The sequence below is a fragment of the Mirounga angustirostris genome, unplaced genomic scaffold (genome assembly GCF_029215605.1).
Source record: "Mirounga angustirostris isolate CCGP_5_RB_7025 unplaced genomic scaffold, mMirAng1.0.hap1 SCAF_6, whole genome shotgun sequence".
Classification (NCBI taxonomy): domain Eukaryota; kingdom Metazoa; phylum Chordata; class Mammalia; order Carnivora; family Phocidae; genus Mirounga; species Mirounga angustirostris.
The window spans coordinates 51449880-51594058 of NW_026991714.1; the positions used below are offsets into that span (position 1 = coordinate 51449880).

The 144179-nt window shown below is 43.7% G+C and overlaps 1 protein-coding gene and 1 long non-coding RNA gene across 2 annotated transcripts; one reads left to right on the forward strand and one right to left on the reverse strand.

The window, feature by feature from the left end:
- The first annotated feature begins 8793 nt into the window (after window positions 1–8793).
- TNR (tenascin R) lies at window positions 8794–90081 on the forward strand. The gene is made up of 21 exons (XM_045877403.2): window positions 8794–9292; window positions 11869–12345; window positions 18391–18654; window positions 21920–22035; window positions 24299–24449; window positions 29781–30050; window positions 36808–36993; window positions 49516–49605; window positions 50688–50951; window positions 51553–51822; window positions 52925–53044; window positions 53960–54106; window positions 56866–56985; window positions 59885–60028; window positions 60739–60869; window positions 61788–61920; window positions 78011–78162; window positions 79598–79694; window positions 83788–83949; window positions 88290–88453; window positions 89373–90081. The coding sequence occupies exons 1-21, from the start codon at window positions 8794–8796 to the stop codon at window positions 89490–89492; spliced, it is 4077 nt and encodes a 1358-aa protein (XP_045733359.2). The 3' UTR covers window positions 89493–90081.
- LOC135364733 (uncharacterized) lies at window positions 54799–98916 on the reverse strand. Its single transcript, XR_010412331.1, has 3 exons — window positions 97959–98916; window positions 86179–86244; window positions 54799–54952 (listed from the first exon to the last, which is right to left on the reverse strand). It is a non-coding gene; the product is annotated as an uncharacterized LOC135364733 (long non-coding RNA).
- Between the last annotated feature and the right edge of the window lie 45263 nt (window positions 98917–144179).

Consider the following 144179-nt stretch of genomic DNA (forward strand, 5'->3'; position numbering starts at 1 on the left):
CAAACAGAGCTCTGGCCACCCACCCCTGGAGATCACCTCTGTTCACCAGCCCAACAACCCACACACTCATTTTTTCTCTCCTGGCGTTTTTTCCTGAGGTATTTCCGCCCATCTTCATCTCTCGAATCTCCTCCCTGAGTCTCGGGGTTGGGGGGAGGGGAAGAAAAGGAAAAAGAAAAACCCCAAAAGCATAGCTTCAGTGTGAGTGACTAGTGGCTTTTCCTCTTGGTCTCCTCCCCGTCCTTTCCTGCCCCACACCCCACCTTCTGGAGACCAGCTCTCCTCTCCCTTCTCTGTGCATGTTTTTCCATAACCACCATAAAGCATCTCAAGGTGAAGAAAGAATCCAGGGGAGGGCCTGCGGAGGAGGCCAAGGGAAGGAAGAGCCCCTGAAGACCAGCTTCAGCTGGGGCAGGCGCTCCAGGCGAGCTGGGTGAGCCAGGCTCTGCCCGCAGGTCTCGGGAGAGGAGCGAGCACTTCAGCCACAGGGCACCAGCTCGCCTGGAGGACCGGCCTGCTCTTTTTACCCGGAGACACCTCTGGTGCCGGCCCCGATAATTGCACTGATAAGGAAGCGGGGTGGAGGAAATGAATCAATGGCCCTGCACGGATTTCCTGAGTATCAATCTATCGAATTACTGCAACTCTATTGCACTCTCCTTTGGAGGGTCATTAGCTATCTGTCTTGCTCACAAATGCTAGTGTATCACTGAGGCCCGGGTGTATTATCTGTCCCTCAGGTCTACATTTGCTCTCTCTGCCTCTAGAAGTCTTGTCTGAGCCTCTTGCCAGCTTGGCGCCCTTCCCGTGTTTCCTCCTCCACGTCCCCTGCTTTCCCCTCCTGTCCCCCCTGACACACGCATCACCGCTCTGACCGGCCCATTGTGGCCCTAGTGTTGGAGTCTTATTAGTTGTAGTTGGATGAGCCACCTGAGAGGTAGGGAGACCTCTCAGGGTCTGAGAGGTGATGAGGAGGGGATGACGAGATGAGGAGGCTCTGCTGGTCCCCTCGAGCCTAGGTCACCTCTGATAACAGATTTTGCATCTAGCTTACAGATGATGTCACCACCTCGCACCAAAGCCAGGTCATGGGTCTGAGAGCAGGTGGGACCCCTCTACAGGAGACAAGCTTATTGAATGCAGCCCTCATGGATATGCCACGGGATGAGGCCAGGCCTTCCTCAGAGGAAGCTGTAAAGTCCTGTCCGCCAGTTCCCTGAAAAGCACCACAGAGAGAGACCACGTGCAGAACGGTCAACATTATTTGTTGGAATAGGAGGTGGAAGTAGAGAATGAAGGTTTCAGGGATGCGAGAAAGAAAAAGCCACTTGGAAATAATGAAGTGACATGAGCTTAGCACAACTAAGGGCATATTTAGTCAGTCAGCGTTAAATAAACGTCCGTTTCATTCTGCTTCCCCTTTAGCAACATCAGATGAAGTGAGAAAAATGGAGCCCTGCATGCCACTCATTCCACCCTCTGTCTCTGCCTGCCCCCAGAGCAGGCACCTAAGCCACATGGAAGTGTAGGCACAAGAGAGAAACGAAGGGCCTGCAGGATGTTCTGGGGTGTGCTTGTGGCTGAGCCGGGTGGGTCCTGGTCTCCATAACTCCTTGGAAAGGACAAGTTTTTAAGGTGTCCCCCAACTCCTCTAAGATCAAGGTTTACTGGTTTAGAATTGTTCTTGACTCTTTGGGACATGGTGGAGGCTGGGCACTTTTAAATAAAGAGCCCATCAGACAAGCCTTCCTTCCAGCTGGAGAGACTAACGCGGTTTCTAGGGTAGCTGCCTGCATTGGTGGGGAAAACATTAAGCTAAAAGTCATCGCTGTCAAGATGTCCTAAATCTGATCCCGGGAGAGGAGAGTGTTGATTTTTAAGAGCTCTGAGTCTTTTCATGAAAATGGTGTGTGGCCACTAATTAAAACTGGCTGAAAACAGTAGTTAGGAATACAGACTATGGTCAGCAAGATCTGGGTTCAGTCTTGGCTCCTCTGTTCATTAGCTATGCAATCTTGGTCAAATTCCTTAGCCTTTCCTAAAGCTCATTTTCCTCCTCTCTAATAATGGAAAAAAGAGGACCTAGCATGTTAGCAAAATCACCGCAGAGCCCTCCCTTCTGGTTGTTTACAGAGGGTCTGACTGATTGATGCTTTCTTCTGATTGGCTGTGGCCCGAGCCAAGCCAGTTGCTAAATATCTTGACTCCTAAATATCACTCCTCCCTAGTTTATAGGATTATTGTCAGGAATGAATACAATAATATACAAAAAATGCTTAGCTTGGTGCCTGGTAAATGCCCAATTCACTGTTGGTTTTGTTACGGGTTGAATCATGTCCTACAAAGAATATATGGTGAAGTTCTCACCCCCAGTACCTCAAAATGTGACATTATTTGGAAAGAGGGTCATTGCAGACGTAGTTAAGATGAGGTCATACTGAAGTGATGGGCCCCCAATCCAATGTGACTGATGATGACCATGTGAAGACACAGAGACACAGAGAAGACAATATGACAATGGAGGCGGGGATTGGAGTGGCCCATCTATAAGCCAGGAACTGCCAGCTAGGAGAGGAGTATAGATTTTCCCTCAGAGCACTCAGAAGACACCAGCCATGATGACACCTTGATTTTGGACTTCTGGTCTCCAGAACTGTGAGACAATAAAGTTCTATAGTTTTAAGTTACTCACTTGTGGTGATTTGTGACAGCAGGCCTAGGACACTAATACAGTTTTATAATGAGTAGACTTCTCAAAGCCACATGAGACCATGAATTCATAAAGTGTGAGGAAAAAGGAGATTGTAATGTCCATTCTAGTTCATCCTCTCACGTAATGCTTGAAAGCCCACCTTCAGCATTCTCGTTAAGTATTCTTTCCACTTGTGCCTAAATACCTCCGGTGACAGGGAACTCACTACCCACCACGACAACACAGTAGTTCTGACTGTTAGAAAAGCTATTCTTTGGGGGCGCCTGGGTGGCTCAGTTGGTTAAGCGACTGCCTTCGGCTCAGGTCATGATCCTGGAGTCCCTGGATCGAGTCCCGCATCGGGCTCCCTGCTCGGTGAGGAGCCTGCTTCTCCCTCTAACCCTCCCCCCTCTCATGTACTCTCTCTCTCTCATTCTTGCTCTCTCAAATAAATAAATAAATCTTTAAAAAAAAAAGAAAAGCGGGCGCCTGGGTGGCTCAGATGGTTAAGCGTCTGCCTTCGGCTCAGGTCATGATCCCAGGGTCCTGGGATCGAGTCCCGCATCGCGCTCTCTGCTCCTTGGGAGCCTGCTTCTCCCTCTGCCTCTGCCTCTCTCTCTGACTCTCATGAATAAATAAATAAAACATTAAAAAAAAAAAAAAAGAAAAGAAAAGCTATTCTTTATATGGAGCCAAAATCGGTTTCCTTGTAGATTACCCCACTTGGGGGAAACTACTTCCCTTGGACCTTTTGCCAAATAAAAGTCCAATCCTTCAGCCTTCCACAGTCTTTCAAATGCTTACTACATTGATTGAGCAAGTGCTTGCACGATGTTTGTTTGCTAAATGTTTGTTTCCTAAAACACACACGTTGGAGTTTTAGCAAATGTGATGTCTTTAGTGTATGACGCACTTCTGCTTTCTCTCCCTAAAGAGTAATCCAGTTTAGTACCATCTCCTGATGGGCTAGGTTATGCTGTGAGAAAAAGCAATGCCAGAATCTGTGCTTCAAAAACCAAAAGATTTTTTCCCCCACACATCCTGCCCATTCGTTGTGGGTCAGCCCGGGCCCTGTGTGTTGTCGTCACTCGGGGACCCAGACCGAGAAAGTAGCCACCGTCTTGAACCCTGCTAGCCGCTACAGGAGGGAGAGAGCTCTGGAGTTTTTCTCATCAGCACTGAAGGCACCAACCCGGAAGTGACGCACATCACTTCTTCAGAACTGACTGGCCAGTCCTAGTGGCATGGCCGCACTGAACCAAAAGGAGGCCAGAAAATGTAGTCCCACCATGTGTCTGGAAAGCCAGGCCAGAAGTACTTGGCAAAGGGCACTGCCAGTTATGCTACCGTCTGCGTAGCTGTCCCTGCTACCCCTGACTGAGTCATACCACCTGCAGCCCTCTCTGGGCATTCTGTGTATGTGCTGGTCATCATAATTATCACATCGCACTGTTATTCTATTTATTGTGTTTTCATCTTCTCCACAAAACCGAGAGTTTCTCAAGAATACGGACTAGGGGGATGCCTGGGTGGCTCAGTCGGTTAAGCGTCAGCGTTGGGCTCAGGTCATGATCCCAGAGTCCTGGGATCCAGCTCCGCGTCAGGCTCCCTGCTCAGTGGAGAGCTGCTTCTCCCTCTCTGCCCCTCCCCCTGCTCATGCTCTATCTTTCTCAAATAAATAAATAAAATCTTAAAAAAAAAAAAAAGAATAGGGACTGGGTCGTAAGAAGTATTTGGTTGGGGATGCATTTAGAAGAGTGACCATATAACTACAATAAAAGACAGTCCTTATAGTGGTTTACAAGACCATATCTGACCTGGCCCCACTATCTCTCTGACATCTCCCCACATCTGCTCCTTCATTTGCTTGGCCATAGTCTCACTGTTCCTCAAACTGTTCCTCGAAGTCCTGCTGCTGCCTCAGAGCCCTCACACTTGCTGTTCCCTATCTCTGAAATGCTGTTCCTCCGCCATCTGCTTGGCTCACCACTCCACTTCTTTTTTTTTTTTTTTAAGATTTTATTTATTTATTTGAGACAGAAAGAATGAGAGAGAGAGAGCACATGAGAGGGGGGAGGGTCAGAGGGAAAAGCAGGCTCCCTGCCAAGCAGGGAGCCCAATGCGGGACTCAATCCAGGGACTCCAGGATCATGACCTGAGCCAAAGGCAGTCGCTTAACCAACTGAGCCACCCAGGCGCCCTCACCACTCCACCTCTTTGAGGTCTCTGCTCAGCTGTCACTTTCTCAAAGAATCCTACCCTGACCATGCCCTACTCCTCCTGCCCTGTTAGCGCCCTGGCCCCTCATCTTTTATTCTCCTCCATTTGCCACTTGCTGATACAAACACACACAAATGAATGTTACATCATCATACATTAAATACCATATACTATGCCTTATATGATACATTATATATGATATACAGGTTTCCCTGCTATCTGGAAGTAAAGTGTCCCTATGAAAGCTTTCATAAGTTGAAATGGCATAAAGAGAAGAAGCACGTACTATTAATTTATGTGGAAAAGTTTTTGAGCCTTCTAAGACCCCAAAAAAAACCTCTGTTGGGCTTTTCTAATACCTTAGGACACATTTTGCTAATGGATGCCCAAAATAAAATGAGATAAAGCACAGATGCTCACAGACACAGTTCAAACCTCTCACGACTCGATGATGAGATGCTGAGTGTTGTCCCCAGGAAGGAGCAGGGCAGCACCCCTCTCGCTGCTTGGGGTATGCACCACCTCTATCATGGTGCACTGCAGAATCAATGCTGAACACTATTTTTGCTTTTTGCCCAATTTCCTAAATGCGAAAACCCTTTGCAGAACTAATATAGGTCTCTCCTAAGTGCAAGGTGGCATAATGCAAACTCTCAAAAAGCAAGAGATACCTGCACACGATTATTTTTACAACTTATTGTTTGTCCTCCCCCTGACACACACATACACGCACACGTGCAAACACACTTGAATGCAACTTCTGTGAATGAAGGAACCAGCATATGGTAGGTACTCAATAAATATCTGTCAAATGAATGAAAAAGGAACCAGTGTACCTCCTGAGTCTTTGCTTCTCTGGGTTCAATGCCAAATTCCTCCCTCTCGTATGACAAGACTGAGTCCCTTCAACATCCTGGCCACCCTGAAGTGATCAATGATCAGTGCAGTACAGAGTGAAACAGCCCCTTGCTTCTCCTTTATTCTGTATTTTAATTCATAAAACCTAAATTTAAATAAGATTTTGGAGGTTACAAATATCATGCTGTCAACTGACTCATAGTAAGTTTGGTTATTGACTAGGATCTTAAGTGTTGTTCAGAGAAAGCTAAACCTTTCTCTCCATAGATACTTTTGTAGTTGTTGCTTTGGATCTAAGTGTAGGACCTGACATTTTTCCTTCTTAATTTTCCTATCACTTGTCTTCCTTTCCAGTTTTAACATAATTTATTCTTTCACTTATTTATTGAGTGTCAACTATGTGCAAAAAAAACTACATTACATGCTATGGGTTTTGCATGATAATTTTACAGTTCCTGGGTTTAAAAATAAAAAAAGCTATTCGACAATAGCAACATGCATCAGACAAACCAACGTTAGTTGAGTAAAAGAGATAGCTAAGTCTCCTCAGCCTTCAGTGTGAGAATAAGTGTCAGTGACTGATAGCAGAGCCGTTCCTGGGGAGCTTTCAGTGATAGAAGGGGCAGAAGTGACCCTCCAAGAAGGCAATGGTTAGGTACCTGGAAATGGAGAATCAGTAGCACCTTAGATTGAGGGCCTTGGGAAGAGTTGACAGCCATGAAGTCAATTTGGTTCAGGCACGTCACTCCATCTATCCCTGAGGTTGATTTACCTCATCTGGATGTGGTCAGTGGATCGCCACCTCCCACGTTACTCTAAGAACCTACCCTTGTTCGAACAAAGGTATGCTAAGTTTGGGCTTTCCCGCTGCCCACTAATGGATGAGACTTCTCGCATGCTTCAGTGATTTCAGGGCAGTCCTTGGGTAGGGGAAGAATCAGAACAATTATTCTACTTGTCTGCAAACCACATGTATTTATTTTAGTTAATGCCAGGTACTAGGTAGGTATTAATAACTCAATCATCAGTATAATTCACTACATCAAAAATCACTACTACAGGCACATACTGTTATAATCCCCATTGTGTAGATAGAGAAATGGGTTAAATGATCTACCTACAGCTAGAAAGTGAAGGAGCTGGGTCTGAACCCAGACAGTCTGGCTCCAGTGCCATGATCTTAACAGCTCCGCTGTTTCCTCTTCATATTGGAAACAGGGACCATATCCAGTTATGGTCCAATATATAACATAAAGGCTGAGTAATGAGACATGGATTTTATACTAGTAATACAGATTACTCCTACCAAAATCGACCCTCAGACATTGTCCAGTTGAACTGAAAGGGACAAGAATAGTGAATAACCTGAGGATAATGGAAAGAGATCAAATAAGTTTGAGAATGATTCAGTCCTTTGCTCACTGGGCATTTACTCATTAATTCATCTGTTTATTCATCCTTCCAAGCATCCACTCATTCATCCAACAGCCACGTACTGAGCACTTCTGCTGCCCTAGGCACATGTCAAATGCTGCAGATAAGACGTGGTCTGACCAGAATCGATTTAGCAGTCCAGGTGGGGAGAACCAGGCAAAGGAGACACAGGTCTAGCATGACAAATGCTGTCAGAGGGGCTTAACTTCGCCTCACTGGGGAGAGCAGATGAAGGGACAGGAAGGAAAAGGTGAGAGGAGAAGGCTTCATGGAGGAAAGAACATTGGATCTGACCCTAGCAAAACTTTCTAATCTCAATATTCCCAGGTAGATCCTAGAATTAACACAACTGCCATCAGAGACAACAGAAAATTGAACATGCTTGTCAAGAAAAGGACTACAGCACAGCAGTTAGGAACACAGGATTTCAGGCTGTGAAAGTCTGTCAAGCCTGCATTCAAATCTTAACCTCTCCAGGAAGAATTGCCTCCATCATGAGATGGGGATAATCACCAGGCCCCCTCCTAGGGCTGTCCCAAGGGCCAGGAATATCATGTGCAAGGTACACAATGCTGTCTGGACACCGAGCACCGTCAGTAGGCATTAGCCATCATTCATGTCTTCTCTGAGTCAGAACTAGCCTTACTCCATCCCTCCATCCTTAATCTTCTTAGAAGCTCTAACACTACCCTTAAAACCAAAGTTTGTAAGTCTCTCTCCTCTTTTACACAGGGAATAAAAAAGAAATATAATTTCTGTAAAACTGATTTGCATTACAGTACATTTATCATCCTCGGTGGGTTTTGGTGACTAGGTAATCAGCAGAGGAGCTAATTCATTATTTTAGCAATTTAAACAGGACCTCAGAAGAAAGGCACCCTGTGGTCACAAAGCACCGGGACTAAACTAATGAGAAGATTAAAAGAAAGCTCGACTCACACAGTGCCCGATAATCACAAATGTACCCAAGGATTATTAACAACCACAATTACCTGGAACTATATTATCTTCCTGGTTGGTTATTCTAAAGTCAACTCGTATTGAATACATGAGCTTAGAGGAGTTAATAAGTTATTTTGAAGTGGCTGGTAGGGCCCCTTGCTAATAAATATGTGGAAAAATATGAGGGTAAGCCTGAGGCTCTGTCGTACCCTTCTCACCCAGACGTGAAAGGAAGCTCTGAGCTCTCCTTGGAGGAATAGCCTATCCACCAAGCCCCAGTCGTCAGTCCTCACAGGTCCTCTGTGTTGGGGCTAATTGCCCACCATGGGGCTTGGAAACGTGCATTCTAGGTAAGCCTTTTGGGAAATCAAAATGTCCTTCTGCAGAAGTGGTGTCCATTTTCAGGAATCCATCCCTCTTGGGGGCAAAGCTCTGGGCTTCTGTGACCCTGGTAGCTACTGTCCCTTCCCAGCCTCCCTGTGGAAAATCTTAACTGCCTATCCTTTAGCTTTGTAGGATTATGCCCAGCCATGGTGCTCCGCACAGCTCTCAGGGGTCATCTGGTTCCTCGGTTTCTCTTGCAGATTCCCACAACTCTACGCTGTGCGCTGCAGGCTGGTCTTGACCCCAGAGCTCTGGCTGAGAGGATGGGGGTGGACGGGGAAACGGTGGTCCTGAAGAACATGCTCATTGGTGTCAACCTGATCCTTCTGGGCTCCCTGCTCAAGCCCTCCGAGTGTCAGCTGGAGGTCACCACAGAAAGAGTCCAGAGACAGGTGGTGGAGGAGCAAGGAAGGGTGGCCAAATACAACGCATCGGGCAAAGAGCAGCCGATGGTCTTCAACCACGTGTACAACATTAACGTGCCCCTGGATAGCCTCTGCTCCTCCGGGCTGGAGGCTTCTGCCGAGCAGGAGGTGAGTGCCGAAGACGAGGCGTTGGCAGAGTACACGGGCCAGACCGCAGACCACGAGAGCCAGGTCACCTTCACGCACAGGATCAACCTCCCCAAAAAGGCCTGCCCGTGTGCCGGCTCGGCCCGGGTGCTGCAGGAGCTGCTGAGCCGGATCGAGATGCTGGAGAGGGAGGTGTCGCTGCTCCGGGACCAGTGCACCAGCAACTGCTGCCCAGAAAGTGCAGCCACAGGTAGGGGCTGGGAGCTCTCGGTCCCGCAGGGGCGGCCGAGACGCGGGGGGAAGGCGGGGGGGACAGTGCGCTGGGGGGCAGCCCCTCCCGCGAAATCCTGCACCTCCTCCTCGCATGGAAGGAAAAGTGCGCTCCTCTGAGCGCTCGTCGCTCGTCTGCTCGTCTGCAGGTCTCCGCTACTACATCTCAGATCTAAACGCGGTCCTTCCCGGGGGAATAGGGGCAGGGATTCTCTACACTGCTCAGCCAGTTTGAAATACATTAACCTGATTTGGGGGGCATCAGTCAGGTAATGGTACATCGGTTCAGCGCAGCAACTTCTATGGCGAGCAGGGAATTTGGTGTCTGTCTTCATTCATCTTTAGTTTTCACAGGCTGTTGAATTGATACCTCTCCATGTTAACCTCAGGGACTAGAGAACGCAGGCGCTCTGTTCGCTCAGCCACAGCCTCTCTCCCAACTGAGTAAATGATAGTCATTAAGGTCTCAGAGGACCTGTCCCCATCTTCTCCCGCAAGATGGAGGTTTCAGCTCCATCCACAGACACACGCGTGGGTGCGCATGCACACACAAGCACCTGCTCACATGCACGCTCGCCTGGACTCACACACACTTGCAGAACTGATTCCATGCCCCCAAAGGCTGAGGGTCCAGGAGATTTACCTCTCGCCTCTCCCACCCCCTGACTAGAAACACTTAGCGATTACTATTTTGACCTCTCTGGGAGAAGTCATTACATCTTCAGAGCCAGACTCCCTGAGTTCAAATCCTGGCTCTGCTACTTACTAGCTGGTACTTAAGCAAGCTACATAACCCATGCCTTCCTTCCCTCCTAAAGATGCTGATAGACTACAATGATAGGGATTATTACATATAAAATTTGGGCTATTCAGATGAAAGGTTGACTTCTGGTAAGCACCATGTATTCAACAGCTATCAGCTGACCCTTAATAAATAGAAATTGTGTGAGTCCCCTTTTGTGCTCAGTCCTCTCACCCAGAAGATACCTTAGACCCATGCCATTCATTCTTTAATGAGAAAAGGGATTCGTCTTACTACCTTGGGTTCCAGTTTTCACCTCTGTAGGGTCTGGTGTCTCAAGGCTTTCACGGGGCAGAGGCGGGAGGTGGCAGGGATGACATGTAACAGGGCATGGATGACCTGCATGTCCAGAGGGGTATCAGACATGTTCATCCTGAGACACACCAAAATTAGGGGCAGTTTCTGCATGGTGAAATGTTTCACAAGTTTTCTCACCTCTTTCTCATCCTCATAACCAAAACTATAAATAAACAATGTGAAGAAGAGAAAGCCCAGTCGTTCCGTCTCCCATTCTTCTAGTTCTTCCCATTCTTCAGTGAGAACTTTCAGGCCAGTTTGCCTTTTCAGCAGAGCGGAGGAATACAGGGATGTTATTGGTGTCCGTGCACATGAACTCTTCGCTGCCCAGGAAGCCAGTAGCTTCTGAGTGGGCTTTCTTCCAGCCTCCCATCAGGCTCCCTGGCAGATATGGAAACATCCACGAGCAAGAACTATGTTAAAGCAATGTCAGCCTGGTGTCCTTTCAGACCACGGGGCCAGGTAAAGTGGCAGAATTAAAAAAGGATATAACTTGCTTGACTTCATCTCCTCAGAGCCAAGTGCAGAGAAGGATGCCAAGCAGGTACTGGGCTCATGTTTGCTTTATTAGTGTATTTGACTCATGCTAGACAGATAAATTAACCCCTGTAGTTAAGGTGTGGTAAGGGCTAGGACAGAGATATGCCTAGAATCCAAAAACATTATAGCAAAGAGTAACTAAATGAGGCTGAAGTTCTGGGAAGCCTTAGAAGTGACCCTGGTGCTGAGTTATGATAAATGAGCCAAGTTAGCTAGATGGCAGGAAGGAGAGGAAGCAAGATGGGTCTGTAGCACATATGATCTTGCCCTGCATAGCAGACTCAGCACTCAGTCTACATCCCCTTGGGTCTCCATCAGTCCCCACAGCCAGCTCCTGGGCATCTTTGTCAGGGACCATCCTTGAGCTGAGGGAACCTCCTTGGCCTGCCCGAGGAGACAAGGGCAGAGCTGGAACATTTATACCACCCCAGGACTGCCCTTAAGCCATGGGTAGGTGTGACCTGCACTGTGGCCAGAGCATCCTGCAGGATTAAACCTGGTTTATCCTCCCTGGGACCTCACCTGTTAACGCACCCTGGCTTGGGCTCCTCCCTCCCCAATCTCCCCCTCTCCCTGACCAGTTTCTCCTGGGAGCACTTTCTAGTAAGTCCCCTTGACCTGAGTTCTCATCCAAGGTCTACTTCTAGGGAACCCAAGCTAAGACACACTGAAGGTGAGCTCCTGGAGGACAAGGGGCCAGATCTCATTCATCCTTGCCCTCAGCACTATGCTAGACACAGGCAACCCAGATTAGGTGAAAATAGTTACAAAATTGGATATGTACCAAACTAGGTTGAGCTTGACTGTCAGCCACACAAATCTGACCAGAGAGCGAGAAGTCTCTGTGCACCCCTCCCCGTGTGCCACTTACAGGAGGTGCCACTGCTGCCCTTTGACCTCCTCCTTGACCATTCCAGGACAACTGGACTACATCCCTCACTGCAGCGGCCACGGCAACTTCAGCCTCCAGTCCTGCGGCTGCATCTGCAATGAAGGCTGGTTCGGCCAGAACTGCTCGGAGCCCTACTGTCCGCTGGGCTGCTCCAGCCGGGGCGTGTGTGTGGATGGCCAGTGCGTCTGTGACAGCGAGTACAGCGGGGGTGACTGCTCCGAGCTGCGGTGCCCGACAGACTGCAGCTCCCGGGGGCTCTGCGTGGATGGAGAGTGTGTCTGTGAAGAGCCCTACACAGGCGAGGACTGCAGCGAGCTGAGGTGCCCCGGGGACTGTTCGGGGAAGGGGCGATGTGCCAATGGTACCTGCTTCTGCCAGGAGGGCTACGTGGGGGACGACTGCAGTCAGCGGCGGTGTCTGAACGCCTGCAGCGGGCGAGGACACTGCCAGGAGGGGCTCTGCTTCTGTGAAGACGGCTACCAGGGCCCTGACTGCTCGGCAGGTAGGAAAGGGGGGCTGCGTAAGGTGTTTGGCAAACTAATCAGAGGTGGAAAGAGAGATGGGAGGGAAGGTGTACTTCGTGGAAACGAATTCCCAAATGGGTTGTGCTCATTTGCTTTCCAAGAGAGCCGATTTCTTGAGTCGGTCCCAATTGATGAGGTGGACTTAAGGAGGAAAGGACAGACACCATAAAAGGTCAAATTTAGGCTGAAAGCTGAGACTGAGCAGGGCCAGTGCTAGTAACAGTGACAGCACTCCACTGTCCTTGCGGTGGAGGAAAGCAGAGAGTCACGCCATGGTACTACCTTAGGCAAGGCCACTCTCTAGCTCAGGGGGCTTTTGAGAGCTCCACCTGCCCCCAGGTATCCCCCTTGCCTGTTGCCGTACTCCAGGGACATGACCTTTTCCAATGCTACTGCACAAGAGGTGCTTGGTCTGTGATAAACAGACTAGCTAGGCGCTCTGGTTATTTCATAACTTACATATTGCATGGGCTTACTGATTGATGAAACGATCTAGTGTCCACACGGAAAAGAAAAAGCATTTATAGGCAAGGAATTAAATGCAAACAGTAATAAAGTCCTAAAGTCATCAAGCAGCAACTCACATTCTAACAATTAGTACGGAATATTAAAAGGCTGTGACTCATTTTGCTCCGGATGACATTGAGCAAATTGGAACCCACCCCATACGTAGTCTAACGCTGTGGAAATGGATACAAAGGTGATATACTGAAATGAAGATTTAAATCCAGCAGAGTGGAAAATATTAATATCTCACTGGAGTTGGGTTTTTTTTTACCTAAAATTAGATGATTTTCATCATTTCACTGTTATTGTTCATCTTTTTCTGACTGAAGCAGTGACTCTTGCTGATAAGTTTTGTTTGTGTATCAGGTTATGTGATTGATCTTGATCCTTTCCGTTTATGATTGAGTCTGTAACAGTGGGTTCAGAGTGCCCACTGGGAGGATTTAAAATAAAAAACTACAACAATCAAATATCTTTAGACCTTCTGATGGGTTGTCTCCTGGGAAGTCAGCTTCATTAGCTTTCTGTTCTTTAGCATCGCCAGTGATCCCCCCCTAGATAAGCAGACCAATCCGACAAGGTCCCTGCACCCATGACTTCAACTTAAATTCTTTTAAAAGATCAATGGCAATAATGAAAAAAAAAAAAAAAAAAAAAAACAGTAACGCACTGCTTAGGAAAAAAAATCTTTTCACGTTCCTTCATTTTTTTCCATATTGTTATTTCATTTAGCATCCCAATTTTGTTTACTGAACTGAAATGTCTTTCTAAAAACACATATAGTTGTTATACCAATTGTTCCAAAGGAAAATTCAAGCAGAAGTTAAGCCTCGTCACTACATGAAGACTTGTTTGAATCCAAAGTCACAAGGGAGTTGCTGGCAAGGGGAGGTTGAGGCATGGCCCTGGGTTCCAGGCACAGGACGAGGCTTCATGAGGGGCAGAGGATGCTAAGGGTCAGCTTGAGCCATTGTTCTGGATGGCTATTCTGTAGTCTACCTGCTTCTTAATAGAATAGAGACCTTTGTTTGTATATATAAACCTGCCATATTCCTGACCCTGCTTTTCTACAAGAATGGGTCCATTTGCAAGCAAAATCTTAATCTGATTCTGGATCCAGACTGAACTGGAGATAAACCCACCTGGTCACTCAGGGAAGACTCAGCCGCTGCTGGCATAACCACAACTGGGTGGAGTCCAAACTGTGAACCCATGTTACCTCCAACACATTACCTCTGTGCTGTTTGAAGAAGATTTCGGGAGGCCCAGATGAATTACTCTACAGGTTCCAGAAGCATGTGAGGAAGGACAGTTGCATAACCTCCACCTGTTTCTATAGCAACCCCAGAGCCACCACTCATTGCAGGAGGTGCTGCTCTCAATGCCTGCCTTTTAAACCGAACACCACAGGTCTCCTCCAGAGAAGTATCTAGGTCATTATCTAAAGTGCTACTTTGCTTGCTCTTTGAGAGAAGGCTGTGGGAGAGGGGACTATTTACCCACTGTTTGACATTTCTGGCCAGATGCACACACCACGGTGTCACTGCTTCCCTTGTCAGCAGGAGTGAGGACAGGAGAGAGAAGAATAAGGAAGGTGAAATCATGGAGAACCACAAAATATACCTCTGCACGAGTCCTTCTTTTCTCCTTGGCAAGGCCACGGCATATAGCTGCCCATCGTGAGGGCTTCATTCTGAGCCCCCGAGACCACCAGAGCTTGGATACAACCGAATAGCATCGACAGGGCCACTGCATTTGACTCCAAGCCTTGATCTTTGCTCATAGTGTGCCACGGGACAAAATCCCAACCTTCCTGCCTCTGTTCTCTGGCCATGTAAAGATAATAGAACGAAAAAGTCATGAATATGAACACTCAAAACAGGCCATAGAAAGAAGCTACACTGAGCTTCTCATTTTACAAATTTAAAAAGCAGCAGTCCAGAGAGACAGAAAGATTTTTCCAGAGCCAAACCGCTAATTAATGGTGGAGCAAGAATGAGAACCTTGGTCTCCTACCAACTTCTAGCACTCTTTAATCCTCTCTGGGATGCTAAGTAGAGCGGAATTGAAAAATAAAAATTGTAAAAGCCACATACACAAAGAAATAGTCTTTTGATAGGAAAGCCGAGCCCTGTCAAATGATTTTTTTTTAAAGGCATTAGAGGTGGAGGAGAGAACCACGTCAAACTATTTGTCCACATCTGTCCCCAGTGAAGGAGGTTAGCACAGGATCTGTCCATTGAACTGGCCAAAACTCCCTATGAGTCAGCAGGATTAAAGAACCACCAGAGCAGGACTTGAAACAATCCAGATTGCTGTTCCCTGGACTTCAGTCAGACCTGTGGAGATCCATCAACGTCAGCCTCTGCCTCTGCCCGCACTGCAGCCAGCCCAACCTTTGGCACCTGAAATTACTCGCTCCTTGGAGCAAGACACTTTGTGGAACTGGTTCCAACTGCTCTCAGCACATATGTGCACAACTGAGGCAGGATCTAAAAAGTAAACAGCGTGGAATCTTCGCAGATAAAGCAACTTTAATCTTTCAAGTCATATTGTATTCCTTTTTAACTGCTTGCTCTTCCCCAAAGTTCAAAGTTGGAACCCCAAAGAAAGTAAGACTATGAATACTTTGCTTCCATCCTCAATTCATTGAATCAAGGCATATGGCTCTTCTACAGTCTCTTTTAATAGTTCAGTATCATTTCATCGTATGAGAATTACTGACACCCAATGTACACAGCTGCTGTTATAAGGCAAGTGCCGGTGGTCGTGGCTTCTTCCGTTGAGCCACGGCCCCCAAGAGTACTCCCTCCACAAACAACACCATTGCTGCTTTATCATCACAAGTGAAGGCGGTGTTTACCACCAAGCTCAGGTCTCAAGATAAAAAATTTGCCAAGTTAAGCCGTCAAGATAAAAAATCCTTCTACACTCCCTTCTTACTTTAAAATCCCAAAGTTCTCTGCTTGGATCTTTATTAGCTTTATTTTCTGGAAGAAGGAACCAAAAAGAAATACACTGACTTGTCCCAAGTGCCGTAGGAGTTGTTGATGACTTGAAATTTGGAATGGCCATTTCTTTGACTATGACAGGAGAAGGCCCACTTAGGAAACTTGGAATCATTTTGGTTGAATCACAAGAGGCAGGCAGTAGAGAATCCTTTTTAAAATAAGTTTCTTACCTCTAGGATAAGCACCAGTCTGGAATTCATATCTTAAAGAATGGTCTGAACTCTCCTTCACTGTAGTTTACTTTAGATGGCTGTGTATAAATGAAAAAAGGCATCGGGCACAATTCATAACCTGTCCTACAAATTGTAGGGGAACGAACACTAAGTGTAGAAGATCTGGGTTTGAGAACCAATTCTAATCCGACTCCCTGACTTTTAGCAAGTCCCTTAACCTGGATCTCAGTTTCTCCATTTGTAAAGTTGGGATATTTATATCTACCCCAATCTACCTCATAGGGCGGCCATTAAAGGACTTTATACATTTCATTTAGATGGTGTGTCTGAACATGTTTTATAGACTGTGAAATGCTGTGCAAATGTGAAGTGGTATTGTTCACTGGCTTAGAGGTTCTAGAGCCATCCTGCCTGGTTGAAATCCTTGCTTCTGTGTTTGCTGACTATGGGAGCCAGTTTTCTCATCTATAAAATAGGGGTAATAATAATACCTATCTCATAGTATTGGTGAGAGGACAAAACGAGACAGTCCACATAAGAGTGGTTGGCATTGTGCCTGGTGTACAGTAAATGCTCAGTAGAATCATGCAAAGTACTGACAGATTCTATATATAAACTCACCTTCCCTCAGTCCAGGGGCCAGGCTATCCCAAAGATCTTAGTGCAGTTCAGAGTTTTAATAATGTCAGAATTAGAAATGATATATGCTTATAAATGATAGTTTGAAGTTTAATTATTTAAATCTCATTTACATATATTTAGTTTTATAAATTAAATTTTTTTTAAAAAATAAATGTTTAATTTTTGTTTGTTTCAGTCAGCATTTGCCATCTCTAATCACAGCGAGCTCTCCTTTCTAGACTGTTTTATACAATGAATGGTTTGGGGCAAAAGCAGTCAAAGCAAATGCCCAGCACTGCAAATATATGGTCCTAATTTCCATCCCATGAGTCTGAGTTAGAGGGCTTGTCATTTCTGACTCTGCCGAGGATTTGAAGGCACAAGTGTGAGCAGAACAGAGAGGACAGGGGCTCTCCTCCACTCACACAGTCTGTGAACAGCAGCTGGCTCAGTCCTATGCTCTTGTGAAGGTGAAAGAGTGAGGACATTCAGAGGAGACATTCAAAGCCAGTGATGACTCTTAAACTAACATCTTCACCACATGTAAATTTATAAGTTAGTTACGACTATTTCAATATTGTCCCAATTTTTGATTTAATCTCTGGGCAGGTGCAATGACAAGCACACTGGAGTTAGCCTCCCAATGGGTCTTAAAATTTCAATTATTTAATACCCACACTCCTGGTGAATCTTCACTTCCTAAGGGAACCATACATGAAAGGCTACTTCACTGAGGCTTATTCTTGGGTGATACTTTGAGTAACATTTGAGACGTGGAACAAGAGAGAAAAATAAGCCCTCAAGAATGCTTGTCATCATCCCCAAGATCAAGGCTAATAAAAACTAGTCTAACACAAGTTACATTTCTTTCAAAACCTAAAAAGTCTCTTTTTAAGAGGAGAATAATACAATAAAGGGTTATTGAATATCTTCATCGGGCCATGGCATCCAGGACTTACTGTTTTGGCTTCTCATATTTTGCAAGATAACCAGGAATAAGCTTTTATTCCCACTTGCCAAATCAAATATGGGTTCCTAAGGTAATTTGATGGCATAGGCTTATTTAACTACCAAAAATGTTGGCCACTGGTGAGCTATTAAATATGTAACAACTGGCTCTCTGAGGGAAAAAATTAAAAACCTTACTTTATAGCATTTGCCAGTTTCCATGGTGGAACTACTCCTTCCATGGCCAATTTCAGACTACTCAACAGGGGTCTGGAAGAGCTGTGCAGTAGAATCCAGTTCTATAGTATTTCCACCAGAGAGGTTCGACACACGTGAATTACCTCGAGGGCATGGATAATGGTAAAATGTCGTGAAATAATTTGAAAGTGATGAGTTTTGAGTATTTATTCCCTTTGTCTTTAATACAATTTACTTAACTGTACGTTATACAATTTAATCTTTAATGATGGCTGTATTTAACAACAGTCTTGAAAAATTCCTGAAAATTTGACGTTCAACTTTCACAAGCTAGCAAGAGCTGGTCCGGCACACCGCTAGCTCATGGCCCTATGGAGAGAGAAGTACTAAGCACAGAAAAGACAAGAACCTGTCCACAGAAGGAGTTACAGATCACTCTAAGCCAGTGAGCGGAGCAGGACATACGGACAGGGTGTGTGGGGTGAGATGTGAGGAAGAAAGTTGAGTCCAGGATGGGGAAGGCAGTCCCCTGAGCTCATGCTATCTGTGTATTGCCTCCCGGTAGTTGCCCCTCCAGAGGACTTGCGAGTGGCTGGTATCAGCGACAGGTCCATTGAGCTGGAATGGGACGGGCCGATGGCAGTGACGGAATATGTGATCTCTTACCAGCCGACGGCCCTGGGGGGCCTCCAGCTCCAGCAGCGGGTACCTGGAGATTGGAGTGGTGTCACCATCACGGAGCTGGAGCCAGGTCTCACCTACAACATCAGCGTCTACGCTGTCATTAGCAACATCCTCAGCCTTCCCATCACTGCCAAGGTGGCCACCCGTACGTAACATTTCCCCATCCTACTTCATTTTTCTTTTTTCCTACATGAGATCATGGGCATTCATGATAGTAGTGTCTTTTCTTAATTCTTCAGGGATGCCTGCAATAATCACTGCTCTTGAGGGGAAGGGTTTCCGACGTGACCCGATTTACCCAAAAGGGTAAATCATTAAAAAGGCACTTCTGATTAAGAGAATTTCCAAATCCAGGCAGCTCCCATCAATTATAGAACCAAAAGGACAAAAAAGCAATTATTGAGTTCTGACTTGTTATAAGCTCGAGTCTGATTAGAAGTCAAAGAAAGTATGAGACTTATACAGACTTTGAATCTAGTTAGGGATTCAAAACCAGAAGATATGAAATAGGACGTATAATAAGCAAGTGCTAAATGGTATGTTACAGATGGTAAGTGTATAGCAGAGTGGGAAAAAAAATCTTATTTAAAACCACACTGACGACACCCACTTCTCTTCATAGAGAGGTGGCATAATTTCTTCATGGTCTTTTGTTTAGCAAAATATAGTCTATTTTGATTATAAAAGTTGAGGCTCTAGAGGATAGTTTTGAAAGATTCAGTAAGAGAGCTTAAGACAGAGACAGAGGCCAGCTAAACTGCTCTCCATAAGAAATAGTTTTTCTTTTTTATTTAGAACAGAGGAAAATTCCTATAGGTGCCTATCTGTATTTTACATGTATTCTATTTAAGCATAGAAAAATTTTAAAAGATTGCATACCAAGTATTAACATTGGCTACATCGAGGAGTAGAATAAGAAGCAGATAGAAAGGCACTTATTTTTTTTTTCTTTATACACCTCTGGTTTCTTAAATTGTCCTTTCCAATACTGCTCCTCTACCTCTCAGATGCTGGGAAGGCAACTTACAATTCAACTCTAATACTATCTACCTGAAGTGAGTGTCCAGTCCCACAGCTTAGGGCCTGAGTCTCACAGGACTGTCCCCACCTCGGGCGCCAGTCACAGGTCCAAAACTGTCACGGGTACATCTGACTGATCAGCTGTAAATTCAAAGGGTTCCCACAACCCTTCCTTAGGTTTGATAATTCCTTAGAACAATTCACAGAACTCAGGAAAGTGCTTTACTTACTAGTACTGTCTTATTTCCAAGGATACAACTTGGGAACAGCCAAATGGAAGAGATGCTTATGGCAAGAGATGGAGGGACGGGGTGTGGAGCTTCCATGTCCTCTCCGGATACATCACACCTCCCAGCACCTCTCTTCACCAACCTGGAAACTCTCCAAACCCCTGTTGCTTGGAGAATTTTATGGAGGCTTCACTATGTAGGCACGATTGAATAGGTTACTGGCTGTTGGTAAATAACTCAGTCTCCAACCCGTCTCCTCTCCCTGGAAGTTAGAAGATGGGGCTGAAAGTTCTGATCTTTTAAATCATGCTGTGGTTTTTCTGGAAACAGGCTATCTAGTTATCTCACAATCATACAATAGATATTCGTATCGCTCCAGAGATTCCAAAAGTTTTAGGAGTTGTGTGCCAGGAACCCAGGGACAAAAACCAAATACTTTTTTATTATATCACACATAGATTTTAGCAGTAGCAGGAAACTGGATCAAGAAGTAACCGTGAAACAGAAGCCCCTGGGTCAGGAAATGGGACTTCTCACCAAATAAGGGATAAGAGATTTCAGTCCATTTTATGTAGGTCTCAAGGGACAAGATAGTATTTGGATAACACATGCCATGAAAGTTCAGAGAAGGGAGAGGTCAAAGTAAGAAGAGCTGGCCTTGAAGGCTTCTTGGACTCAACTGCACTCGGAAGGATAGGGACCGGCAGAAAGGAAAGGATTTAAGAAATCATCCCGTCCCCTTGCTTTCCAGGTGACAGAGCTCCTGTTATAATACTGGATTCCCCCAATGAATGCTGACTTTGTAAATATGCCTATAATTATCTCTGTTTATATTTGACCTTTTTTTTCTAAATTCCTCTGGTGCCTGAGAACCAGTTTTAAATATCTTCGATGATTGTGCAGAGAGGCAGGTCACCATCTACCTCTTTTCCCACCTTGCTCCGGGATGAGTCACCACAGCAAGTGCCTGGCCCGACTCCCAGGCGTCTCCTCTCTCATGCACGTGCATGAGCAGTTATGAAGTTTCCATCCCCCCACGGCATGCATTATGCCAATTCAGGGCATCCCCTTAGGCAAGCTCCCAGGTGACAAGGACGAAATCATGTAAACTCACCTGACATGCCTTCAAGTGGTTTCAGAATCAGACCTGCCTTTCAACCAAGAAGCATGAAGAAGCTTCCAAACAGGAAGGATGAGAATCTGTCAGTTTTCCAATGGAATATCCCACAAGAGGCAAAGCTAAAATGGGAGCGGGCTCCCTGGAGAACTGAGAAAAGTCATGCTGTCGTATCTCAGGGCTGGTAATTGGAACTCCATTAGGACAAGCATACCTCCACCTCACTGAACCTGTGCATGCCTCCGTCTGTGCGCCTGTGTGTGTGTTTGCGTGTGGGGGGCGGATGGGGTTAGAAAAGGGGGAGATTAAGAAAGGAATGAGAAACAAGATAAGTGAGGCAAAGGTAAGTGAGGGAGAGAAGAGACAAATAACGAAGAACTGGAGGAAAGAGGGAGACAGTAGAGTGAGAGCAAACATTCCAGGATCTGCCATTGTCCTTTGTGTGTGTCTTTGGTTGCCTTGTGTACACGAAATGGAAATCTTAGACCATCCTAGACATGGTGATTTGAGCTGAACTAAATACTCTGACTGCACATCAGATGATCAAGAAAGGCATTCTAGTCTTTATTCTGAAATTGGCTTGTGTCCTTAGCCAACTCTCTCTGTGCCTCCCTCTTCCTGGGTGTGAAATGGGAATGTTTTATTGCCTTTCAGGAATCCTTAGAGCCTCCAAAGATAGTGTTCAATTCTCTGAGAAAGGCATCGTATTAAATACCAAGATTTGCCACATTAGTAAGGAAAGGAAAGGTCATTTCTTTTTTTTTTTTTAAATATTAACCTATGGTGGAATAGAAAGCATTAAAAAAGTTATATATTAGATTATGTTTGTTAGGTTCACTTGGGTATCACCAACATGGAGCAGCACCAGGGCCACGACAGAGTGGGCCAATCCTTCACCTGGGTTCCTCATGTTTGCAATAAGATTGGGATTGCCCACCGCACCCAAACTGTGGAGGGATGGCACCCAGGCAAAGCTCCAGGTGATGCTCTCTGTCCCTGCCAGGGATAGCCATGACATGGTCACCCACATTGCTGTGTTCCAGATCTCTCCACTCCTCAAGGGCTACACTTCAAGACCATCACAGAGACCACCGTGGAAGTGCAGTGGGAGCCCTTCTCATTCTCCTTCGATGGGTGGGAGATCAGCTTCATTCCAAAGGTAATGTCCACCTGTGACACTACCAAACAGCCTCATTTGGAGTATTTATACCCTCAACTTGGAATAAGGGGCTGCAAGGACGGTGCTACCCAAAGTCTCTCTTCATGTGGCTAAGGATGCAAAGGGATCTTTGGTGGTGTCTGGGCTATAGAACATCTCTTCCACAAAGGCATGTTGGACTGACTAGCAAGAGTGGCCCTGAGCCCCACACCCTGGCTTTGGAAGACAGGATGTGGGAAGCAGCCACCAGGCCCAGCTCTCTGCTCAGAAAGCTCTAGGGTTTGGCAAGCTATGATTTTAGCAAGTCTAAAAACCAAATCTTCAAAATGTTGGGGCTTTTCTTTAGGACATAAAGAAAGCCAGACTGAATCAGTCACATGGCTTCATTCTGTGCAGAAGATACCAAAAGTCAGCTTGCATGGCCAGGTTCTAAAGGTCTGAGGCATAACACAAAAATACCTTTTGTAACCTATTAATTGAGAAAATTTGTCCTTAAACAAATTATGTTACTAGTTTTTGAGTTAAAAGTATCCCAATTCCTTTCTATTCTTTAAAGTAGCATTTTATTGTGTTAATCTAGAACTAATTTTTCCAAGTCGCCAGAGGCGCCTGCCTAGTTCTGCTTTTCCAGAACTTGTTGGCCCTACTGATATTCTCCCTAACTCTACCACTCATGGGAGTGTAATGTTTAATCATAGGCCTTACCTCATCTTCATCTTTCAATATCAAATAGCATTTTTCCAGTCATTCATCAGACTTAATGACAGATGACACATAGTTGGATAACAAGACAGTGATCTCACCATTATTTTACTTCAAAATTCTTCTAGGCATGGACTGTTGGAGCTACCAAAGACCTTCAAGTTCACAGAGTATGACCCTTCATTTTCCATTGAGTTTGTTTAGTTTAAAGAGACTAAGACTCAGCAAACGTAAACAACATCAGATAGCTGGTTGGTGGCAGGCTTAACACAAGAACCCAGGGCTCCAGGGTTCTGTCCACTATAGTAAGACTCCCCTCTCTATGTGGATAGAGTCATGTCATGGCAAGCTAAATACATCTGAACAGGCATTCTGTACAAATACCTTCTTATATGTCTTATCTGCACTGAAATGGCCACTAAAGTATGGTAGGCAACTGGGTGTATAACAGGGCAGAGAGAATCCTATCACCCTGATGCTGAGGCAGGAAAAAAAACTATGCTAGGTTGGCCTATTTTACATCTAATATGTAAAATTCTAAATAAGGCCTTGGCCAGGGCATGCCAAGGTCAAACACACGACCACTGTGTGATCTGTAGGTTGTAGGCACTGGTTGGGGGTGGGGTGGGGAGGGGGGTGCAGAGGGGCATGTGTTACAGTGATTTATGGGTATGGTTATAAATTACATATAGGGCACTCTGGGTGACATAAACAGAGTCCAAAGAATAGGGAAGAAGGGCAGTCACACAAAAAGAGTCTTCTCATCCCTTCCATTTCCAGGGACACACAGAGAAAATGTATAATAACAGACAGATGGAGAGGTAGGTAGGTAGATGATCCTGGACCCAACATCATCAAGTTAATCCTTCTCATTTCCTCTTCCACCAATTTGTCTCTTTCCTTTCTCCTTTGTGTTATTCTTTGTTCCATGCTTCTTTTTTCTCTTCTTTGTACTTCCTAGCTGGTTGTGTCACTGACTCCTAACTCATCTGGATGAAGAAAAAAAAAGACACTGACAGATTTGCACCCAGTGTAACAGTGTGGAAAACTCCAGATAGAGCAAAATAATAGTTCCAGCTCATTCACAAACTGTGAATGTCTTAGTTTGAAAAATGTTGTATATATACATAAAGATAGATATTCACAGGCATACGCAGACACAAGTTCACTCTTCTAAATAGCCAAGGGCATGCTCATCATAATAAATGCCCCCAAATCTGATGGATGTTAACCGTAACCATCAAATACGGAATCTTTGACAAGAGTCAATCCACATTACCTCATGACCAATTTTTATTGGCAAACTCAAAAGACTCAAGGAAGGCCAAAGAAATGTTCTTGAAAGTTGATTCTCCATTTGCCAAATCCTCATAGAGCAGTAAGATTCTTACTGAGTCTGCTGGGAGTTTTTCCTGGCTCCAGACATTCAGCTGTCAGCATCACGGGAATAGATGTGGGCGCCATTTTTTATTAACAATTCACAATTGATGTTCCACACTTTTCTCTCCCGGTGATTTTTCTCTTTTGCCTTTTCTGCTTCTTCTTTCTTCCCACCTTCCAGAATAATGAAGGAGGGGTGATTGCTCAGCTCCCCAGTGATGTTACATCCTTCAATCAGACAGGACTAAAGCCTGGGGAGGAATACATTGTCAATGTGGTGGCTCTGAAAGAGCAAGCCCGGAGCCCCCCTACCTCGGCCAGCGTCTCTACTGGTGAGTGCTTCCACCCCTTCTTCCTACATCTAAGCATTAGGTCACACTGGAAAAAGGACAACAAATTTCCCAAGAAGTAGAGAGACAAAGGGTGCTGGGTTTTCTCCCAGAGCTGAAAATGATTTGGATACCTGGAGATGGAGCTACTCTACCAGATGCTTAGCTGAACATCTCCCCTATTGCTAATCCTTGCAAGCACAGAAATCTGGGAGAGTATTATACAGGGAAAATTCTTTGTTAAGATTTCCAGCATATTTCTTCTGAGCTTATTCATTAAGAGGCTTCATTTGTCAGCCCCTAGTATCTTGAGCTCAGGAACCAAGTTCTTGAGCAAGAACTAACTCTTATCTATTGTGAGATTTAGCAAAAGTCATCCAACCCTTCCCAAACTTGCCATCATTTTCCAGTGGTGAACGAAAATACCTCCTTCTTTGAGTTGACATGAGGATTAAATTAGAAAAAGCACACAAAGTGATTAGCACTATGTTGATGAGAGAGTGCTCAATACCCAGTGTATATACATATACTTACAGAACACACTTAGAAGTGAGAGCAGGTGGGGGTGCCTGCGTGGCTCAGTCATTAAGCGTCTGCCTTCAGCTCAGGTCATGATCCCAGGGTCCTGGGATCGAGCCCCACATTGGGCTCCCTGCTCAGCGGGAAGCCTGCTTCTCTCTCTCCCACTCCCCCTGCTTGTGTTCCCTCTCTCACTGTCTCTTTCTGTCAAATAAATAAAATCTTTTTTAAAAAATTAAAAAAAAGAAGTGAGAGCAGGTGGAAACAAATTATTTAAAACCAGTATGTGTGAGTTGAGTCACCGTTCAAGGTGATGACTTAAATTGGTTATTAGTTCATCCCCACAGTTAATCTTATGCAAGATCGTTGTTTCTAGATTCAATTCAGTAACTGCATCATCTTTTGCCTTATTGTTTTCTTAGCTAACAAAGGATGGCCAACTTCAATGCTGTAATTTAGCAATTATGATGCATATGTGTGTGCCCTCCCAATTTCAAAAGTTACAAATAGCATCTGGTATCATTTTTTGTCTCATTTTATTGATGGGGGAGCTGAGACTCCAAAGTTAAGCACTTTTCCCTTTTAGTTAACAGAAACTGAGATAGGTGAATATTGGTACAGCTTTATTTTTCATAAACTGACATTGACACCTAAGAAAGCCAGTTATGGGTTTAGGACAAAGGCCAAGTTGGCCAGAAAAAAGAACGACAACACCATGTAACGAGACCATGTTTATGGATTAGTGATTCATACTTTGCTAATTGGATCCAAACTAAATAACATCAGGTGCTGAGGCTTATGCTCAGCCTAGAAAACATTGGTTTGAAACTATTGTGGCATTAGATTATGTTCCATTAGAACACTAGGGCTCCATGGCAGTGGCTCAAGGCAAGGATGAAGGGGAGATTCAGGCCTCTGATTACATCCACACCCATGCCCAACACAGCCTCCAACCAAGGCAGCTCCACCTGTTTTATATTTTGTACGGTCATTTAAGATTTTGTTCTTTAAAGGAAAAGAGTCCTAAAAAGACTTTAAAACTACTGTTCTAATGCAAATATGTTTTAGAAGAAACTCCATAGCCATAAAACCTAAAAGTTCTCTGTAGGAATTTCTTCAGATGCCAGTGACTAGAGTTTTTCCAGAACTCCGTTCCCCAAGGTTATGCTGGAACCTGACATTTCATGACATGTGTAGATGCTCCTCCTCTGGGATGAAACGTTTCAGTGACTCCAAATCATTCCTGTGAACTGATATTAAGAAAACATGACTGGAAAACAAAAGCCTAGACAAAGAAGATGGTTCAGAAGAGGGCAGAGAAGAGCACTGCAGCTGTAGAAAGTTTTTCCTCCAAATTTGGGGAAAATAGTCTAACCCTGCCTCAGTCCTCTACTCAAAGCACATTTTTACGAAATTTGCGATATTTTTTGGTTTAGAAGTTCCTTAAGATTCAAATTCCAGATTTAAAAATTTGTGGTAAAGCTAGGCAGATTCTTTTTTCAATTAAGAAAAATGTCCTAGTTAATACTTTGGCATTGCGTACAGAGTCATGAAGAAATGGAAAGAAAAATATTTATTCCATTTGCCTTTCTGAGTAGAACTTGTGTTTGTTTAGAAATTAGGACCTAAATTGAAAACAAGCTGATACCAACTTGACTAGAATGGGGACACCACTACTGAGTGGCCAACAGAAGGGCAGAATCCAAGGGTGGCTACAGAAAAGAAGGTTGTCTCCCAACCCTGTCTGCTGTTTTCAGGAAATTATTGGTTAATTATTTCCTTCTGCTGAGGTCTGACAGACACCAACCCCCTCCTGCAAAGCTGTGAGTCCTCAAAGGCACTCAGACTGGCTTCTTCCAGGCAGGCCTTTAGGGAATGCAAATTACTAGACCTCCTGCAACTAGGGCCCTCTATGCTGCATGATTATATTCTAATATGGACAATCCATTATGATTAGGGTCTTGGGGATTTAAAGAGTTAAAGGACAAAAGCCTTCCAATGTCATTTGAGTTTCTGTGACATCTTTTTTTTTCTCAAGAAGCTTGAACTCTTTGAAATGCTTCCCCTTCTTTCTCATGGATACAGTGGATATTCATTCATTTCATTGACTCCACACCCATGTACTGAGTGTCTGTGTTTCAGACTTTATGCTTATATAGCAGCTAGAAGACCACTTCCCCCATTTTGTTATTAAATTAAATTAAATTTAAAAGGCCCAAGTTACTGAAAGCCATTAAATTCAGCATGCTGAAAACATCTGGATGTGTTCCGTTAAATCATACTATTACCCCAAATATGAAAAACAGAACTTCATTTTAACTCCAAACCAGGTGGCACCAAAATGGCCTGGTGATTTTCGTTTTGGCTGGTACTAAGCCAAAAATCCTAAGCTGCTTAATAAAGAACAAAACTGGACTAGACCCAGAAAGAGGGTGGGGTGCCCAGGAAAAGGCCCAACTCTGAAAGACTGAGAAGCTCAAAGTCAGACTGAGTTCATCCTGCAGAAGATGCTCCATTTTGGAGACAGTAGGAGGTGGTCCAGAGTGGATTGGTTTAAAAAACAAGTCTTAGTCAAGACTCTCTAGTAACAAGGAAGAAAAAATTTCTTTAACTAGCTAAAGCAAAAAAGAGAATTTACTGGAAGGACATAGAGTGTCTCCTGAAACCCTAGGACCAGAATGTATCCTGATGTCACAAAAAACTGAAGAATGGAAAGCCAGGTTCAAGTTACTCTCTCTGTCTTTCTAGAAGCTCCACAGAGTCACTCATTTCTCCTTCTCTATGTATATGTGTTCCTAAAATTCTGCACCCAATTCCAGTATATGTGTGTGTGTGTGTGTGTGTGTGTGTGTTGAAGAGGGAGGTGCCCCCCAAAGCAATTCTCTGGACACCAGCTGGGTATCCTACAATTCCACTCAATTCTGACACTATCTACCCAGAGACAGGAACATATTCCACAGGTTGAGGGCTCAGTCCCACAAGACTGCCCTCCACTTCAGATGCCAATTGCATATCCAGGTCATTACCTGTGTTTCTGTCCAAATGGCTATAAATCAGAGGTTCCCACCACCCCCTCTTCAGGTTTGATTAATTTGTTAGAGATGTTCCCAGAACTCAGGAAATCCATTTGCTCACAAGATTACTGATTTACTACAAAGGATATTAAAGGATACTAATCAACAACCAGATGAAGACACACATTGGGCAAAGCCCTGAACAAAGGAGCTGCTGTCTCTATGGAGTTTGGGGGCCCATCATGGTGGCACGTGGAAGCGTTCTGGTTCCCAAACCTGGAAGCTCTCTGAACCCAGTCCTTCTGGGTTTTTACAGAGGCTTCATTACAGGCAGGATTGATCTTGACCAGAGGTCAGAAGCGGGACTGAAAGCTCCAGCCCTCTAATCACATGGCTCACACCCCTGGCAACCAGCCCCTCTCCTCACCTCATTAACGTCACAAAAGACATTAGTACTCTCATCACTTAGGAAACTCCAAAGTTTTAGGAGGTTTGTGTCAGGAAGGGACCAAGACCAATATGTATTTATGATAAATCACCCTCTCCCTTCTTCACTCCCCTCCCACCTGTTTTCTCTCTCTTCAGATCAGATGTTTTCTATTTATGTGTGAATATGGTAGAGAATGGTCTCATACCAGCCCTGGCTCTACATGGTCCCAAACCATCTAACCAGAGAACCCGAGCCTCTGGTTCCAATTCCAAATCCTTGAAGAACATTAATATTAATATTAATCAGCTCTAGCCAGAGAGGCATAATCATATTATAAATGCAAACATGGAAGCTGGGCCTACTCTTTTAGAAGGTAATGAGTAATTCAGAAAGGACACATTGGCTGTGCAGACCTACCATGAGGAGTTGAGGACAGCATTTTCTATTCTCCTCACGAAGTTCTTTCTTTTTCTATTTCCATTCTATATTCTCTCCCCTTCCGCAACCTCACCATTGTCTAATTCACTATGAACCAAGTGGGTGCTGGAACGATAGATGCTGGGCCCCCTGGGACACCACTCAGCTTTTCTATGTCATGCCACCCCACAATGATGTTCCCCTCAGCCACTCAGTGGCAGAGGCCAAAGGCTCAGGAGGGACACACAGTGCCCCTTCTAGGTCAAGAATGTGCAAGAACAGGTGCGACAAAATAGCCCACAAGATGCTCTTCCTAAACTAAGGTCCTTTTTTTTTTTTTTTTTTTCCCAGAAGAGCAAGTTTCCCCAGAAGGCATGTTTACATCTGCAATGCAAATATCTGCTGGGTTGTGGTACTCTTAGCAGCTGGACTGACTGAGTTGTAGGTGTGGCTGAGCAGGGACATCTTTTGGACATTCACGATGCCCTCTTTGGCAACCGAGTTGGAATTCTGAGATGTTTACATGGGGCTGATAATCTTGTAGGTCTTTCATCAGGGCTCAGAGAAGGTGAGAGAAGAGCAGAGCACACACACCAGAAGCACGTCTCACAGTTCTCTGGCCCATTACCTCCAGACAGAAGCCCTGCTGGCCTCTCAAGCCAGTGGGTGCTCTTCCCCTGCCCAAATGGAGAATGCCGGGGCTGAAACACCAGAGCCTGCTGAGAGCAAGATGCAGGGGAACTGACTTCTAATGTCGCTTCCCCTGTTGCCAAACTGTGTGTCCTCAGGAAAGCGATTTTGTTTACTGTGTCTCATTTTCCCCATGTGTAAATTGGGATAATAATACCCATCCTCTCTTTGACTGACCAAGTTAACCTAAAGAGGAGAGGAGAGAGTTGATTTCAAACACCCATTTCTAAAACTCTTTTTTTCTACTTGATCCTTTTTATTCAGTCATTGATGGGCCCACGCAGATCCTGGTTCGAGATGTCTCGGACACTGTGGCCTTCGTGGAGTGGACCCCACCTCGAGCCAAAGTCGATTTCATTCTCCTGAAGTATGGCTTGGTGGGCGGGGAAGGCGGGAAGACCACTTTCCGGCTACAGCCTCCCCTGAGCCAATATTCAGTGCAGGCCCTGCGGCCCGGCTCCCGCTACGAGGTGTGGGTCAGCGCCGTCCGCGGGACCAATGAGAGCCAGTCCACGACCACCCAGTTCACAACAGGTAGGCAGGGGTGGTGGGGGGCACCAGGGGGAGAGAGGGTTGAGCCAGTGGGTGCCATGTCACATCAAGAGGGGTGTCGAGGAACTGAGGGTTGCTGGAGTGGGGGGTGGGGTGGAAGGGATGGGGTGAGGGTGACAGACACTGGGGAGGGTATGTGCTCTGGTAAGCGCTGTGAATTGTGCAAGACTGGTGAATCTCAGATCTGTACCTCTGAAACAAATAATGCAATATATGTTAAGAAAAAAAGAAGAAGAAGGTAGCAGGAGGGGAAGAGTGAAGGGGGGGAAATCGGAGGGGTAGACGAACCATGAGAGACGATGGACTCTGAAAAACAAACAGGGTCCTAGAGGGGAGGGGGGTAGGAGGATGGGTTAGCCTGGTGATGGGTATTGAGGAGGGCACGTTCTGCATGGAGCACTGGGTGTAACGCACAAACAATCATGGAACACTACATCTAAAACTAATGATGTAATGTATGGGGATTAACATAACAATTAAAAAATATAAAAAAATAAGAATAAAAAATTAAAAAAAGAGGGGTGTCGAGGGGGCACAGGTGACATTGCTTGGATGCCCACCTTATCACAGACCCAAGTTATAGGACTTGGTGCCCATCCTGCCTCTGCTACCAGCCAGATCTGTCACCTGATCTAAGGCTCTTCTCCACAGCTCTCAGGTGTCTCCTTGGTAAAATTAAAAGTTCGTCTTGAAGGCATTTACACGTCCATATTGCTAGCCCAAGTGGCAATTTTGTGAGAGTTCAGGAAAGGTGCTCTCCCTCGAGGTGCTTTACTGCTATTTGCTGGCACTTGTAATAATTCTATAAATTCATAATGATTACACAGCATGGTGGCGCCCCAAGGAGTTGTGCGAGGCCCACATTATGCGGCTGGCAGCAGGCCTGCTGCCTGAGACTCTCTGACTCACTCTGCCCTTTGCAAACACTAGCAAGAAGGCTCATGGGAGGCCTGCTCCCACAGATGGTAGGCAGGATAAGTCCCACCTGCCTCACTGTGATGACCACTCATCCCCCTTCCCAAGGCTGTTAGAACTTGGAAAGAGCTTCCCCCACAGTCAAGAAAGGCCGGACCTCACGGTAACCTGCTCCCTGACTTTCTCGGAGCCTGTCAGGCTGGCCAGATGGGGGCACCATCCCAACACAGGCTTCCCAGCACTCTCACTGGGTCAACAGGGGCTGGGATCAGATAGTGAGTCTCCACCTGACCCAGATTCTCAGTCTTGGTTTCTCTACCCTGGAGAGGTCACACAGCAAGGAATGTCTCTGCCAACTCCAAGTTGTGCAGAGATCAAGGGAAACTGCTAGCATCTGTAGGATCTGAGAACCAGCATCTTCTGAGGGGGTAAAGTAGGAGAATCGTTAATTCAAGCATCCTACTTGTGCTGTGGCCCAAGAGCTGTTACGGGATGGGATAAACCAGCTGAGGGGCTGAGGGGTGGTTCCATCAACAGCACCATTATCTTCCACCTGTGTTTAAAATCAATGGACAAAGAAGGCAAAGAATAAGACAGATGGAAGCCAAAATATCCCCTGGATTGGAGCCTATAGCTTAGTGTTAGTGCCAGATGGGCTTGCAAGGTGATGGTCCCTGTGGATCTGGGCCAGTCTTGCCATGCAGCAGAAGTTAGGGGACTACTCAGGTTAGGATTTACACCATGGAGGAACACACAGAGGCCTGATGCCTGGGGAGAGCTGGCTCCCATGAGAGAGGGGAACAGAAGAGCAGAACTAAGTGCCTAGGTCCTGCTACAAAACTCACCACTGAGGGAAGTCCACCTTCCACAGTGTAAGGAAAAGGCCAGAGTCTTATAATGGGGCTCCCTCTGCACAGAAAGACAAATCAAGAGTGGAAAAAGCTTCCCTGCTAAAAGGCAGCAAGTCTGGACCCTGACGGCAGGGTTTGATTTGAAGAGAGAGGTTCTCTCCCAGGTCCTGTGCCAGACGCCACCCTACCCAGGGGATCGCGGGTCAGATTGTTTACTGAACACATCTTATGATCACCAGTGACTGACTATGCATCTGAAGAAAAAAAAAAAAGGAACTAAATTCTGCCCATTTCTCTTTCCTTCTTCTCCTCCACTTAATCCACATTGCTCGGGGCTGAGCATGACCTGACACGATGTCCCTTTGTGGAGAGTTCAGGTCAGCCATTCCCCCCGCCACCCCTCACACCCCACAACACCACCCAACTCACTCAGGTGGTGGGATCTCCTGGGGACCACAAGTCCTGCATTCTGTTCTGAATTTCAAGACAGTTTTTGTTTGAAAAGAGGTTTCTTTGTGCTTTGCTCAGATAAGGAGTTTGAAGAGGCAGAAAAGGAGAAGAGCGCTCTCGTGCAGCATGATGAAAGGCAAATTCTTGATGTTTAGGTCGACAAGATGGAAGCAGGATTGGCTGGTGGCCCAGGAAAATTCCAATGGAGACAACTACATTCTGCCTCCTCCGAGCTCCCCCTGAGTTTCAGCTCACTGCTGAGTGATTCTGTTTCCGGTAGCCTGGCAGATCGGCAGCTGTTAGGAGGCTGCCTCCTGGTCTGCACCTCCAACCTGCTCGCCTCCGCTCAGCGGGGGAGGGGCGCGGGGGCGGGGAGACGCCAGGAGCTTTGCAGAGGAGCTGGGGGGGGGGGGCTGCCAGCCGAATGAGGGTGGAGGGGCCCGGACCCTCGCAGTAGGGCCCTCAGTCATTTCAGAACTCCGCTTAAATTCAAATTAGCCAGAGTGCTTTTCCAGGTGATGTCTTCGACACTAGGAGCGCACTAATTGCCCTGGCAATTAAAGCAGAGATTTGTTCCCTGCATGGTGAGTGGGATATTTACCTGGGTCTTGGAGCTGCTCCCAAAAAGGAAAGCACCCTGATGGGAGCACAGTGGTGAGACAGGCCAGCAGTTAGAGAGAAGCCAGCCCAAGGAACCCGGGAGGTCAATCTCGAAAACCTCCCTTCCCTCGGGTGGCTCTGGCTTCAGTAACCTTCATGAAGGCAGTCCTGGGACTCTTCTCTCCATTGGAGGCCTTCTCTCTGAGCACATCCCTCAGGGCACCAAACTCGGCCTCCGGAGCATTCGGCCAAAGCAGAGGCTCCTGCTCTAACCTGAATGCCCCAGACCTCTCTCGAATGCTGTTATGAGTTGAATTGTGTCCCCTAAAAAAATGCTGGAGTCTTAACCCTCAGTCCCTGTAGATATGACCTTATTTGGAAACAAGGTCTTTGCAGATGACCAAATTAAAGAGGTCATTAGGGTGGGCCCTAATTCAAAATGACTGTGTGTCCTTATAACAAGGGGAAATTCGGACACAGAGGCAGGTACACAGGGAGAACGCCATGTGAAGATAAAAAGCAGAGATTGGGGTGCTTCTACTATAAGCCAAGGAATGCCTAAGATTGCCAGTGAACCACCACCTCGCCCCAGGCATCCTCATAGCCCCCCCAGCCAAAATATTGAACAAGACTTTTCTAAAGTCTTTGAGGTGGCAGACAAGACCGAAAACTGACAATTTTCATCAAGGCACTTCGCATGTGCGTACTGAACACCCAGCAGGTGCCAAGCACTGTTCTAGGCACTGAGGCTCCAGAATAAACAAGATAGACAAGAGTCTAGTCCGTGTGAGTTACATTCCAGTGGAGAAGAGGCAAAGAAACACACAGGATCCTTCCATCCTGAGCGCTATGCTCAGAAGTGAAAGGGATGCTGGAGAGGAAACGCTGCATGGGAATAAATCATTCGGAAACACCTCACTGAGGAAGTGAAGTTTTAACCAACACCTAAGTGACCTAAGCCATGTGAGGATCCAGGGAAGAGCCTGCCAGCAAAAGCAGCAGCCAGTGCAAAGGCCCTGAGGTGGGAGTAAGTTTGATGTGTTTCAGGAGTAGAAAAAAGGCAGTACAACTGGAGCACAGTGAATTAGGGTAGAAGTCTTGTGAGACAATGTCTGAGAAGCAGAGAGCCGTGCAGGGGATGATCGGGAGTTTATAATAGAAAGCAACAGGCAAATTTTAAGCAGGAGAAATGCTTGGTCTAATTTATGTTTTGGAGACTAGATGTGGCTATTACCAGAATCCACAGCCCCAAGCGCCTCCACAGGGCCCCCCTGGACATCGGTCTTTGTCTTCCCCTGGCTTGCTGACGAGTTACAGAGACCAGACCAGCTCCTATCTACAGGGAGGGGTGACCTTGAGTCATCCCTCCTAGAGGTCAGGCTTCAAGACCCAGGGGAGGGGCCTGAGTGGCTTAGTCAGTGAAACATTAGACTCTTGATTTCGGCCCGGTCATGATCTCAGGGTCCTGGGATCAAGCCCCACGTCAGGCTCCATGCTCAGTGGGGAGTCTGCTTGAGGAATCTTTCTCCCTCTGCCTCTGCCCCCCCACCCCCCACTGCTCCTGCTCTCTCTCTAAAATAAATAAATCTTTAAAAAAGAGAGAGAGAGAGACCCAGGGGAGCAAACCATTTCACTCCACCCCATTCCTAAGACCTCTCCCTGTTGCCAGGTGGACTGGGGAGACCTCAGGCCCTGAGGCTGTGACCCAGCCTGTCCGAAAGATGTCACTGGAGGCTCTTGGTGTAACCATGAGAAAGAATTCAAGGACAGACACAACACAGCAATGAGCAGTACAAGCAGGAAAGTTGATTAAAGCAAAAGTACACTCTGGAGACTTGAGAGCAGGCAAGCTCAAGGGAGAGCCGTGTCCACTGGGGTTTGGGTCTCCATGTTTTATTGACAGTTGTTAACAAGGAAGTGGAATATTCATTACTGGGGGCAGGGATTTCTTGGAAGCAGGGTGGTTTCCTGTCACAGCACCTTAGGGAGGAGATTTAGTAATGTAGTCTAATAAAGGAATAATGTGAACTTTGGCCTACTTTGTCAGCCATCTTGGGCCTGTCTGGTTTGATCCAGTTTCTTGTGGTTTTGTTCTCCGGTGCTGCCAGGTCAGGTCAGACTTCTCACTTTCTTGTAATTGGTCATGACTTCCCCTTTGCTGGCCTCCAGGGATCCTGTAAGAACCTAACTAACTGCTTACTCTAACATTCCCAAGCCCTCATTCCCAGCATTGACCTCTTTTGGCATCATGGACCTGGAAAGTGTCTGGTCCCTTCAGAGACAACACTGGCCCCTATCCACAGTGCACAGGTCCTAAGGCCAAAAAACTCTAGAAAACAAAAACCATAGTTTCCAAAGTCTAGAATTTTTAGTTGTGAAGAGCAGTAGGTGGGTACAAGAGTCAACCTAAACGCTAACCCTAACTTCTTTTTTACTCTAATTCCATTCAGGCCACACACCCCACACCGGGTCAGGTACCTTATCCCAGCCTCTGCTCCTGCATGAGATTGAGCGGCATAAGGTCCAGCTCAAGCCCATTCTTCCCACCTGCCCCGGTATCCAAGCTCCTCTCTCCATTTGACTCCTCTCTCCATCCACACAGCACGTCCAGAAAGCACAGAATCCGGCACGCTAAATCCACACTGAGTAAAGAAACATTTGTCAGAAAAATAAGCTGCAGAGACATAAATCTGCTAAAAGATTCACCTAATTTGCATCACTAAACAGAACACTTCTCACTCTGAAGCAGTTGCACTCAGATTGATTCACAGTGTTCCCATCTTCCCCAAGAACAATTGGTGTATACTTGCCTGGCATTTGCAAATTAGAAGTCTCCTGGAGGTTTTCTCAGAACAAATGGCTGGTCCACGTCAAAGTTAAATTCAAGTCCCAAAGACAAAACTTATTAAAAACTCTTTAAGTAGCAGTTTTTCATGGCTGCATCTTCTTCCCCTGCGAGTTGTGTTGTTTCTGCCAAAAGAAGCCTGAGGACATGACCAGTCCAGGGAGAGAGAATCAGCCCCTCTGGATCATGGGAGAGACCTCGTGCTGGTGGTCTCTCCTTTGCACAGGAATCTCCGGAGCTTCAGAGAGCAAGCATTAGGGGGTGCCATGTTGTTGGAACTCAGGATGAGCTTCAGAAGCAACAGGGAGTCCTCCCAAGGCTGGGCCTCTGTTTATGCACCAGGCATCACGCCACACACTTCACATGCATTGTCCTATCTGTACAATAACCTGAAATGTCACTATTACTAAGCCATTTTACAGATGCGGCCATCAAGGCCCAGTGACACCTCACTTGACCAAAAACTTGATCATGGTCCCATTACAATAAGAGACAGAGCTAGGGCTCAGCCTGAGACCCGATCCCAAAGCCCATATTCTTCCCACTACATCACATCCCCTATGTGTTTACTTAATTTCCTACAAACCTTGCCACAGTGTCTATGCAGGTAAATCCAGGGGAAGACAGCTGATACTTCAGAATCTTGCAATCAACTGTCTTCTTTTAGCCTAGTGGCCAAATTTGATATTACCGTATTCCATCATAATCACTTAGAAGCTGTCTCTGATTTTTTTTTTCTTGCTGGGGTTTCCCTTAGTTAGTTTCAAGCTTATGATAACTGGCTCATTTTTAAATTTCTAGGATACCCCCACATCCATTCAGGAAATATTCTAGAACATTCCCTGAATGGAAATGGAGCAAGTGTAAAGCGTGTTGATAACTAACTCCCACGTAAAAGTCTCCAAACCACCAATGGATCTGGCAGAGCAAAAGCTCAAGGGCAGCCCTGGGGTTCAGTCAAAACAGGAGGCAGAGGGTCAGGAGATGTGGGCTCTCAACCCAAAGCTTGTTAAACTTCAAGGCACACGACAAATGCACATTATCCCATGTGATTTTGGTGATGACTAACTCTTTTTAGAGATTGACGCCCCCAAGAACCTGCGGGTGGGCTCGCACACAGCAACCAGCCTTGACCTCGAGTGGGACAACAGCGAAGCAGAGGTCCAGGAGTACAAGGTTGTGTATAGCACCCTGGCGGGTGAGCAGTACCACGAGCTGCTGGTCCCCAAGAGCATCGGTCCAACCACCAGAGCCACCCTCACAGGTGAGTACACCCTGGCTCCAGGGGCACGTCGGCTCCCGAGTCCACATTCTCGCAGCTCTCTCCCCAGTCCACCCAACCCCCATCCAGCCATCGCCAGATCCCACTCATTCAATCTCTCAAGTACCTGTCACATGTCTACTGCTCTCCATTGTCTGCTGTCACCTGGCCTAAACTACTACTAAGTCTCATCTTCACCACTGCAAAAAGCCTCCGAATATTCTCTCCTAACCCCCACAATGTCCTCTTCACACCCTCAGTGATCTCTTCAATGATGCTGTCCCATTCTGCACACATTGCAGGGATTTCCCATTGCTCCTGAGATAACCCCCAACCCTAGTGCGGCTGCATCCCCTGGTCTCCCCTCCCTCCCACATCCCCTGGTGCTCCCCCTGCTCCGGGACCACAGGTCTGCATCGGACAGTTCCTCAAACACCTTTTCCCTGCTGTCATGGGGCTTGGCGCACACCGTTCCCGCTGCCGTCGGGCTCTCCAACCACCCCCTTCACTGAGTTATGCCTGCTTCCCTGGTTCACTTGTCACTTCCTGGGGAGCCTATGCAGTCCCCAGGTGAAGTCAGGTCATCCTGTCCTGCTGCCTCATCTCTCTGGTGACCACTGTCCTCACAGCACCACTCAAGTTATCACTGTACGCTTGTGGGTATGATTATTCCATTGTCAGTGTCCACCCTAGATCTAAAGCTCTGTGAATGGGACCATATTTAGTTTTGCTCATTATTGTCTCCCCAGTGTCCAGAGAAGTGTTTACACTAAGTCCTACATAAGTGATGGATGGATGGATGGATGGATGGTTGGAGGGATGGATGAAAGAAAGTGCAAACATTCACTATGGGGGCATAGACTACAAGATAGGGTGAGAACCTGCTCATGCCTATACACCCCATAAAGAGTTTGAGTTTATTCTTGAGGGCAATGGGGAGTCATTGAGGGATTTTAAGGAAGGTGATATAATGATCCATGTATGCAGCTGCTGCGTGGAGAGCGGGGGGAGCGGGGCAAGGTCACAGGCAGAGATAGGTCAGGTGGCTCTGCTGGAATCAAAGAGTGAGTGGTGATGCACAGACGAAGTCAAGACCCTAGGTCACCATGCCACATGGCTGGGGAGCACTCTCTGTCACCATGCGGATGTGGGCCCCAGCCAATGCTCCTCCCCGGCCCTTAGAACACACGCCCATCCAGGAAAACCTGCCTGCTGGACTTCACTGAAATGTGGGTCATGGTTTCCAGGTGAAGGAGACAGTGCAAAGCAGCTGCCCAGGGGCCGCGAGTGTGCTCACAGAGACACTGTTTAACTTGTGTCTTGGCTTCCTGCAAAAGCATTTACCATCTTAGTAGACGAGGGACACATAGCACAGAGTGCACATAGTAAACAGGGCAGTATCATCAAAGTTGCTTTCCTCCCAGATCGCCTTGCAAAATGAGGCCAGTTAAAGTAAATATAATAAATGCTTTTTCCAGACAGATGCACTCCTAGAAGCCCAGCAAGGAGATGGAAAGATATGCTGACCAAGCAGGTTAATGGGGGTGAATTAAACATAGCAGGAACACACCAGCTGGCGTAAAGCCCTCTACAGAGAGATGGAGACATTCACAAAGATTAAGCTAAACAACAACAACAAAAAATTGAAATGATGCAGGAGGGAACTGAGTCTAAGTGCAACCCATCCCCACCTAGAGCCGCAGGCTGATTTGGCAATTAGCAATTTACAAAAATGATGGCTAGTTGTTCAGAGGGAGGATATGCCATAAAATCATGAGTGGTATAGAGAAGAATCCAGACACGTCCTCGTTATTATTTCCCACGGCTGGCAAAGAAGATTCTACTTTCATTCATCATCTGCCTTATTCCAGGCACCCTCACGTAATCTTTACAATGACCTCATGACAGATGTTACCATTCCCATTTTATGGATGAGGAAATCGAGGCTCAGAGAGTTTGGAAACTTGCCCAAGCTCACAAAGCCAGCAAGGGGCACAGCTGTGGCTCAAAGGCAGCTCTTTGGAGACTTGCCAAAAGCCTCCCATTGCATGGCTGCTGGTACTAAAGAACTGAAATGCAAAGGACGGTCAAGACATAAATGCTGTAGACTTACACAGAATGGAAAAATTATTATTGAGGAGTGGGCTTAACTAGGTCAATTTTTCGGTCAGAGTCAGGCTTGTGAAATAAAACTATAAATATATATTACACACAATTATCCTGGGGAGCTCACTGCTGGGGAGATTTATAAAGGCAAATAGCTTTATGTGATTTAAGAAGGAATTATAGGCATGTAAGGAAATCAAGTGTGTTTGTACTTGCTGAGATGCGAATTACAAGGGTTGTTGGCTCTCTTGCTGTGGTGTCTGGGGGAAGAGAAGAACCGACCACGCAGGAGGGAAGGCAAAAGGAGGGAGACGTTTGATCCCAGCTCTAGATAACTTGTGTTCTTTCCCTCACTCCCCAACTTGCACCCTAAAGAGGAGAGTTTTTCAGCCTCCAAGGCCTGTGTTGTGTTATGTTTTTTTTTTTTTTTTTCTGGCTCCAAAGAAGTCATTTGTTTGCATGTATAAAGCAAGACCCTGGCCACCGGGTGGGAAGGGCATTTCAGGCTCACCTGTAGCACTTCGTCCCTGGCCAGAAAGAGAATGTAGAAACCTCCCACTCTCCCCATCTGAACCTTTCCTATCTCCTAGTCAAGAACAACTGGGGAACCCAGAGATACAGAGAACAGATTGGGGGTTGTCAGGGGTAGGGGATGGGGGGGAGGTGGGCAAAGTGGGTGAAGGCGGTCAGAGGCACAAACTTCCAGTTATTAAATAAGTCATGGGGATGTAGTGTACAGTGTGGGGACCACAGTTAATACTCGACTGTGTATATGAAAACTGCTAAGAAAGTAAATCTTAAAAATTCCCATCAAAAGAAAATATTAGAACTCTATGTGGTGATGGATGTTAACTAGACTTATTTTGGTGACCATTTCATATACTAATATTGAATTGTTATGTTGTACACCTGAGACTAATGTTTTATGTCTATTTTTATCTCAATGTTTTTAAAAAGAGAAAGAAAAATAATAGTAACTGAGACTCCTAGCATAAGGTCCCTTTGTGTCTTGCCTGTTTTATTTGAATGCTTTGTTCTGTGGAACTTGTTAAGAGCCAGGACTTTGACCCTGCATCCAGGCACAGCCACTTCCTGTGTGATTTGGGATAACCAACTTAACCTTTCCTTTTTTTAAAAAAAAAAAGATTTTATTTATTTATTTGAGAGAGAGAGAATGAGAGAGAGAGCACATGAGACGGGGGAGGGTCAGAGGGGGAAGCAGACTCCCCGCTGAGCAGGGAGCCCGATGCGGGACTCGATCCTGGGACTCCAGGATCATGACCCGAGCCGAAGGCAGTCGCTCAACCAACTGAGCCACCCAGGCGCCCCCAACTTAACCTTTCTAAGCCTCTGTTTTGTCTTCTGTAAAATGGGAATAATACCACCGAGCTCATAGTGTCATCATGAGGCTGATGAGGCTTTAATGAGATCATGTGTTTAACAAGAGTAAAGTAGTGCTTCTCACATAGCAAGCTCCATATGTGGCTGATGATGGTGATGATAAGGAGGAGGAAGAGGAAGAGGAGGAGGAGGAGGTCTGTGAACTAATGGCTGGGTTAGGACTTCCTGTAATGGGTGTGGCACAGAGCAGGGAATGTGCCTCTCACAGGCGGGTGTGGGCACCAGCAGCAAGGCATCACGGGGAGGGGGTTTACCCTCTCCCCCCCAGATCTTCCCAATCAGAGCCTGCATTCTAGAAGACCCCCGGGGGATTTAGATGCCCATTAGTGGGTAAGAAGTGCTCATTCAGAGCATGGCTTCTGAAGTTGCCCACTCGGGTTTGACAGCAACTTGGGATATGTGCGTTTGGGGCAAATTTCTTCAACGTCCCATGCTCCCATTTCCTGGTCCAAAGGACATGGTGTCTTTCTCCCAGGGTTGTTGGGAGGATGAAATGAAGTTACACATATCTGCATATACCAGCACTGCATGGAGACTGGTTCCTGGAGAACATCCGACAGCCATTTGACCATCTCTGGTTTCGAATCCCCACTAAGCTCAGACTGGATGCTCAGCAACCTGGCCTCTGCCCAGGACAAGTCCACACTCCCATTCCTGTCTCGGCTGGCTCTAAGCCCCGCCGTCCTGTGGCGTCTGTATTTGCTGCTCCCCAAAGAAGCCCTCATCTTCACAGCCACCGTTTCCCCTTCGCCGTGGGCCACCGGCCCTCGCAGACTCTCTGTGCCTCTGAGTCAGGCAGAGGGCTCGCAGCACGCAGCCCCCGGCAGGCCTACCCCCCTCACAGCCCTCCTCCTGGGCAGCACAGAGGACAGGCTAAGGCACAAAATGCCAAGCATTTCTCTTCCATTATTCTCTCCAGTCAATGCCCAGAGAATTCCCTCGGGAGTATGAATTTGGTTCTGAACCACAGACTCAGTGTCTGCAATGATTTTTTTTTCCTCTGCTCCGGTGGCTTCTGTGTCCTTAATGATAACTTTTTTAGGCTCAGCCTCTCCCCTGGGATGATGTGTGCTCGGCCTGTGTACCAGACCTGGAGTCCCAGAGGGGTCCTGAGTGTTAGATATTTTATGGGCGCATCAAGGGACCTTGAGGTTCGAACGGGTAGCACTTAACAGGGACGGGCACCACGACTGTTTTCTGGGTGGCAGTGGAAAATAGCACATCCTGTAGAAAACTCTGAGTGGAAGGGGGGGAGATGTGGGGGACACTGAGGAAAGAAGGAGATTCTCATTTCTTGACTGGAATTTGGTCAAAAAGCCCTGCCTGGGACCCATGCAAATGAGAAACACCGCTCTGTGTCGGAGGTGACCCCTCTCTATCTGTCCTCAGAAAGGCCTGCAGCTGGAGTGCTTTGCCAGAGGGAAAATGGTTTGTCCTCAGCTATCTCCACGTTCTTGCCTGGTGCCCCCCCATGAACGGGCGCCCACACTTGAGGAGCCCTGTGACCAAGAGAAAGGTCAAAGGAGCTGGTCCCCATGAGTATGTGAGCATGGGCTCTAACCCAGCCCCCCAGAGCCAGTTCATCACAGCCCTGAGCAACCCCCTGGGGTGTCCGCCTATGAGCCTCCTGACGGCACTTCCCACCCAGCTGCCCCTCTCTGCCTCGTGACTAACTCCATCCTCAGGCCACAGGCTGCCAATCAGATAAATCATCCACCAGGCTTAGGAAACCCTTGAAGATTCCCACAGACATCACAGTACAACACAGGATTGCGAGAAAACAAAGACCCACAGCCAGACACACGTGACACTCACACACACAGGCACACATTCACACATACGCACAGGGCTGACACTGCAAGTCGGGCACGTGAGGGATCACTTTCAAGGCCACTGGTTTTGCCGGGGACTTGGAACAGAAGCCTCTGCCCAAACCCACATTTTCTCCTGGGGCTTAAATGAGGATCTAGGGGTGAGAAGGTTGGTTCCTCCAGGTGCAAAGGTAGATGAGCTTGTCCACAGGAGAATTTTCCATGAAGAAATCTGAGCCTCCCAGGGAAGTCCAGCTGGCAAACCAGTGCTGACCAAGGCACTTGATGTTCACTTCACCCTGTCTGCACTCCCTGATGTGCCAGGGCACAAACACCAGACCAAGTGCCAGACCTTCAACTCCCTGAGGCTCTTCTGAGGAGGAGTAGGAGGAGTCTGGCAATGGGCCTGTGGCCCTGGCCAGACTGTGCTCAGCCTCCTTCAGGTGAAGTCACAGCGACCCCAAGTGGCCACTCTGGTAAGGCGCCCTCTGAACAAGGTGCCACCTTTCAGGGGCCAGAAAGTGGAGAGTGGGCCGCAGAGACCCAAGAAGAGAGAAGAGAAAGGGCAGAAGCCTCCACATGCCTCCTCCTCACAGAGCTGGCGCATAGGGCGTCTGTCCCCTTATTTGTGTTAAAGGACTGGGGCCAGGGAACCAGGAGAAAACCAGGTGGGAATTTTTCATCTCCAGCTTTGGCTTCTTCAGCAGAAAGTGCTTGTTTACAATGAAGACCCAGAGATGGCATGTTCCTGTAGGACAGGAGGTGATGAGCCATGTTTCTCATTAATCTCATTCGCAACAAGAGAGTTGTGTTGAAGAATGTTCCTTAGTATTATTATTTTAATATAGGTTTGTGGGGCCAGTCCTTAAAGACAGCACACTCAAAAAGCAGGTAGATGGCCTCCAAAGCCTGATTCATTCAGGTAACCCTGGAGAAGCATCTACCATCACCTAGAAAAATAAGGATGGGGATCCTGGGAGCTTAGACCCCCATTATATTAAAAAGTAGATTGTTGCCCATCTGGTGTGATTTCAGGGGTTCTCAGAAGATCTTCTATTGTCTCCAAATATTTCCCATCTATGTACCAAAATTCTACTGCTGGAACTTCTGCTATCAGGGGCCCTACATTAGCTCCCTGGTTTTCATGAATTATTTTACCAGATCCCTCTTTGCATCTATTATTCCTTCTGCCTGTAATGCCCTTTCTCTACCTAAATACCTCTGATCCTTCAAAACCCAGATGAGACATCCCCTCGTAAGTCTTCCCAATGGTCCCAGCACCCTGGCTACACTGCTTCCGTGCATCATATATTCCTTTCACTATCCTACTCACTGAATTATATTAAAATAATCAAACCCCTTGACCCAAGACCTAAGAGTCTAGAGAGGAGACCGACATGAAAACTAAAGTAACAGTATAATAACATGATTGCTGTAAAAACTGAGAGATGGACTACAAACTCTTTGGGCACAGAGGGTCTTCAGGTTGCCCCTCCCTTTGAGAGCACGTGTCCTGTAAATGCACCAACCCTCACCCCAGTTTGGAAGACTGGAGGTTCACAGTTCTCGGGAGACGAGCCCAGGGATTTGGAGATGGAAAGGTCCCTATTTCTATGGGTCCACTTGAACCCAACCAAGCCTGCAGATCCCAGGGGTCTTATTCATGTTTTTTTGCTGGCAAGAGGGAGCAATCTCAGCTGCTTGGGCCTGCTTCCCCCCACGACTTCCCTGCCAGCAGCAGGAAGCTAGAAGAGTAAGTCTCCTAAACAGGGGGAAGTGAGTCATTCTACTGTCATCGCCCACGGTCCTTGCAGTGCAGGGAAGAATTTGCTCATTCCTGTTGTTCTTCAGCTCTAATTAATCTCTTCCTGCTCCCATGCCCCATCCTGCCCACCAGAGCATTCCATATCTTCTTCCCTCTACCTTTCCTAATCTTGGCTAGCTCTCAAGGTTCAACTCGAGTCATTTCTTTAGAAAGCTTCCCCTGGCCACTACCGCCCATGCTGATCTCATCCCTTTCCTTAGCTAGCAAGCCATGGTGTCATGCCAAATTCCTCAAATTCCAATCTGCTACTCCACTCCCCTCCACTCCACGAGCCTGTAAGATTCTTAGGGACAGGGACAATGCTATGATAGTTCAGAAAAAAATAAAGGACTTGAGTTCCAAAGCCAGTTTTATTGTCTGTTAGCCTCACGACCTTAGTCAAGGAATGGACTTCTCCGAGCCTCTGTTTGTTCATCAGTAATGCCCGCCCAGCAGAGCTGCAGGGGAATTAAACAAGATAATAGGTACAATCTCTAAGAAACTATAGCTAATATTAGGACTCTTGACCATCAGACACTCAAAAAAATTGCCTTCAATTTTTATCCCTCCTTTCTTCCGTCCCTTTCTTCCTCATTATTCTTCTACATTACCTACGGCATGCTGCTCAGTGCTTGGCATATTGTGGGTACTCAATAAATAATTTCCTCCTTCAGTACAGATTTCTTTTTATGTCATTAAGGGAAGGGTAAGGGTGATATCCATTCAGCTCACCCAGCACAAAGGAAGTCCTCAATAACGTTTGGTGAGTGAATGAACTGCGTGCTTTGGGAGTTCAGAGAAGAATGGGTGTGCCATGAAAGAGTTGAGAAAAGCATCAGCCTCCAAGCTGAACAAAGGAAGTTCTATAAGGCATGGAGAGTGGTGGTTTCCTATGGGATGAATTTTCTGAGCTATTATGAAGCAAGGCAACAGAGCCATTCGTATGCCACCACTTTCAGAAGGTGGATGGAAAGATAAAGGGAGCACTGATGGAGAGCAATGGGGTCTTTAAAAAGTGAGAAGTCCCTAGGAGTCCACAGAATGCTGATGTATAAATGTGTTGGATGTGCCTCCGATACATATTTTCTTTTCCAGCAGAACTGTATTTTACCTGCTAGCAAAGAACAACAATTCACTTGTAGCACAGGAAGAAAGCTACAGAAAATCAAAGGGAAGTAGCAGGCAGGAACCCATAAACGAGTCCCACTTTCCCATCCCCTAGACAGAAAGCCTGGGACAAAAGTACTTTAAATTCTGCTCTGCCGTTTTCTGGGAAAAGATGATTCCATTGTAAATTATTGAACATTTCATTTAAGCCTCATAAATAAGAAACCCAGATGAAAACATTACATGTTAGATCTGTTTGGCAACATATAATTTCTGTCTTACTCCCTCAATCTGTCACCCTTCATCTACGTCAGAGAATTTCTACTTCATTACAGGCAATTGAAGGTTTCAATCAGATGCCTAAAAAAGTAGTTTATGTCCCAGAGGTAATCTAATTTCTCCAACCAAGGATGTACCTGGGGCTCGCCGAACATATTGACAGAGATAAATGTGTGCTTGGAATGGCTCTGGGGGCGTTACAACCACCCACTCAATCTAGTGACAGGTACTCCACCCAGCCAGGGGGCCGGCTCCTCACTGACAGGCAGACTCCCTGAACCACTGGTTTCATCAGAGCCAACAGGGTAAGCCTCAGCAAACTGATGACAGGTGTGCCGAGGACCAGCTTGGACCTGCCTGGGGCACACAAAAAAGGACTCAAGATCTTGGAATAGTCTTCTGAGCAAAATAATAATGATACTGGCTACTATCAGGACGGGCCAGGCACTGTACTTCATTTCATCCTCGTGATGACCCTCCGAGATACACACCATTGCTCTTCCCATTCTACAGAAACTAAAGCTCAGAGATATCAAGTATCAAAGTTAACACCAGTAGAAAGTGGCCGAGCCTGAATGTTAACGTAAGCACAGCAGACCTCAAAGTCTGTCAAACTTCAAACTTGACCTCCACTGGTGTTGACATTTTAGAGAAAGAAAGAAGGGTTGAGAAGTGGATGGAGCTGGTTTGAGAAAGAGAAAAGAGGGCTGGTTCTTGGTTCTAATGCACTCCTTCAAGAGAGCCTGGTCAGTAAGGCCTGGTGATTCTGCCATACTCAAGCATGGGGGGATTTATTGCATCGACTGTACTAAAGCTATACTGAGGAGGGGGGTACAGAACCCTCTGGCTATCATGCAGCATTCCCCTTCATTAAACCAAGCCATTTGTGGGGCACAAGGTGGGGGAGTGCAGTCAGTCAAGCATCTGACTCTTGGTTTCAGCTCAGGTCGTGATCTCAAGGTCAGGGTTCTGAGATTGAGCCCCACGTCAGACTCTGTGCTCAGCGGGGAGTCTGCTTAAGATGCTCCCTCTCCCTCTCCCTCTGCCCCTCCTCACACACACTCTCTCTCTCAAATAAATAGATAAATCTTTAAAATATAAAAAGCCATTTGTTAAGGAAAGTTTGCTCGATGCATTTCCTGTCAAAATCATTCCTATTACCTCAGGGATCCAAGGGAAGTCACAGCTGCTCAGGGAAAGCGATGGCATTGGGGGCAGGGTGGAACATTCCATTCCCCCTAAAAGCCCTGAACCTTTGCCTTAGTTTCTTTTTATAATATGGTGTACTGGTTTGAATAGTGCCCCCCTCCAAATTCATGTCCAACTGGAACCTGTGAATGTGACCTTATTTGAAACAGGGTCTTTACAGATGAAATCAAATTAAAAAGAGGTCAAAACAGATTAAGGTGGGCCCTAAATGCAATGTGACCAGTGTCTTCATAAGATGGGGAGAAGACACAGACACACAGGGAGAATGCCATAGGTTACAGACTGAATGTTTGTGTTACCCCAAAATTCATATGTTGGAAACTTCATTCCCAATGTGATATTAGCTGATAGGGTCTTTGGGAGATGATTAAGTCATGAGCAAGCAACCCTCATGAATGGGATTGGTGCCCTTATAAAAGAGAGACCCCAGAGAGTTCTCTTGTTCTTTCCACTGTGTGGGAATACAGCAAGAAGATAGCCATCTATGAACCAGAAAATGAGGTCTCACCCGATGTCAAATCTGTTGGTGCCTTGATCTTGGACTTCTCAGTCTCCAGAACTGTGGGAAATAAATGTGATTTAAGCCACCCAGTCTATGGCCATTGCTGGCAGCAGCCTGAGCTGACTAAGACACCATGAGACAACAGAGGCAGAGCCTGGAGTGATGCAGCTACAAGTGAGGGAAGCCCAGGATGGCCGGTGACCACCAAAAGCTGGAAGAGGAAAGGAAAGATGCTCCCCCTTAGAGCCTCTGGAAGGATCCCTGCCCACCAACACCTTGATTTGGGCCCTCTAGACTCTAGAACGGGGGGAGAATAAATTTCTGTTGTTTTAAGCCACACTGTTGTCATCATTTGTCATGGCAGCCACAAAAAACTAATGCAGATGGAGAAAAGACTCCCCATCCCACCTTCTTCAGGTTGTGGTGAGGGTCAAAGCACATTCAGGTATTTTGAAAAGAACATATGTTATATAAATGCAGAATAGCATGATCATCAAGCCAGGGCTCTTGTGGGCCCACACAGAGCCCCCTTCCATAAATGCCTACCAGAAGCACTCAGACTCATCATGGGGGACCCCAAAGGTAATGATTTGATCTTGTATTTTTCTATAGTCCCACTTCTAGTAAACAAGGGCAAATTTGATGCTTGTTTGATGCTAGAATAATGGTCTCCAAAGATGTCCACGTTCTAATCCCAGGAACACATGACTCCGTCATCTTACATGGCAAAAAGGAATTTGGAGATGTGATTAAGTTAACCAGGTGGAGGGGCGCCTGGGTGGCTCAGTCGTTAAGCGCCTGACTTCGGCTCAGGTCATGATCCCAGGGTCCTGGGATCAAGCCCCGCATCAGGCTCCCTGCTCAGCAGGAGGCCCACTTCTCCCTCTCCCACTCCCCCTGCTTCTTGTGTTCCCTCTCTCGCTGTGTCTCTCTCTGTCAAATAAATAAAAATCTTAAAAAAAAAAAAAAAAGTTAACCAGGTGGAGCCAATGTAAGAAGGGCTCAGTCGTTAAGTGTCTGCCTTCGGCTCAGGTCATGATCCCAAAGTCTTGGGATTGAGTCCTGCCTTGGGCTTCTTACTCAGTGGGATCCTGCTTCTCCCTCTGCCTGTCGCTCCCCCGGCTTGTGCTCTCTCTGTCTCTCTCTCTGTGTCTGACAAATAAAATCTTAAAAAAAAAAAAAAAAGATGGATACAGGAAGATCACTCAGAGTAGAAGGTGGGGCAACGAACACAGAGGCTGGAGAGATAAACAGGCTTGAAAATGCTATGCTTTGGCTTTGAAGATGGATTAAGGAACCACAAGCCAAGGGATGCAGGAAGCCTCTAGAGGCTGGGAAAGGCAAAGAAATGATTTCTCCCCCAGAGCATCCAGAGGCTGCGACCCTGCTGAACCATTTAGACTTCAGACCTGCTGAATGCTGAACTGCACAATAATAGACTTATGTTGTTTTAAGCCACTAAACTGTGGTAATTTGTTACAGCAGCAATAGGAAATTAATATGCTGGTCAAGCCAGTTAGTCTGAAAATGAATGTGGGAGAGGGTAGGGAAACAGCCCCAATAATTACAGATATCCTGGGAGGCTCCCAGTGATTCTTTGTATTAAACCCCCAAAGGATTTCCCCAAAGAATCTTTTAGTTGGACAGTTTTTGCATCTTTTCCATCTGCCGCAGTCCCCAGAGGTCATCCTAAGATTGAATCCATAACTTCAAATACCCTGGGATCTGAATTACCAACCTTGGTGGGGAGCCCACAGCCACAGGGCTTCTGCCCGCCCCTACATTAAAGGCCTGATAGCCTGTGCTCAGAAAGTCCATCCAGTGTTGCTCCCTAGAAGGGATCCTGGAGTCCCCATATCGTTTCAGTCCCTTAAAAGGTGCAGTTGATGTTCACACACAATGTTCAAGAAATGCTTTAAAGGCCCATGTCCACACAATCCTTCAATTCACAGCTTATACAAGGACTCCCTTCACCAGTTGTAGCCAACCTGAGACTTTAAGTAATACGGGGAGACCTTCCCAGGAGAGCACATTTCTGAAAGTCACCGACAAGGGCAGCCTCACTGCCTTCCCAAGGTCAGCAGCAAGAAGGAAGCTCTGCACTGAGCAATTCATCCTGTTGACTTGGTATGGATTTCCTAAGTGGTGAAACTGGGATTTGGTACTAGGTAAAATTAGGAGGAGATTCAGGAAGGACTGAACATAAGATAAGAACAGGAATCTAAGCTCATTTGCTTCCCTCCTTTCTGCCTTCCCCACCACTGACACACACATGGAATAATGTTTGTTTCTGCATCTACTGACAGATCTGGTGCCTGGCACTGAGTATGGACTTGGAATATCTGCTGTCATGAACTCACAGCAAAGTGTACCAGCCACCATGAATGCCAGGACTGGTGAGTAGGAGGATTGGTACAGAAGAAGACCAGGATACTCTGTAGGCCTAAGAAGCCATGGAGGCTTGTCCTGGCAAGGCTTGGTCAGAAGGCAATGCCCCTTAATGAACAGGTCCCTGGATGACAGTTATCAGCCTAGAAACAACGTCTACCTGTGGATCTCTGATCTCTGTGCCTAACCTCTGACATCAACATGCAGGATAGTCTCCCTCTCTTCCCCACAGATCTATGCACATCTCCCATGGTCTGAAGGGCTGCCTGCCCACAGAGGTGGAAAATTCCAAATCGGTTAGTGTCATAACAGGTCCTATTTCTTTCTAGACCACCCCAGAACAGGCAGAATGTGATGTCCCTCACCATGCATAACAGAAGCCCTCAGAAAGGCCACAAGGATAAAGGTTTAGATTTGGAAACAACCCATTAAATCTAAGGACAATGGAAAAGTCCACCTGAGACCCTTGTTATTCTGGATCCAGCAGATTTGCTTCCAAATTCTGGGTAAATTTCAAAGTCACTCTAGTACCTTAGGTACAGGCAGCCTGGACTGAGCTGGGGATTTTGAACCAATCCCTGTCCCAAGGCTTGTTCTAGTATAGACAACCTCTCTAGAGAACCACAAGGACATGGGTCCCCAGGAGTTCTCAAACTTGTACACCCACGGCCAGGTCAGTCAAAATGGCCTCAGGAACAGGGATAGCTACTGTTGCCAGGGATGGCATATCCCTACTTAATGGTGGCTCCTATTTTACCCTGGTTGGCTTGCTGAAAAAGGCTGGGAGAAAAATGAGTATAGAGAGCTTGACAATCAGCAGCCAGCTTTGTCCCAGAGGTGGATGTATTCTAGTGGTGTTGGACCTACTAATGCCTTTATGCAAATTGTCCATCTTTATACCAAGCCTTTGGCCATCTTTCAAGGGGAAGGTGCTTAAAAAAATGTGAGATAATTGTCAGCAATGACAAGCTAATCATCGTGGTCAGCAGGCCTGTTGAGAGCTTAGAAATCCACAGGGAGGTCCAATTCCAATAAATACTGGCCGATCTATGGAACTTGTGTAAAATAGGCCACTTATGTTGATCCACAGAACTTGACAGTCCCCGAGACCTTATGGTGACAGCCTCCTCGGAAACTTCCATCTCCCTCATCTGGACCAAGGCCAGTGGCCCCATTGATCACTACCGAATTACCTTTACCCCTTCCTCTGGGATCGCCTCAGAAGTCACTGTGCCCAAGGACAGGACCTCATACACACTGACAGATCTAGAGCCCGGAGCAGAGTACATCATTTCAGTCACTGCTGAGAGGGGTCGGCAGCAAAGCTTCGAGTCCACCGTGGATGCCTTCACAGGTACCAGGATAGCAGAAATCCCAGATGGGTTCAGGGATTAATGGATCTTAGTACAAGAAGGTCATCTAGGCAACCCACTCTTTGAATACCCCATTTTGTTTAGAGAAGGAGGAATGTGGGTAGAGAAAGAAGAGATAGAGGAGAAATTAATAAATATATCAAGATGGAATGGTTGGAAATAAGGAGGAGAGATGAGCAAGGCTACTTACATGCCAGAAAATTTGTATCTGGTTTTCTACAGCCTGGACAAAGGGGTTGAGTCTGTTCATCTTTCCCTGCCTGCACTAAATCAGTGGGCATTCAGAGGATCCATGCAATCATGTTAAATTTCTCCCAGGATAAAGATTTTAAATCCTGGGTGAGTATTATGAATAACTCACAGAGGTTTTACCCTGCTGAGGGCATTCATTTTTCAGTATGTGGCCTAGAGAAAAGAGAGTAGACAGGACTGGAGAGTGAGAAGGTGGAAGCTGTGAGTCAGCAAGTGAAGGTGTAGTCCTAGTTTACAAGGAAAACAGATTGTTTCAGTCAGTTGGCTCTTCTAGCCCAGGGTCCCACACCTCACATATGTTTCAGAACCATCATCTCCTCTGCTTTGCAGGCTTCCGCCCCATCTCCCATTTGCACTTTTCTCACGTGACCTCCTCCAGCGTAAACATAACCTGGAGTGACCCATCCCCTCCAGCAGACAGACTCATTCTGAACTACAGCCCTCGGGATAAAGAAGAAGAGATGACAGAGGTCTCCCTGGATGCTACCAAGAGGCATACTGTCCTGATGGGTCTGCAGCCGGCCACTGAGTACATTGTGAACCTGGTAGCAGTCCACGGCACGGTGACCTCTGAGCCCATCGTGGGCTCCATCACCACAGGTGAGGCTGGAGGACTTGACAGCAGGTGGTGAAGAGAGTTCCTACAGAGGTCTCTAATAAGTCAATGAAATTTACAAAGAGAAATCCCCAAGGAGTAGGGGACTGCCTCACTTGGCTAGAGAGGGTTGCACAAAATGTATAAGATGGGAAACTTCCTTTTGGAAGGTAGGATGGACTCAATGTTTTGAGGAGGCCAGGGTTTGAATGCATTGGTCCAGAGGTTCTGACACTACCAGCCTGAAGAGAGCTGGCCTCCAAGAGGAAACCCAATCTCTTGACTGCTCAGTAAGGTCACTCATACAAATGATGCTTCCTCAAAATTATATGGGACCAGCATGCAACCATGTGTGAACCTGAGACTCAGAAAATGGGGTTGATTTGCATGTTGTTTAGAAAACACAGGCACCCTAAGATGAACTGGATCATTCTTGTCTCATCATTCTCAAATACAATCCCAGATATAAGTGTGCATGTGGGTGAGGACATGTGTATTTCTCTGGTTTCCTACATACTAACAAGAACTTACAAACTGGACAAGTGGATGAAGCACTAGTTGGTTTCAACCCTGGGATCCCCCAGTAGTCAAAAAAATGAACTATCCAGTACAGATGAAATGCAATTTAAGAAAGTGGATTTGTTCTGGACTTGTGCTCTGAAATCCCTCTAGACTCAATAGGCAGTTTTTCCAAATTGAACCGTAGGTGGCTGCTAAAAAAAAATAAGAGAAACAGTTGGGTTTGTCCAAGAGAAGTTGTTCCAGAGAAAACGGCCATGTTACTCCCAGTTCAAAGCAAAACATATGAACTTAAAGGAAGGTTCCCAGTTGACATTCACACACAGGTAATAGTTGCTGCACAGCACAGAGCTTGCCAACGTGACTTCATGTTGTTAAAATATTCCCCATGAACATGGTTTTAGCCAATAACTCTGAGGTTTCATGTGAAACTTTGGCCTGAGCACGGCTTTAAGGATGCTCTAGTATAAAGATCTTGTCTGCCTCTGCAACACTATTAGCTCTTGGTCCACATGAAACCAAGGATAGGAATTGCTTTTTCACACTGTGCTTTCTGTCTTTTTCCCACAACTACCTGGGTCCTTATAGGAATTGATCCCCCCAAAGACATCACAATTAGCAATGTGACCAAAGACTCAGTTATGGTCTCCTGGAGCCCTCCTGTTTCATCTTTTGATTACTACCGAGTATCCTATCGGCCAACACAAGGTAATAAAGTTATTTGATTTCTCACAAATGGATGGGATTTGGAGCTAGGTGAAGATTGCTATGGAAGAACTACATATCCCAGAGGATATCACCCCTCGCTTGCATTCTCCTCCTCTCTGTAACATGTTCCATCACAATAAGAGTGGTTTCAGGAGGAGCAGCAAAGAAACCCTTAACTTGCCAACTCCTCTCACAAAAGGCTTAACTGTATTCACCCAGAAAGCAAGCCTTTCATCAGCAGAGTGAACCATGATAACTTGTCACCTTATCTAGGCAGTGTAGTAAGTAACGAAGAACCCTAAAGAATTCTGCCAAAAGCCAGGGTCACATTCACTTTTTTGAGAGAGTGAAGTCCAAGACTAGAATCCTGGGGGATGTCTAAAGACTCAGCTGGGCCAGATGAAGCCTTAGAGAGAACCACAGTGATGGTGGTCCTATTTCTGCCACTCCAGCCAAGTTATGAGTCAGAAAAAGTTGGCCCAGACATCCCCTGCTTCCTGCCAGTTCCTGTTGGTGCATGCCACATTGTTAACAAAGTAGAGGGCATGCCCACTTCCAGGGAGGTAGTGGCATAGTTTTCCAGACTACTCTGTCTCTGGGCTGCATGGACCACTCTTTGTAGCCATGACCTCTCGATTGCCTTAAGACCAGTGTGTTAGAAAACCACCTAGCCACCTTTTTTTCTATGATCCAAGGAACCTATAAAATGAGGGAGTAGGACCAGCATGCAAGGTCTCTTCAAGCTCCAACATTCCCAGTCTATGAACCATTTCTCCTTCCCCACTGAGTGCTGGGCCTTGCACCCATCTATGTTTCATGACAAAGTACTGCCAGAAGCTTCTATGTAGATTATACCATGAGCTGTGTTGATGAGGGATCTGCTGAACTTTAACAGTGGCTTCTTCTCTTCCTTAGTGGGACGGCTGGACAGCTCAGTGGTGCCCAACACAGTGACAGAATTCACCATCACCAAGCTATATCCAGCCACCGAATATGAAATCAGTCTCAACAGCGTGCGGGGCAGGGAGGAGAGTGAGCGCATCTGTACCCTCATTCACACAGGTAGGCATGTCCTCCTGTCATGAGCCAAGTCAGGATCCTGGTTGAGGACCTGCAACAGACAGAAGAGGCAAACAGTGGAGTTGTTCTCCTAATAAAGAGGACACAGATTCTGAGCTCAGAAGCTCCATTCCATTCACTCACTGTGTCATGCAAAGCAATTTGTGATTTCTCTCCCCTCTGGTATTGCCTTCTAATACCGGGAGTTTAGAGAGTAAGCCTCTTCTAAGAGTCTTATTGGTTTAGGTCAGAAATTTTCATGGAATTTTCAATAGGAAAAGTGACCTTTCAAAGACACATTATGGAAGTGAATTCCAGAACAGACATCTAAATCATCTCATCTAATTTTTTAAAAGACTCAGTCAAGTAAATTTTACCTCAGAGAAGCAAAGGGTTATTATTCCAGTAAAAACCCTTGGGTTCCTGAAATTCTTCATCCTGGCCAGAAGCCACCAAGTGGCGGCATTTGTTACTGCTTTAAGCTCAAAAGGTGGAGGCCTTCCTTTGGAAAATGAGCGCCTTGGATGGACCTGGGGACAGGGCTCCTGCAGCAGCTCTATTTCTCCTCTTGCTCTGGTCCCTGAGTCAGCCCACCATGCAGAACTAGGAAAGACTTGTTATAGAAGGCACCAGAGGGGACAGCCAAAGTTTTCTGACCCCAGACCTAACCTCCCAGTTAAGCTATCATTCCCATAGCACATGGGAAATATCCAGCTTGCCTCGTTAGGAGAACACCGGAATTTCTTGAGGCTGCTTAATTTCCTCAGAGAACGGCATTTCCTGAATGAGGAAAAGGTAACTTGGAATTCCTCACCACTTTTGTAGATGCTCTCACAGGCCCAGAAACATCTGTAAAGTAATGGCCAAAGAAACATGTCTTCAGAACATTTCAGAACCTAAAAAATTATTCTTCTAAAAAACACCACAGGATATTCTTATCTTCCCTAGTCTCCTTCCAGGTCTGTAACTACACATAATCCAGCCATGTTTTTGGTCCAATCTTTCCTTTCCATCAAATTATCTGTGACCATTAAGGAATCAAGAAATATTGACCCAAAGTGATGCCCAATGAATCAAAAGAAGCCCCCTCTCACCTTCCTGAAAGTCTTAGAAATTCATGGTAAAAAAATTAGACTTTTTCTCTTTGAGGACTGTAAGATGGATTTCAAGAGCCTCCTATCCCCTAAGGTAAAAGAAAGCAGCAACTTCGGTCAAAAACATCTCATTCCTTGGGTTCTTGGTCATAAGCAGCAAGTATCTGTAAAGCGGATATTCAGCAGTGTACCAACCCAAACCACCCTCCTTCAGGTTCAGACAGAGCTATTGTGGCAACTCCCAATAAACAGATTGCCCACAGAAATGTCTTCTTTTGTTGTTGTTTTAATGTGAGGTTTATGATTTTACAACTTTGGGAAATGAGCACTCCTTCAGGGTCTCAAAGTTAATCTCAGTGAGATCAAGCTAATTAGTCTCTGAAGATTTTCTTCTTTGTCTCTTTTCATATGGTTGCATTTGAAGAATTTGTTAAAGACACAGATTACATATAAAATTCAGATATTAAAATTAAAAAAAATATTTCACAGTTGTTGCTTCCAAATAAGTAACATAAGTAAACAATAGAAACCTTAAGTTAGAAAACAGGGCCAGGGGGGCGCCTGGGTGGCTCAGTCGTTAAGCGTCTGCCTTCGGCTCAGGTCATGGTCCCAGGGTCCTGGGATCGAGCCCCGCATCGGGCTCCCCGCTCCGCGGGAAGCCTGCTTCTCCCTCTCCCACTCCCCCTGCTTGTGTTCCCTCTCTTGCTGTATCTCTCTCTGTCAAATAAATAAAAAAATCTTAAAAAAAAAAAAAAGAAAAGAAAACAGGGCCAGATCAACAGCACCTCTTGGTCCCCAGGAGTAAATTACATGACACTTAGGTTGAGTTGATACCTAAACTATTGTAATAGCATCCATTTCTAAAATAAATCCCAACTTTATAGAAGGGAAGCATAGTAAGAAACAAAGGCATAGATCATGGGTAAATAAGAATAGGAACTTGGTCCCATGATGAGCAAACTCTGTTCCCCGCAACAGACACTAGTGACCTTTCGCCTGAAAGAATCCCCATGACTCTCCAGGCCACAAAAGGGATACCCAGGACTCAGTACAAAGGGAGCCTGTGAGTAGCAAAGCAAGAATTCACTCATCATATGTGGCTTTTGAGGCAACCTGAGTCCCATTCAGTCATTCAGAAGCACTTATTGAGTACCTTGTAAGTTCTAGGTGCTGTGGTTACTCCTTGACTTCATGGAACTCCCACCATACTTTCTGAAGTTCATTAACAGAGATCATTCCACAAGGCATGCTCCTTATATTTATGAAAGTGCAAATAGCCTGGGAAGCAAATTATCTCATTAACTAAAGAAATATAACAATTCCTCTATGTTCTTAGTTTCTCCATCTAGGTTTAAATGTGTAAAACACAGCAGCCATACCTTGGGATCCCCTGTAGCACCTGACAGTACTCTGCACATAAGAAGTTAATGAATGAATTAAAAGGAAGATCTGGGGCCAATCAGGAGAGAACTGGGTACTTGTGAGGAAGGAGGAAAGGGAGAAGAGGATGAGATTAGAAGGGAAGGAAGGAAAGAGGTTTCCACTCACTTCATTCTTTTGTATGGCACAGCAGCAGACATGATGGATGAAACTATAAGAGATCGTTCACTGCACTTCCATCCTTCAGTATCTCCTACCTTTACCTGATATTCTCTGGCTCTGTTTCAGCTATGGACAACCCTGTGGATCTGACTGCTACCAACATCACTCCAACAGAAGCCCTGCTGCAGTGGAAGGCCCCAGTGGGTGAAGTGGAGCACTATGTCATTATTCTCACACACTTTGCAGGTGAACGTCTTACAGGTCTATGCATCAGGCAGGGGGAAATGGTGGGGACAGGCGCTGAAGACTATTATGAAAGTTTTTTTAAAAGGATGTTTTATCAATTTGAGGGACAGCTTAGAAATTTTCCTGCTTTACCTTCACTGTAAAGCTCTCAAGATGTCCCTAAACTCTGCAAACTACATCAGCTATAGGAATTCAGAAAGCTGAATCTGAAAGGTACAAGAAGGCACAAGGTACAAGGTATAAGAATCTGAAAGGCACATAAACAAAAGCAAATATAAAAACAGAGAAATAGCACTTGGAAGATAAAATTCAAAATTGAGCTAAGACTTGTCCCCAAATGCTATAGGGAAGAAAGCACACTTCTCTAGATATCCATAGAGCAAGAAAAACATCAAAGCACCATGCTTGGAACAAATAATACATGGTAACAAAGGATCCAGAACTAGCAAACTCCAGTTGCTTTAGTCTTGTCTACCCATATCCAACACAAAAGGTTGAGCCAACATTAAATCTTGAATTTCAATGTCTTCTTACCATGCTTTTTCACCTTACGCTATTTGAAGTTGAATAAAGAAGCCCAAAGCAAAATAATGTTGAGTAATTCAAGTATCTAGGCCTAGGAAAGTTATTTCCTTGTCTAAATTATACATGTGATCACAGAATTGTTGTGGGTTATATTCAGGAATCCAGAGAACAGAGCTATCAGAAGACAAGAGATAAGCAGATGTCTTAATTTTCAAAAATGACGGAGAAAGCCAATACTGTAAGCTGCAAAGTAAACTGATTGTTAAAGCTTGGGAAAATAAAAACCAAAACAGACTATTAAATAAATTGGAAAAAGATACCAGCACAGGTTCACTAGAATAAGTTTTACCAAAGCCATTTTATATCTTTTTTTAATTGGCAAATCTGCTAGCACACTTGGATTTCAGCAAGGCATCAGAAAATCCTACTTATCACTTAGATGGAAAAATACATGATGGATCATATTTGGAGTAACACAGAATTTAGCTGATTGAATAGCTCTCCTCAAGGAATGAATACCATGACTATGGATACATCATAACCCATCTATGTGCATGCACAATCCATTTCAACTCCTGCCACCCCTCCTTGCATGTCATGGGCCTGCATTTCTTAACTCTCACCATGCCTTCCCAAACCACCACTCATTTGCATGTGTTGTTTCCTCTACCTGGAAATTCTCTCCCCATTTGTCTGCCTAGACAAACCCATCCTCTAAGTCTTAGTTTCAACACCATGTCCACTGTCAAAGCTTCCAGTATTCCCCTAAGGTAGTCAGACCCACCTGCTCACAGGTACAAAGTACATGGCTCCATCAGAGCAATTAACTTCCATTCATTCAACAAATATTTTGGATGTCCTCCCACGAGCCATACACTCAACAAGGCTGTAAGGATTCAGAGACAAAACATGGGTGCTTCTCTTCACAGAACTCACTTCTGGTGATGATGAGACCAGTACATTGTTACAACCCAATGTGAGCAGTGTCATGACATAGGCAATCACAAAACAGCTTGGGCCACATCTGATAGATCACTCATTGGGGACGAAGGTGTTGAGGGGAAGAAAGAAAGCAGATCCTAGATAAAGTTAGAGAAGGAGACTAGAAGAAAGGGAATTCTAAGACAAAGAGCAGCCTGAGTGCATTTGTAGAGATACAAGAGAACATGAGGACTTTTGAGCAACTGCCATGGTTTGATATGGCCAAACAGTGATGGCTGGCAGGATGTTGCAAATGAGGATATTAAAAAGATAGAGTCGGGCACCTGGGTGGCTCAGATGGTTAAGCGTCTGCCTTCAGCTCAGGTCATGATCCCAGGATCCTGGGATCGAGTCCTGCATCAGGCTCCCCACTCAGTGGGGAGCCTGCTTCTTCCTCTCTCTCTCTGTCTCTCTGTCTCTTATGAATAAATAAATAAAATCTAAAAAAAAAAAAAAGATAGAGTCATTATGTTTGCTCTTTCAAAGAGCTGGTTTGAATTTTTACTTGTTTGCATGCCTTCTACGCCTTTAGACCACAAGAAACTTGAAACTTCAGACCCTACCTTGTTTGGGGAAGTGCCCAGTAAAATTTTAAATGCTGAATGACTCAGAAGTATTCTAAAGACACATAAATGGTGTGGCCCTGCTCTAATAAACAGTTTTACTGACAGCTAAATGAATACAGAGAAGACATGCGTAACACATTTGAATATAAAACAAAACTGTGTAAGTCAATGATACTGTAATTGTAGGGGGAGAGATGGTAGCTGTGCTTGTGGTGAGCATAGCATAATATATGGAGAAGCTGAATCACTATGTTATATACCTGAAGCTAATGCAACATTGTGTGTCAACTGTACTTAAATAAAAAAATTTTTAAACTGTGGTCCATAGAATCCCAATTCAAATATATTTCAATAAGCGGAAACGGTGGTCCAAAACTTAATCGACAAGGCAAAATGCAGTAGAAATAAACGCAAAGCTCTGCCCATGGGTGCAAACAATCAATACTTTTGGAATTGCCACATACATGTAATGGTGGTTGGGGATACATTTTCTCAGCCTAGAGGAGAGAGGACTTGATTAGGAGGTATGGCGGGAAGGAAGGAGCCATGTAGACAGAGGATTCAGCTTATTCTTTGTAACCCCAGTGGCCTGAGTGCAAGTCACAGAAAAGACAATTTGGCCTCCAAATAAGGACTATTTTTCTCAATTAAGATGCAAAATGAGAGGGGATGCTCTTGTAGAATACAATGCTAAGTTAAATAACCTTTAAGAGATTCTTTCCAAAACTCTCTAATACTGAATCTTTACGAAATGCCTTTGGATTTGGTAAGGCTTTCCTAGTTTCAATAGCCTTATTCAATTTTTATCCATGTTCATCTGATTTCAGTTGCCGGAGAGACCATCCTGGTTGATGGTGGCAGTGAGGAATTCCAGCTCGTTGGCCTGCTTCCTAGCACCCACTATACTATTAATATGTATGCCACCAGTGGGCCTCTCACCAGTGGCACCATCAGCACCAACTTCTCTACCCGTGAGTACATGGTTGGCTACACATCCAGCATCTCTAGATGCTTTTGTGGATCTGAAAATTACCAGTCTTCATGTGGTGCACTAGATGATAGTCTATAGGCTTTGGACAGTGCAGCTATGAGCTGTTCATATTTCAGTTGACTGCTGCCCAAATGCCAGTGAAAGTGAGCTACAGCTCTCGGGCCACAGACACCTGTCTGTTTCCTGCTCTCATCCTGGGTCTGGCTGACAGCAGTAGAATCAGGACCAAAGAGGCCAGTACTAGACATGCATCTGGCCTAGAAAAATCTGATGCATATTACAGGCCTTGATATGTGGGAGACAGTTGCTGGGTACAATCATGGCCAGAAGAGTAGACAGAGATATAGATGTGGGAATGATATAAGCTCAAGAGTGAACTCACAGACCTGCAGATTTAACAAGGTCATGATTTCAGACACAGGTCAGATTGGAAGATGTCACACCTAAGCCCAGAGGCCCAGGTGAGGGAAAGGGGGAATAGTTGCAGGAATGATCATGACACTGACTGATTATCTTCTGACCCAGGAGCACCCTTTCTGCTCCTGTTCAAGCTAGAACTAGGGCCAGCGTGTAAGCTGCCCAGAGACCCAGAGACCACATAGGTGGGCAGAGAGATAATGTGCCTGGAATGCAATCCAACAGAGGGGAGCTGGAGAGGCAGACACTCCTGGCATTTTCTCCTCTTTGTAGTCCTGGACCCTCCAGCAAACCTGACAGCCAGTGAAGTCACCAGACAAAGTGCCCTGATCTCCTGGCAGCCTCCCAGAGCAGAAATTGAAAACTACATCTTAACCTACAAATCCACTGATGGAAGCCGCAAGGTAAGACTTTTCTGTAAAGGAGATTTTTCTATCAAGCTATCCAAAGGGAGCAAACTGGGTTTGCCATGATGGATACATACATGCTATTGAGGAAAGAGCCTGAGTCTGCAAGCCAGAGACTTTGGTGCCTGTCCTGGCTTCGCTATTACTCTCTTTACAAGTTGAAGCAAAACAAGAAACCTCTCTGAGCCTTAGTTTCTGCTGTAGATAATGGGGGTTTCTACCTCTACAGCTGCACTTGGTTGTGGTGGGGCTTTCAGTATGATGATGAAAGGCACATTGGAAACTTCCAAGCCTATATAAGTACATAGTTTTCGAAAAAAATTTCGCTAGGAGGGCCAAGCAAACATGAGCAGGACACCAAATTCAACAGTCTTTTATGCCTCTTGATAAGCATTATAAAGGCTGCATCTATATAGCCTGCAGTAAAGAGATGACAAATTTCTGTGTTAGATGATCAGTTGAAACAGTACTTCTAGAGCACTGGTTGTCAAACTTCTGTTCACAATGAAATCTTATTTTTTAAAGTGAAATCATATTCAGAAGCCAAATATACACAATAGATTTAAGCAGAGCTAGTCTGTTAGATATGGAGGATGGAGGCCTAGGATTCTGCCTCCCTGGGTCCTGAGGAATCTCATACAGTCAGAAAACCACTGGATTTGATCATTCACATGCCTACCTTTATGCCAATGTGTGAGGTAGGAGCTGCCTAATCTGTGAGGTAGGAGCTGCCTAAATCTCACACAGGAGCTGTCCTCTCCGCTTATTGTGCTCTCCCTGTTGTGGAATGGAGAGCACACAATGGCCTTGGCAATCCTGACCTAGCTGGCTGCAGGCTCTGGGCTTCCCTTCCCAGCTCCTTTCAATTGCATGCTGGTCACTCCCTTCCACCTGCCTTCCTCCCTTGTTCCACAGGAGCTGATTGTGGATGCAGAGGACACGTGGATCCGGCTGGAAGGCCTGTCTGAGAGCACAGACTACACAGTGCTCCTGCAGGCAGCCCAGGACACTTCCCGGAGCAGCCTCACCTCTGCCACCTTCACCACAGGTGAGAGACACCACCCCTGCAATGCCTTCTTCTTCCTTGCATGACCTCTGCCTCTTCCAAAGCTTCTGCTGAGGCTTGATCAGGGAGGAACCTCCCAAGGAAAATCAATTGCATCTTCCTGTGGAGGAAAATAAGGGTTTCCTCCACACACACACCCCCTTCCAAGGCCCTGCCAGGAAACTTCTACCTGCCAAGGCAACCATAGGAACCAGCAGTACAAATCCTTGGTCCACCTGGACCCACTAAATGCACCAAGTGAAGACATCAGGTTCCTGCTCAGATTTTCTGCAAGTGTTTTCCCAGCAAAGTTCATCCTTCCCTCTTTCCTTCCTTCCTCTGCTGCTTGTGATCAGAGAATCACTTAATAAAAGTACCAAGAGTAAACCCTCTGTATTAAATCTAGGGTTCTTTTCCATACACAAAGCACTTTTGCGTTCCTATGGTCTCAACTAAGTCCCTATAACAACTGGTGAGGAGAGCCTTATTATCCCCATTTCACAGATGATGAAACAGAGTGCATGGAAATCAAATGACTTCCATGGCTAGTAAGTGGCTGGGTCAAACTACAACCAAGGTCTTCTACTACTAAATCCAGCTGCTCCTCCTGCATTCCTCCAATTAAGTATCAGCAGAAATTACCTGAAATGTCCATAAGGGATAAGGGTGTCCTAATTTGTCTAAGATGAAATAAACTAGTAACAGGCACTGTTCTGACTGCATTACATGTACTACCTAATTCAATCATCATGACAGCCTATGAAGTATGTTCTATTATCCCTATTTACAGATGAGGAAATTGAGCCACACAGAGGTGAGACAACTCACCCAAGACCCCACAGCTCTTACATAAGAGAACTAAGATTTGACTCCAGTTAATCTGGTTGTGGGGACTGTGCCTGTTAACAATCCTTTCTGTCACTTCCCAGGGTCCCTCTCTACAGTCTGTATTGTGGAACTGCCCAGTTCAAAGTTCTGGGGGTGTGGCTATGCACATGTGTGCGGCAAGTGTGAGGATTTCCCTTATCCCTAGATGTATGCCTGCCTGCCATCTCAGAGTACCTGGATGACAGGAATCCTGCCCATGCCCCAAAGCCCACCCCCCCATCATGAGGGAGGTGACAGAAGATCCCCCATCCCTACCTAGGTGCCTCTCCCTGTAGACTTGTTCTAAATGACAAAGCAGGACACTGGATCAAATACACCAAAATGTTACCAGTGGTTCTTTAGGGTAGTGAGATTATGAATGAGTCCTCTTTTCCCTCCTTTTTTATATTTTCAATATCTTACAAAGTGTCTGGAATGAGCAAATTAATCAGAAAAACAATTTTTTATTTAAAAAACAAAACTAAGCCTTGGTCACATAACCAAACATGAATCTAAGATGGGTCTTTACCAAATAGAACTTGAAGGACACTTGATCCCTTTTGGGGGCTGAAGTCAATTATGCTCGCCCTCCATGCTCTTTCACAGAGTGGCTTATCTCAGTATCAAGGTGCTACCCTCTCTTGTTCAAGCCCTTCCCTGCATATTCACAGGTTAAAGGGTCTTCCATGGTCCTCTTTTTCAAGCCACCACCCAAAGACCCATGGATTGGAGCTTTTCACTGAATTAAGAATTTCTTCCCCATAGAAAGGACACAGATGACAGAAACATAAACAGAGCTCCCAATTTGCATATTTATTAGGTCTAAACTAATCATTTCATCCCCAAAATGCATGGGTTTCAATGCTTGCTCAATGTAGTATGAGCTTTCAATTCCCATCCTAGTAATGCCACAGCTAGTGGGTGTGAGTAGTATGATAATATGCCTGAGGTTTCTGTAATATCTGGCAGCTGTGCCTTGCTCCAGATCTACCTGGGCTATAAAAGTATACCAGCTTCTGCGCCCACCACTGGCCTCTCTTACATGAAGCTGCCCCAGGGGTGTGTAATAGTATGGGTCTGGGATCTCAAACCCGGCTGGAGCCTCAGAAAGATCCAATAAGCTGAAGGTTAGCAATTCATGGAAATCTGTAGAGGAGGCCAGGGTAGTGGCTTTGTTTGGTGAACAGTGCAGAGGGACCATCAGGGTGTATTTAGGTGTTTGTTTCTTTGTTTTTATTGTTTTTATATGTTTGTTTTATTCTTATTGATTTATTGACACTGGGCTCCTGGGGCATGACCAACACCAACTCAAAAAGGAGAAAACTGAAGAGCCCGCCTTCCTGTATAATGAGTGTAGTTACTGACTGAGCCGCTCTATGTACAGTTTGGGGTACCAGAGAAGGACTTGCCACTACGATCGTGGTACATGGCAAAGATGTGTCCGTGTTTGGAAGCCTTTGCAGAGTTTTACTGTAAAGCTCAAATTTAAATTTAAGTCACTGAGGCACACCACACCCTGCTGGTCCCCCTGAAATGACTGGTTACAGAATGAAAAGTTTGTGGACAGAAGTAAGGCATATAAAAGTACCTTGCCCAAAGCCTGACAGATAGCAGACATAACGTTCAAAATGTTGGTTGAATAGAATAGTTAAATCCCAGCTGTAGAGCATGGAAGAGGGGTTTCTGGTGAAACAAAGCTATAGAAGGAATTTTCAACATCCATCACAGGGATGGGACAGGCAAAGAGGTACTTTCTCCAGAGTATGATGCCCAAAGTCCTTCTAATTTCAGGTTCTTTCTACCACCCCAAATGCAAATTTTCCTGAATAAATTACACTAAGCTTACAAGTGTCAACATTAGTGAGTCCACTGCCTCTGCCATGCCCCTCCCCCACCTTTTCTACCACCCGCCCTTCAACTCCCCTGCCAAAAACAAATTTTATGAAGGAGGAAGAGAGTACAAGAGTACCAGCTTCCTAAATGTGGGGATCAGGATGTTATCAAGAAGGGAATGATTGGGGTTTGCCTGATGTGTGGCTTAAGCCAGATGCCTTGAGGGAGAGACCAGGAGAAGGGCCTCCAGTGTACAGGGCAGGTGTTACTCATACCAGGACTCTCCTGTCATCCCCGTCGATCTCCTAAAGATCCCTCCAGATTAGGCTTCCTCTGGGAAGAGTGGTCACAGTGGCTGTGCCTTGAGCCTGATTCTGCCTCCCCTGACCTTCAGCATATCTCAGCTCATCCTTTCCCTTCCTCTCTAACAAGACCCTCACTGACAGCCCCCCATGACACACACACATGGGAGCCATATAGTTCACCCTGCATGCTCCATCTGTGGGCCCCTGTTTGCCTAAAAAGAAGAAAGGGAGAAGGAGAAGAGGGAAAAGAAGGAGGAGGAGAAGGGGAAGAAGAAGGAAGAAGAAGAAGAAGAAGAAGAAGAAGAAGAAGAAGAAGAAGAAGGAGGAGGAGGAGGAGGAGGAGGAGGAGGAGGAGGAGGAGGAGGAGGAGGAGGAGGAGGAGGGGGAGGAGGAGGGGGAGGAGGAGGAGGAGGAGGAGGAGGAGGAGGAAGAGGGGGAGGAAGAGGAAGGGAAAAAAGAAGAAGAAGGGGGAAGGGGAAAGGAGAAGAAGAAGGAAACAAAAAATGAAGAGCAGAGAATCTTTTTGCTTACTTGAAAGATTGGAGTGCTGCCAGTCTAAACCCCATGAATTATTCCTGCTGAGCAAGAGGTCTGAAAAACACCAGACCATCCTATATGACGGCAAATCAAGGCTGATGGATTTAGAGGCTAACTTCATTCTAGTAACCAGCATCCTTTCCGACTTCATTGACAGTACCTGAGCTTTCCACTTAGCAGCATCCTATTCTTAGGATGGGCTGATCTCAGCTGATCGTTCTAAGCATTTTTAATGCCTTGTCTTATGGAACAAAAGAGCCTAGAGCTGGGCCCCTAAGCGGCCTCCATCCACTGACAAACCCTCATCTTGCCTTGGGTGGGCCAAAATAAGAGACTCATTTCCAGCAGATGTCTACTTAATGGTCTGGAAAAGAGTTGTGATGTTTTTAAAAATAAAAAAGAAAGAAAGAGAGAACTAAAAGAAAAGAACTAACTCTCACAAAACCTCAAAAACTTTCTTTGATCAAGATATCTTCCCTTATTGCCTTCCTGCCATATAGCATAAACCCATTTCATTCTTTCCATCCTGTTAATAGCTTCCTGTCCTCTTGTCTCTGGTGTTTGCACAAGACTCTGGGGGGAATTAAATACAAGGAGTATGGAAGAGAAAAAATATGGATACGTTATTTATAATTTACTGTTGCCTGAAATTTCATTCAAGGTCTACTTGTCTTTCAGAGATATGAATATAAATGAGGAAACAAATATTCCCCATAGAGCAACAGAGACTTGGTGAAATGATCTTCTGAGAGGCAGGTTTCATTGTCTCTTTTAATACTATAAGAAGCAAACAAGACTCTCACTAAAGCTTGTCCTCAGAGACAGTGAACACTATAAAATAGGTTGTCTTTACCTTGAGGTTAAGCGAAGACAATCATTTGTGGAGGTGCCCAGAGATGAGTAATGAGAAGTTTTCTTTATTGCCTTTGCTCCGGTCCTATCCCACATCCAGGCTGAGCTGCTCTCTGGGGCTTTTCACAAAAACTCTGGGAGTCTACTCTAACACAAGCTTCAGTTTTTGAAGCTGTAAAAATTAATAAAGATTGGCAAATCCTGGGTCCTGAGACAATAGATAGTGGGTCATGCAAATCCACCTAATTATCAAGTTGGGAAGTCCAATGACCACTGTCCACTGCTTTCTACTCTTATATACACCACACTTGCCCCCTCACCAAAGTAAGGAATCAACAGGCTTCTCTCTGCTCCACTACTTAGAATCAGTTAGAATACTAGCTTCATTGAAATAAGCAAACCCCCTAAAGGAGAAGTCCACCTTCTCCTTTCTTTGACACCTGATTGTGTGGAAGGAGGCAGGGCACTAAGCACCCCATTTGAACAAACCATTCCCATCCAAGTCCAGAGGAGATGTCTGAATTAACCATACTGCTCAGTTTATCTCACATCACCAATGTCAAATCTCCAACAAGGTCCCTCTCTGTACTTATTCATTTATTTCCTCCTACCCTCATCTCTTCTTCCGCCTTCTACATTCAACCATTCTGAGGTTTTGAATTTGTGCCCTCGTTTATATGTGTTTTTGAAAAATGTGTTCTTGCAAAAGTTTTTAGTAGAAATATTTTAAATGTATGTAAATGGTATTGGATTACATAACTCATCCTTTGTTCTCCTATTTTCTACTCAGCACTGTTTTTAAGATCCATCCATGTCATATGTGCATCTAGTCTTTTGCTTCCAACTGTTGCAAAATACTGCATGCTGTTCACCCATCACATTTTATCTCTCCATTCTCCCAAGATGGACATCAGATATTCCCCAACCTCCCACACCACAAATGGTGCTGCAGAGAATACCTTGTATGTGTCCACTTATGAATCAGTGAGGCAATACCTTTGGGATATATATACCCAGAAGAAGAATGACTGGGTCACGGGTATGTGTTTAGATGGTTTAATGAAGTATTGCTCTTTGGGATGGCTATTTTAGTCTACACTCCCTACAACAGTGCAGGAAAGCTCCTGTTTCCTAATGTCATGCATCATTCCTAATGACTTGATATGATCCAGCTTTGTAGCTTTTGACACTCTAATAGGCATAATTGATATTTCATTTTCTAGATGAATTTCTTTAAATAGTAACAAGTTTGAGTTTAAACATCTCATCTATGCTTGTTAGCTCATCTATGCTTATTAGCTGAAAAGCTTTTTCTGTAAAATGTCTGTTCATATAGTTTATCTTTCTATCAGAGTTCCTGTGCTAAATAAGTATTAACTATCATTATTTGAGCTTTTGAAGTCTTTATGTCTTTCCCTACATGTGGGACACAAAGATATCTTCTATACGTACTTTTATTAGCTTTCTAGATTTTTTAAATATTTAGTCTTAATTTTGTATATGGTATTAAGTTAGGATGCAGTTTTCTTTTTCTTTGTAAGGTGAGCCAATTTCCTCAACATCATTTACTATTTAATCCATCCATTCTCTATTGATTTGTGGTGCTTTACTGTATATTAAGTTCCCATATGTACATGAATCTATCTCCGAACTCTGAACTCCATATTGTAGTCCATGGTCTATTTATCTGTTCTTTTGCCAATACTATATTGTGTTTTCATATCTATTACTTAATATCTTAACATTAATCTCTCCATAACTGGTAAAATAAGGAATTGTTTTACCTCACTTTTCTTTTTCGAATTCAACTTAGCTCTTTGGTGACCTTCATTTTTCCATAGGCATCTCAGAACAAGTTTATCAAGTTCCCCAAAAGAAATCTCAACTTGAATTTAGACTGGAATTGCAATAAATGTATAAAGTAATTTGGGGAGAACTGACATCCTTAGAATACTAAGTCATCCCTTCTATAAATGTACAGTGTATCTTCATTCAAATCATCTTTGTGTTGTTTCATAGGACTTTAAGTATTTCTCTATAACATTATGTTCTTGGCTAATTTCTAAACATTTTTTAATTTCTTATTGCTTGGTGACTTGTATTGAACTTTAAAAATTATTTCTAGTTTGTTATTGCTGATATGGGAAAATGCTATAGATTTTTGTATATTGATCCTATACCCAGCAATCTTGCTGAGCTCTTTTATTAATTCTAATTATCCATTACTTCTGTTAATATTTTTATGTAAATGTTTTATATCATTTACAAATAATGATGGTTTTATCTATATATTTCTAATCCTTATGCCTCTGATTTATTTATTTTTCTTTCCTTGTCATACTAGCTGGGGCCTCAAGAACTATGTTCAGCTGAACAGTGGTACTAGGTAACCTTGACTCATTCCCATTCTAAAAGGGAATGCTTAGTTGCAGCTTCATGTTGTATACTTTTTGCTAGGTCTTCATTTTTAGACCTCCTTTTGGTGGGGAAAAAACAGCTATTTAAGCTTTTCTAAAATGAAAAAATATATATAATTGGCTAATCTTATGTAAACCAGGATAATATTTACTTAAATTTGAAGTTTAAAACATTTAAGTCACAGAATTTTCTTCTATTTGAAGCTAAGAGTTTTTGTGATAAACTTTGTTGCTAAACGTTATCCAGTGGCTTTTTTCTGCATCAGTTGAGTTAATTATATGATGTTTATCCTTTATCTTAATAATGAGATGAAGTACATTGATAGATTTTTTTGATACATTTCTTTGCATTCCTAGGAGAAACCTCACCTGAATGTGACTTTTTTTTAGTGCACTGCTGGGTTTGATTAGCTAAAATTTTGTTTAGCCTGTTTACATCTACAATCATAAATGAAATTGACCTATCCATTTTTTCTTGTATATACCTCCATTACTGAGTTTTGAAATCCATGTTTCACTAGCTTCATTTAAAAGAAAAATCTGAGCAGTGTTCATGCTTTTTTATACTCTCTTTGGAATAACTTGCAGCAGAACTCATCACTAAAGCCACCTGGGGATATTTTGTTGTTGTTTTGGTTGTTTCTTTTTGTTTGTTTTAGGAACATGAGATGTTTGACTAGTACTTCTACCTTATCTAGCCAAGATCTCATCTTCATCTTGCACCAGTTGTGATGCTTTATAACCTTCTAGGAATTTATTAATTTCACCTTAGTCTTAAATTTTAATAGCATAAAATTCTTCAAGAGATTTTATTTTTAATCTCTCCTATATCTGGAGCTCTTTTCCCTTTTTCATTTTATTTTTGTCAGCTTCTCTCTTTATTTCATAATCAGTCTTATTAATATTAATATTTTCAAAGAACCAGCTTAAGACCCATATTCATGTTTCTGTGTCCCTATTAATTTCTTAAATAGATCAATAGATCTTCCCTGCAGCAATCCAGGTATTGAGCATGTTCTCAAACCCCTCTTCCTCCTTACTCCCTCCTTTTACCTTCTCCCAAACAAACCCTGTTTAGATTTGGGCTGTGGGTTGCTATATATAGGCTTTCTTTTTTTTTTCTCTTCTTTTATGATAGTCTTTTATTTAAGGCAAAAATAAGACATTTTACTCAAGTATTTAATCACCCTTACTTTTCAGAACTTTAGCATTTGTCACTCTTCTGAATCGTGTGCTTACTCCAGATTTTCCATAAAGGATTTTATAAGGCAAATCCTCATAAAATCTCATATGCCTAGAGCATTTTTTAATCATACCCTCACATTTGAACTGCAATGTGATCAGAGGTATAAAATGCCAGGTTCAAATATTTGTTTCCTTCATATTTTAAAGTATTCCATTGTCTTTTGATATGCAGTGTTGCCACTGAGAAGTCTGATGTCAGTCTGGTCCTTGTTCCCTCTGGAGGCGGTCTGCTCTTTCTAGAAGCTTTTAGAATGCTTTTCTTTCTTTTTTACAGTCTTCCACTTCACTATATGTCTTGGGGTTTGTTTTTCTTCTTATCTTTAGTCTGACACTCTGAAAGCCCTTTAAATCTGAGGTGTTTTATCTTTAATTCTGAGACATTTATCTTCATTATTTCTTTAAGCATTTCTTTCTGTTTTTATTTCCCCCTTTTAGGACTTCTTTAGCTAGATGTTGGTGTGTATATTCTCTCCTCCAAATCTCTTAACTTTGTCTTTATGTTTTCTTTTCTTTATCTTTACTTTTAATCTTTTTAGAAAGTTCCTCAATCTGATTATCTAATTCATTTATTTGTGTTCAGCTGAATCTAAATCCCCCATTCATCCCATCCATTGTGTTCTTACCTTCAACTATTATATTGTTCAGGCCTAATAATTCTACTAATTATTCATAATTTTTGTTCTTTTTTCATATTGTTATTATCCTTCCTTACTTTAAAAAAGTGACATATCATGCTTAACTTAAACCTGGACTCTCTATTCTAATAATTCTTCATCAGGTGATGGGTGTCACACTGCCTGTGGTCTTTCTTTCTCGGTAGTCTTACTCTTTAATGATAGATATTCTGGCCTGTGGGTTCATGTTCCTTTGGCATTATCACCTGTTATGTCTATTACGGGTGCATTAGAGAAGAACAAAGTACATGTGAAGAGGTAGGTAATGATTAGTCCATGACAATATGGGGAGAAGCAAAAACGGAACTTCAAAACTTTTTCTAACCTACTCTCTCTCTTTTTGTACTGTTTTTGTCTGGTTTTTGTATCAGGGTAATGCTGGCCTTATTGAATGAGTTGGAAATGTTCCCTCCTCTTCCATTTTCTGGAAGAGATTGTATAAAATTGGTGATGTTCCTTTTTTAAGTGTTTTCTAGAATTAATAATGAAGCCATCTGGGCCTGAAGGTTCTTTTTCTAAAGGTCCTAACTACAGATCCAATTTCTTTAATTGTTATGATATTATTCAGGTTATCCATTCATCTTGGGTGACTTTTGATAGATGTTGATTTTCAAGGAAATGGTCTATTTTATCTAAGTTTTTAAATTTATTTACATATAATTGTTTATACTATTCAGTAGGACAGGGATATGTGATCACTCTATAGGATAGAGGGCAATAAATTTCATCAAACATCAAACCATTTGCCATAGGTTGTAAGGTAGCATTGTGAATGTTATAGAAGGACCTTATATGTCACTATATACAGGATTTCATCTGGCCAATTTTTAATTGTATTGTCCCAAATGTTTTCAGAAAATCTAACTTTAATTTCCCTTTTCATAATCATAGGGATGGATATAGTGCTTATATGGTATGGTACATTTAACAAATATTGACTGAGCATCTACCATGGGTCAAACACTGTCTTAGTTCTGAGGGTAAAGTGATGAACAAGATGAGCCAGATGCCTACCTTCCTGAAACTTATATTCAAGGGGATAAGCCAGTTGGGAATAGACAAAGGAAGGAAATACAGTAATGTCAAATAGTGATAATATTATGAAAAAATAAACAGTAATGGAATAGGAACATATATGAAGAGCTAACTTCTAGGACATTTCATATGGGAAGAAGCATTTTCTGATTGTCACTTTCTTCCCTTATCACAGACTCTGGCCTCAACTAGGATGGTCAGGAAAGGCCTCCCTTCAAGCTGAGACATTTGAGCCAGGACTTGAATAATTAGAGTGAATCACACAAAGAAGAGCATTCCAGGCATAGTAGGAGTAATTATTATACCCCAAAGAAGGAATAAAATTGACATGTTCAGCAGATTAGAAAAAAGCCAGCCAGAGAGGGTGAGAAATACAAGGCATTGCCAGAGCATGCAGGGCTTTGTAGGCCAAGGTAAGGATTTTGCATTTTCTTCTAATTGCAAGAAATCATTGCAATTGCAGCTATTGCATTGAAGAAGCCATTGGAGGGTTTTTGGCAAGGGAGAGATAAGATGAGATAAGATCACATCTACATTATAAAAAAAAAATCACTCATTAAGAAATGGATAATGGATGCAATTAGGGTGAGAATGGCAGGAAAAGACCAGGCAGGAGGTATTACCATGACCCAGCCCTCTCCTTGCCAAGAGCCCCAGGAAGGGGCCAGGCTAACAGCTGCCCGTCTAAGATCAACTAATCTGCCATGGAACTGAGTCTCTTGATATAAGTGAATCCAAGAAATAAGGCAAATTATGTCAGAACATTTCTCTATCAAGGTGCCTTCAGCTGATCTTTGAAAGGAAGATTCAGAAGTTTATTGCATTTGCCCATGGTGGGTAGAAGGCAGGTGGTCTGCAGAGCTTGAGGACCTTCCTCAGAAATGCTTCAAATAAAGGCATCCAAATTGTCTATTGTTGAGTTGATTCTCTACTCCTATTATATCCTTAAAAGCTTTTGTCACCTCTCCTGTCAGATTCCCAACTGAATGGGGTCTTACTTACCTGTAATCTTACCCCCATCTAATTCATTCTCCACCCCACAGGAAGAATAATCTTCATAAAAACTGAGCTTAAAGTCCATCAATTATCTCTTCATTCTGTAGCCTGCCTGAGAAGGTTCAACTCCTTAAATGGAATGATCTAGTACCCCCTTACCTCCCTGAGGCTCTCCCTTATCCACCCAACCCAACTTCCGGCTAACTCTGCAGTTTCCCAAATAGACCATGCTTTTTGTGCAGACTTGGGGCACCCTTCCCCCACCAATTTTTAGCTAACTTCTACATCAGTTCCTAAAATAAGAAGTGCTTTCTGATTAGCACTTGCTAATCCTGCCCCATCCCAAGCTCCACCGTTTGCCCTACCCTCACCAGCCCCAAACTTCACTACATACCCACCTCCACGTTTTGACAGCTCCCTCTGTTTATCTCCTTCCCAGAGCACTTAGAACTTGGGGTTATAATTGTCTGTTTCTCCCACAAGAGTGTGAGCAAAATGAAAGATGGGACTGTATCCTTTTATTTTTTATATTCCTATCTCTTAGCCCAGTTTCAGAACCCAACGATGCCCCCCATATGTCTGTTGAACAAATACACAAAAGAATAAACAGGTAAATTAATTAAAAGATGCTATTGAAGAGGCTAAAGTGGTAGGCTTTCACAGCCTGTGTGGGCTGAACAAATAACTTTGCCCTGTCCATGACCTCAGACTGCCCTCCACAAACCTGCCAACCAGAAACCCACTTATGGGAAGAACGGTCTAAGCACTGGTGAAAAAGGCAGTCACCTGCACTTCTGTGGAACAGCACACTTTGCTGTGTAGTTCCACAGAGATCTGCTAAGGTTGTCCTCGGAGGGAAACATTGGCATCATGGCTTTGGTCCTGATGCTAAGGCCATTAGAATGGGCAGGAAGCCGATGCTCTCCAGGGCTCTCAACTCTGACCATTTTAAAGACTGCATCCAAGAATACAAAACAAGTAAGGAACAGGGCAGGGACAGAAAAGTCTCTTCCTTCACTCCCAGCCAGCTGGGGGTTATCGGATTGAGCTGTGTGTCACGTAGCTCACTTCACCCCACTCAGCACTCAGCCTTCGGATGCCTAACACAAACCAATTTCCGAGCAATTCTTCCGGTGAGTGCCCCAGTGCTGTTGATCTCATGATTTCATCTAGAAACACTTAACCATGAGACATTTCAGTGTACCGATCACTTGGCATTGCTTTCCTCTTAACTTGGTAAACACCACAGCTTGTGCTTTATAAAAAAAAAAGAAGAGAAAAGAAAAGAAAAAGCCTCTTTGTCAGGCCAGGCTCCAGTTATTGTATGAAAGGAAATAAAAACCTTCCAGTTTTGCTCTTGGTCCTAAAATTTCTGCCTTGGGAAGAATTATTGGAATGATCTATGTTAGGGTGAAAGGTGAGTTTCTGATGATATTGGATGGTGTGACATCCAGAGAGCTAGGGATGCCTGAAATCTGTCCCGACAACCTCTTAAGAATGTATGAAATCACAGTATACATGCAAGGAACATAGCAGAGTGAGAATCAGTGCATTCTTTATTATTAGTTAGGTCTAACAACCCTCAAAGCAGAACTTAATGGGAAAACTAGAACACAAGGTTTAAACTCAAGAATAAATAGAATCGTTTATTCCCTCTCTTTCCCGTCACCCTGTCTAAATCTTGGGGCCAGCCCACTCAAGACATACCTACTTGGGGGGGCACATGGGTTGTTCAGTTAGTTAAGTGTCTGACTCTTGATTTCGGCTCCAGTCATGATCTCAAAGTCATGAGATCAAGCGCCATGTCAGGCTTTGTTCTCAGGAGTCTGCTTGAGATTCTCTCTCTCCTCTCCCTCTTCCACTCCCCCATGCTCACTCACAGTCTCTCTCTCTCTCTCTCTTTCTCTTTCTCATAAATAAATCAATCTTAAAGAAAGACAGGAAAGGAAAGGGAAAAAGGGATAGAAGAGAAGGAAAGAGGAGAGGGAGGGAGAGACAGAGAGACCAAGACATTTGGTCTAGTCACTAGAGCATAGGACCTAGGCAGAGAAAGCAGACTACCAGGCCCCTCAGGGACATGCTCTAGCTCTTACAAAATTCCACCTCTTGGCCTCTTTGAGAAGAGGAAAATGTACCAGAGAAAGAGTGGAGTTCCAATCCAGCTGCTCTTCAGACTCATCGAGGAGATCTGGTAAGACACTGATCCCCTGCCAGCCCCCAACATTCTGACTTTGTTCATTTGCCGCAGAACCCAGGAATTTGAATTTTAATAAAGTCCCCATTTGGGAATAGTGAGCCTCTGCCTCCTCTCATCTGATGAAAAGGAATAATGATTTGATCAAGGACTTGTGGTGTGAGGCAAAACTCTGGCAATACTGAGGGCCAGAGAGGGGTTAAAAGGAGTGGTTTCATGGTAGATGTGTCTTCTCCAAGTGCCCAGGATGTAAAAATCCCAGTCACTGCTCCTGATATTCTACGCAGGCAAAATGCTTGTTGACTGACTTTCCGTTAATGCCACAGACTAAATCAAATCTAGAAACAACCAGGTGGCTTTGCAATTTGTCAAAGGTAAGACAAGTGTACCCAGCAACTATGCGTCAGCCTTGAACACATTTGGTGAGCCCCTCCACCAACCAGCCCAGTGTGGGGGCCCAGAAGGACAAAAACACAGCCCTTCTTCTCTCAAGGGTACAGTCTGGAAGCTTCATCTCATCCAAACTTTTGACACCACTTAAATCCACTTTTTTCTTAAGTTGATTTTATTCCCATTTTCTGACTTTAAAAAACACGAATCCCTTTTTTATATGACATTCTTTCAGATATGTAAAAACTTCTCCAGGGCAAGCCATCTCAATTACTGTATTTGTTTTTGGTAGGTCTACCTTCAAGGTAACTAATGTGTTTGAACCTTTTTAAAGTATCAATAACTTAAATAATCAACATCATCAAGGTGAAGAAAGTAAAACATCATTTACTTACCTATTCTGAAGTTTGGCTTGGTTTTATAGGTGTATTTATATGAGGTTGTCATTTTAGGTTTAGAGGAAGATGTTCTGCTGGGAACATATTGGATACAGGGAAAAAAATGGGAGTTCTGGCCCCTTTAAGGAGCTAAATTGATTAAGAAAAAAAGACTATTTAGTGCATAAGGTAGGAGTGAGCTGAAGCCCAACATTTTGTGCTGATCTCATAAAATGAGAAAGTCAGGCAATGAGAGAAGAGTGGAGAAAGGAAGGCAGTCAGGCAGGTTGCTGCAGAGACCAAGTGGAGAAAGGCCTGGGAGCCAGGACATAATCATTTGCTCCCAAAGTAACAGGGAGAGGGGAAAGAGCTCACTTGCCCCTGTCCCCTGGCAAGTAATTGTAACCTCTAGGAATACGTGGGATCAAGAACTCTGTCAGGTTCTAGGACATGCTGCAGATGAAAGTTTAGAGCTTTCCTGCAGCTATTTCAGAAAATCAGTTTGGAGGATAAAGATGTTTAATTTGAACATAGAACTTTTTGAGGTAACTTTAACCTTTGGGGTTTTATATGCTTATAACATAAATACAGACATCAATTAATCCTTTGCTGTATGGATAGATGTAACTCCTGTAAACTGTATACATGTTACATTCGTTGTTTTGTCAAGTTCAGGGAGCACTTGACTTGGGGTCTCAAAACTTGAGTTCAAATGACCTGTGAAAGTTGTGAAATCTTGCTGAGTGCAGTTTCCTTGTCTGCCAAATAACAATCTGTCTGATTTATAACAATCTGCCTTTCTCTCAAAGTTTCTTGCAAGAATTAAATAGAAATAAAACACACCTTGTCAAGTACAAGTTCTATAGAAATGTCTTATTACTCCATGGTGCAACCATGCCTGAAGTAGGCAGTGCCCTTGTTCTAAACTACCTCACATGGGAGCGAACTTTGACCATGGTATGGCAGCAAGCTGGACAGTCCCTGTGCTAGGAGTTAACAGACCTACTGAACCCCGACAACCTCTTCCTAACACAGGATGCTTCACAGATGATCTGTGACAGGATCCTTAGATGACCAGGGCGTTCAGTGAGGATGTTCCATCGCCTTCCCTGTGTGGCATTATGCTGTCCACTTGCTCTGATTTCCCTCCCCCACAGCTGAACTCCAAGCAGCCCTCTGGCGCACCTGTAGTGCGCTGGTGATGCCACTAGGGGTCACTGTAGTGATTGCCCTACCCGCCCCCCTTCCTAACTGCTACAGTTCAAGGATGCAAAACCGCATCAACCACATTTCATTGACCCTGAGCATCATTTTATGTACAGAGCACCCAAACCACTTTTCCTTACATGGCAAGCTCTCCCTTTTACTTGCTCTTTCCACTCCTGCCGTCCAGAAATCTCCTCCGTTGGAATCTGTGCTTCTTGGCTTACCGGCTAAGCATTAAAATTTGCCCCGAAGCTAAGTTCTTCAAGATGCATGATTTAAGCTTCTCTTTTAGCTAATTAGATATTGTTCTACAAATTGGGCTGTTCTCTCTGAAAGATGAGCAGCAATTTATTTCCCCTGCCCTTTCCTTAAACTTAAACTGAACTGTAAAACCTGGCCATTTGATTGTTTAGTCCAATCAGGAGATTATTTTTTGCAAGGAGTAGAGATCCATCTTCTTGCTAACTCTGACCTTGTTTAGGCATTCCTTCCTGCTGCTGTTGAGGATGACGGAAAGTTTTGCTTAATGCCTGTCATCTCTTTGAAAGGTGGGCCCTACTGGGGCGCCTGGGTGGCTCAGTCAGTTAAGCATCCAACTCTTGATTTTGGTTCAGGTCATGATCTCGGGGTCATGAGATCGAGCCCGTGTCAGGCTCCATGCTCAGTATGAAGTCTGCTTAAGATTCTCTCTCCCCCTCCCTGTGCCCCTCCCCCTACTCATGTGCACATGCTCTCTCCCTCTCTAAAATAAATAAATAACATCTTAGAAGAAAAAAAAAAAGAAAGGTGGGCCCTACAGTGATCTATTGTGGCCCATGCATCTGTAATCATCACCTGAGTAACCCCACTAACTGCATCAACACGCTTTTTTTTTTTTTGTCTAAAGCCAAACAAATAGGTAAGAGAAGGAGCCAGACTGTGAACCCAGATCTTTGGTCCTCAGATAACTTAAAACTGTATATTGTTTGATAAATCCAACATCAGTTAGAGAGGGGGAATGCAGGATGATGTGGGGTTCCCACACACTGCTTGAGATCCAGTAAAGATTTCTTACTGCTCTTGATGAAGTCCCACAAGGCCCTCTACAACCTTCTCCAGTCCAAGGGGTCATTACACATTGTAGGGGAAAGGATCCTTTCTGGAAATTGCCTCTTTTCCTATGCAGGGGGCCGGGTGTTTCCTCATCCTCAAGACTGTGCCCAGCATTTGATGAATGGAGACACTCTGAGTGGGGTGTATACCATCTTCCTCAATGGAGAGCTAAGCCGGAAGTTACAGGTGTACTGCGACATGACCACCGACGGGGGTGGCTGGATTGTAAGTACCTGTGGCTGTTCCCCATACACACAAACATCCTCAGTGTCTAGTACATCTGGCTTGGCATCTATGGATCCAAATTTCACCTCCCTCTGGCCAGTCTTCATCTATCCCCCACCTGTCCATGTTGAGGCTCTTCCTTGCCTCTGGGCCCTTGCTCAGCAGTGCAGTCACAGGTTTGGCCAAGCACTGGAAGGATTAAGCATATGGAGGCAGCAGTGGCCTGGCCCATTGAAGGGACCCCAGGAATACTGTTCCTTCTGCAAGAATAGTTAATGCAGGAGGGTGCCAGGGAAAGGGAGGAGGGGCTCTGATAAGCCCAGGGCTCTTGCTTGCTGAAGGCTGCAGCTATAAATAAAGGAGCAGAGGGGGTGGATCCTCTGTAGGAGGAGGGTCCTCTACAGGAAGAGGTGAGCCTCAATGGAGAGGTCTATGGGATGACTGCATATGGGGGAGCAGATGAGGGGCAGAGAATGAATAGCCATCTCTAGTTACCAAGACCACCCCTGTCCCCATCTTCCCTGGCCTCCCCGGTTCCTCCCCAGAGCTCCCACAGCCTTCCGAATGCACCAGTGGTCAGGAAAAGAAAGACACCCTCCTTCCACAGCTAAGAGGGCAACACCCAGAGAAGGGAAAGGACAGCCTCACAAATGGCCCCGCTTAGCAGTGCAGCCCACTATGCGTACAGGAGAGTTCCTGCAGCCTGACCCTAAAACAGCCCAGCATTAGCTGAGTCCCGCATACATGCAGCCCCTCTGCCCTCCTGTGGTTCCCCTCCAGCACTGCTAACACACAGCACTGGATATTTCTTGGTGCAAAATGGATAGATTTTTTTAATTGAGTTAAATGGTGACTGTGCTCATAAGCTACTCTTGAGAGACATTTTCTTTTATGTTTCTGACATATTTGTGCCTCCTTCTTAAAGCATAATTGGAAATTGAAGCTGAGGCTGATGCATTGGAGGTTAAATGAAATTAGCACTTAAACAGCTCAGAAAGTGAGTGATATGTAGTTGCTTTGCCTGCAATAGGATGATGACAGTTACTAGCTGATTTGAAGATGGTCCTGTTCTTTTGGTGAGAAATGCTTTCTACTGCACTCTGTCCTGCAAAAAGATTAATTTGAGAGCCAAGCCTATTTCCCCTTGACTAGTTGGGGGCTTGAGATGGATCCTGAATCCTTTCTACATTGCAGAGGTGCAAATTAGTGTCAACATCACACCCTGGCCTATTCATCGGGGGCCTCTGCACTTGAAGAGAAGAGCTCTGAGAATCTCTTACGAAAACGGCTGTGTGAAGACCGAGCTCTGTACTGCAATGTTCCTTATCCGAGCATCTTTGTCATGGCAGATAGAAAACTCAGTTACAGCGATTTTACTCATGAGGGTTTATTTTCTTCAGCATCGCTTTGTTTCTCCCCCTTGTCTCCCCAACAGGTGTTCCAGAGACGGCAGAACGGCCAAACGGATTTTTTCCGGAAGTGGGCTGAGTACCGTGTCGGCTTCGGGAACCTGGAGGATGAGTTTTGGCTGGGTAATCCTCCTTTGTGCTTTCCCTGGGAACCCTGCTCTGGCTTTTTGTCCCTCTCCCTCCTTTCTGTGTCCATCTGGGATGATCAGAAATGCCGTGTCTGTTGGGAAGTCGACAGCTCGTGAATTGCTTTCAGTACCTCTTGCTCTGTTTGGCTCCACTATTGATCTGTTTTTATCTTATTGTGGTGTTTTCCTCTTTGCTTTGTCTCTTCCCATCCTCATTAATAGTCTCTTATGCTGATGGGTCTTGACATGAGGCAACTACAAAGGAAGTGAGCTGCCTGGTGGGGGAGGGGGCGCAGGACACAGCCAGCTGGCTGGTCACCTCTCAGAAACCAGGCACCCACCGGCCAGCCTGCAGGTCAGGAGAGAGAGAGGAGGCAGTCGCCCCGCCCCAGCTCCCCGGGGGAATCTTATTACCTGACTTGGCAAGGGAAGAGAAAAATGAAAACGGCCTTGGAGGTGTCCTGCCATCTCCTAGAGGTCTGACCCAAGCAGGAGGTGCAGATTGAGAATGGAGCTGGTGTGAGAAGGTGAATACACACCCCATCCAGGCAGGTGGCAGTGGTACCAACCCCAGAAAGCAGTAAATTGATTACCTGCGTCTCCCTCTGGGTTAGATTTTCATAGTGATATGTACAGGGAGGCAGGGGGACAGGCGCATAACCGGGTTCCATATTTGTGGTCTCTTCTCTATATCTTGGTCACTACAGCATCCAGGCCTCACTGTCTTTCTCCTGGAGGCCACACGACAGCTCCCAACCTGACCTCCCTGCCTCCGGGACGACTCCATTGTCCACATGGCCATCTTCCTTACACCCAAAATCTGAGCTGTGGTTAACCTCATTTGTAAACCCTTTCAGTGACTCCTCATCACCACCAGGTGAAAACCAAACCCCTTAGTTGAGGTACAAGGCTCTTTCTAATCTAGCCCTGGAGGCTGCTCCCACCACTGAGTACCCCACGCCTCTCACCCCCACCCCCATACACACACCAACACCAAACTCCAAACCTCCAGAATCACTGCAGCTTCCTCTGCAAGGAATGTTCTCCCAACCCACCATCCCCCTCCTCTGGACACCTTGGTGCCCATCTGTGTATATTCAGAGACCCAACTAAACTCCTCTTCCTTCGAGGAACCTGTCCTGCCCAATTTTCTCACCCTTTGCCTATGGGAGGATTGGCCACTCCCTCTTTTGTGGGCCCAAAGCAGTGTCCAGTTTTTCTTTCTGTCTCTTTTGACTATGCTACGGAAACTTCTTTCAGGACTGGGACCACATCTTGGTCATGTTTTCATCCCATTGCCTCTTATAGTGTCTGAGATGGTAGGTACTTAAAGTGTAGGCACCAATCAGTTCGTCAATGATAAGAATTTATCGAGTATCTATGGGATGCCCAGATCTGTGTTGGCTGATGTAAGTAATAAAGCTACACGATAAGAACATTGAGAGAGAAATCAGGTGAATAGGAAGTATTTTTACCTTCCAGGAGTTTGCACACAGCTTGAGGGACAAGTACAATGCACACAAATCGGGCACCTGGCAGACAGGGCTCGTGTTCCCCGGACCTCAGCAGCTGTGCACCGATTCCATGATTTTTACATTATCTGTGAGGTGGCTGAACTATCCTGCACTTAAATGTTCTCTGTATCACTTGCTTTATTTAATTAAATCGACTGTTTTGTGAAAGAAACTTCATAGAAAGCTAGTTATCATGTGCCGAAACAAAAGGGAGCCTTAAAAATTCATACAAGGAAAAGAAAACAATATTAATATTTTTAAACGACAGTTAAATGCAGGGGCTCCAAGCCTGATGTTGCCGGCGGTGGTACAAATGAAGGTTAGTAAGTATTGGGTGTTTCACCACAAAGTACTAGAACCAAACTGAGACTGAAAGTCCAGGTTAGGATCCGAGTTAAGGTTTCTCCTTAAACTATTAAGAAAGAAAAAGAATTTGGAAATACCCCCTTTCTCCCTATATGTTTAAGTATGTTTTAGTCCTTATTCCCAAAGTATTTCTTCTATCATGAGAGATGCCATCCCACACTGAGAAACACTGTACTAACCGATGAACTCCCGATGAGAAGGCACAGATACTCAGAGAGAGGAGGGGTCAGCTTTGTGGAGGAGGCTCTGGGCAGTCAATGAGTAAGAAGAATGCAGGAGGGAAAGGACAAGAAAAGAGAGAAGGCAGGGATTCTTCTGACATGTGCAAATGGGATAGTAAAGAAACCATCCAACCAGAGGAAAGGTGCAAGACAGGGAAAGAAGAAAATGAAGTTAGGTGGGTTGAATGAAGGCACATTATGGTATCTAAAGCCAGGAAGAGAAGTCCTGACATAATGCCATAGGTAGTAGGGAGCCAGTGAGGGCTCTTGAATAGAGGCATGGCCTGGTGATCTATAGTTTGGTAGCAATACTCAGGTTAGGGGTAACTATGACCCATGGTTTATATCCCAAGTTGGGTTCCCCAGAAGCAGAACCAGAGTTCAAGGGATTTATTAGGGGAGTGCTCTCAGGAGTAGGGGAATAGAGGAAACAAGATAGAGCAGAGGAAAATATGCAAAAATGTGATTTTGGTGAGAGATGATCTTCAGTCTAATCCTCAGGAAAGGTCTGGATCATTAATTGCTCCTCCGAGTTGATCCCCACTAGGGCAAGGGGTCTGGCCTTTCATACCCCCTACATCAGGCATTAATGTAGGTCTGCTTCAAGGTACGGGGGAGGGAGAATGTAGCTACTAAGGGGAAGTGACTCCTGTTTGGTCAAAGGCAATTATCCAAGAAGAAGGCAGCTGTGAGCTGTTAGCAGCCAACACATCCAGCAGCTGGGGAACATGTCCACCATCTACTAAGGGCATCCGGGCAGGTACCCCCAGGATCCACTATATCCACACAAGCACAAGTCTAGGGTAGGTTGTGGGTCAGCAACCCAGCGAACAGCAAACAGCCCTCAACTTATAATCAAAATGAAGCTTTAAATCTCAAACAGGATAGGGAAGCAGAAAGATCCAGGTGGCCCTCAGCCAATAATAGCACCTGTGTAGATTTCAACCTCTTTTTCCACAAAGAGATTAGCCTAAGTAATCTCTAAATTCCCTTCCATCACTGCAATTCTTTTATTCTCATCATGGTACACTCCGATAGATATCAGCTATGACAGCAAAGCAAAAGGACCTCGGTTCAGTAGGCAGATAGAAATCAGGAGGACTTAGAGATCATCAGCAATGCAAGGTGAGTGGTTCAAAGTCTGGACAGGTAGGTCAAAATCAGAAAGTCCCAGAGTCCAGCCAGCCAGGGCAAACGGACAAGGGAATATATACGAGAAAACATCGCCAAGGAGAATGTGGGCTCACAGAGGTTCGCACCTTACGAGAATCTATTAGACCAAGATCCAGGAAGCTTAGAGCCCAAAGAGAAGCAGATGGGTGAAAATAACCCCCAGAAGACCAATGCAGAGGGGGCAAAGCAAACTGTAGCAGGTAGATTAGACAGAAAGGAACTGGAGTCAGGGGGCAAATGGCAATATCCCCTCACCTGGCTATGGGAGCCCCAGGAGGGCTGGAAGCTGAGAAAGGGCAAGGCAGTGTAATATAAGGTGAACAGAATCTCTTTTGCAGGCTACTAGGTGATGGTAGGATATCCTAGGCCCCTAGCACCTGTCCTGAACTCTTCTATCAACGTTTCTACCTCTGGCTTCCTATCACTCAAGCCAAAGAATTCACGCCCATGTAATACGTCTTGTCATTTTCACCCAACACCATGGTTTGGAGTGGAAGGTGGTAGGGGACAGGGCCAGGAATCCCGAGCCTCAAGGTTTGTGTGCTACTGAGTCAAGACTGGATGCTAGGACCCCTGAGCTGACATGGGGTGGAGGGGGGGACCCATCATCAGACCAGGGTTTGTCTTTTTGCAGGAGGAGTTTCTGAGTCTGGCAAGGTCTGTCTGATAAATGACCTGAGAAGGGCTGAGGGCAAAAGCAATCTGGATCCCCCTCCCCCTCTGTAACATCCACTGTGAGGCCACAGTCCCATTTCACTCCCATTTCCAAAGCCGCTGGGACCAGGCCCCCAGCATTCTCTGCTCTTCTCCACAGGGCTGGACAACATACACAGGATCACATCCCAGGGCCGCTACGAGCTGCGCGTGGACATGCGGGACGGCCAGGAGGCGGCCTTCGCCTACTACGACAAGTTCTCGGTGGAGGACGGCAGAAATCTGTACAAGCTGCGCCTAGGGGGCTACAACGGCACCGCAGGTACCCCGGCCCCTGAGCAGACGCCGGGCCGGTGGGCGGGCAGCAGGACCAGCTCCCCCCGCCCCCCGCCACGCCCCGCGGTCTAAGCCTGAACGGCCGGGCAGTGGCAGCACCCCCACAGCGTGTGAATTCCCTGCCAGCCAAAGAGCAGGGCGGAGGGAGGGCTGAGAATCACTGGCGCTGGTCCCTTCGGTCCCTAACCACCCCGGTGATCTGAAACCAATTTTTCAGGATTTCAGTTTCCTCATCTGGAAAATCATAATAAGGATGCCTGCCCTACTTCACAAAGTAGTCAGAAAAAGATGCAACCAATGCAGCGGAAGTACTTTTAAAGTTTAAAAAAAAAAAAAAGCGCAGTGTGAGGACAAAGCATTATTTTTCTTGTCTAGATTAATTAATATGGGCTCTAATCCAACAAGAACATAATCATCTACTGTCTGGGGAGAAATGTCCTCCCTGTGATGACATCCAGGAAAACCATCTTGCAACTCCAAATTCTGAGAGGACCCCCTCCCCTCAGCAGTCATCATAAGGCCTTCGTCAGGTGCCAGCAAGAGCCCTGGAATGACCCTCACTGGCCACGTTTCTTTTCATTCCTCCACAAGAACCAAATACATGCTCACACTTCCTGTATAGATTTTTATGACATTTCTACTAAGTAGAACAACCATCTCTATAAGCTCTGTTGCATTAATAGTTTTATCGGAACATAATATCCAGTCTGCTTCTTAGGCTTTGCCAATCTGTTTCCTGGGTTCTATTATAGCACATTTCATAAAAACCTGTTTTGCCAAACATTCTACTGTTTGGTACACAGTTATTGGTCCTTTCATTAACTCCAATTTTAGGGCTAAATGCTAGTGTATAATTTTAGCAGCATTTTTATGCCTCTTGGGATTAAGAAGATCATCAAGGTGTTGCCCTTCCGATTACTGCACCTGTCCAAGTATTTCTCTTCTCAGCCACATATTGTTACTCCATGGGAAGACATGCTTTATTATTGTTCATATTGGAGATTATTCCCAATGACAGTTGGCCAGATCTGCCTGAGGTGCCCCTAATAATAGCTCCAATTTACTACACTTTGGGCATAAAAGAAGCATTGAAATGGAGTGTATTGAAGCAGATATCAGACTAAATCATTTCAAGAAAACCTGATATAATCAACTCCCTAAGATTAGAATTGTGCCTATAGAAAAGCAGTTCTTATTCTTCCCACAGGAAGAAAAGCAAGACTTGCCCCTTGCTCCCATGTCCCACCTTCCTCCCCTCTCTTCACCTGCTCCAGGTCTTTGCTTCTCTCTGCCTCCTGTGGGCCCAACCACTGCTTCCTTTACCGAAGCTCCATCTTGCTACTGGGCCCCATGGAGGGCAGGACTGTGGGACCGCATTCGACTCTCATGTTTCCTAGACAAATCCTGCCAGAAAACTACCAATCATCATAAATTAATCACAGTCTGACCCCTCCCTTCAAATATTCAGTTCATCTTCCTCAAAAGATGAAAACCTGGGCTTATGTAGGCTGCCCCTTTCTCTGGGCAACTCTACCCAATGGTTGCTCTGTTAAGACCAGAAGGCCTCCAGTGGGGAAGAGCCCATCCTCTTTTTCTGGCATTTACCATTGCCCAGTTCCCCTGGCCTTTATCTTGACCTGTTGCTCATTTTATTGGCCCTACTGGCAACAATCCATCCCATGGCCTCCAATCCACCTTCAGCCCTTTCTCCTGTCCCCATTTCTCAAGCTACAAAAATCTAAGTCTCTAGTCAGGACTCTAACTGGAGTAGAACTGAAAATTCCAAATCAAGTTATCAATAAGAGGTTGTTGAGCAACCCCTAGAAGTTCATTGCACAAGTTACAGGCACTCAAAAGAAGCATAAGACATGGTCTCTGCAAGAACTAAACATCTATTTTTTTTTTAATTTTTTTTAAATTCATTATTTCCAAGTGTTCAGGTCAAGAGCTTTTATTTTATTTTTTAAATATTTTATTTATTTATTTGACAGAGAGAGACACACACAGTGAGAGAAGGAACACAAGCAGGGGGAGTGGGAGAGGGAGAAGCAGGCTTCCCGCAGAGCAGGGAGCCCAATGTGGGGCTCGATCCCAGGACCCTGGGATCACAACCCGAGCCAAAGGCAGATGCCTAACCAACTGAGCCACCCAGGCACCCTAAACATCTATTTTTTAAAAAGAACCACAAAAGAAATGGTACTCATTTCCAGCTTACCAGGCGCTCTTGGTCTAGGAAGGAACAACATCTGGCTGGTGTCCCAATGGTGAGGGAAGGCAAACCCTGGAAGAGAAGTCACGGAAGGAGCAGTTACTGTGGAGGGAGGGCCCCTGGCTCCCAGGGCAGGGTGTGAGTTCAGAAGAAACAGAAAGAAGATTGGTGGAGGACGGGCCTTAAAACCAAGAGAGCGGTGTTACTATGGTGAGCAGTGAGGAGCCATGGTAGGTCCTGAGTCTTTTGGATTTGGGGGTTTTAGGAAGATCAATGTGACAGCCATAAACCGGATAAAGTAAATCTGAGTGAAGAACAGAGACCAGTTGTCAGCTGCTGCATTAATCCTGGCAGGAGATAATAGGAGACTTGACTAATGTCAGGAATTAAGAGAAAGGTATAAATCTGAACAGCAGTTTGAGAGAGAAAAACCAAGGCTTGGACAATGTACTGAATATATGAGGTGGGTATGAGGCAGAAATGGGAAGGGAAGCCAGATTTGGGAGCAGCGGTTGAGAGCCCATTCTAGATTACAGAAGGACAAGCAGGAGATGAGAAGATAGGAGGCAGGTAGAGGCAACAGAGTTAAACCAATGGTAAAGAAAGGGTCCCTAGGAAAAAAAAAAAAAGAAAGGGTCCCTAGAGAATAGAATTAAGCCAAGAAGTTTTAAAGCTAAAGGATATGAATATGATTTAGGATTGGAGGAGGTGAATATGCTAAAATATATAAATATGAAAGAGAAAAAGATAAGAAATCTTTTCTGCCTTCTTCCGGACCTGGAAGAAATGGGAAAGAATGCGTTTCAGGAGAGCACCTGGGTTGCTCAGTTGGTTAAGTTTCTGCCTAACTTATCCCTGATCCCAGGGTCCTGGGATCAAGCCCCACGTGGGGCTCCCCACTCTGCGGGGAATCTGCTTCTCCCTCTGCCTCTGCCCACCCCCTGCTCGTGCTCACTTTCTCTCTCTCTCTCTCAAATAAATAAATAAAATCTTTAAAAAAAATGAGTTTCAGGTAGTGGGATTAGCTCTCGATGGACACAAAACCAGATTCCTTGGAGCCTGGGAGAAGATGAAAAGGAGGGGAAAGAGACCTGGTATGTTGAGTTAGGGATCCAACTGACCTGAGGGGATCAGGCTTCCTCGTAGAACAAAAATCATCCCCTCAGAGTTAAGCTGTGGCAGGAAGCAGGGGAGGCATTGAGTGGCCACCATGAATGTGGACTCAGATACCACAGATGACCTAGAACGGTGGTCTCTCCTAGTTTAAAGCAACCTCAGAAGCATCTACAATAATATTGATTCAACAGCATTCGCCCCTTTACGACATCTCCAACCACAAGTCCCACCAAAAGTTCAGCCAATAGTTATGAACTAATTAAAGTTTGATCCCTCACCTCAAATACTCAATTCATATCATCAATTCATATCATCAATTCATAACATCCCAGCAAGACAACACCCAGACACCTCTGTTTGCCTCTAAGGCTAGAGATCTTACCACATATCCAAGCAGTCTATCTCGTATGCAAACTTCCCCAAGATACAGCCCTGCTTTTCCCAACCACTTCTCGGACATGGTTAGGATTTTCTCATCATGCTTTCTCCTATGGACAGGAACTCGAGCTTGCTGAGATCCCTCTTTACATGTGGCACCAAGTTCTGAATGTGAGGTTTTGGGTGAGGGTTGACCAGGCCTAATAAACCATGGAGAAGGCCAGGCCATGGATGCACGGTGGTAACCCAGATTGACTCAAGTGGCCATGGCTCATCACTGTCTCCTCTGGGGACAAAGGAATCATGAATATTGGTGCCCAGTGCAGGCCTAGAAGAAACAGATAGAGGTATGAGGTGGACTGAGTGGACAGAGCTCTGAGCAGAAAGTCAGAGGAATGAGGAAATGAGTTGCTGAGAGCAGCAAGGAAGCAGCTGAGCCAGGGATTAAGGTAGAGTAGAGTTCCGTACAGCCTGGCTGAGGAAATGGGTGGAAATGAGAGAGGTAAATGGAAGGTCCCTGAAGTGGAGGCTAGGTGTGTTGGGAGCGGGTCAAATGTCCAGACAATCCTGACAAAAGAGGGACAAATCAGATGGCCTTACAAAAGCATCTTTGTTTTTTACAGGAGACTCCCTCAGCTATCATCAAGGACGCCCTTTCTCCACAGAGGACAGAGACAATGATGTTGCAGTTACCAACTGCGCCCTGTCCTACAAGGGGGCCTGGTGGTATAAGAACTGCCATCGGACCAACCTCAACGGGAAATATGGAGAGTCCAGGCACAGTCAGGTAAGTGAAGCTCGCCACTGTTATGAATGACCCAGGGCTGTGAAACCCACTGTCACTTAGCTTTATGTGTTCAGTGCACAAGTGGGTCTTACATTCCCCTTTGTAAAAAAAAAAAAAAAAATGTCAGTCTTGAGAAAGGACTATCATGAAGAGGAAAGTAAGGCAGGCCCTGAAATAAGGGCAGGACAAAGCAGAAACCAGAGGAGGGAAAGAAAAGCATTTGGACTCAGAAGTTAGAACTCACCCAGAGAAGCCTTTGACCACCAGCACGTTCCATTTCATTTCCTCATCTAAACCATCCTATAGAGAGCTTATCAATGTTAGGAACAGCTTCACAGGCTCAACCTTATCTAAAGAAGGGTCCCAGGAAAGGAGAGATCAGAAAACCAGTGTAAACTGGACTATGTTTCCCCAGTAGAGACTACAAGTCCACAGACTGGGCTGGGTGATACGATGACCAACTGGGACTTTCCCAGTTTTAGCACCCAAAGGCCAGCAGCCAGGGAAACCCCTCAGTCCTGAGCCAACCAAGATGGCTAGTCACCTTAGGTGGAAACTACCTGACTCTCCCATCAGGAGTGAGCAGTCAAACACGATCATTCTCCACAAAATGCTCGTATACTATTGGGATTCTGAAATTCAACACTGATAACTGGTACATGCAAATCTTAAAAGCCAAAAACATAAAGCTGGCAATAAGAAATAACCTGACATACAGGCCTGATGAACACTCAGGCCACAGACATGCTTAAAAAGAAAAGGTGGAAAGAGACCCAGCTCCTTGGACGGTATCGGGAGCCGGGCCGCAAAGCTTCCTGTTAGTGGAGAATGGCTAAATCCTCATCTTGGATTCCCTGCTCCTGGTTTTGTCCCTCTTTTCAAGCTGGTGACCTGACATGCATGTCTTTCTCCTTCCTAGGGGATCAACTGGTACCATTGGAAAGGCCACGAGTTCTCCATCCCTTTCGTGGAGATGAAGATGCGTCCCTACAGCCACCGCCTAACGGTGGGGAGGAAACGGCGGTCCTTGCAGTTCTGAGCAGTGGGTCGCCACGGGCCAACTGACCTTTTCTTTCATTTGTTTGTATTTTATAATATGAAACAAGGGGTGGGGGGTAAGAGTACTGTGCTTTGCAACAAGGGAAGGGTGTTGGAGGAAGCAGGATGTAGCTTCTCGTGGTGCCTGCTGTCCCGGGCCTGGGCCTCGGTCTCCATGCTCCCTCCCCCCTAGTCATCCTTAACCTTCCCCTCCTTTCCCACCAAGGAGGGCAAGTCTGGAATGTTTTAAAGAGACCAACTTGAAGGCAAGTCCTGGGGTCAGATTGCTATGGCACCAGGCCTTCTTTTCCTGGACTCCCAGGAGTTGCCTTTCACTACCAGGTATTCGTGCTCTGGTCACTGCCTTGGATGGCCAGGTTCTCACAGCAGCCCCTGGGAGAAGCCTCGGGAAGAGAGCTCTGTCATCAACACCCCTTCAGAGGAAACAGATTAACCTCACCCCATCCCAACAACCCAAGTCCTTTTTAGTGGGCCAAAGATTCTCGTCTTCTGACACTCTTACCAGCCAAGTGTCCTATTACCTTTTAAGAGCAGTGGCCTCCTTCCCAGCCCCAATCAACCCTGTGCCTCCATCCATCTTACCCTTAGACCCCCACGGCCCCACAAGCCCAAGGCATTGTCCACACCTGGCCCTGGGCTGCATAGTGGCCGTGTTCCCTGAGGGTCATAAGTCATTGCCCTCTCTCTTGGGTCAGCCAGACAGAACTTCCTTTGTGGGTGAAAGAGGGAGATGGTTGTGGGTTGAGCACTTGGTGTCAGACACTGAGGAAAGGACAAAAGTAGAAATCAGGGCATCTGCCATTTGAGATTACAGGTCCCGTGGGAAACACAGATCTTACCTAACTCTATTTTCTTATTTCTGGTCCTATTTGTCGTGGATTTTTTTTTTCTGAATTGCAAACGGAAGGCCTCATTTCTGTGTTCAGCCAAGCTCTCCTTAATGTGGGTGGCTTAATAAGGGTTAGAAGAAGAAGTTATATGACCAGCCGGCCATTCCCCTGACTGATAATTCCTGGAAAGAGGTGAAATTCAGGAGGGGACTGTTTCTGTTTTTTGCTCTTTTTTGGTCCTGTGGGAAATAGGAATGACCTCTGTAATGAGTTGACATCATGAGAAGCCTTTCTCCATCTTTTATTATTCTGCCTCTGAGAGGAAAAATGAAAAGTGCCAGAGGAAATTACATCTGGAAATCCAAAGGTGAATAGGGGACGACTGTGTGCCTACCTCCCATTTTATGAGATGTGCTCTCTTCACTACCGTGATTTGACTTTTAAGCCCAAGAGAGCTGGAGGCTCTAGAAACCATGACCGTTTGGCTTCTCCAAATCCAATGTCAGTGGTAGCTATCCCTGAGGCATCTGCCAAAATCCACACCCAGCTCCCCAGCTGCCCTCCCCTTTGCCCCTCGCGTTCCTCTTCTGTTTTCTGTAATGCCCATGGTTAGCCAAACTGGGTCATCTTGTTCCTTCCCCAACCAGTTGCCGGAAGAGCTGGAGAGTTGGCAGTTTCCTAATGGAAACAGCTACACTCTAACCCAGCTCTGATCCCCAGGAAAAGACAGTCCCTTGGGCTGCTGATCACACTTTATGTGGATGAAGTGGGCTGCCACTAGCTGCAGGCACCCTGCCTTAGCAGGCCTCCAAGGCCTTGCCCACCGCTCGGTGAGGCTGTGACTGACAAACCTGGGGCTGAGACGTGGAGACCACATCACCATTTCTCAGGTCAGCATGGGCTCCAAAAGAACTAGGAGAAGGAGGAAGAAAGGGAAACAGTCCTGTCCAGAAACATGTAAATTAAATGCGATTCAGCTGGAGAGTGGGAAACCAATGAATAGTAGGGAGCACACTGAAAGGGAGCTGGGGGCTAAGGTATACGCCCACCTCTGCCATGTTGTTGGTTCTGTGACATCATCAGGGAGGTGGTTTTCTCTCTCCAGGCCTCAGTTCCCCCCTGTTGAATGGAAGCTTGGACTAGAATGGCTACCAACTTCCTTTTTGGTTTTGATAGTCAACAGTGCTAGTTTCTGATCTGAAAATCTAAATAGAAATTGGCGTTGATGAGAGAGCATGATTAGTAATTCACCAAAAGCCTTCCTTTATTTAGGAAGGAAGGAAGGAAAGAAGGAAGGAAAGAAGGAAGGAAGGAAGGAAGGAAGGAAGGAAGGAAGGAAGGAAGGAAGGAAGGAAGGAAGGAAAAGGAAGGAAGATTCAGAAGTCATAAATAAAACACACACACACATACACACACAGGAAAAAACACTGCAGAGGAGGTAATGCCAAGTAAGAGGCCGAGTTCCTTTTGCCCATAAAAGCAGAGCCCAGGGGCCTGGGTGGTTCCAGTACAGCCTACCTCATCAAGGGACCTGAAACGAAAAGAGATTATGATTCCCTGTGTGGTCAATTCAGGTGAAAGCCAGGAAGTATCAGTGGAAACCAAAACCTGCCTTTCATTACAACCATTTTACCCTATGGAACATTTTTATAAATAGTATCTGCAGCATTGCCTGAATTCATTTCAAAAACTTTTAAAGCAAGAAAAGGACTTCAAAGATTAGCTCACCCAACCTCCTATAAAAGGATGTATAGATTCCTTTTATTAAGTTGAGTGATTTTCTCACGAGCTTTTACCATCTTCAAGAGACACTGTGCCCGTTCTCTCCCCAAGATCCATGATCAACTAAGCTAGAGCTTCTTAACTTATCTTATTCCTCCAAATTTGTGTTCTTCCCAAGGGTGGATCCAGTAAGCGATATTCACAATGCACTCACCTACGCACACCATTTGCTCTCAAGGGACTCACAGGAATAGAAGTGGACCCTGCCCAGAGGCAATTTAAGTGCAGGATTAGGATTTAATCCCAGTCCTAATTATAGGCATTTATAAGCCCACAAAACCTACCAATGACTGCAACAGACCCACTGCCTAGATCCAAGATCCAGGTTTTCCTTTTCTCATTTCCCCATCAGATAAAGATAGTTCCCAACAGAGTAACTCACAATTTCCAGGGTTCTTTCTGGAAGGTGGGGGAGGGGCAGGGGGAGACCACAAATCTGTGGAAAACTCCCACAGGGCCTTTAGACTGGATTTAACTGGAGGAGGGAGACTTGCTAGGTGTGGCCACAAGGTGGCGATCACCATCCCCAGTCACCGCCAGTAACTGTGAAACATGGTGGGGATTGAGGACAGCAAGCCCCTCGGGGTTTCCAGAACTCACACCAAACCAAGTTTCAGGAAAACCAGTCAACTGATTTGCACAGGGGATTGAATTGTTAAATAAAAAGAACAATAAAAATGGCAGCAAGGAAATGCAGAGCAAACTTCCATAAATAGTTAAATCCACCCTACACCTCACCTACACGCTCCAAACTGGGCAGCCCAAGCAGGGGTAAGCCACCTCCTACCCTGTTCCCTGGAAACCAACCAGTTCCCTGCACACTGAAAACTCTTATTTCAAAGACAAACCCGAAGAACCAAGGTTGCCAATGAGCTCAATGCCAAACCAAACAACCTTAATCACATTTATACTTTTAAAATGTGGTCCCAGCACAGAGCTGTAGATTAAGGGACAGTAGGTCATTATGGAATCGTTTCAAAGAGCTCTTTTAAAAGCATCAGTTGAGAAAATGTGGAACCTATGAGCAGTAAATGCGCCAAGCTGAGGAGGCTGAAATAGACGAGCTCATGACCTGGACTTGCAAGTATTCCTGGGGAATAAAAACATTTTTCTTCTTTTTCTTTTTTCTTTCTTTCTTTTTCTTTTCTTTTCTTTTCTTTCTTTCTTTCTTTCTTTCTTTCTTTCTTTCTTTCTTTCTTTCTTTCTTTCTTTCTTTCCTTTCTTTCTTTCTTTCTTTCTTTCTTTCTTTCTTTCTTTCTTTCTTTCTTTTTTTTTAACTTTAACCTCTGCCCAGAATTTCAGGAAAGGTAGAACTACTTACTCAGGGTCTGTGCTTGCTTTTGATCACCTGACTCCTATTCAGTCTCATTCCTGCTTCCTTTTCTTTCCCTCCAAAGCAGACATTCTTGTATCTCACTGTCTAGTCCTAAAACTTTGAAAAGGAAAGATTCAAACTTCAGTTTAGTTCCAATAATCCCACAGAAGATGGAATAATGTGTTCATTTGCTTCAAACTTGCCAAGGCCTTGGGACCTTGGAGGCCTGGGGATGCGGGGGAGATCTGTGAAGTTTGGGAGTCTGCCTCTTACACAAAGCTCCAGATGCCAGGAGTGGCAGACTCAGCTCCACCCGACCTCCCTGGGTGGCCTGTCTTTCTCCAGATATCAGTGACAGAGAGGTTCCACGCTCAGGAAAGGCGAGACACCATGCTGGCTTCTGGGTGATGCCTGTAGCCTCTCTCTGGCTAGACCTCCAGGTCCTTGGGCCATGTTCCCTAACATCTTTGACTAAATGCTCCCCCATACTCTTGTTTCTTCTGTAACCCCACCCCACACAAATGTGACCAAGTTTCCCTCAACTGTACTCTAGCATTTGGCACCAACAGGCCAAATGAGAAGTCACAGAAAATGAGATCTCCAAAAGCAAGGAGGGAAAAAAGGTCTAGTATACTTAAGTGGGTGTGTTGTGTAGATACAGGTCCAGTTTGAAAGAATGGCTCTGGTTCATCCTAATGGTAGCCACATTAGATTTGCTTATGTCCAGTCTGTGTTCTTCAAGCTTTGAGAAATAGCAGGGAAGAAGAAAACATAAAATATAAAACATAAAATAAAATAAAACAAATAAAAGAAGCTGATGGATGATTGGAGACTGAAAGCAAGCCTTCTACCAATGGCCCACAGTAGAAGTACAGAGAGCAAGTGTAAGGGTCTAGGGACCTGCATTATTAATTCCTTGAGTTCTGGTTTCACCTCCCACCAGAGAGCTCCTGTCAGTTCACCCACCTCAGGAGAAACTAAGGCACCAGAGCCCTGCCACTTAGAAAATGAGAAGCAGAAGTGTTTAACCAGTCCTGCCTGGACCTCACTTTTCCTTCACGGCATTCACAAGCCTGATTTGTCTTCTCCAGCATTTCTGATTAATTTTTCAAGGTCACCTCTTGCCTGAAGCATGACTTCATTGCACCTGCAGCACTTCATTGTCCAAATGTCCTTGGCAAATCTCAGAGTCTTTGGACAGTGTTGCATTTTCTCCAAACCGGAAATCCTCCCTCCTTCCCAAGCTTAATAAGGCTATTGCAGAGTATCCAAATAACACAGCTCTTGTCCCTCAGACTGCTCTGCCCCCTCTGTTAATTTGACAAATCAGCTCCTCCTTGTCTGCTGTGAGGCTGGGCTGATGCTAAATTTCCAGTTCAGAAACATTTAACCCTTTTCAGTCTCACCGCATCTGCCCTTCCAGGTACTGGCTTTGGCTCATTGGCACCATGGGCTCCTGGAGGCAGAGCAAGATCCCAGGAGGCCTGGAACATCTAAGCCACAGAGAGGGTTTGGGTCCCGATGTGTGGCCAGGAGGCAAGGGCACCGATGAGAACTATTGTTTTCTTCCCATTTCTGGTTTAGCAGCCCCAGGGACACCCTGTGTTGCTAACATCCCGCCACCAGATGCCATTGTGTTCAACGCTGCCTCCAAAAGACAAATGTTGGGAACATACCTTCAGAGCAGGAGGGGACTGGAGATCATCTAACCTGACCCTCTCATGTCATACTTCAGGAAAAAGAAGTCCAAAAACGTTAGGCAACTTGCCCAAGTTCACACAGCTAATTAGTAACACAGCTGAGATCAGATCTGGCATAGGCCTTTTAATACTTCTCTCCCCAGATGAAGACTAAGAGAAATGGTATTTATTACACTCCTACTACTTTCTAGATATACTGTGCTAGGAACTTTACCTGTATTACTTCATTAAATCCTCACCACAACCCTGACTCAAGTTTAACCATTCGACAGATGAAGAAATGGAGGCACAGAAAGGTTTAGTGACATGCCCAAAGTCACACAGGTCTAAGGAGAGCCATAATCGGAATCCCTCTGCCTAATTCTAAAGCCCTTGCTTTTCCCCTATCAGGAGACTGCTGCCCCTTCTACTTGTTTAGCCAAGTGGCTGCCATCTTGGATTTACTAATGTTTGCACAAAGGGGCTTCTGAAGCCACTTCTCTCTGTCTTTTAAGAAAAGGGAGTTCTTGTGTTGTTTTTTGCCACATACTCCAGGGGACCTTCCACCTCACCCTCAGAAGTAAGAAACAGCCAGACAGCTCTTTCCTTTTCTTCTTTTTTTTTTTCTTTCTCTTTTTATGTTTTTAATTGGGGAGGTAAGAAAAAGTTCCACAGCAGGTTGGTAGCAGATAAAAAAGACTAGGACACAAACATTATGTCCCCAACCCCACTCCTTTGGGAATATAGTGGCCTCTTTCCCACCCAACATTAGAAGAGTAGGGAATTCCAGAATCCTTCTTCTCAAACTGGGTAGACAAGGTTGGCAAGATTGGGGAGAATAATCATGGTGTGTGTTCCTGGATCACCAGTTTTACTCCAGAATTTAAGAGGAAAAGAGTTATGTTATTAATATATTGAAACCAATATAGGCAGTATCAAACGTAGAAATCCCTGAATTTTTAGGCTCAAACCAGCAGGCTGCAGACTGATTGGGCTCTTTCCTCCCAGACTTTCATGAGTACCATGAGAGTGTCCCTGTAGGGACACATCAGTGGAAAAATTGGGGAATGAGGCTAGAGGAAGGCAGTAAATGGATGTTACTACTTCCCTTTTCCAACCTGTCCCTACCTCCTCAGTGGGGATGTGTGTGTTGTCATGGGTTCTCAGAGAACAGTTAGGTACAATCTCAGCTCTCTTTGCCACACTGAGGAATTTAGAAGGAAATTGGTACTGGGTAAATTGTATTTTTGGCTGCCAGGCCCAAACTCCAGAAATGAACCCCTTCCTCTCAACTGAATGCTACTTAGCCATAAAGGAATAGATTTCCCCAAGACAGAACTTGGCATTTCATGGTCCTCTTCCATGTGGAGGCTGCTGGGGGGAGGTGAGATACGTCTGTGTTAGATGCAGCGGATGCCATGGTTTCTACAAAAATGTCAGCCAAGTAAGTGCCCCCCTACCAACCCCCTTTCCCTGCCCATGGCCTCTAGACTCACACCATGGTTCCACAGATTCAAGGGTCAAAATCTAGATGCGTTACCGATAACATCAATCTCCTCCTTCTTATCCTGAACACACACCCAGGCATCCAGTCATTCCGACCTCAGATGCGCCCCAGGTCCACGGGGCCTCTCAGGTACCCTGAGCAAGTCGCTGTGACTTTGAGGGAGCTGTTATGTTGGGCCCGGGCAGCTGAAACCCACCCTGGTGGTCTCTAGATTGTTGTTCTGAGAAACCATAAACACCAAATCCTCCAGGCCCCCTGAATTTGAGTTTGTCGTTTTAACCTTTAACGGCCTTTTCAGGTACAAATAACACCGACCAATTTACTGCCTTTGTAGCTACACTGTGCTTGGGAAAAGCATTTACTTAAAAGAAAGACTGGAAGGAAGAAAAAAAAAAAACAAGAAGAAAATGGAGTACATACTCTTCAGGCGATGTACACTTTCACAAACTGAAATAAAAGTAAAAACAGAGGATGGGAGAGGAGAAGCCAACCTCCCCCCGCCTTTCGTGGCACCGTAGCTCAAAGACTGGAATCTCCGCTTGTTAACCATTGTTAACTAGTATTTTTAGTCCTGATTGCTTTTAGCTTCTGTATAGTTCCTTTTCTAAACACATTTTCTATACGTCAATAAAAGATCCGGAAGGAATGGTGTGCGTCTTCTGAGTCCTGTGGGGAACTGGGGAGGCATGCCTTTCTTAATGGCCAGCCTGCCTTCTCCTTTTCTCTGGGCCTCCTCCCCTCCGGGTTTACCGCCACTTCTGCCAAAAGATCTTCTCTGCATCACCTTGTTCTCATCCCTGAAGGTCCTACTACTCCAACTGTGTCCCTTGCCGTCCTTGATCCTGTTCTCTCATTATAGCCTTGATGCCCCTACATTCCTTCCTCTTCCCACTATCTACTCTTCCTCTCTCGGCCTCTCTCTCTCTTTCTTCCTCCTCCACCTCCCACCCACTCTGAATTCTTCATCTCACCCATTGCTTTTACCCTCAGAAGAGGTCCCTGATGGGTGCTAGCCTCTACTGGATGCCCCAGCTTCACCCAGACCGGTCTGGTCTATGGTGTGGAGCCCTTGATCGGCCACAAAGACTGACTCGCTGTCCAGTTCCCTTGACCCTGGAGTGCCCAGTGGTAGCTGGATCTCCAAGGCTCTAGTGCCATCTAGGGGCACTGGCAGAGACTATTTAATTGTCCTAACTTGCCCAGCCTGTCTACCTTCAGCTCAGTCTCCAGCTCCTGTGACCACCTGCCACTCAGGCATGGTCACCTGGGAAAGCGTTCTCCCTTTCCTTCCCTTGAAAATGAGCCCTGTGCACATTGTAAGATCAACGCTCACCTCCAGACCATACAGGTAAGACCCGGCCAGGTAACAGCCCAAAGAGCAGGGGCATGAGGGAAACTTCCATCCAGCTCAGCTCCACAAGCACGCAAGGTAGAAGTGTAGAGGAGACAGTAACAGAGCAGAACCCAGACAAGTCCTCCCTACACCCTCATTGGAGAGGGAGGGGCATTCCAGGAGACTGCCTGCGGGGAGGGGCGTCTGCCTGTCTTGAGTTTTATGACCGTAGGAATTACCCAAGTGGGACGGTGAGGAGGGAACAGCACAAATCAGAGTAAGAGGGCATGGAACAGCATAACCTGTAGAAGCAGGGCTAGGAGTGGTAGAGTCGTCATGTGCTCCTGGCTCCCTGGCACCCCAGAAGGAGTCTGATGACAGAGCTCTCCACAGGCCAGGGGTAGATGGAAACTTATGAAATTCCAGGGCAAAGAGGGAGCAGTGTTTCTCCATGTTCCCATGTTAAAAGGGAGATAGAGAAATACTTTTAAAGGGGACTTAGAGAATACTTTAAAAATTTGGAAATAAAATTGTTTTTTAAGTTCCATTCCTCCCAGGATTCTAGGCTCCAGCAGTCCTGTTCCCAAACCTAGGCCATGTGAGCAGCAGGGACAAAAACCCCAGCTTCCAGTCACATGACAGTCTCCCACTGAAGCATCTGCCCTGTGCTGACACTTTTCAGAGCCTGTTCCCTGTGGCTCATTTCTTCTTCCTCCATAATTTCCTAAAAAACATTTCGGTGAGGGCAGCAAGAGAAGACCTTTAAAAACAGCCCCATTTCCTGGTCTTCTTTGAAATAAGCCACCCTGGAAACCCACACCTCAGGATGGTGTTACCTGAGGAGGGACCGTTGTAATATGCAGATAAAGCCCATGGCCTGAATCTCGCCCTGCGTGTTATCTGGGAAATGGAAACTAGACGTATACAGTGGAACTTAAAGGAATTTCAGTAATTAGTATTTATTCCTGAGGTGGCTGAATGCTAACATTATGTTTTAACTTAAATGAGTATGATTCACCCATTGCTTAAGACCTCTGGGTGCATTTACAAAGATCTGAACACAGATTTAATTATTGCTGTGTTGTGGGAACGAAGAACTGCCACAGGAAAAATTAAAAGTGGATTATTAAGCAAGAGAAATGTTAGCAGCATTAGTCATCAGTGCAATTACCAAGAACCCAACCTAAACACAGTAACGTCTTCTCTCCCGCGATGACCCCGGTGGCCCTGGGGACATGTGCCTCCGCAGCCACCTCTTGCCAGTCCACAGAAGGATATCATTAAGGAATAAGGGCTCCTGGGACCCATCTCTCCTCTCATGTGATGTGCACTTGTACACTCCATTCCACTGCTCAGGCTTTCCAAGAATCCTAGAAAGAACATGTATTGGACTCATAAATCCACACATAACCATGTCTCTTGTTCTTCTTTCCTCATGTCCCAATCTGAGTTCAGTGAACACCTACCATGGATCTGACCCAACGCTGGCTCTGGATGGCCAGGGACAAAGGCCTGGTCCCTCTTTGAAAAGACAGAGTCTCTTTTTGCCTCATTCTGTTTCCACCCACTTGCACCAAATTCCCTGCTCCCCAGCCCAGATGTTCCAACATATGTGGAGGAAGCCCTGCACTTCAGAGGTTTTAAAATAGGTCAGGGTAAAATTTCCAAATGTATGTTTACACATTTGTGAGGAACTGGGAAGAGATGTACAGTAAAAGAACTCAGTTAAATAGAACGAGGGTTGTCATTTCAATATTGACAATATTCTTTTTTAAACTCAGACACATTTCAAACACTTCAAATATTAGGGAAGTGGCAATTAAGGAGCTCCTTGAATCCAAAAAGCTAACAGAACCTTCTCAAAGGACTGATTAATATAGAATCTTCCTTGGTTGGGGGAGCAGAGGGGAGGGAGGGCAGTCCAAAAGTTCTGGTACTTTTAGATGTTGACGCCCTTTAATGCATGAAATGAGACTTGTTATTATCGGAGATCACAGCTAAGCACTCATTCATAGCTTGTGTGAAAGCTTTGGGTCTACTCTTCGTGATAAACAATAAGCCCTTTGGAGGTTTCTGGGAAATGAGTATAAATTACAAGAAATGCAGTAACAATTATGAAAATTCAATATGCTAGCTGTACAGGAAATTTAAAGATCCAAGAAAAACAGGAAGAACAATGAAGAAATGTATAAATTACTTCTGGGCGCAGGGGGGTACCCACCATGATTTGTGATCCACGCTCACTTTTTATGACTTTCTTTTCCCATAAATAAAACCCACAGAGTAATAACCAAAACTTATATTTACAACCAAAGCTACATGGAAACAATGACAACCTAGGTTGCTATTAAAGGCAACTCAGCTGACTTATTGACACGGGAGCATGAGGAATCACCGAAGAAGTCAAGGTGGAAACACCTGTCCTCCTTTCCAACCACCCCCCCAACCCCATCTTGTACCATTTAAAGACCTTGAGAGGTATTCATGTAAATTTAGTCTTCAACATTTTCTCTTCCAAAGAAACGACCTGAATTTTAACTCAATTTGAAATGCCCATGCTTGCTACGAGGCAGGGTTTTAATACAGCAGTGCTATTGGCATTTTGGTCAGATAATTCTTTGTCATGGGAAACTGTCCTATGCATTGCAGAATCCTTAGCAGCATCCTTGGCTCTTCCCTACAGAATTCCAGGAGAACCACCACCATCCTACAAGTTGCAACAACCAAAAGTATCTTCAAACACTGCCAGCTGTAATTTTGCCGTGGGGGGCAAAATCTCCCTCAGTGGAGAAGCACTGTTCATAGGGAGATTTATCAGAAAGATGACTTCAATCCAGATGTCACTGAAGCAACATTTTAAGAAGCAAGTTCATTTCAATCCAAAAGACTTAGGAGCCCCCCAAATGGAACACTGCTGTAGCTTTTCTATTGAATTTATTTCTTTTTATATAGTTTCTAAATGTTTGAAAAGCATGTCCCTGTATTTTATTTTATTATTTTGTTGGAATCACTCAGGGTATTTTGGTGGTCCAAGATTAGATTCCAAGGCAGGGAGTAGAATTTATAAGATGGTGCTTACAGAAAATGAGAGTTTGACTCTGGTTTAATTTGTCATGGCTGTCCAGGACTCAATTAAGCTTCAAATCAAGGGTCACTTGTAAATTAGACCTTTTGGCTCTGTTGCTTCACCTGATGGACAGTAATAAATGGTATTGATTGTTTAAGATCTCCAAATACCTCAAGATCTCATGTGTCCTAAGGTTTCTCAAGAAAAAAATGAAATCAAGGCTGGGGGAGGGGGCTATGTTAGGCACCAAAGATAGGAGGAAAGGAAGACTTTGTCTCAAACTTCTGCCTTGGTTCAGGATTCTGATCATCTGAACAGAGAAAGCCAGTATCACTGCCCAGGCCCCCAGAAGAATGTGGATATCAAAGTCACATGCCTAAGAGTATTCCGTGGTGTCAGGGAAAGCAAAGGGTTTACTTGACACACACACCTCCCCCCCAAAGAAAACTTTGGAACAAAGGGAAATGGAGCAAAAGAAGAAAAGAGATAGCTGCCCATGAAAGAAACCTACTGTATTCTCAGCATGGGGCAGAGAAGGACACCTGCCATTGAACCCCTTTACCTAGCTCACCCTCACAAACAAGCACTTCCAGTACCCAGGAAGGGGGATGCAAGGAGGGATGCCATTTTTACTTCTAGCATTTCAAAGAAGTCACAAGGTCGGTCTTTCTTTCCTATTGTCCGAGCCATGCCTGTGGGGCCACTTGGCCTAGTTTTGTGCTCAGAAAATGCAGTCACCATAGTAGATCTCTGCAATGTTCTGTTAGCTGTGAAGGTCATAAGAGATCAGGAAAGGGTCAATACGCAGTTGTGACTGGCCACAGTCACCCTCACAGTTGCTTCTCCTGGTCAGATGGGACATCTCTGGTTCAGTCTCTGGGAATCCAATGAGGTCCTTTCCTGCAGGGTTGTGCATAACCACAGAACTCACAGCAAGGGAAGAAAATTGGGAGCTCACATTTTGGTGCCGAAGGAGAAGTCCTGCTCTGGTTCATGATGGTTTTCACCACAGGGTCTTCTTCCAGATCAAGAGCCACTGAAGCAGATCAAAAAGTGCCTGTCCCATTAGGGTCTGGCTGCAACCCATTATCAGATTTCCAGAATCACTTACTTCTCTTCTAAAACCAAGCCACTTGGAAAAGTCAAGCCCTCCAGTTGGATGGAGAAAAGAGCTTATTTTCTTTCCTGAGAGTAAGAGGGGATAGGGAAGGCATTAGAAAAGCCCCAGTGAGGTGTGTCCTCCTCTCACTTGTGAGCCCCTTGAGGGCAGAGCCTGGGTTTCCCATCCCACTCTCAACAGTTAGCTCAGTGCTCCTCATAGGCCCAATGTAGAACTGATATAAACTGAACTGAATCAGTTCTATCTTAAGTCTGTGAAAGAGACTCAGTTAACTGCTGTAATTATGCTGAAATTTAGGCTAGATCCCTAAAATAGCATACTTGGAGACTCTGAAGAACAGAGGAGAGAACGCTGGACTTTAGGTCAAAGGCTTATGTGGCATTTCTGCCACTTACTGGTAATGTGCCTGAGGGGAAGTCCTCCTGCCTCTCCGAAGCTTAGTGTCCTTGTCTTTAAAATGGGAATAAGAATAACTGCCCTTCCTACTTCACAGACTGTGAGAGGCGAAATTCAATGGGCAGAAAAAGCTTTGAAATGGGTGTCATCACTGTGGGAGACAGTGCTAATTTGGTAAAAGTTAAAGGATGTTGACAAATGTCCTCCAATCTCAAATACCTTCCCAGCAGTGTTATGACCTAAAGTGTCACGAATCTCGTCCCCTAAAACAACTTATTGCCTTTAAAAAATGCCCTGGGCAAAGTAAGAGCATCAGCTGGCTATCGGGGATTAGCTGAGGGCTACATGAGAGCAGGAAGGGGACAGGGTGGGGAAGGGGGCAGATGAGAAGCCAGAGAACAAGGAACAGAGCACACAAGAGGGGAACAAAGCAGCTATGCTGATGCCAGCCCCATGGGAGACTCTTCTAGAAGAGAGAGGAAAAGAGGACCAGGCTGCGTTGAGAGCCAGCCCAGTATGCTCCAGAACTGCAGGCTAAGGACAGTGTGGTTCCAGGCTATTTCCCCACCCTTCCCTGGGACATAGAATGAGGACCAGAGGAACGCTAGGGCACTCAGCAGCCACCACAGAGATACTTAGTAGCACTCTTTCAGAGGGGTAGGGTGAAGATACTGTATTTACCAAAACTCCCACCAGGACACCACACCTGTGGTTGAGGCCTGCTAACTTCAGGCATGAGCCCCTGGAGGCCATGCTTTTAATAGCATGAATGATGATTTCTAGGGAGGGGGGCCTCTGTCTGGTTTCTAGGAGCTGTGGACTTCAGTTTTATTGAGTGGGGTGTCTAGGGCAGGAGCTGAACTGCTCAAGGGACAGAGAGACTGAGCACAGCCATCAGCACACCCTGCAATCCCCCTACAAGGGCCCACACACTTAGTCCCATTTCTACATAAACATGAAACAAATATTAACATATGGCCCTCTCAATTGATGCAGAAAAGGCATTTGACAAAATACAACATCATTTCCTGATTAAAACTCTTCAGAGTATAGGGGTAGAGGGAACATTCCTCAAGTTCATAAAATCCATCTATGAAAAACCCACAGCAAATATCATCCTCAATGGGGAAAAGCTGAGAGCCTTTCCCTTAAGATCAGGAACACATCAAGAATGCCCACTCTCACCACTATTGTTCAACATAGTACTAGAAGTCCTAGCGACAGCAATCAGACAACAAAAAGAAATAAAATGTATTCAAATTGGCAAGAAGAAGTCAAACTCTTTCTTTTTGCAGATGACATGATACTTTATGTGGAAAACCCAAAAGACTCCACCCCAAAATTACTAGAACTCATACAGCAATTCAGTAATGTGGCAGGATACAAAATCAATGCACAGAAATCAGTTGCTTTCTTATACACTAACAATGCATCTGTAGAAAGAGAAACTAGAGAAATGATTCCATTTACAATAGCATCAAAAATCGTAACATACCTTGGAATAAACCTAACCAAAGAGGTAAAGGATCTATACTCTAGGAACTACAGAACACTCATGAAAGAAATTGAAGAAGACACAAAAAGATGGAAAAACATTCCATGCTCATGGATCAGAAGAATAAACATCGTTAAAATGTCTGTGCTACCCAGAGCAATCTACACCTTCAATGCCATCCCGATCAAAATTCGAATGACATTTTTCAAAGTGCTGGAACAAATGATCCTAAAATTTGTATGGAATCAGAAAAGACCCTGAATTGCCAAGGAAATGTTGAAAAAGAAAAACAAAGCTGGGGGCATCACATTGCCCGATTTCAAGCTATATTACAAAGCTGTGATCACCAAGACAGCATGGTACTGGCACAAAAACAGACATATAGACCAATGGAACAGAATAGAGAGCCCAGATATGGACCCTCAACTCTATGGTCAAATAATCTTTGACAAAGCAGGAAAAAATATGCAATGGAAAAAAGACAGTCTCTTCAATAAATGGTGCTGGGAAAATTGGACAGCCACATGCAGAAGAATGAAACTCAACCATTCTCTAACACTATTCACAAAGATAAACTCAAAGTGGATGAAAGACCTCAATGTGAGACAGGAATCCATCAAAATCCAAGAGGAGAACATAGGCAGTAACCTCTTTGACATCGGCCACAACAACTTCTTTCAAGTCACATCTCCAAAGGCTAGTGAAACAAAAGCAAAAATGAACTTTTGGGACTTCATCAAGATAAAAAGCTTCTGCACAGCAAAGGAAAGTCAACAAAACAAAGAGGCAACCCACAAAATGGGAGAAGATATTTGCAAATGACACTACAGATAAAGGGCTGGTATCCAAGATCTATAAAGAACTTCTCAAACTCAACACCCAAAAAACAAATAATCAAGTCAAAAAATGGGCAGAAGACATACAAATGGCTAACAGACACATGAAAAAAATGTTCATCATCAGTAGCCATCAGGGAAATTCAAATCAAAACCACACTGAGATACCACCTTATACTAGTTAGAATGGCAAAAATTGACAAGGTAAGAAACAACAAATGTTGTAGAGGTTGTGGAAAAAAGGGAACCCTCTTACACTGTTGGTGGGAATGCAAGTTGGTACAGTCACTTTGGAAAACAGTGTGGAGGGGCCTCAGAAAATTAAAAATAGAGTTAGCCTATGACCCAGAAATTGCACTCCTGGGTATTTACCCCCAAAGACACAGATGTAGTGAAAAGAAGGGCCATATACACCCCAATGTTCATAGCAGCAATGTCCACAATAGCCAAACTGTGGAAAGCGCCAAGATGTCTTTCAACAGATGAATGGATAAAGAAGATGTGGTCCATATATACAATGGAATATTACTCAGCCATCAGAAAGGATGAATATCCAACTTTTACATCAACATGGATGGGACTGGAGGAGATTATGCTAAGTGAAATAAGTCAAGCAGAGAAAGTCAATTATCATATGGTTTCACTTATTTGTGGAACATAAGGAACAGCATGGAGGACATTAGGAGAAGGAAAGGATAAATGAAAGGGGGGAAATTGGAGGGAGAGATGAACCATGAGAGACTATGGACTCTGAGAAACAAACTGAGGGTTTTAGAGGGGAGGGGAGATGGGGGGATGGGTTAGCCTGGTGATAGGTATTAAGGAGGGCACGTACTGCATGGAGCACTGGGTGTTATACAAAAACAATGAATCATGAATCACTACGTCAAAAACTAATGATGTATTGTATGGTGACTAACATAACATAATAAAATAAAATTTTAAAAAAATAATGTTCATTTGAAAAGACAATTATTCTAGATGCCCACATGTCTCAACCCAGCCTGTCCTCAAATTCTCACAGAAGCCCCACATAGGAAAAAGTGTCTGTTTCTGCCCCTTCAGAATGGACCTGAAACCTCCCACCAACAGAAGCTTGGTCTCCCAGAGAAGGCCCCCATATCCACCCCAGTCCAACTAGAAGCTGGGCACTTGCCTCTCCTCCAAACCCCTTCTAATGGCCTGAGATTGGAGGAATGACTTGTCATACACAGCCCTGATTCTGTCTGGTACTCTAGGGGACAAAGAACTCATAGCCACCTTCAGAGCCACTCACCTGTCCCAGGTCCTGACCTATAAAAAGAAGAGGAACAGAAATGACCACATTCACACTTAGTGCTTGGTTCCTGGGAACAGAGACAAGTTGGCAGTTCATTGGGCCAGTAGTTTTCACTTTGGTGGTGTCATATGGACTGTGACAGATGTCCTGGGGCTCTGGAGCCTCTCTGCTGCAATTTTCCCCATCAAGGCATGACATTCACCCTGAAAGCAAGGGAACACCTCCTCCCCCAGAGCACCCAGTGCCAAAGAGTCCTGCCAGGTGGAGAGGAAACCATGTCTTTCAATGGAGCTTATCGCCTGAGTCACCCAGGTGTTCTTGCCCTAGAGCATTTCTTCACTCGTTCTGTCCCTCGTCCATACAGTCATTCATTCACGCACTCAACAAAGAGTCACTGAACACCCCCTAACAGTCTGCACTGTGCAGGGAACTGGTGGAAAGCCAGGGCAGCTGGGGCACAGATGGGTGGCTAGTGCGTACCACGGATACAGATGGGAAAGAGGGCAGGACTTAATCAGGCAGGGCTCTGCAAGCCATGTGCGAATTTAGATCTATTGTAAGAGTGGCAGGAAGCCATGGGAGGACTCTAAGCAGGAGAGCGAGATGACCATATACATATTTAAAAGAGTTGGTTGTGGCTGTCGTGTAAATGGTGGGGGATGCAAAAGATCTGGCGGGGGGGTGGGGCGCGGAATGCAGGAGTGGGTCAGATGAGAAAGAGAAATACTTGGCCTCAGGTGGTTTTAGTAAAATCAGAAAGGTAGATATATTCAAGAGCTGTTTGGGAGTAAACGGACAGAAATTGAACATATAAATGAGGAACAATACACAGAATGGTGTATAGGATTCTAGGTGGCCCCACTGGTTGGACAGGGGGCACCCAGGAAGGGAAAAGTCACTGAGAGCCAAAGACAGGAACTGCATTTTGAACAGCAGCTAGAGACTCTCTGAGATATCCAGCCAAGAGGGCAGTTGCGTGGACAAGGGTAATGTCCAAAAGAGAGCCAGAGGTAGAGTTCTTTGGGGATCACATACAGGGCTGGCTTCATGGCCGTGTGACCTATACAATGACACAGGGCCCCATACTTACAAGAGCCCCACACTTGGGTTTAATGTTCTGCTGTCACCACTTGACATTTTTATTTTGCACCAAGTTCAGAAAATTCTAGCTGGACTGTGTGAAATGTGGAAATGGAAGACTGGGCCTTCTCTGGGAAACCAAGCTTCTGTTAGTGGGAGGTTTCAGGTCCATTCTGAAGGGGCAGAAACAGACACTTTTTCCTATGTGGGGCTTCCTATGTGGGGCTTCTGTGAGAATTTGAGGACAGGCTGGGTTGAGACATGTGGGCATCTAGAATAATTGTCTTTTCAAATGAACATTCTTTATTTTTTTATTTTATTTTATCATGTTATGTTAGTCACCATACAATACATCATTAGTTTTTGATGTAGTGATTCACGATTCATTGTTTTTGTATAACACCCAGTGCTCCATGCAGTACGTGCCCTCCTTAATATTAGCTGGTCCTAAACATATAATATCAATAAAGATACAGGCATGGATTCATTCATTCATTCCACAAACATGTATTGAGCACTCGATAAAACAAGAAAAATTAGCATAATATATAGTATGTGAGACAGTGATAAGCCTCCGAAGATAAATAAAGGGGGATGTATTAGTCTGCTGGAGCTGCTGTAACAAAATACCACAAACTGCATGGTGGAAACAATGGAAATTTATTTTGTCACAGTTCTGGAAGCTAGAAGTTTGAGGTCAAGGTGCTGGAAAATTCTATTTTTGGTGAGGCCTCTCTTCCTGGCTAGCAGACTATCACTCCCTCACACGGCCATTTCCCTGGGTGAACAGGGCAGGAGAGGGGAGAGGAAAAGAGCACCCAGGTGTCTCTTCTTTTAAGAATAATAATCCTGTTGGATCAGGATCCTACCCTTAGGACCCCATTTAACCTTAATTACCTCTTTAAGGGCCCTATCTCCAAATATGATCCCTCAGTGGATTAGGCTTTCAACACACAATGCACCCCACGCACACATGAATTTGGCAGGAGGGACACAATTCAGTCCATGACAGGAGGTTGGGAGTGTTGAGGGGAGAGCAGAGGCTAACAGTTCTCCACTTGTGTCTTCTCCGCCCACCTCTGAGGTCCCCTGCGCCTTCCGTGACTCTTCCCATTCATATGGACAACATTTTACCTCAAGCTCCAGTGCTGTTCTGCAAAGATGTTAAGGAATGAATACCCCCCGAAGCAATCCTTAAATAATTAAGGAAAGGAGCTGATGGACATCCCTCAGCTTCCTTGCTCCTGAGTATGACAGTTCGGAGGTGTGTGCTCCACATCATTTCCAGGGGGCCTCCTGGAGCCCTCAGAGGTGGCCTCTCACTGACCAGCTCTATGGGCTTTCAGCCCTCCCCTTTCTCAGTTCCCCGCTACCTCACTGAGCTGCCTGTGAGCACCTCCTAAAAAACAGACTTGCACTCACTGTTTCATGGCCTGCTTTTGAGACAACCCACATTGAGATAGGGATTTTCCATTAAAAATAAATAAATCAGGCCGGGGAAAGCCTCAGTGAGAAAGTCACATTGGAATAATGACCCATGAGGAAGATGGGGAGCAAGCCTCGGGGATATCTCACACTACAGCCTTCCAGGCAGAAAGAATGGCTAGTAAGAAGACGACCTCGAGCTGGAGCTCGCTCACAGGTGCACCAGTGGAGGCTGGTTTGGACAGATCCGGATCCAGGGAGAGTGGCCGTAAATGAGATCTGCTCCGTGATAGGAGGCCAATGGAGAGAGAATGAGAGCCACATATATAATTTTGAACTTTCTCATAGTTCACATTAAAACAAGTAAAATGGATTTAATAATAGTATTTTATTTACCCCAATATATCCAAAACACTGCTTTTCAACATGTAATCAATATAAAAATTTTAAAAGATATTAGATTCTTTTTTGATATTTATCTTAAAATTCTGGTATGTATTTTACACTTGCATAGCTTTTCAGGGGACCCACAATATGCAAACTATTTTTCTAAGAATACTAAGATAATGTTTACCTTTTTCATCGCATTGACATTTGCATCGATGGTGGTAAAACTGCAGGCACCTTATCACAAATCAAGACAAATGGCAATAAACCTTGCACCCATAACCATATTTTTTAATCACAGAAAAAAAAAGCCAATTTCACTTAAGAAGATCCTTGATGAAAACGTAAAATGTATTAATTCTATTACATCTTGACCCTGAGTTCATGTCTTTTTAATTCTGTGTGAACAAATGGAAAAACGTTTAACGTACTTCTACAGAACTCTCAAGTACGCTCGTTGTCTCCAGAAAAAAGAACTCAGGCCATTGTTTGAGTCACCAGCTGAACTAGTTGCTTTTTTCATAAAACACACCATTTTTACTTGAAAGAACAACAGACAAACTATGGGTTTTTTGACATGGGCATGTGGCAGAAATTTTCTCAAAAATAAGCCAAGTAAGCCTGTCATTTGGAGAAAAACAATTGACTTATTTGTTGCTAGTGATAAAATTTGAGCTTTCAAAAGAAAACTAGAATTTTAAAAAACTTGTATCTATTATGCTAAGCTTGACAGCTTCCCAATACTTAAGAACTTTCCTGATGATATCAGTGGTGGTGTTAAAAGATGTGATTTTTTTGATTTTATAATAAAATATGTCGAATTGGGAAGATCTACGTAGCTCACTGAACATTTTTTTCTATTAATTTGCCTGTTGTTTTCTATATTCTAGTAGGAAGCATTTGTCTGTATGCTCATTTAAAATATCTTGTTGCACTCTTGTTTTTCCACTCCCTTGATGGTGGCTTTGATTAAGAGAGTTTCTGATTTCAGTATAATCAAATTATCAATCTTCCCCTTCATAGTTAGTGTTTGTTGGTCTTGTTTTCAGACTGGAAACATGAATGTATTCTCTTGTGTTATTTGTGATTTTACCTTTTGCATTTAAGTTTTTAGTCTACCTGGAATTTTTTGTTAGGTAGAATTATATGAAACCGCTTATGTTGGACTATTTTTGACCTACAAAATGAAGGTTCTATATGGTTCAACACAATATATGACGTGAGGCAGGAATATATTTTTATTTTTTTCCCTATGAATAACTTTTCCCAGTACTATTTATTTAAAAGTTTATCCTTGACCACTGATCTGCCCATGCTACCTTTCCAATGAAAGTCTTTTTGTCAATTCCAGCCCCAATACCACATCATCTCGATTAAAATAACTCTTGTTATCTGTAGGGCAAGACATCTCACCTTGTTCTTTTTCTTTAAGAGAGTTTAGCTATTCTTGACTCCTTGAACTTCCAAATAAATTTCAGAATCAGTTCATCAAATTCCACCCAAAAAAATTTTTTTGGAATTTTTAGGGTAGCACATCAATTCTATGCATCAATTTGGAAGAATGGGCCTCTTTATGATGTTGAGTCCTCCAGTCAAGGAACACAGAATATCTCTCAACTTATTATATCTTCTTTAATTTCTTTCAATAAAGGATGCTGATTTTCTCCTAAGAGGTTTTACACATATTTTATCAGATTTACTGCCAAGAAATTTTGGGGTCTGTGATTTTATTTTACCCTACCTCCAAGCTAATAAGCTAGCCTGTTCTTGTTTGGTGAATGCTAGTAGAAGACGTGAGACTCCTGCAGAGATTAAAACTCTTATTTTCCACAGCAGGAAGTATGTGCATTTATTTTCCTTGATCCAAGTCCCGTGGAAGAGCCCAGATGGATTCTATTCACTCACATAGTGGGTTTGCTTTATAGCTAAGGATCATGGAGCTTGGGAAACCCATTATTTAATTGCAAGTACTAAACAAGTTTCCTCTTTGTCCCAGAGGAAGACATTACTTCCTGCCTCGAGATTTCTTGGTGCAAAAACAACCTTAAGATAAGACCCACGTAAACAGTTGTCAGGACCTTGCATTCTTGGCATACCCAGCAAGACATAGCAGAATGAAAGACTCATGGAGGAGTATCTCCCAATAGCACTTCACATACCCTTGCAAAAATTACATTTTCTAACTGTTTGCTGTTAATATTTAAAAAAAAAAAAATTGGATTTTGTTTATTAATGTTCTACCTAGCAATTTTACTGAACTCATTAATTCCAATAATTTATGCATGGATTCTATAGAATTTTCCACATACAAAATCATACCATTGTTGAAAAATGACATGTTTCTTTTCATCCAAAATTTCTCTCTCTTATTCCTTTACTTTTTCCTGCTTTATTTCACTGCCCAAAATGTTTCACTGGCTTAACTAGAAAAATGTTGAAAGAAATAATAATGGCACTCTTATCTCATGCTTTATCTCAAAATGAAAGCTTATAATGTTCCACTATTATAAACAATGCTTTCTCTAGTCCACCTCCTCTTTTTTTGCAAACATCCTTTATTAAATTAAATAATTCCTTTCTGTTCCCAGGTTGCTAAATGTTTATAATAATTAGATAACTTTTTTCTGCAATTATTACATAATTTCCCTTCATTTATCTAGTAATGTTAGAGCAAATTTAATTTTCTGATGTTAAAAGCTTGCATTGCTGAAATAAACTCAAGTTTGTCACAATATGTTATCAATTTTATACTCTTAAATTTGATTAGCCTTTATTTTTACTTATGTTGGCATTTTAGGTATAAACTTCTCTTCAAATACTACTTTAGCTTCATCTCACACATTTTGATTTGCAGTATTTTTTATTATCATTCAGTTAAAAACATTCTCTAATTTCCATAAGCATTTCTTCTTTGAACCAAGGATTATTTAGCAGTATGTTTGTAATACTTAACATACACTTCTAATTATGATTTATCATTGATTTGTAGCTTAATCAGATTGTTCTGGAAAGACCCAATCTACATTATTCATCCTTTCAAAATTTGTTTGGGTTTGCTTTATGGCTCAGGACATAGCCATTTTTTGGTAAATATTCTGTGTATTTTGAAAAAATGCATATTCTAGTCAAGTCAATGATACATGCCCATTAAATCAAATTTTTTCATCATGTTCAAATATTCTATATTTCTACTGATGTCTTTATCTGCTTGTTCAATCAAATTACTGAGAGAGGGGTATTAAAATGATCCACTATAATTATGGATTTGTCTATTTCTCCTTGGAGTTATCAATTTTGGCTTGAATATTTAGAAGTTCCGTTGTTAATGTACATATAATTGTAAATTTTTATGTCTTTTTGGTGAACTGAATTTTTTTAATGAAGTGAACCTCTTTCTCACAAGTAAGAATTTTGGTTGAAAATCTATATATTTTCTGTTCTTTAAATAACTGCACCAGCTTCCTTTTGGTTAGATTTTGCTCAACATATCTTTCTTCACTTTTTTTCCTTTCACTCTTTCTATATCCTTATATTTTAGATGTTTCTTTTATAAATAACATATAGTTGGATTTTTTTTTCAAGATTTATTTACTTATTTTCAGAGATTGGGGGTGGAGAGGGAGACGGAGAGAGAAAATCTCAAGCAGACTCCTTGCTAAGCACGGAGCCCATCACAGTGCTCCATCTCACAACCCTGAGATCACGACCTGAGCTGAAACCAAGAGTCAGATGCTTAACCAACTGTGCCACCCAGGTGCTCCATAGTTGGATTTTCTATTTCATCCAACCAGACCATCTTTTTTCTCTTAAGTCTACAACACGTATTCCTTTTTTAAATTATTAATAGACTTTATTTTTTAAAACAGTTTTAGATTTACAAAAAAGTTGCAAAGATAATTCAAAGAGTTCCATATATCCCACATTCAATTGCCCCTATTATTAACATCTTACACTGATGTGGTACCTATGTTATAATTAATGAACAAATATTGGTATATTATTATTAACTAAAACCAGATTTCCTTCTTTTTTAGCTAACATCTCTTTTTCTGTTCCAGGATCCTATCCAGGATAGCACATTACAGAGGGTCCTCATTTCTCCTTTGGCTTCTCTTAGTTGTGATGGTTTCTCAGACTTTCCTTGTTTTTGATGACCTTGACAGTCTTGAGAAGTACTGGTCTAGCATTTTGTAGAATGTTCCTCAATTGGAATTTCTCTCATGTTTTTTCATGATTAGACTGGTAGTTTGTTTAGGGGAGAAATACCACAGAGGTTAAGTGCCATTTTTATTACATCAGCTCAAGGGTACATATTATCAACATGACTTATCACTGTTGATTTTGACCTTGACCACTTGACTAATAACTTGATAATGCTTATCAGTTTTTTTCCACCACAAAGTTATTCTTTTGCCCCCATCCATAGCACAGAACACTTTAATGCCACTTTGCCCCCATCTGTACCATATCTTTTGGAAGGAAGTCACTATGTGCTGGCCACACTTAAAGACCGGACTTATGTGTCACCTGCCTGAGAGTACCTACATAAATGAGATGAAATTTTTTCCTGCGTGAGAGAATTGTCTCTTTTCTCCAATTTATTTATTTATTCCATCATTTATTTATGTCAATACAAACTCATGGATATTTGCTGTATAGTTTGAGTTATAAACCAACGCTATTTTATTTTGTTGCTCAAACTGCTCCAGCTTTCCATTGGAAGCCCTTTTAGTAGGCTCCTGTGCTCCTTTGATTTACCTACATCATTATAAGGTGTTTGTTTGTGACTTGTTTTTTGAGCACTTCCTGACTTTCTGACATTATAAGAGCTCTAGACTCATCTTGCATATTTCCTGCCTCAATCTTAGATTCAGCCATTTTTCCAAGTTCTTTTTATGGGCTAATGGAATTATAATCCAAGATCTGGGCACTACATGTGCTCATTACTACTATGTGTCATTGCTTTTGGACTCTCTCAGCTGGCAAAGCAAAGGAGTTTATATGTTTATATTAACTACTGTTAATTGTATGTAACCATTTGTATCTATATTAAGTTAGACATGAGTTGTTCTTACTGATGTCTCCAATTCTAATCCATTACCATATCGATGACTCTAGCATCTCCCCAGTAGTGAGAAACCAAGCTGCCACCATCTGCCATCATTTACTTAATTGTTCAGTTCCAATATACATGTATAACAGTATCAGAATTGCTAGGCTGTACCTCCATGGGAAGCAAGTTTATCAACTAGAGTATAGTGTGATGCTCAGCTGCTTCTGCGTTTGGTCTCACAGATGCTATTCATTTCCAAAACTGCTTGGGACAGTACCTTTCCCCCCTTCCTTTTTAGTGAGGTCTTTTAAAAATACATTTGTGATACAGTTAGATTCTATTGCCATAGTTTGGATTCTTCCCTGGGATCCCTCAGACTCCTAAATGAGGTTTTCTAATTTGCATACATTGAAGTTCAGTGCTTATGTTTTGAAGTTTATGTTTTTCTATAGCATGGATGTACTAGCTTGTTTATCCATTCACTTATTGAAGGACTTCTTGGTTACTTCCAGTTTGGGGTAATTGTGAATAAAGCTCTCATAAACATTTGTGTGCAGGGTTTTTTTGCTCATATAAGTTTTCAGCTCAACTAGGTGAATACATAGGAATGTGGTTGCTGTGTATGGTAGGATTCTGTTTAGCTTTGTAAGAATCACAAAACAGTCTTCCAAAGTGGCTGTCCCATTTTGCATTCCTACCAGCAATGAATGAGTTCCTGTTCTTCTGAATCTTAGCCAGTATTTGATAATATCAATTTTTTTTTTTTTTTGGATTTTGGCTATTCTCATGGGTGTGTAGTGGTATCTCATTGTTTTTTAATTTGCAATTTCCTCAAGACAAATAATGTTGAGTATCTTTTCATACGCTTATTTGCCATCTCTCCATCTTCTTTGGTGAGGAGTCTTTAGATCTTTTGCCCATTTTTTAATTGGTTTGTGTATTTTCTTACTGTTGAGTTTTACATGTTCTTTGTGTATTTTTACTTGTTCTTTTTACATTTCATGAAATTACTGATATTTCTGTATATATTCCTTCACTTTCTTTAGTGCTTTCTATTTTTGTTCTTTCATTTCTCATTTTTTGTTTTTTTGTTTTGTTTTGGTTTGTTTTTGTGGGGTTTTTTTGACTAAGGTTTTTTCATCCTCCCATTTTTTCTTCCACTAACTTGGAAATTGTACATTATATTTTATTCTTTCAGTAACTTGCATAGAAAATACAACATGCATACTAATTTACCAAAGTAAGTTTAAACAATACCTTTACTCTTTGTCTAGACAGTAAAAGGACTTTATAATACTTTAATGCCATTTATCATCCTCCAGACTTACTATTTTAATTAAGTAGTCTAAGTTATTTTAGAAAACACATAGACATAAGATGTTAGTGAGCTTTTTTTTATGTAGTAAATGAGTATTTGGATTTACTCCTGTATATACCACTTTTTCACTCTTCATTTTTCCTTGATTGTAAGCCTTCCATCTGGGATCGCTGCCCTTTTGCTTGCAGTTCATCCTTTAAATTTTCCTTTATAGAGGGTCCTCTTGCAGCAAATTCTCTTGGTTTTTGGTTTTCTGAAAATGTGTTTATTTTGTTCTTATTCTTGAAATATCCTTTCCTTGGGAGCAGAACTTTAGGTTAATAGTTATTTTTTTCTTAGCACATTGAAGATGTGATCCCAGGTTTCTATTGTTGTTGTTGTTTAATCAGCTGTCTGACTATTGCTCTTTTACAGGTAATCTTTTTCCCCACTCTGGTTGCCTTTAAGATTTTTCTTTGTTGGTGATGGCCTACAGTTTCACTACAACGTGCCAGATGTGCATTTTTAATTTATTCTCCTTGTGACTTGCAGGGATTTTTGAATGTGTGTTTTAGTCTCCAACAATTATAAAGAATTCTCATCTATTATCTCTCTGAACATTTTCCCTAACCCACACTCACCTCTCCTTCTAAATTCCAATGAAATTTTTGTTAGATCTTCACATTCTGTTCTCCATGGCTCTTGATATGTTTTTCATATTTTCATTTCATGTGCATGTCTCTATGCTACATTTTGGATAATTTATTTGACCTCTCTTCAAGTTCACTCATTTTCTCTTCACCTCTGTCTAATTTGATGTTAAACTCACCTACTGGGTTTTTTAATTTTATTATTATCATTCCAATAAATTATATTTGGTTTCCAATAAATTGTCACTCCAATAAATTATATTTGGTTTTGCTCACATCTGTGTTAAATTCATTTAAAAAGACCATTAGACTGAGGTGCCTCTAATGCCATGGTGGCCTATGCTAGCAAACTAACATCTAAGCCTGTCAATGCCTCCAGGTTACAGAATCAGAATGCCAAGGACAACCAATCACAAACAGCCAACTGGGCTTTAAACTGTAGCCAATCAGTAATTTCCTTACTTTGCTTCTGCACTTTTTCTTTGTAAGTCCTGCCCTGGCTTCTCTCAGCAGAGCACTTCTAATCATTTTTGTATTGGTGCTGCTAGATTTGAATTGATATTTGCTCAAAAAAACTCTTAAAATTTTAACATACTTTGGGGCGCCTGGGTGGCTTAGTCGTTAAGCATCTGCCTTTGGCTCAGGTCATGATCCCAGGGTCCTGGGATCGAGCCTCGCGTCGGGCTCCCCACTCAGCGGGAAGCCTGCTTCTCCCTCTCCCACTCCCCCTGTTTGTGTTCCCTCTCTCACTGTGTCTCTGTCAAATAAATAAATAAAATATTAAAAAAAAAATTTTTTTAACATACCTCATTTTATCTTTTAACACCTATTTAGACCCTCATTGTAGATGCAAAACTAAATGTCCCCTACAGACATTTTGCTTGTCTTTTATTTTTTTAAACATAGTAATCATATTTACTTTGGATTATAAGGTTGATGATTGCAATACCAGAAACCTGTGCAGATCAATTTCTTCCTTCTATATATTTAGTAATTGTTCATTGTTAGCTGCTCCTTTTCCTTTTCCTTTTCCTTGTGAGAATTCTTTAAAGCCTTGGCTGGAAGTAGATTCCTTTAGAGAGGATTTGTGCTTGCTTTTTCCAGATGGTTGGGGCATTGCCATTTTGGGACTACTTTAAAATCTGACTTGATGTTTTGTGGACCACCCAGGTCACTAGAATTTGAGTTACATGTCCACACATAGGTCAGCTTAAGATTTTAATTAATCACTTTCAATCAGGGAGTGATTTGGACTTTTTTAAAAAATCCTGTTTTATCTGGTGCTTAAGCAACTTGCCTTGAAAGTTTCCTGTGTGTGGAAGAGGTGCAGTTGGGTTTAGTTCTGGCTCATATTGACCCTTAGCATGTCACTGAACTTTTCTCTTTCTTTCTTTCTTTCTTCTCTCCTCTCTCTGTTACACACACACACATACACACACACATACACACACACACATAGGCATTTGTCCTATAAAACTATAAAAATTGAAGCTCAAGTTCATCAGGTTCAGCAATAGCCCTCAGGGTAAAAATTTTGCTTACTTCTCTTGGGTCCTCCTTTCCCTTAGATGTTGGACTAATAAATCCTTACTGCTTTATTTTACCCGTTCTCCAATGTTTTTAGGAAGATTTTTAAAATATACATTAACTAACATTTTTCATTTTTATTAGTAGGAAGATTGTTCTAGGTGTCTTTCCATTATATTACCAGAAACAAAGCTATGCATTTTCTGAACATGCAAGTTTGCAACAAGGAGATTAATTCAGATTGAATTCCTACTAAACAGGACAATGCAGATATCTATAGCTTGACAATTTTTCAAATTTGAGATGCCCAAACTTAGAGAAATATAATAGTAATTGCCTTTATATACACATTTATACCAAACTAGAAGTTTCAGGCTTCTAAGGATTAGAGGTTCAACCTCTGTCAGGGAGGCCCAGCAAAACGAGTTCTTCTCTAAGGAGACAAATTTTATTAATTCTACAAATATTTATAGCACACCGATTCTACATCCTGGGGATACAGCAGTGAAAAAAACAACAAGTCCCTGTCCTCATTGAATATAAATTTGAATGGAGATTCATACCCGTGTCTTTCTCAATACCGTGTTCTAACCAGCAGAGTTATGTAGCACAGTTGGAATATAGCTATCAGTGAGTGTCATATTTCCTGGGGCCAACTCAGCAGGTGAAAAAAAATAATAAAGTGAAAAGTGTTTTTTTCTCCTTTAATAGCCAGTGCCCCACAGATGATCCATTATTTTTCTTTTCTCTGTTCTAAGTCTCTTAAAATTTCTGCCCTTTTCATACTGGGCATAAATGGGAGCAAAAGGAATACTGTGTGTCCATTTGCATGACAAACCCTGCTGTAGTCAGTCTGTTGCACTTGAGTTTCCTCCTTTGAGGAAAATCAAATTTTCTTCCTTCCTTTATAGTCCATGTCAAATCACTGTGAGAGGTCTTAGCCTTAAGCTTGGGGAGCGGAGGGAAGTTGAATATGCTCTTTAGAGAGTTGGAAATGCCCAAATAAATGTAGTTCATTTCAGCATTAGAAGGTCTTGGCCCTAATTTCAAGTCCTGACAACGTCCTTCTACCAGAATATATAGCAGAGACCAAGACTTGTTCTGCTAGCTCAGAGCAGGAGTTCCCATTTTCTCACCTGCTAGATGATCTCAGGTTCACACTTAGAGACCCCAGAGACAAAAGAAGAGAAGCTTCTTCCATGCAAAGTCTTGCCCTCAAAGTCCCTATAATACAACATAGAAGAATAAACTTCATGTGCCCTGTGAATACCATTATATAGAACACTTGCATGTGCAAAAAGAGCAAAAGGCAGCATTTTATAGCATGTGCACCTCAAAATCCTTTGAAATGTTCCCAGGAGGGAAAAATGTAATTGTTTCTCTCTTTCTTGAATCTTCTCAAAGTGAATTAATATACTAAGGATTTTTGGGATGTTAAGTATTGAAGTAAAGAAAACTGTGTAATATTATCAGAACATTTTCCAGATTTGCAAAATCATTTGATGATGGGGACTTTTTCTGTCCACATGACCTCTACTGTCCATGGAAACACTCTGGGAAAGTCATGATGGAATCATACGGTCATTGTTTTTGTGTTAAAGTTAGGATTTATGGGTACCTTTTACCTCCATTTCAAACATTTTGCAATCTAAATTGTTTTATCATTTCACCTGTTTATTTATTTTGGTGTCAAGGTTCTTAGTTGTATGCTGGGTGATTCAGGCAGAAAAGGAATCATCAAAGGCTATTGGATTCGTCCAGGAGAATCTGAATTGGGTTTAAATGCATCCATCCAGGGGCGCCTGGGTGGCTCAGTTGTTAAGCATCTGCCTTCAGCTCAGGTCATGATCCCAGGGTCCTGGGATCGAGCCCCGCATCACGCTCCCTGCTCAGCAGGAAGCCTGCTTCTCCCTTTCCCACTCCCCCTGCTTGTGTTCCCTCTCTCACTGTATCTCTGTCAAATAAATAAATAAAATCTTTAAAAAAATAAATGCATCCATCCAAGAAAAACATCCAAAATTCTCTCAGGACTGATTCTGTAATATGTAGTTGTTGCTTCTACTGGACAGAGAGGCAACTGCTCATCCCACTGACAATGCTGACACTGGAGGCTGGCCCCTCTGCTAGAACCGTTACCAACATGGACTCTGGAAATTGGATCTAATTCTACTGCGGCCATTAGATACCCCAAGATAGTGTCTATATAGCCCTAGCTCTTTCGGATTCCTAGCTTTCAAGTCAAAGTCCTCTCTGGGTTAACTTGATCCATGAATCGTTAATCATGCAACTAGGGTTTGCTGTAAGGAAAGCTGAAATGGTATCTAGTTTTTGTGGGAAGAAGAGGACTTGAAAGAAGAGGACTCAACTCTTTGCCCAGATGGAGAATGTCTCAAAAGATAAATGGGGATGGAGGGACTTGAGTAGGCAGCCAAAAACAAGCCAACTTTCTCACTTCATATTCAATTATACTTTGTTCTCCTACACACATTCCATCTCCACTGTCTAGTACAATTTTCAATACAAATATGAAAAGTTTCAAAAGCTAATCCACAAATACCTGAGACTCTCCAGCGAGCTATAATAGGATGTTATTTAATGAGCCAAGCTCACTCAAACCTGTGGAGCTGTTACTATTGGCAATGACTTGGGTTTGAAAGTTTTGACCAAAACCTCCTATGTTTTGTTTTGTTTTGTATGTCCACTTTACCACTCCTTCCCCCAAGGAGCCCTGTAGGGCTTCACTATACACAAGTGCATTTTTAAAGGAAATTTTATTGATTTCCCATGACACTGGGATAAAAATGTACCCTCATTCTACCCTTTCCCTTATTTGCACACACAGCTGGTTGGGTCAGTGTCGTAAAGTTGGAGAACACCCTCCCCAAGAAGTCCTTGGTTCTGTGGGAATGTTCAGGGAACTTCTTGACCTTAAGGAAATATTCATGGACCCTAAAGTAGTTGTCCAGTGATAGCCCTGGTATGCCTGGAGCCCAATGGAACAACCACACCATGACTGAACCTGGTGGTAGAATGGGCCTGGAATTTGGAGAAGCAAAGTTTACAAGGAGGTGTGATGTGGAGCCTGACATCACTTAATCAGAACCCTCTTAGATGGGGGCACCTGGATGGCTCAGTCAGCTAAGTATCTGTCTTTGGTTCAGGTCATGATCTCGGGGTTCTGCGATGGAGCCTCACATTGGGCTCCCTGCTCAGCGGCAAGTCTGCTTCTCCCTCTGTAAACTCTCTCACTCTCACTCTCTCTCAAATAAATTAATAAAATCTTAAAAAAAAAAAAAAAGTCCTAGATGAACCAACCAGTCTGGGAAAGAGGGGTGTGGAGCAAAGAAAGACTGTGTTGCTGAAGTCTAAGCTCTGCTGGGCAAAACACCTCTGAAAGAGCTGGTCAGAAGAGAAAGATATTTCCTAACTACTCTCCAAGAGGGAGTAGAGTTCCAGAGGCCAACAGGCTATCTGGATATATATGGAGACTCCCTGGTTGGCAGATATCTGTGACCAGCCAAGCACAGGGATGTCAGAGCTGTTAGCAAAGGCTATGATTACAACTGAGAAACTGCTGACCCTTACATACATTCTACAAGGGTAACCCCAGGGGACCAAGGGAACATTTGAGATGCCCAAACAAAACCTGTGAGGGTGGGCCCAAAAATATTTAGGGAAAGAAACTCCTGGAAGCAAGAGGACTTCCTGCCTGTCAAGGATGGATGGGCTCTGAGCAGTGATATTTGGGTATTGTCATAAATCTCATCTGATTTCATAGCCACAGATCTAGCTCTGCCACAATAACATCTTCACCTTCGAGGTAGAAGGGTTGAGACTCCTCCTTTACACTTTAATACATTCCTTTGAGTGCTCAGGAGTTCACAAGTATAATTTCCCTCATGAACCCTAATTCATAATCCCTTTATGGGGAGGGAGCATTGTCATAAACTCCAAACATAAGCTTCAGGTGGAACCTCGTCTTCACCCTCTCTTTACATATGTGGCCCAGCTATTCTATCTGGAAGTAGTCCTATAGGTCAAGAGTTCACAAGCCACAGAGCTGGAAGGACTGAGGTCACACTCAGGTCAGATGAAGAGCAATATTAAGGCAGAACAATCACACACTTCCTAGGAGACCCCATTTCCATATGTATGACTGATTTGGATAGAAGAATCTACAAAAATAAGTTTCTGGAGCTACTGGGACACATGAATCATCCCTTTGACTCTACTGCAAGCTTCTCGAGAATACAATCCATATCTGCTCCTTGTTTTTATCTCCACAATTCTTAGAATAGTGGTAAATATTTGAATGAATGAATGGTAAATATTTGGAGCAGCAATGCTATACCATCAGAGGTTCCAGTGACAAATCGACACCATCCATTCATATTACGGGAAGGCTTTTACTTCTGTAGGTGAAAAGCTCTTGGCTCCTGCTAAGAAATTACTTGAAGGACAAGATAATTCAACACAATTTTCCCTGGTCAGTTTCAGCAGTTTATCCCGCTTAAGGTCTCACATTAAAAAAACATAAAAATAACTAATCTAAAGAATGTAATAATAGGATTGGCCAGGGCCCATGAATCCCTAGAAATGTTCTCACGAAGTCATTGTAAAAACCCAATGTTGTGTGTCTAAGTGGTCTCCTGGGTGCAAACACATTTCCCTCCCAGGAGATGTGACTTGGAGCATGAATAAAGTTTTAGCTTGTGTTAGAGAGGTGGGCATTAAGAAATAACTAGTTTCAGCTGACCAGTTCCTGGGCCCCAAGTACACTGGAGTCTGGCTTCTGAATACCACTACTCCAAAAAAACTATTCTAAGGTTGCTGACAACTTCTTTGTAGGTAAAACCAACAGCCTCCTTATTGTCCTTATTTCACATCATCTTTCTGCAGCTTTTGGTACCTACCGAGTACTTGCTCCTTCAAATCTCTTCTTTGTAGCTTCTGGATACTCCTGGGATTTTCATTACTGTTCTAGTTGCTCCTTCTTAGCCTCCTTGAAGTATCCTCTTGTTCTGCCCATCTCTAATCTGTTAGTATCCTCTAGTAGTTATCTTTGGCCCTCATCCAGTTTCATCTAATCCTCTGACAATGACTCCAAATCTTCATTCCCCACCCTACTGACCCAGTTCTTCTCAGTTAGCTTCTACAAGGACATTAAGCCCTAGTGCCCTTAGGCATCCATTGTATATAATTAATTAACTTCTCTCCTGTGTATCTAGAATAAGAGTACCTATCAACCATCTTGGGGGAGAATTGAAAAAATAATCACTTGGATCATTTCCTGTAGGGCTTAATGCTCTTTAAGAACCCTTATTGAGGCTGGTTGACACTGGTCCCATAGAGCCAACTGCCTAGGAGATATCTCCACTTGGCTGTTTCACAGCTACCTCAAAGGCCACACTTCAACAATAAACCCATTGTTCCCTCATAATTCCTCTTCTCCTGCTTTTCCTATCTTGATAAAGACCATCATTATATTACTAATTCCTGATTTTTCTATTTTTAGACATAACCTATTGATTTTCTACTTTGGAAAATGAAGAGAGTGTTCTCTCACACATGCCTGTTCCCAACATACACTTTCCATCCCTCCATCCTATTTATAATTTAGAATTTTAGTAGCATAAATATTCTGTGTTTATATTATTATAACTATGTAAACACATTTCATAACTGAGCTATGTAATATATGATAATTACTTTTCCTTTATGGCACAACTTTCTGTTTTCCCAGGGTTAGTAGCTGTTTTTCATTTGTTTGTTTATTTGCTTGGATTTCTATGGACATACCCTTAATTTTTTCTGTATACTTATCTGTAATTCAGCTTCAGAGTCTCCTCTAAATGTGTAAACATGTAAACAACCTTAATAAATTATACTTCCTACAAATTTTACTTCCTTGAAGGAAGTGCCTATAGATGGACTTTGGTCTTCATTATTGATATCTCACTGGGCTCCCCATGGAAGACCTGATGTCAGTTTATTTATTTATTTATTTATTTATTTATTTATTTATTTATTTTTAAGTAGGCTTCATGCCTAGTGTGGGACCCAACGCGGGGCTTAAGCTCACGACACTGAGATCAAGACCTGAGCTGAGATCAAGAGTCGGACGCTTGGGACACCTGGGTGACTCAGTCAGTTAAGCTTCTGCTTCTGCTCAGGTCATGATCCCAGGATCCTGGGATCGAGTCCCGTATTGGGCTCCTTACTCAGTGGAGTGCCTGCTTCTCCCTCTCCCTCTGCCCCTCCCCCCCCCATGGGTGCGTGCTCTCTCTCTCTTCCTCTCCCTCTATCTCAAATAAATAAATAAACAAAACTTAAAAAAAAAAAAAGGAGTCAGACACTTAACCAACTGAGCCACCCAGGTGCCCCAATGTCTGTACCCTTAAATCATTTTTCTTCACTTGGTCACATTTTCAGAGAAGGCTCTTTCCATCTCTCTCCTGAAAGATAAAGAAAAAGTTGTCAAAAAGAAAAGATATAGTTGTCAAAATTTTGAGAGCTTGATAGGAGATCGAAGACTGGAGTTCATATCTCTCAGTATGTAAACTTTCAAGGACTCACCGTATTTTTAATATGATATCCCCATACTCAACTCTATATGGTATCAATTTTACCCCTCAAGAGAATAACCCTCTTGTTTTCTGTAAGAATGGAAGTGGGAAATCATCTTCTGATATAGATGGAGAAATTATTTGAGGGTCCAACTCTTTCTTTAAAATAATTTGAAGTGATTTTTCTGGTTTTGGTTTCTCCTTTACCTCTACTTCCAGAGTGTCCATTAACTCTGATTTCTAAGATTTGGGGGAGGAAATCTATGGTTTAAATCATCTTCCTATTTGGTTTTCCTCACTGCTTATTTAAGATTAGAATTCCACTTTCTCCAATCTGCTAAATCAATTGCCACTCTTCCATATATTGCCCAGCTTCTAAAATTTTGTTATTGTTGTGTTTTTTCCTGTTCTGTTTGTTCTTATAGTTTATCTACTCATAAAAATTCCATTATCATCCCTTTGACAGAGTTTTGGCAGGGAGAGATATAATGCATTATCTTCTTTAAATAAAAGCTCCTTGGCCTTTTAATTATGTCACTTGCTACACTTGGAAACACACTCACTTACAGTTCTTCAAATATACCATTCTCTCTTTCTCTCAGTCTCTCCCTCCTCTCTCTCTCTCTCACACACATCTTTATGTGACTCTCTCCCCCAGAATGGCTTTTTCCACTCTCCTTGCCCCACATCTATCTGAAGAATGTCTGCTCATCCATCCTTCACCATCAGCTCTCACCTCCACCAGGACATGTCCCAGACCCCCTCCTGTAATTCTGTAGCTCCCTAGACATCTCCCTCCCTCAGCTACTTATCTTCCCTGATAATAACTGCTCATTCATTTTTCTGTCTTATCCACTGGACTGAAAAGCACACTCACAGATCTCTCACAAGCCTTCTTCCTCCAGGAATGCTTCTGGCAGAAGGAGACACTACATGAGATGCTCCCCTAAGGCAGTGTTCCAAACCAGGGGAAGGCTTCATTCTTTTTTAATAGTCTAAACCATTCTTTTTTAAATGGTCTAAACCATTAAAAATTATTATTATTATTAATTATTATTATTATTATAAAAGTCTCTCTCCTACTCTCCTAGAATAGTACTCAAAGTTAGACCAGAAATTAACTGCCCTAGAAATTATGTTTAGTGCTTTGTAGTCAAAGCACTTTAGCACTCATCAATTAATTATGATAATTTACCATCATTAGCCAGCTAATTAAAATTGAAACTGAAGCTCCAGAGGAGAAAGACCAATTTAGAAATATCACTCCAGGCAGATGTCCATAGGCCCAGCTCCTCATTTCTTGACCTTCCATAAAAAATAGTGGGCTCTGGACTGGAACTAGGCCAAGCAACCATTTCATAGCCTCCTCCTTCTCATTATACAGTCCAAGGCCAGTGCTTCTCCTCTCTGGAGCTTAGACAACAAACACCCTGGGAATAACCTTCCGAGTGACATACTCATCGAAATCACAACAGTCTTATTTTCAGTCAGTAAAAAGAGACTGTCTCTAACACACACACAAAATGCAGATCTTCTCTGGCTCTCATTCTTGCAACAAAAGGGGGGATAAAATGGCTAGAGCTATAAACCATGCAAGTCTTGCAGTGTTTGGAGGCTGCTTAAAAAGTGGTCTTGTGGGGGGTGGGGAGAGGATAAAAACAATGGAATGGAAGAAGGCTCTTTACAAAACTCTATTTGAGGAACTAGTATTCTCATAATACAGTAGAGTCAGGCTCCCAGATTTATTTCTCTTCCATACATCAGAGTCATGACCTTTCACTTGATATCTGTGGAGCTCTTCACTTCTCAGTGCAAAGGAAAGTGCAGGGAAAAATTACCTGGTGTGTGTTGTGCCCCACTTATGCATTGAAATTGCCGGAAATGCTCTCCTGGGACATTTTCTCCAAAACAGTCTGATGAGCCCCCTTCTGCTTGTCATGAGATGTTGCTCTCATATTTTATGAACAAACTCCCCCACCCCAAAACTGTAATCAGCCTGGCTTTTCTCATGTTCCCTTAGAAGAAAGGGAAGGTACAAATGTCTCAGGATGCAGAGATTTTCCTAGAAACTCCAACATCTTCATTGCAGATTGTTTATAACGGAGCCCGATTATGATTACATATCATGTAATATTAATAAAGATAACAGTAATGATAGTAACAGCAATTTTCAGGTGTTTTCACAGTTTGTATTAGAGCTGTTTAATACCTAATGACATAGTTATTTTATTATCTCCATTTTTACAAGGAATAAGGTTCTTGCAGAGAAAGTGACTTGCCCAAAGTAACAAAGCTAGTTGATGATATAGCTGAGATTCCAATCCTGGTCATCTGATGCCAGTTTGGACTGAGCTACTCTTAGTCTCTCTCTATCCACTGGGGTGCTTTTGACTGCAAATAAAAGAAAGTTGAGCTAAAAATCCAAAGGAAGAGCAGTCCTGGGTTTGGTTGATTCAGTGGCTCAGTGACATCATCAAGGACCCAGGTTCTTTTCATTTCTCTTCTCTATTACCCTCGTGTCAAATGTCATCCCCACACCCTTTCAAGATGCTGCCACAGTTCTAGGCATCACCTGTGTAGACAAAATCCAGAGACATAAAAGAGGCTATGTTTGTAACACATCCCTTTTTAAAAGTAGAAGCAACTTCCCCTCACCTCTCTTTGGCCACAATTTCATCGCATGCCCTTATCTCAACTTGCCTATCACTTAGCAAGTGATACACACCATCTTGATTAGCTTAGACCAATCAAGATGCAATGCCCTAAGTCTGGAAAGAGCCCACTCCCTGCTGAAGAACATGGACTCTTAGAGGAAGATAAATAAAATTTGTCAGCAAAGAAGAAAAGGGAAATGTTCTGGGGTTGGCAATGAACAATGGTCATCACTCTTACCAATATGGCAGATTATTTATTTCCTAAAACATCCTGTTATTAAATAACAAAACAAAGCACCTGGTAATTCTATACCCGTAATTGGTATGTAAGGTTAATGGAATATGAGGAAAAGGTCAAAGTCCAGTATGGTTAAATACATATAGTCCTAGATCCACACACTATAAAGGGAACTCCACTGACTAAAGGTGAAGAGACCTGAGCTCTAATCCGACACTAACTGGGTGGTCTTAATCTGCCTAATCTTGGCTTCTTATTTTATATTGGTTAACAATGCCTGCCTCTATCTACCTCACAGATTTTTCTTAATATAAATGGTTTACTAAACCATTATTGTTATTAGACTAAAGTCATTTTCCAATGAATACATGTATGAAGGAAGATTTCTGGTTTTGAAGACACACTGAGTGCTCATCATGCTGGGTCCTTCCCACCCTTTCTGCCTCCTCCCCAGTTCTCAGAAAACCTTGAGGTGGATCCTCCACCCCTGGTGCCTGGCCCTAAACCAAGGACCAGGATGTCTGTCAGTCAGCACCTGGGCTGCTTTTCTGAATTCACAGTAATGTACACATTTAAGCCCACTGCTTGTCTTTGTATTTTAGAGAAGCTGGGTGATGTGGGAAGAGGGTCAGTGATCATAGTGACAATATGTTCTCCAAATGAAGTCAGGGAGATTCAGAGGGAACTAAGAGAGGGCTAACAATCCTCCTGCTCCTTTTGTTCCTTTGCATTATGAAAGATGCTTCATTAAGCACTTTTACCTTTCACGAGATTCCTGGGTATCTCTCCATTGCTCTTCTCTCTGGTTACATCTTTTGGACTGAGATTTGTTCCCACCCCTCTTACTCACTGAGTCACTAAGTCAAACTTCATTGCTAGATCCATTCTACTGATGTGTAGTAGATAAGAACACATCTTTCTTATTTACTACAGTAGTTCTGGCCATTGCTTTACCTTCATTCTTATAAAGATTTTAGCCAATTGCCTGTGAAAGAACATATAATAAAACCATGTTTGATTAAACTGGAAGAGATATAGAGATCATCTGGACCTTTGCTACTCAGAGTGTGATCTGCAGATCAGCAACATGGCATAACCTAAAAGCTTATTAGCAATGTAGAATCTCAGGCCTGCCCCAGACCTACTGAACCAGAATCCACATTTCAACAAAATCTTCAAGTAGTTCATATGCAGATTAAGTTTTGAGACGTGCTGATCTAAATCAACTAACTACCTCATTTCACGGAGAAGTCAAGTGAATTCTCTAAGGTTTCATAGCAAATTATTAGCTGAACTGGGGTGGATCTCAGGTATCTTGATTACTAATACTGCACCACACTACCTCTTAAATACCATCGATTCATTTATACTTAGCTACTTTATACAGCTCTCATTTCCATATAGGAAAGTAGACACTGACATAAAGATATATCAGTATTTGGCATTCAAATTTCCTTCTCTTACCACTACTAGATTTTTGATAACATAGCTTCAGAGTTTTCTGCAGCCTTCTTAGATCTCATTTTTTCACTTAATTAATTCACCAGGGCCTGCTTTAGTCTAAAATAATGACATGAGCAGAGTTTCTCTTTAATGTTTTTCTACTCACCTCTTCCTTTCCCATCCCCTTTTTAAGAATCCATCAACTAGGGACACCTGGGTGGCTCAGTCGTTAAGCGTCTGCCTTCGGCTCAGGTCATGATCCCAGGGTCCTGGGATCGAGCCCCGCATCGGGCTCCCTGCTCCACGGGAAGCCTGCTTCTCCCTCTCCCATTTCCCCTGCTTGTGTTCCCTCTCTCGCTGTGTCTCTCTCTGTCAAATAAATAAATAAAATCTTAAAAAAAAAAAGAATCCATCAACTGGATTAACAACTAGACTATCTACTAATATTTTATTTAAAAATCCTGTACCTACCTCTAAAATGAAAATAATCTAACGCTTTCTTTCTGTTTTAGTTCTTGGTGAATATCATGAGATTAAAATTATGATTGCTTTGCAAAATGAATTGGGGAGTTCAATAATTTTTTGTTGATTTATTATTATTTTATGTTAATCACCATATATTACATTATTAGTTTTTGATGTAGTGTTCCATGATTCATTGTTTGCATATAACACCCAGTGCTCCATGCAGAACGTGCCCTCTTTAATACCCATCACCAGGCTAACCCATCCTCCCACCCCCCTCCCCTCTAGAACCCTCAGTTTGTTTCAGAGTCCATAGTCTCTCTTGGTTCATCTCCCCCTCCCATCTTCCCGCCTTCATTCTTCCCCTCCTGCTATCTTCTTCTTTTTTTTTAACATATGATGTATTATTTGTTTCAGAGGTACAGGTCTGTGATTCAACAGTCTCCACAATTCACAGTGCTCACCATAGCACATACCCTCCCCAATGTCTATCACCCAGCCACCCCATCCCTCCTACTCCCACCACTCCAGCAACCCTCAGTTTGTTTCCTGAGATTAAGAACTCCTCGTATCAGTGAGATCATATGATACATGTCTTTCTCTGATTGACTTTTTTCACTCAGCATAGTATCCATGTCGTTGCAAATGGCAAGATTTCATTCCTTTTGATGGCTGCATAATATTCCATTGTATATATAAACCACATCTTCTTTATCCATTCATCTGTCGATGGACATCTTGGCTCTTTCCACAGTTTGGCTAGTGTGGACATTGCTGCTATAAACATCGGGGTGCATGTACCCCTTCAGATCCCTACTTTTGTATCTTTGGGGTAAATACCCAGTAGTGCAATTGCTGGATCGTATGGTAGCTCTATTTTCAACTTTTTGAAGAACCTCCATACTGTTTTCCAGAGTGGCTGCACCAGCTTGCATTCCCACCAACAGTGTAGGAGGGTTCCCCTTTCTCTGCATCCCCGCCAACATCTGTTGTTTCCTGACTTGTTAATTTTAGCCATTCTGACTGGTGTGAGGTGATATCTCATTGAGGTTTCCTAATGAAGGATTTGATGGGTCATACTCTATGGTTCATCTATATTTTGAACATTTTTACAAGATTATCCTATTTGAGGGGCACCTGGGTGGCTCAGTCGTTAAGTGTCTGCCTTCAGCTCAGGTCACGATCCCAGGGTCCTGGGATCGAGCCCCGCATCGGGCTCCCTGCTCGGCGGGAAGCCTGCTTCTCCCTCTCCCACTCCCCCTGCTTGTGTTCCCTCTCTCGCTGTGTCTCTCTTTGTCAAATAAATAAAAATAAAATCTTTAAAAAAAAAAAGATTATCCTATTTGAAGGATCATAACTATTTAGAATCAAAAGCTGAGTAATATTTTCTTAGACAAAATATACTGCCATGTTTGCACCTTTGAGATTTGTTACCTCTTGAGCAACCTGGGGCAAGGATGGAAGGATGGAGAAGGGGAAATATACCCCTCAGTCCTCCCACTCCATTCCTCATGACTTCCATCCTGAAATATATAATCTCATGTTTATCTACCTATTGTTTCCACTTATGACACTTCCATTAGCATTCTCCAACTCCTTTTATCCCATACGAAGCAGCTAAGGAAACCGGGACTAGGAGTCTTAGACTCCACTGCAGTATTTTCTTGGGATTTTTCCATTTTGGTGCCCTAAAAATAGGGAAAGAGCATTTGGACAGCTCACAGTCATGCTCAGGACATCTGACGAGGCACATGTCAGCATGTCCTGGAGCATCTATGGGTGACTCTGAGGCCCTCCCTGATCTGGAAAGATGTGGTCATGATTCATGTTTCTGCAGCAAATGACAAGAGGAAGCATAGAGTCTGCCACTTATTAGCAAGTGTCCCTGCTGTCCTTGTCCTCGCACACTGTATTTCCCAGTTTAGAATTATCTGTTAACCTCAGGAACAGCCTGCATTTAGAAGTTTCTGGGTAGCAAAGAAAAACCTATAATTCTATCACTACCACTCCTGCCCCCTCAGTTTGCTTTGAGAAATCTTTGTGATTGGAAGAAGCTAAGGAATATGCAGGAAGTCTTAAGAATCTTAAAATGTATTGCTCAAAGACAAATGTTTCCCTATCTTGATTAACAGGTCAAGTAGGCAATTGCTTCTGTAATGTGGTCTCAAGACATTAATCAACAAAAGGTCTGCCTACCTCATACATTTTCTTCTCTCTGACCTGAAATTCTGCCACTAATTTGCTGATGGAAGGATCCTCCTTCTCTTTCTATGTTCAGGGATGGAGGGTACACAAGACAATACATCTAAATTCATGTATTCCAGTTTTCCCAGGACTAAACTTGCTCTGAATTTTTCACATAAGTTCAGGAGGGTAGAGGGGGTACCAGGTGGGTATTGGGGGCTCTGGGGAGGGTGGGTGGGAGGGGGAGAGTAAGCATCAGAGAGATAGAAACATTTTTAAACTGGAAAAGACTCCCATCCTAATGCAGTGCTCTGTAAATCAAGAAAGAGGCAAAGTTTGCAATGTCATTCAGCCTCCTCCAGCTTTGAGAATTTCCTTCTCTTAATGAGGCATCTCTCTTCCCCCAGCAACTGAGTGGGAGAATAAGGAGGTATAGGGGAAAAAAGAAAATCAGCGAACAACATCCTCTATGATAGCCTAAACGTAAACATAGCAGTTTATTTACATACATGTTAATTTTATACAAGTAATCTCAGAATCATATGCTGCTTTTACGATTTCCTACATGTATATCTGTGGAGAAATACTCCTATTATTCCAGCACCAAAGCAGTGACAAACCAATTTGAGAATTACAATAGGATGTGAAATATGGGAACAGTGACAAGGTGGTCTCAGAGGTATCTGTAAGCACAGTTGTTAGTTCACTCCTCAAGTTCTGAGTCGAAGCTACAGAGGGAATCTACACAGACAGATTCAGGAGACTGAACTCCCTAGAGGATACGTTTATTCATTCATTTATTCACTCAACAAATATTAAGGAACCTGTACTATGTGCCAGGAATCCCTACTATTGGCTGGTCACTGGCAGCCCAAATATTAGTAAGACTGCTCTTGACAGCCATAAGACAGGACATTATAATGCAACGTGGTAAACTATAGTGGTAGAAATGGCAGAGTCTTATAGTACAATTAGAAATGGCATCCAGGAGGGGGTGGAGCAAGATGGCGGAGGAGTAGGAGACCTGGATTTCGTCTCCTCTCAGGAATTCAGCTGGAGAGAGATCAAACCATTCTGAACACCTACAAACTCAACAGGAGATCGAAGAAAAGAATAGCAACAACTCTCTGAACAGAAAAGCGACCACTTTCTGGAAGGTAGGACGTGCGGAGAAGTGAATCTGAGGCAATATTCGGGAGGATAGACGGCGGGGGAGGGGCCTCCGTCAGCCGCTTCTGGCAAGTGATAGAGCCGCAGAGCACAAAATCGGAACTTTTAAAAGTCTGCTCCGCTGAGGGACGTCACTCTGGTGGCTAAGCGGGGGGTGGAACCCTCCGGGACAGTGTGGTCTCAGGACCCTCGGGGTCACAGAAAGACCGGGGGTACCTGAGTGCGGCAGAGCTCCCAGGTAACGGAGCAGGGAAGCCGGCTGCAGAGGCGGAGCCCAGGCGCGGGCTCTCAGCTTGGGGTTGCCATAAACCATGATCCGCGGCACAGTCGGGTCCCTGCTCCTCCAGCAGGGACCCAAGATCCGGGGAGACTCACCTTCCTCCCCCGGGAGGAGCCGTGCGGGAGTGCACCGCAGGGATCTGCTGAGTTTGGAGACTCCACCTGGGGTCGGGTGCCAGAGGTGGAGGCACGCGGTCGCAGGCCGGGTGAGCACGGAGTGCGGCCTGAGACCGAGGAGATGGGAGTGACTGACGGCTTTTCTCTGGGGGCTCACTGAGGAGCGGGCCCCGAGTTCTTGGCTCCTCTGGGGCAGAGATTGGGAGGCCGCCATTTTCACTCTCCGCCTCCAAAGCTGTACGGAAAGCTCACAGGGAACAAAAGCCCCAGAGAGCAAACCCGAGTAGATTACTTAGCCAGGAGGGGGCAAGGGCGGGGCAATTCCGCCTCTGGCAAAGACATTTGGGAACCACGGCAACAGGCCCCTCCCCCAGATGATCAGCGAGAACAGGCAGCCAAAACCAAGTTTACCGATCAATGAGAATGGCAGAACTCCAGCGCTAGGGGAATACTGCACATAGAATTCATGGCTTTTTTACCATGATTCTTTAGTCTTTCAAAGTTAATTTTTTTAACTGTCTTTTTTTCTTTCTTTTTTTTGAATTTTTCTTTTTCCCTTTTTCAACCAACATCTTATCAATCCCTTTTTTAAAACACATTTTTATTTTTCATTTTTAGAGTAATATTCTATCCCTTCATAGTAGTTACCCGTATTTTTGGCATATATATATAAGTTGTTCTCTCTTTAAAATTTTGAGATAGTTTCTTCTAACAGATCAAAATATACCCTAAATCTTGAGTGTATGGTTTTTTTCTACTCCCCTGCCTGATCACATTCTCTCCCTTTTTTTTCTTTTTTTTTAAAATCCTCTTCTTTTTTTTTTCCAACAACTTCTTATCAATTCCTTTTATAAAATTTTTTATACTTTCCATCTTTACAATCATATTCCATCCCTTCATCATATCAACCCTTATTTTTGTACATATATAAGTTTTTCTTTCTTTAAAATTTTGGGAGGCATTTTCTTCTAACAGACCAAAGTACACCCCAAATCTAGTGTGTGGCACTGATCTATATACCAGCCTGATCATATTTGATCACATTCTGGGTTTTGTTTTGTTTTGTTTTGTTCTGTTTTTGTTTGTTTTTATCTCTATCTTTATCTTTTTTTTTTTTTCCTTTTCTTTTTTCTCTCTTTTCCTTTCTTTTCCCACTGCTTCAGGTCTTTTCTGATTTGTTTAGAGTATATTTTCTGGGGACGTTGTTACCCTGCTAGCATTTTGTTCTCTCATTAATCTATTCTCCTCTGCACAAAATGACGAGATGGAAAAAATCACCTCAACAAAAAGAACAAGAGGTAGTACCGACTGCCAGGGACCTACTCAATACGGACATTAGTATGATGTCAGATCTAGAGTTCAGAATCATCACTTTAAAATACTAGCTGGGCTTGAAAAAAATATGGAAGTTATTAGAGAAACCCTTTCTGGAGAAGTAAAAGAACTAAAATCTAACCAAGTAGAAATCAAAAAGGCTATTAATGAGGTGCAATCAAATATGGGGGCACTAACTGCTAGAATAAATGAGGCAGAAGGGAGAATCAGTGATATAGAAGACCACATGATGGAAAATGGAGAAGCTGAGAAAAAGAGAGATAAACAACTACTGGATCACGAGGGCAGAATTCGAGAGATAAGCGATACCATAAGACAAAACAACATTAGAATAATTGGGATCCCAGAAGAGAAGAAAGAGAGAGAGGGGCAGAAGGTATAATGGAGCAAATTATAGCAGAGAACTTCCCTAATTTGGGGAAGGAAACAGGCATCAAAATCCAGGAAGCACAGAGAACCCCTCTCAAAATCAATAAAAATAAGTCAACACCCCAACATCTAATAGTAAAACTCACAAGTCTCAGAGACAAAGAGAAAATCCTGAAAGCAGCTCGGGAGAAGAGATATGTAACCTACAATGGTAGAAACATTAGATTGGCAACAGACCTATCCACAGAGACCTGGCAGGCCAGAAAGGACTGGCAGGATATATTCAGAGCACTAAATGAGAAAAATATGCAGCCAAGAATACTCTATCCAGCTAGGCTGTCATTGAAAATTGAAGGAGAGATAAAAAGCTTCCAGGACAAACAAAAATTAAAGGAATTTGCAAACATGAAACCAGCCCTACAAGAAATCTTGAAAGGGGTCCTCTAAGCAAAGAGAGAGCCTCAAAGCAACATAGACCAGAAAGTAACACAGACAATATACAGTAACAGTCACCTTACAGGCAATACAGTGGCACTAAATTCCTATCTTTCAATAGTTACCCTGAATGTACATGGGCTAAATGCCCCAATCAAAAGACAAAGGCTATCAGATTGGATTAAAAAACAAGACCCATCGATATGCTGTCTGCAAGAGACTCATTTTAGACCCAAAGACACCCCCAGATTGAAAGTGAGGGGGTGGAAAACCATTTACCATGCTAATGGACACCAAGAAAAGCTGGGGTGGCAATCCTTAGATCAGACAAATTAGATTTTAAACCAAAGACTATAATAAGAGATGAGGAAGGACACTATATCCTACTTAAAGGGTCTATCCAACAAGAAGACCTAACAATTGTAAATATCTATGCCCCTAACATGGGAGCAGCCAATTATATAAGGCAATTAATAACAAAAGCAAAGAAACACATTGACAACAACACAATAATAGTGGGGGACTTTAACACCCCCTCACTGAAATGGACAGATCATCTAAGCAAAAGATCAACAAGGAAATAAAGACTTTAAATGACACACTGGACCAAATGGACTTCACAGACATATTCAGAACATTCCATCCCAAAGCAACAGAATACACATTCTTCTCTAGTGCCCATGGAACATTCTCCAGATAGATCACATCCTAGGTCATAAATCAGGTCTCAACTGGTACCAAAAGATTGGGATCATTCCCTGCCTATTTTCAGACCACAATGCTTTGAAACTAGAACTCAATCACAAGAGGAAAGTCAGAAAGAACACAAATATATGGAGGCTAAAGAGCATCCTACTGAAGAATGAATGGGTCAACCAGGAAATTAAAGAAGAATTAAAAAAATACATGGAAACCAATGAAAATGAAAACACAACTATTCAAAATCTTTGGGATGCAGCAAAGGCAGTCCTAAGAGGAAAGTATATAGCAATACAAGCCTTTCTCAAGAAACAAGAAAGGTCTCAAGTACACAACCTAACCCTACACCTAAAGTAGCTGGAGAAAGAACAGCAAATAAAGCCTAAACCCAGCAGGAGAAGAGAAATCATAAAGATCAGAGCAGAAATCAATGAAATAGAAACTAAAAGAACAGTAGAACAGATCAACGAAACTAGGAGCTGGTTTTTGAAAGAATTAACAAGATTGATAAACCCCTGGCCAGACTTATCAAAAAGAGAAGAGAAATGACCCAAATCAACAAAATCATGAATGAAAGAGGAGAGATCACAACCAACACCAAAGAAATACAAACAATTATAAGAACATATTATGAGCAACTCTATGCCAGCAAATTAGATAACCTGGAAGAAATGGATGCATTCCTAGAGATGTATCAACTACCAAAACTGAACCAGGAAGAAATAGAAAACCTGAACAGACCTATAACCACTAAGGAAATTGAAGCAGTCATCAAAAATCTCCCAAAAAACAAAAGCCCAGGGCCAGATGGCTTCCCAGGGGAATTCTACCAAACATTTCAAGAAGAATTAATACCTATTCTTCTGAAACTGTTCCAAAAAATAGAAATGGAAGGAAAACTTCCAAACTCATTTTATGAGGCCACCATTACCTTGATCCCCAAACCAAAGACCCCATCAAAAAGGAGAATTACAGACCAATATCCCTGGTGAACATGGATGCAAAAATTCTCACCAAAATACTAGCCAATAGGATCCAACAGTACATTAAAAGGATTATTCACCACGACCAAGTGGGATTTATCCCTGGGCTGCAAGGTTGGTTCAACATCCACAAATCAATCAACGTGATACAATACATTAACAAAAGAAAGACCAAGAATCATATGATTCTCTCAATAGATGCAGAAAAAGCTTTTGACAAAGTACAGCATCCTTTCATGATCAAAACTCTTCAGAGTATAGGCATAGAGGGTACATACCTCAATATCATAAAAGCCATCTATGAAAAACCTACAGCGAATATCATTCTCAATGGGGAAAAACTGAGAGCTTTCCCCCTAAGGTCAGGAACGCGGCAGGGATGTCCACTATCACCACTGCTATTCAACATAGTATTGGAAGTCCTAGCCACAGCAATCAGACAACAAAAAGAAATAAAAGGCATCCAAATCGGCAAAGAAGAAGTCAAACTCTCACTCTGCAGATGATATGATACTTTATGTGGAAAACCCCAAAGACTCCACCCCAAAACTGCTAGAACTCATACAGGAATTCAGTAAAGTGGCAGGATATAAAATCAATGCACAGAAGTCAGTGGCATTCCTATACACCAACAACAAGACAGAAGAAAGAGAAATTAAGGAGTCGATCCCATTTACAATTGCACCCAAAACCTTAAGATACCTAGGAATAAACCTAACCAAAGAGGGAAAGGATCTGTACTCAGAAAACGATAAAATACTCATGAAAGAAATTGAGGAAGACACAAAGAAATGGGAAAACGGTCCATGCTCATGGATTGGAAGAACAAATATTGTGAAGATGTCAATGCTACCTAGAGCAATCTACACATTCAATGCAATCCCCATCAAAATACCATCCACTTTTTTCAAAGAAATGGAACAAATAATCCTAAAATTTGTATGGAACCAGAAAAGACCCTGCATAGCCAGAGGAATGTTGAAAAAGAAAAGCAAAGCTGGTGGCATCACAATTCCGGACTTCCAGCTCTATTACAAAGCTGCCATCATCAAGACAGTATGATACTGGCACAAAAACTGGCAAATAGATCAATGGAACAGAATAGAGAGCCCAGAAATGGACCCTCAACTCTATGGTCAACTAATCTTTGACAAAGCAGGAAAGAATGTCCAATGGAAAAAAGACAGTCTCTTCAACAAATGGTGTTGGGAAAATTGGATAGCCACATGCAGAAGAATGAAACTGGACCATTTCCTTACACAACACACAAAAATAGACTCCAAATGGTTGAAAGACCTCAATGTGAGACAGGAGTCCATCAAAATCCTTAAGGAGAACACAGGCAGCAACCTCTTCGACCTCAGCCGCAGCAACTTCTTCCTAGAAACATTGCCAAAGGCAAGGGAAGCAAGGGCAAAAATGAACTATTGGGACTTCATCAAGATAAAAAGCTTTTGCAAAGCAAAGGAAACAGTCAACAAAACCAAAAGACAACCAACAGAATGGGAGAAGATATTTGCAAATGACATATCAGATAAAGGGCTAGTATCCAAAATCTATAAAGAACTCATCAAACTCAACACCCAAAGAACAAAGAATCCAATCAAGAAATGGGCAGAAGACATGAACAGACACTTCTCCAAAGAAGACATCCAAATGGCCAACAGACACATGAAAAAGTGTTCAATATCACTCGGCACCAGGGAAATCCAAATCAAAACCTCAATGAGATACCACCTCACACCAGTCAGAATGGCTAAAATTAACAAGTCAGGAAACAACAGATGTTGGTGGGGATGCAGAGAAAGGGGAACCCTCCTACACAGTTGGTGGGAATGCAAGCTGGTGCAGCCACTCTGGAAAACAGTATGGAGGTTCTTCAAAAAGTTGAAAATAAAGCTACCATATGATCCAGCAATTGCACTACTGGATATTTACCCCAAAGATACGAAAGTAGGGATCCGAAAGGGTACGTGCACCTTGATGTTTATAGCAGCAATGTCCACACTAGCCAAACTGTGGAAAGAGCCAAGATGTCCATCGACAGATGAATGGATAAAGAAGATGTGGTTTATATATACAATGGAATATTATGCAGCCATCAAAAGGAATGAGATCTTGCCATTTGCAACAACGTGGATGGAACTGGAGGGTATTACGCTGAGTGAAATAAGTCAAACAGAGAAAGACATGTATCATATGACCTCACTGATATGAGGAATTCTTAATCTCAGGAAACAAACTGAGGGTTGCTGGAGTGGGGGGTGGGATGGGAGGGATGGGGTGACTGGGTGATAGACACTGGGGAGGGTATGTGCTCTGGTAAGCGCTGTGAATTGTGCAAGACTGTTGAATCTCAGATCTGTACCTCTGAAACAAATAATGCAATATATGTTAAGAAGAAAAAAAAAAGAAGATAGCAGGAGGGGAAGAATGAAGGGGGGGAAATCAGAGGGGCAGACGAACCATGAGAGATGATGGACTCTGAAAAACAAACTGAGGGTTCTAGAGGGGAGGGGGGGTGGGAGGATGGGTTAGTCTGGTGATGGGTATTGAGGAGGGCACGTTCTGCATGGAGCACTGGGTGTTATTCACAAACAATGAATCATGGAATACTACATCTAAAACTAATGACGTAATGTATGGGGATTAACATAACAATAAATAAATAAATAAATAAATGGCATCCAACTTACAGAATTAGCTAGGCAAAGGGCTGTGTGTGTGTGTGTGTGTGTGTGTGTGTGTTGAGAAATAACAAGGCATGCATATGGAACAAAAGAAACATTCTGTTGCTGGAGAATAGATCATGAGGTGGATGTCAGGAAATAACCTGTAGAAGCCAGCAGAGCAGCAGGAATCACTCATGAAGAACCCTGTGTGCTATGTTAAGGAATGTGCACTTTGCTCTGTAAATAAAAACTGGGGAGCCATGAACAGAATTCTTTCAAGGGCATATCATAGCCAAACTTATTTATGAAGATGCAATTCTCTGCCAGCTATGTAGAGGATGAATTGGAGGAGGTATGCAATGAATTGGAGGAGGTAGGGAGAGCAATCAGGAAGTCACTGTTGTGGTTACAGGGTGATAAGGGTGATAGGTGGTTAAGGTTAAGAGGTGATAAAGGCCTGAACTAGGGGGGTTGCTGTGGGGATGAAGAAGCAGGAATAGGACTGAGAGCTATATAGGAGGCAAAACCAACCACATTTGGTAGTAGATTGAGTGGGGAGAAGGAAAAAAAGGGAGATGTTCAGGATGGCCCTCAAGTGTCTTACTGAATTGATTAGTAAATGGTGGGGCCACCAATCTAGAAAGAGAATATAAGAGGGAGGAAGTTTGGACTCAGCATAGCCATGTTAGGTTGGGGCGGGGGGCACTAAGTGGCATCTAGGTGTAGATTTTTAGCCAGTCATTCAGCAGAAGGATCTGAAGGTCAGGCAGGGGGTTGAGATTTGGGAGTTAATAGCAGCAAGGTGATGATTTAAACCATAAATTTGGATCCAGAGAGAACATGTAGAATGAGAAGAGAGCTGAACTAATGGTATAACTTTATGGAACACCAAAATGTCAGAAGCATCAGGAGAGAAGACTGTCCAGCCACAAGAGAACTAAAGGAAAAAATCATAAAAAAGAACTAGGAAAGTGAGGCTATATGAGAGCCAAGATTCTAAAGAGATTCAATAACCCGCATCAAATGCACCAAAGTACAGCAAAGTGTGAGATCTTAAACATCTCATTGGATATGGTGGTTAAGAAATCATTGGTAAATTTAACTAGACCATCTGAATGGAAATGATGGAGCCAAAAGCCAAGCTGAGTGACATGAAAAGAAATGGGAATGAAGAAGTAGAGACAGAAAGTATAGCCCACTCTAAAGAGTTTGCATAAGAGGAGAAAAGAGATTTGTTGAGAGCTAGATGAGGATGTGGATTCAAGGAAATATTTTAACATTGGAGGAAACCTGAGCAAGTTGATAGGCTTAGAGGGGTAGAAATAGAAGATACAGAATGTAGGGTGAGAAATCATGTGACAAATTCCAGAAAAGGCAGTAGGCAACAGGATCTAGGGCACAGGTGGAGAGATTGACCTTGAAATGAGAAGAGAAACTTTCAGGACTGGAAGGGTTAGTAAAATATCTGGAATGCTTTTTGCTGCAAGCATCAGAAAATACAATCAAAAGAATCTTAAACAATAAGGAAACATTATTTTATTAAGATGTCAATGAACAGGATGGTTATGGGAAAGGTTGCTAATTCAGTGGCTTAACAATGTCATCAAGGACTCAAGTTCTTTCCAGGTTTCTGCATTGGCACCTTCAACACACCAGCTAACTCCCACCATGGTCAGAAGATTACCGCAGTATCTCCAGACTACATTGTTCCATAGAACAATATCCAAAGGCCAGGAGAAAAGAACTATTCCTTAGGCTCCATTTTGAGAGGGAGAAAAACTTTCCCAGAAGCCCCTCCACAGACCTCCATTGAATGGCCAGAATTTTTTCACAATGCTAAGCCAAGACTAAAAAAGGAAGTGAAATAGTCAAAATTGGGTTAGGCTAATTATGATTCATCCACTTGGGCTAGACAAGAGCCCAGCCTCCCTGAAGATATTTGATAGCCATCAAATATCTGTACAAATTAGGGTTCTGTTATCAAGAAAGAATGGGTGAGCATGGCTGTTGGGTAGGCAACCGAAAGTGTCTGCCACAGTGGGGATAAATGTAGAAAAGTTGGTATCCAAGAATAGAAGTTATGCTTAATTTCCTTTATTTTCTTGACTGTCCGCTGACAATGAGGGAACAGAAGTTAAGTATGAAGTTTGAAGGAATAGGTAGGATTTGAAAGTCATTGAAGTAAATGAGAAAAAGTGTTGACCAAAGACAAAAGCACTACGGGGCAAGCTGAGAAGAGAGCCCATGAAATTTTCAACATGCCAACCAACATCTGATTATTTTCCCAGTATATCCCCTTATTCAGATATAAGAACAAAGAAGTTAGAGAGTAATAGTACCACTGGTTCTAGGTTGGGATTTTTGGGTGATAAGATGGAAAAATAAAGGATGGAAAGGAACCAAAGATGCTTATGAAAGAGTGGTTCAGTTCTCTGTATAACCCATGGAATCTTGGTTGTATAGAAGAAAAGAGGAGTCATAAAGGTTCAGATAAACAGTGAGAAAATGATGTGATGAAGAAAGAGGATCTGCATATGAGGGAGGTTTAATGGGAAAGTTTAATGGGAAAGATAGTGTGAAAACAGGAAATTGTGACCAGAGAATGGGATACGACAGTGTTGCCCAAGCAAGGTTCGTTGAAGAAGAGAGAAATAAAGGGCATTGGAGTTAACAATGTCCAGGAGTTTGGAGACTGGGTTGCTGGACTGGATGTCTAACAAGTGCTACAATATCCTAAGATTGTGTCTGAAATAAATGAGAATAATGACTGGCAACCATCCCAAAATCATCAGTGAAGGAAGGAAAATAACCAGGAAATAGGCAGATGTCAGTAACCTGGAGGCAAACAACATGGTATGAGTGGGTGGTATGACCTGGAAGGGAAAAGAGCTTTTACTTGAAGATTGATGAGGATTGTCTGGAGGTGGATGTGAGAGTCAGGAGAACAGCCACACTTTTCTAGGAAGAATGCTGCATGGAATTTAGAAGTATGATGAGTTGCTATCGGTGGAAACTGCAGACAAAATTGAGACTTTGAGGAGATCCAAATCTCAGTTAAAAAAAGGAGGCTGAGGGGTCTTCTGAAACATCTTTGGGGATATAGAGGAGTGTATGTTAATAACAGAAGGGGGGCAGATGTCACCAACACCCCCAAAGAAATCTCAGGTCCTTGATAGGAAGAGATGACAGCCTGACTCAAACTCCATATACATTTCAATAAGTCTAAGATTCCTCCATTTACTGAGGGGAGGATTTCAATGTGGCTAAGACTTCTATACTTTATAAAACATTAACAGTATCATTACTAATACAAGGAAACCTTCTTATGCCAGAGCAAATAAAAAATAAAGGTGTGAGTTTAGATATGAGAAAATGTGGCTCTGAGCAGGAATTTATATGTTTCTGCTAAGCTGGCTCCTGCTCACTCACACTCTTTGTCTTTCTTCATTTGCATTTCTGGTTTCTTTTCTCATTATGGTCACTATTTACTTGACAGATGATAGAAGGCCAGCTGAGGGTGGAGTACCATTAGCATATAAACAAGATTTTAAAATAGCTGGAACAGAGAAGGACTTTAGAACCTGCTAATCCTCGGAGTCTTGACCTCAAAATAATCAGGAGAAAGTGTACTTGGGCAATTCTCAGCCAGCTTTAAGAATGTCCCTGCCTTGCCTTGGGTGACCTAGGGTGAGTCATCATTTAACTTGGCTGCAAGCTGCCACCAGTTCTTTTATTTAGCTCTATTATTCTAAAAAGATATAGTAGCAAATACGTAGTATTTGAAGGAAATGTGGAACAGTGTAAAAAGTGAGGACTTTAAATTCAGACAAATCTAGATCTGAATTCCAGTTGCCAGACCCAGCTTTATTTCCCTTAGCAAGTTACTTGAACTCTGACTAGGAAAAGTCTCCACTTAAGGTAAGTCAGCTGTGGGTCAATTTCTTTATGTACATCCCCAGATTATTACCAACTCTACCTGCCTCCTGGGGTCAGCCACCCCCAGTCGTATAGTCCAAGCCCCTACCTAACATACTAAATTAGAGAATTCTAGTATCCTTTCCAGGATTTCCAAGGTGGGCACAAATGTTCTTCAAACCCCCGCTGTCAGCTCATTCCTTACCTCCTCTCACCACCTCCCTCCTGAGATGCTGTCCCCTCTCCCTCCAATGAGAAGTAGACAGGGCCCCTCCCCGTTAGGCCTCCACACAGCACCAACACAAAGCTTTTCCTGAAGGTTTAGTGCTAATGGAGGCAATTAAAGAAAAGGAAGCAGACTGAAGTAAAACATTACACACCAGACAAGATGGCATCCCTGCTAACCCCATTTTGAGCCTGTCCTATGGCGACCGTGGACCTGGGATCTCAACCTTCCATTGTGAGCTTTCCCTCATCCTCTCAGTCCTCTGAGTTCCAGAGCCAAAAAACAGACATTTTCTGTTACATTATGATGCAGGGCACTTTCAGGTCCAGTTGGTCTCACCTCATCCCCCTGACCTTTGCCTTCAGCAACCATGAAGGCCACTTTAATGTGAGTTTCTACTCTGGGCTCCATCCCAAATAACACAAAGAGACATCAGAAGCTTTGAAATGGCAATTTTTCTTGCACATGTTCCAGATCACAGGTCTGGTCAGAGATCCCACTCCCATAAGTAGCTCCTGTAAGTGGAAAGGAAGGGAAAAATTATTCTCCCCCCAATCCTTGCAAACTTCTGGGTCCTAAGGTTCTGGGATTCTATCTTCCAATTACACATATATCACTTGGAACCTTCACAACCACATTCTAAGACATGTATTATTATCCCCATTTCACAGATAAGGAAGTTTAAGCTTAGAGAATTAAAACTATTTTCCCAGTTTCACAAGCTAAAATGTAATTGAGTGAAGATCACACTCAGTGTTTGGACTGCTGCCCCCTCTTGGAAACCAGCTCTCATGCAAAAGTCCAATTAGCTTGAGGTGATCATGCTATGAGGAAGCCCCATTTGCCAAGTGGAGAGAGA

What these genes read in the sequence shown, in the direction of transcription:
- TNR (XM_045877403.2), top strand. Translation starts at nt 8,794, where the DNA reads ATGGGGGTGGACGGGGAAACGGTGGTCCTGAAGAACATGCTCATTGGT. An exon ending in CCACTGATGGAAGCCGCAAG is followed by an intron (nt 60,870 to 61,787) that starts GTAAGACTTTTC and finishes CTTGTTCCACAG; the next exon opens with GAGCTGATTGTGGATGCAGA. An exon ending in CTCTGCCACCTTCACCACAG is followed by an intron (nt 61,921 to 78,010) that starts GTGAGAGACACC and finishes TTTCCTATGCAG; the next exon opens with GGGGCCGGGTGTTTCCTCAT.